The 137,407-nt window shown below is 36.8% G+C and overlaps 1 protein-coding gene across 3 annotated transcripts; it reads right to left on the bottom strand.

Annotated features, from left to right (window-relative positions):
- Nucleotides 1–61,592: 61,592 nt before the first annotated feature.
- Nucleotides 61,593–100,476, bottom strand: XPNPEP1 (X-prolyl aminopeptidase 1). 3 transcript variants are annotated; one of them, XM_087872869.1, is made up of 22 exons: nt 99,980–100,065; nt 97,793–98,052; nt 94,347–94,446; nt 90,713–90,833; nt 89,890–89,953; nt 85,599–85,703; nt 84,817–84,909; nt 83,893–84,036; nt 83,465–83,560; nt 82,580–82,661; nt 81,474–81,684; nt 79,461–79,550; nt 79,242–79,292; nt 78,219–78,277; nt 77,146–77,223; nt 75,077–75,148; nt 69,768–69,828; nt 68,043–68,112; nt 67,014–67,187; nt 66,544–66,620; nt 65,501–65,599; nt 61,593–63,234 (listed from the first exon to the last, which is right to left on the bottom strand). In XM_087872869.1, the coding sequence occupies exons 4-22, from the start codon at nt 90,827–90,829 to the stop codon at nt 63,106–63,108; spliced, it is 1,872 nt and encodes a 623-aa protein (XP_087728995.1). In that variant the 5' UTR covers nt 90,830–90,833; nt 94,347–94,446; nt 97,793–98,052; nt 99,980–100,065; the 3' UTR covers nt 61,593–63,105. The 3 variants fall into 3 exon arrangements, with proteins under 3 accessions (XP_087728995.1, XP_034295952.1, XP_034295953.1); XM_034440061.3 differs by lacking the exon at nt 97,793–98,052 and having other exon boundaries at nt 99,980–100,476; XM_034440062.3 differs by lacking the exon at nt 97,793–98,052 and having other exon boundaries at nt 98,552–100,011.
- Between the last annotated feature and the right edge of the window lie 36,931 nt (nt 100,477–137,407).

Consider the following 137,407-nt stretch of genomic DNA (forward strand, 5'->3'; position numbering starts at 1 on the left):
GAACACAAGGAATTAGGGTTCCATTAGGCTCTGAAATAGGAAATATAGAGCTTTAACTGCTCTGATTGATACATCTCTCTTGTGAAGACAAAGTTTCTCTTATAATACATTTTTATGAATAACTATAGTCCCTACTGTGCACACACTGTATCTTGACTGGCTTTGCCTTTCCCTGCTGTCTGCGGCAGAAGCTTGCCAAATGTCATACCTTGCTGGCTGTATGAGACATGTCTTTACATTCTTGGTGGGGAAACTATCAAGGAGATCCCCTGGTAATTCATTGTAAAAATAGAATTGTTAGCTCTCCCACTGAGGAAACATGCCAACAAAAAGGGTCTTCTATAATCTTCCAGTGACCTGATAAACCACTTATCTGAATTGTGGTATTTAGGAGATGGGTAGGTAACTCAAGGTCTTTATGTACACTATGGACAAGGTCTACCCACCCTTGCTATATGGACTGCTAAACTAGTTCACTTCACAGACTTCCTTTGTTTTACACTACCTTTGGGATATTTATTCCATTGAAACTTAGAAACGTATGCTATTTTCCCAACCAAACTTCTGGTAAGTAATTAGAACAGCTAAGAAAATTGAAGTAACATTTATGTTTCAGATCAAATGACTAACACTTATACTGAATCATTCTACTAAAGCCTCCAAAAGAGGAATCACATAAGTGACGTTTTCTTCATGCCAAAAAGACACTGTTCTCAATACAGGAAAACATTCATGCGTGCATTTTCTCATTTCAGCCAAAAACACTACTAGGAATAACTGAAGGTTGAAGCAACTGGAAAACCTGAATCTGCAGTGCTTCAAACTAATATAATAACTCTGTTGTCTATTAATTTTCTGTCAGCTTACTTTTAGTGACATCATATTAGGTTCAATATGAAAAGAAAAGAATATGATTCAGGTCATGGACAATCCAGTAATCAAGTACATTTTGATAGACATTTTGATGATTGCATCTATCTACTTTGCTGGGTGCAGATGATATGGGTCATTTAAACATTTGATGAGAAACTGATTCATGGAATTGAACTTGTGCAGATATAGCCTAGGAAGTAAAAGATTGCAAAAATTTCTTTCTTCACTGCAAAGTGTGATTTGTGAGAACCCCTGCCAAGGAAATATAGTTCTGAGAGTGATATTGCAAAATTTATAGACATTCTTTTCAGAAAATAACCATGAACATAAACTCAAAGGAATCATTTTATGCACATTGTCTTTAATATTAACATTAAAGTACACAAATTTCTAATGTTGCTTATTTCCTGACTTTAAGTCAGTCTTGTATCTTTTCTGTTTGTTTGTAATATTAATAGAAGGAAGATAGATAGATAGATAGATAGATAGATAGATAGATAGATAGATAGATTAGATAAGCATATAACCTGTCAGCTTTTAACAGTTATATAAAACAAAAACTCTGAGTATGTGTGTATTCTGTATCCTTGCAGGTTGGAAGACTAAAGACAATAATAAGGTTGATGTAGCAAAAAGCTAATCATTAAATTTAAAACTTAGCTTAATGTGAGCATGCTCAGAGTAAAACTGGTCTTATGCCACAGGGGCCAAAAATGATTGTTATTTTATTTACCATAAGCAGACTACATGAGCCATTGGTTTAACATATTATTCTCTATATTATTAAAAAATATAGTTTAGATGTGTGTGGAAATGGCCTTTAAGGAAGAATACAAGAACTGTTAAGTAAGTAGCAATTTAATTATCAAAAGGAAGATGTAATAAGAAAGAAATTATTTTCTTTGATTTTCATCTTTTATAATTTTATGTGATTTTGTGTATGGCCAGATATGGTCAACAAAGGCACAGTAGAGTTCTTCCTAATCCCATAAACCTCTTAAGATATTTTATTTAAGAAAACTCAGATAGTTTCCTTCTTTTGTTTGCTTAAAGAAGTAAGACATTTTGAAGGAGGAGCTGCCCCTCCTCCAATGACATCATTTAATCTAAATTTATTTGTTTCTTCATTCATTCAGTCAATTAATTATGTTGCTGCCTTATCTATGTGTGACTGGATGGTACGCACAATTAAATCAATAATAATATTTTAAATGTTAAAGCATAATAAAATAGAAGTAAATCCATACAAACAAAAATAATCAAGGACCAGCAAAGATGACATACAAATTTCTGACCCAAGAAAATAATCAAAATTGGCTATTGGGAGGAATTCTGTTCCATAGTTCAGACACAATGATAGAGAAGATGCATCTCCTGAGCCCCATAAATGACAATACTTAAATGATGAAAGATGAGCATGTCTACCCTGTACAATCCTAGTAGATAGGGAAAAATAATATGAGACAGAGGGCTCTTCAAATAACTGAGCTCTGTGCCATGCAAAGCATTAGAGATACAGTAATAATTAGCTCCATAGATTGTGTGCAGAATCTGCTGGTAACCAGTACAGCTCATGAAGCAGTAATTTTACATATAATGGGAGGAATACTGAGCTGTGTCCAAAACTAGTTGTGGACTGGCTGAAACCTTTGAGTGGTCTTCAAGGCAATCCTCTGTACAGTGTATTGTAGTAATCCAGATGCATGAAATTGGGCTTCCCATCCCAGAAATGTGCGAAATTGGTTTATAAGATGTGAAAAGATGTGATTTGTGAAAAGGCCTTCTGAGCCACAGCTATCATCTGCTATTCAATCAGGAACCATGATTTCAAGAGGAGTCCCAATTTGTGCATCAAGCCTGTTTGGCGTTATCTTTCAAATCAAAGATCTAAACTCTCTGAATCTAAAGGGCACTAAATCTAGAGCCACTCAATCATACCAGAGTTGAGTTTCAGCATGTCTTCCCCAATCAAATGATGGAAAGCCTGTATTTTTGTTTTGAATATGATGATTTAGGAGTCATAAGTATCTAGTACTGCCTTTTCAGAAATAATATTGAGAAAGGTATCAAGGATATTCTATTGTTCACAAGCGTCAAAACCTGAGAAGAGAAATAATGAAGACCATTTTTCACAATTTATAATCATACAAGAATATATTAAATATAGTTACACCATTTCTTATGGATTAAACATCAACTAAAATTTCTTTGGATACAACATATATTAGCTAGGTATTCAGTGCTAAAAAATTAATAGCAATAGAAATAATACTTATATACTACTTTATAGTGCTTTACAGCCCTCTCTAAGCAATTTACAGAATCAGCATATTGCCCCCAACAATCTGGGTCCTCATTTTACTGACCTTGGAAGGATGGAAGGCTGAGTCAACCTTGGCCCATTGATAATCGAACTGCTGGCAGTCAGCAGAATTAGTCTGCAATATTGCATTCTAACCACTGCTCCACTACCATGGCTCTTACAGTGTCACTTCTGCTATTTTATGTATGATCATTTGGTTTATGAGAGGTTTATGTGATAATAAATTGTTTAGTTTTTAAAATGCCTTGTGATGTATTGTGATTTTTGCTTCAAAAACTAACATAGATATCTCATGTGCATGTATGTTTGTACACATATATATATTCTTCATTTGATAACAGAATCTGTATATCCTTTTTTTTTCTATTTGTCATCCCCTATAGGTTGAGATGACATCCGAAACAAAATGTAAAATGTAAGAGCATTGAAATCTCTGTGGAGAAGCTAACTGCCTGAATCTTTAATCTTCTACCAGATTGTTACTTAGTTACTTAATGCTCATCTTTTGATATACTTCTGGCCCAAGGAATGCACTGCATGACAATGCAATTAACATTAAAGTAGGAATTAAGAGCTACTTAATAATTTTGTGTTATAGGCTCTATATCCAATCAATTTAGTAGCTTGGTGATGTGAGATTTTTATCAAGTAAGCAGTAAGTACAAAATAAAGTTAAGATGATTTATTAAGAAAAATAAAACAACCTTCCTTAATTTTCTGGAGATAGTTGACATGTACCTAAAAAGGGACAAATATGTGTCAGCACAGAAATTGTCATGATAGACTGGAGAAAACTGGATAGCATGAATTTTAAAGGCTTTGGAATTAATAGATATTCTGTTTGAATTTTTCCACCCTAATGATCCAGCATTTCTTCCTTTGGATTTTGGAGGCTACTGTTATCAGTAGACATCTTTGGTGTTGGTTGGAATTGCATTACCCCAGACAGTCCCGATGCACAATCAGGGTTCCTCCTATACTCATGTTCAATGATCAAGTTGTAGTTGTGGCTAGGATGATCTTTCCACAGTTCTGTCTTGTTTATCATTGCATCTGTTCCTGGATCAGACAGGCCCTCCTTTCAGTCACTTATGGTATACTCACCTCCAGACTGAACTACTGCATTGTGTTCTAAATGGGGCTGTCCTTGAAGAGGCTTCAGAACAGTGGTGGGTTGCTACATGTTCTCCCCGGTTCTTGCGAACTGGTAGTAGAAATTTTGAGTAATTTGAAGAACCGGTAAATACCACTTCTGCCTGGCCCCTCCCCCAATCTATTTGCTGTCTCCCGAATCCCAGCTGATCAGCTAGAAGGAAAAAAACTGTTTAAACTCTTGCCACGGCGCTTCCTAAAAGGCCACCCTACAGCTGATCAGTGGTAAAAGGCAATGTGGTGGTAGACCAGTGCACTCCCAAAACAAATGGGTAGACTGGTGCGCTCCAAAAACAAATAGGTAGACCAGAATGCTCCAAAAACAAATGGGTAGACCGGTATGGCTCTGCAAGCAGTTAAAAGCCTGGTAGACCAGTACCTCTGCTAAATCCTAAAGGATTGTCACATGACCATCAAACCACGCCCACAAAATAAGCCATGCCCATAGAACCGGTAGTAAAAAAATTTAGAACCCACCCCTGCTCCAGAAGCTTCAGCTGGGGAAGAATGAGTGATGTTGGCATTTATGAGCACTTCTAGAACAGTGCATGCTACATTTCTGCTCCACCAGCTGCATTGGTTGACAGTTTGCTTCTGGGCCCAATTCAAGGTGCTGATTTTAAACTTAAAATCTCTTCTTGGCATGAGAACAGGGTATCTGAGGGACTGCCTTTCCCTGGTTATTTCACCTTGTCCCTGTCAGAGAAGGCATCAGCTACATTTGATGGGCCTAGGAGATCTGCTCTCTGTATCATAGCACCCACCTTATGGAACATTTCCCCCCCTAGAATTAGATTTGTTCCATCTGGTAATTAGCTCCAAGGTAATTAGCTCACAACCTGGAAGTTCCTCAAGACCTGGTTATATCAAGCTTCCAAGAAACCAGAAATATACTTAGATGGCTTCAATGTTGAGATGGCGATTTTTATTCTCTTTTCACCTAGGGGTTTATATATTTGTTTTATGCTATTTATTTATTAATGTAGATATTTTTATGTTTTTATATCTATAGTTTTTATATCTGTGGTTTTTATCTGATTGTTGTGCATTGCCCAGAGTCGCTTGTGATGTATACAAATTTTATTAATAAATTAAATAAATAAATAGTGTTATCCTAGAGAAAGAAGTAGCAATATAGTGGCATATATAAATAATTTTTGAAAATGGATGGAATGGAATGGTAAGGAAAGGGAAAGGAAAGGGAAGGGATGGGATGGGATGGGAAGGGATGGGATTAGATGGGAAGGGATGGGATTAGATGGGGTGGGGTGGGGTAGGGTAGGGTAGGGTAGGGTAAGGTAGGGTAAGGTAGGGTACACTAGACTAACCATATAAGTTTCTCTGAGTCCAAATGGGATGCACTTGCTGGTAACTATACACAAATCTGCAGAGCAAATCAACAAGTTGGAATTTCAGGACATCTGAAGGTGACCATGGCTATTTATTCTAGAGATTTAGATATTTTTTCACACAAAATTCAATCTTCAATAAAGTGTCTCTATTTAAAATATTGCAAAATAGCTTGTGTAAATATAATGTAAATGGTTCTGAACTAAGATTATGAAGCAAAGAATTCATGCTTTAGAATCACATCCATTTGTACTTTTATCCATTTATTCTATTTCTTCTTGAAATAAACCATATAACACAGGATGAATGGCTAGATATTATATTTTCTTGTAATGGTTTAGATTTTTATGAATTATAAATTAGGACTGTGCAAAGCTTCAAAGGAGTGTTTTACTCCAGTGAAACTTTGTGAAAACTTTTGAGGTTGCTTCATAAAAGAGTACTCAAGTACTTCTAACAGTAAAGCAGCATTGTTTCTTCATTTTAATGACTCCTCTGACATTTGTAACAGCCAGAAGAAACTTCTACATATGAGCAACAGATGCTAGTGGAACTCACACAGGGGCTTCAAAACTTCATAAAGTATTTCATGGAGGAGAAACACAGCACCGCATAAGATTTTCACAGCTTGAAGCACTTCAAGACAAAGCCAGGCCCTTCCACATAGTCTTAAAAGTATATATTCCCTATCTATCCACATCCCTGTAAACATACTATCCCATTGTGGTGTACATTTTCTATGCATTCTGGTAGAGTGAATTTGGTTTAATTGAGGAACTAAAACAGAAGACTTAGAAGGACTTCCTTCAAGGCAGTGTAAATTATTTTATTTTATTTTACATAAGAGCTTCATTTATGATTTATCAGAAACATTAAACAAAAACACACAGACAAACTAAAACAAAAATAGCGCTGATTAAAAAAATAAAACAAAAGTTTCAGAGCATGTGTTAGATACTATTTGTTCATTGAATTCATATAGCCATTGATCTCATATCTGTGATTCCGAGTACCATACACAGATTTTAAAAAGTAGGAATAATCAGAACAATTAAAACCATTAAAATAAATTATAACAATTAAAGCTATAAATATAAAATAAAAAGACGAGTCCATTTGGAATCCTACATACAATACAACCATTTTGCAGGTTCTCTATTTCCATTGGATTCACAGTTTCACTGAAAGAATCAAGTTTGAAGGGACTTCTGGAGTGTCAATAGGATTGGGGCCAATTTCACCTCCGAGGAAATGATGTTTCAAAGGGCATGTGTCACAGAGAAAGCTTTACTCCTGGTTTACTTCTGATAGAACTCCATAACAGAAGAAACCCATAAAATGTCCCTCCTGTCAACCCTGATGGGATGGGATTATGTAACCAAAGAAAGGTATACCATGAAATAACTTATCTTTGTATGGCTTTAAAGGTTGTAATTGAAATGAAGCCAAAAACTGACTGGTAACCAATGCAACTCATGTAATAGAGGTGTAATGTGTGCAGCCCTAAGGTCATATGTACAAAATTGTCTGTGCTGCCACATTTTGCACCAGTTGAAGCTTCTGGATGCTCTTCAAGGGCAGCTTCAGATATGCTGCATTAGAGTAGTCCATATGAGAAGTGATCATGGCATGTGTAAGATAAAGCCTTCAGAATAGGTGCAACTGGAGCCCAGCACAAACTTGTACAAATTTCATGATCTAAATGTCAACTCAGAAACTGACCTGGCTGAAGCCATCTTTTCCTGCCTCATAGTTGCCACGAGATTTGAAAGGGTGAAGGAAGGGGGAAAGTAGAGCTACCAGTCAAAACGAAAAGTTTTCCTTTGGAACAAAGGTCATCTCAAAAGATGGCTGCTGAAGGAGGAGGAGAAAAACCAAGCAGCCTGCCAGCTATATTCATTGGACAATGTGACTGGTAACATCTGGGAGGGGAAACTTTGCTCTTTTTAATTAGGTGAAAATTGCTGGAACTTTTAGAGTTGTTTTCACTAGCTGTGCTGATATGATGCTTCCAATACACATGTTCTTTGAGGAATCTACCTGCCTCAGTGTTCTGCTTTTGGTTTGGGTTGAGCATTATTCAGAACCCTAACACTGAATATGGAATTAATAATTATAAGGGGATTCCTTTGGAAATAGCATCACAGGCAGTTAGTCCTTAACTTAACAGCAGTTTGTTTAGTGACCGTTTGAAATTACAATTACAACAGAATTGAAAGGAAGGACTTATGACACTTACAACTGTTGCATTATACCCATGGTGATCTGATCAAAATTCAGATGCTTGGCAACTGAGTCATATTTTTGATGTTTGCTGTGTCCCAGAGTCATCTGACCACCTTTTGCAAACTTCTGACAAGTAAAGTCAATGGGGAAGCCAGATAATTGGTAACTGTGTTACCAATTTTACAACTGCAGTGATTTGCTTAACAACTGCAGCAAGAAATTAGACAAAAGTCACATAATGATTGTCTCACTTAGCAACAGAAATGTTAGGCTTCATTGTGGTCATAAATTGAGGACTATTTGTAAACACTGGTATTTTTCCCTTCATAAGATTCTGGCACTTCTGGGTCCCCATAAGGAAATAGAAGTCATGTGTGTCTTTACAACTAAAATCTAAAGGTATTATATACTGTATATTTTATTTTGTCTCTGAATTTTTTCCATCCCCCTCACCTCAATTTTTGTAGATAAGTGATTAACATGATTCCACATGTTTGGGCTTGACAACTACCTAGCTGTTGTGATGCTGAAAGAAAGCTTATCAAAATTATTCACATTTCTTGTCTTGGCAATCCTTTCTTGACAGGCCTAAGTTATCATCTATGTTATTACAGTTGTAGCATCTCAGAATGACCTTCTCACTAATCTTTGATAGGCATCTGTTATTTAGTTGAGCTATTTAGTTATTTAGATTTTTTTTCCCCCTTTGGGGACAAACTTTTATCCTTGAACTGAAGTGCAGAGAAGCAACTTTTGAACTCATTCTGTCTCTGCAACAAAGGGCCTGCAGTGATTTGCTTAACAACTGCAGCAAGAAATTGGACAAAAGTCACATAACGATTGTCTCAGCATGATCAGCATGATCAGCTAGTTAAGCGAAGTATCTAATTAATTTTAATATTACTGCATATTTGTTTTATTATTAATAATCTCACTGCTACTGAAAACAATAAAAACAGCTGAAGAAGTAGCCATCCATGCTTCATCTTTATGTTACTTAAACCAGTTGGAATACATTTTGGTTAAACCCCTCTTAAGCTTTTGTTGTTGTTGTTTGTTATCATTGCTGTTGCTGTTGCTGTTGTTGTTTTGCTTTGCTTTTTGTTTTTGTTTTTGGGGTAGCCTTAATGAGAACAGATTCAACATTTTGTCCGAGTATTTTCTCTGAGAAACATTTAGCCTCCAAGAGTCTCTATCACTAAACGCTTGGTGTTGTCTGACTAATTGATTTTGGCTAATGGTCCAGTGGCTTGTTTTGTAGTTTCTCCTTGGTTAAATGAAGGAATGAAGCCCTAGAGCATCAGGTCATCTTCCACAAAGGAAAAGTATAAAAGTAACCATGCATTTCAGATTCAGCCGTCTGGAAAGAACAATTAATTCTCAAGGAAAAGAGTTTTAAGAAACTTTAAATGCCGATTTTAACCCTCAACAGATACCTATACTTTAATATGGTAGAATATATGAAGTACAGCATCGATAAAAAAAAGAATATTTGTAACTCAGAGTTGAAATGTGGAGTCTTTGGTGCTCTCTGAGCTTGGTTGTTTTCTTGCAGACATTACCAAACTAGGTAACATCATCAATGTTAATAGGGACTTGTTCTCATTTTATGTACTAGTGGCTTGCCCTGTCAGTGTTGGTAGGCATGATCTTGGTCATTCATTGATTGGACAGTTGTGCTAAATGTTTTTCAGAGAAAATTCTTAGACAAAATGCTGAATCTGTTCTCATTAAGGCTATGCCAAAAACAAAAATATCCCTGTAGGTTTTTAAGAAGAGATTGGACAGGCATTTGTCCAGAATGTTATAGGATCTCCTGCTTGAACAGTAGAAGACCACTTCCAATCCTGTTGTTCTGTATTTTGTATATCTTCAGGCTGTTGGCTGTCGTTCATGGATGCACTCTACTAGTTTTATTTCTGTTTATCCTACATAATGGTTGTCTTTACACTGTATGTTGTAGATGGGTCCTGTTTTGTTTTTTGTTTTGTTTTTAGGGGAGGCCGCTGGTCTTTTGGCTCATGTAGCATATTTTTCTAGATGGTTCTAGATGCTTTATGTGTGATGGACATGCCATGTGGTGGTAATAGTCTGTTGGTGGTTTGTGAGATGTATTTGATATATGGTAGCGTTATCATTTTGATAAGTAGTTTGGCAATGAAACATCTGCAAGAAAACAACCAAGCTCAGAGAGCGCCAAGGACTCTGAAATACAGTTTATCAAATCCATTTAAAAATATTATTTAACTATTTATTTAATCTGTGCACTGGGGATACAAAACATATGACCTCAATGCTGTATCTGGTCTCTTCAGAGCCCATCCAAAAATTTATGATGTATTGTAATTTTTATTGTGAAAGAGGGAGTACATTATTCATATATTATACATGTAGAATAATTGTATTAGTTATAATTCATTGGTTTTAATTTTCACTAAATGAAATGTGAATTAGACTCATGGAGTTCATAGAATTCAATCTTCTGCATAGTGTAAGAATCTCAATTAAGGATCCCAGACAAATGACTCTTTAGCTCTGTTGGAAGATAGCAAATAAAGGGGAACCCATGATCACTCTGGGTAATTGGTTAACTGTTGAGAAATTTTTTTTTAACATCTGCCTTCCTATAATTTAAATTCATTCTTCTGTTTCCTGCAATCCACAACAAGAAAATTAGGTTTCTACTTTTTTCTCCATATAATGTATTTTCAGGTATTTGAAGAATGCTATAATATCCCCCCCAACTTTTTTTTTAAAAAAAATTAAACATATCTAGCTCTTTCAATTGCTCATCGTAGGACTCAGGTTTCAGTCTCCTGATAATTTTTGTTGCAATTATTTGAACTTATTGTAATTGTATGAATCCTTCTTAAAATATAGAATTGAAAAATGAACACAGTACTCAAAGTGGGATCTGATTTAAAAAATAGAGTGGAACAATTATTGTATGTTATATTGATGCAACTGAATACTGCCTTTGCTTATTTATTTATTTTTTCAGACATTAGATATCAGGCTATGTTTAGTTTTGAATCAAATAGTGTTTCAAGAACTTTTTCACAAATAAAATTACCAAGTCAGGTGTATCTTACCTTTTTATATTAAATTTATTAAATTTATATTTCATATTTGATGTTTGTTCCTAAATCACTAACTTTGCCCTCATCACTGTTAAATTTAATTCTCTGACTTTCATTCCATGTTCCCATTCCACTGAGATTGTTTTGATTTTATTTTTGCCTTTCACAGTTTTGGTTGCCCACTCCATTTTGTATCGTCTGCAGAATTGTTAAATGTTCCCTCAGCCTCTTCTTCCAAATCATTAATGAAAATATGTAAAGTAGGGAAACCAGGACTAGTCCTTGCAGCATCCCACTTGATACCGCTCTTCAGTGTAATGAGTAGCCATTGATTAACACTCTTCGAGTATGATTTTTGAGCCAACTATGCACCCACTTAATCAAGCCCTCAGTTAAATAGTTTGCTAAATAGCAGGCTATGAGCTATTTAGTCAGATGCCTTGCTGAAATCAAGGTACATGAGGTCTTCAGCATTCCCATTGTTTATGAAGGAAATGGTCTGATCAAAACATGAAATAAAAATCATGTGACAAGATTTATTCTTAACAATCTATGCTAAAATTCATCATTGCTTCATTGTTTTGCATTGTTCATAAGCTGCATAGAGTCACTTCTAGGTATGATGGGCAACATGCAAGTCCAATAAATGAATTGTTTTCTAGGGTTTTACATACAAATCTCTTTATTATTCATTCTATAATGTTCCCAGATATTGAGGTTAGACAGACTTTGTGACCTGCTTCTTTTTCTCTTTCTATTGGTTATAACAATCTTAGATTCCATATGTCTGCTTATTTTTCCTTGATTAGTTGATTAAGTCTTCATGGGGATCTATTTTCAAAATTGACAACAAAGTCCTTCATGTCTACTCAAAAATAAATTGTTCATTACCGTTAACTCCTTGATGGTTGCAGCCTTAATACAGTGACATTCTGTAGTTTTTAGTCTAGCATTTTAATGCCTTTATATAGAATGAAATGGGGTAACAAACAAACCTTAAAATTGCAACCTTCTTTTAGAATTGTTATTTTGTCTCCCCATTCAGTTGCTCCTCTCTTAAAGGGGCTTACACAAGATAGAGAAAGGAAGAAGAAAAAGAAATTAAATTGTTGAGTGGAAAAAATAGAAAAATAACACAGAACTTTCCTCAAGTGAAGCATCTGAAAGCTGTAAAATAAGATAGGATGTGGAAAGGACAAATGGGACCTGACAGGCTTATCTAAGACTGAATACAGAGTGGACTTTTAGAAGATTTTGCTATTACTTAGTACAATGGAAGAGAACAAGATTCTTATCAGCATTGCCACATAGCTACACTATTATCAAGTGGTGAGGAGCTGGAAAATAGTTACATCCTAGAATATATGTTTAATATCATATGCAAGATAAAAATCAATGCCCAAAAACAATATAGACAAACTTGTTTAACCTATTTATTTTTATCTTGGAAGAAAAGTAGCTATTGACCTAAATTAGCATATAACATGATGAACTAATTACAGCAAGAGTAGGTAAGATGTCTTCAGTTGAAGGCCACTTTTTCTCAGGAGTAATTTGATGGAGCCCACCTAGTAGGCAGGATTGAACAAGCAGAGTAAAGCAAAAGGAAAAAAAATCATTGTTTTATATGAAATCAGTCTGATGGCTGATTACCCCTGAGTTACTTGTACTGCAAAACTTTAATCTCTATGCTCTGAATTCTGGGAAAGCTCATGACAATCACAGGATTATCCCAATTAAATATCTGAACTGAGACACATAATAAGACTTAGGCCTAGCCTTTACTTTGGAGTAGATAATATATGATCTGGATATAGAAGACATTAGATTGAGTCCTTTGTTGTGTCAGATTACTTCCTGATCCTGACTAAATTTGTTACTGCTATTCCCTCCCCTGTTTGGAACAACCTATTACGACAGTCCAGGAGCCTATTAGAAAGGCATTAAATGGTTTCCGAAGGCTGCTTGGAAAGTTTCCCAATGATCCTGACAGGCAGCTTATTGAGCATCTGGCTGGAATTGGGAAGCAGCAGGTTGCTTGACATAATAACTCTCATACATTTTCCTACTATTAGCCAACGTTAAGGGCATTGTCTGGTTTACTGAGAACTGTTAGGAAAAGCAGCAGAAGTGGCCCCTGGAGCACTGGTGGAGGTAGACAAAATGTGAGTCTGATTATGCACAGTATGAGTTCATATTAAAGCTTCTACCACTAATGACTAACTAGGAACTGCAGTTGGTCCAAACTCCAGCAACCTATGCACTGGCAAAGCAGAGTGATTATTGCCATATGACATTTGTTTGGCAGTTACTGCATTGATTGTCAATAAGTTTCTAAGTGCAACTGAAAATGCTGGTCTTAACCTGTAAATTCTAAAAACTTGGTACCTGACTATGTTCCAGACTGCCTCCTTCATTTAGAAGGCCTGTCCAAATACCCTCTATTAAAAACAAAATCTAAGTCTAACTCAGAGATTGGGTTTATATATACTGCTAAATCATCATTTTAAATAATGGGTCATAGAGTAAGCATCAGCGGCAAGATTTTCACATCATGAATTATGATTTAGAGACTCCAGTGACTGGACATTAATTCAAAAGTAAGCAAACTACATTTCGCCTTAGACTAATGTGTAACCCAAGAAAAAGTTTAGTTTCTTAATGTTGTATAATATAAAGATGGGAGCATAGTTTCAAATGAATTGAATGATTTTTTTTAAAAGAATGAGAATACATGAAGGCTTTTAAAATTTACTTGAAATTTCATATCATTCTAGCTGGGTCCAATTGAAGAAACCTTTCCTTATTTTCTTTGAAAGTTAATTACTGCATCTGTCACACAATAATTCTGGTGTAGTCCTGATACAAACTCTAACTCTCTAATCTATTTTCTTAGTCCTTCATTTAATTGTGTTGCATCTCTGAGCATGCTTCACATGGAAGAATAGATGAATTAAGGGAATTGAGTACATCTCATTAAAGTTCCTTAATATGAACCATTCATCTACATACTTCAGCTTTTATCATGTGCCAGATTATGGCTAGAGCTACATATTTGGCTAAATGTTAAATGTAAACATGAAGAGATTTAAAGTTACAAGTATCTACTTCAACATTCAGCTAATTGAATTCAGGTGCCAAATATAGTACTGTATTGAAGGACAAGACCAAAATCAAATTTGAGCTATGATGAGCATGCTCTCTTGCTCGCTATTCATGTTTGGATTAATTTTTCTTATAAGGGACTAAGAGTAATTTTTATTTTCTATTGTCATACATTGTTTGATAGAAAATAGGCAGTTATCAATATCAAATGCTACCCCAGACCTGAAGGACTTTTATACAGTCCAGGAGGATTATGGAAACAAGAAGCTTGTAAAAGGTCAAAGCTTGAAAATGATGTGATGTCTGGCAGCTAAAATAATGAACATTGACTTAGCTTGATTGACAGTTGAAGATGGCCTATTGGCTTCAATCTAAAGAAAGGATTACTAGTGAGCCTAAAATGTACTAGGTGGTTTTACACTGTTAAAGCTGGAGGGGATCCCATTTCATGCGGTCGAATAACAAAACTTCAAAGAAAACGTAAGATAACACCACTCACCATTGGCACATGGAATGTATGTACGCTTCAAGACAACCCTTTAGCAAATTGACTGGAAAGAACACCCCTGATCTTGAGAGCTTGCAAGATTTAACATCGATATTAAGGCCCTGGGTGAAACTCGTCTAGCCAACGAAGGTTAGCTCACAGAAACAGGAGGTGGTTATACATTCTTCTGGTGTGGACACAGCAATAACGAACATCGTGAATCTGGAGTTGGCTTTGCAGTTAGAATCATCTTGTCTTTAAACTTGCCAGTCTTCCCAAGGGCATGAACGACCGACTCATGACACTGCATCTCCCGCTACCAAGAGGAAAACAAGCCACACTGATTAACACCTACACACCAACAATGACAAATCCGGATGAAGTAAAGGACAAGTTTTATGAATATCTTGATGCCCTACTTTCATCTATGAAGCGCACTGACAGGCTGATTCTACTTGGCGATTTCAACACGAGAGTAGGATCTGATCACTCTGCCTGAGATGGTGTCATTGGAAAAAATGGAACTGGCAAATGTAACAGCAATGGCGTATTACTACTGAACACATGTGCGGCTCACAATCTGATCATCACCAATACCATCTTTCACTTGCCCACTTGCAAAAAGACACCCTGGATGCACCTACGCTCCAAGCACCAGCATCTTATTGATTATGTCATTGTGCGGAGGAAAGACAGACAGGATGTAAGGGTGACCAAGGCCATGCTGATCGCTGACTGTTGGACTGACCATAAACTCATCATATCCAAATTAAGCTTTCACATCAAGCCAAAAAGACATGCGCAGGGAAACAAAGTTGTAATGAAATGGATCAATGTCAGTAAACTGAGGAACCCCAACACAGCAGCTTCACTAGCAGAAGATCTTGACAACCAAGTCGCAGAGCCACTATATGAGCCAAGGTGGTGCAGTGGTTAGAGTGCAGTACTGCAGCTACTTCAGCTGACTGCTAGTTCAGCAGATCAGCAGATCAAATCTCACCGGTTCAAGGTTGACTCAGCCTTCCATCCTTCCAAGGTGGGTAAAATGAGGACCCAGATTGTTGGGGGCAATATGCTAATGCAATATGTTAATATGCAATATACTATATGCTAACTTTGTAAACCACTTAGAGAGGGCTGTAAAGCACTTTGAAGCAGTATAGAAGTCTAACTAATAATAATAATAATTAGAGGGAAATGCTGAGAAGGAGTAGGAATGCTTTGGGGATATTGTGCACTCTTCTGCACTAAAGGTTCTTGGAACTTCACACAGGAACCAGCAGGACTGGTTTGATGAAAATGATGAAGAGATCAAGGCCCTACTTGCTGAAAAGCATCACCTTCACCATGCTTATCAGAGTGACCCATCGACAACAGCTAAGAAAAATGCCTTCAACAACACTCACAGGACCATACAGAGCAACCTTTGCAAGATGCAGGACTCCTGGTTGAGTACCAAAGCAGATGAAATTCAGAAGTTTACTGATAGAAAGGATGCTAAACGGTTCTACGCAGCCCTCAGATCCTTGTATGGACCTCAGCCCTCAGGGAGCTCCCCCCCTACTAGACTCAGATGGTGCAACTTTCATCACTAAGAAGACTGATTCTACAGTGATGGGCTGAGCACTTTCAATCCATATTGAAGCACCCATCTTCCATCAACAACAAGGTGATCGACAGAATGCCCCAAGTAGATATCAACCACAGCCTGGATGCCCCACCATCAAAGACTGAAACCCTACAGGCCATCAGCAAGCTGTTAAGTGGCAAGGCCCCAGGATCTGACGTGATCCTAGCGGACGTCTATAAGGATGGCAGTGCAGTCCTTGTCAACAAACTCACTCAGCTGTTCCAGTCTTACTGAAATCAAGGATCCATTCCTCAGGAATAGAAAGATGCGTCTATTGTACACCTTTACAAGAGGAAAGGGAATCAACAAGTCTGCAATAATCATAGAAGAATATCACTGCTTTCCATCGCAGACAAGATCCTTGCACAAGTGTTGCTGAACCGCCTATCTGACCACCTGGAACAGGGTTTATTACCCAAGACACAGCGTGGCATTGTGGATATGATCTTCACAGCCCGACAGCTCCAAGAGAAGTGTGAAGAGAAGAATTGTGAATTGTACACCACCTTCATGGATGTCACTAAGGCTTTTTACACTGTCAGTCACAAAAGTCTATGGCACATCATGTCTAAGTTTGGGTGCCCTGATAGATTTATCATGATGGTACGTCAGTTCCACGACGGTATGGCAGCTCATGTTCTGGATGACAGAAAAGCTTCAGAGGCCTTTCCTGTTACAAACAGCATCAAGCAAAGGTACGTGTTGGCACCGACCTTGTTCAGCATAATGTTTTCAGCCATGCTGTCAGAGGCCTTCCAAAACAGTTCCTTGGGAGTTAGCCTGAGATACAGGACCGATGGGAAACTGTTCAACCTGGGAAGACTCCAGGCTGTCACCAAGATAAAGGAGATTGTGCTATGTGACTTTCTCTTTGCTAACAACTGTGCCCTGAATGCTGGATCAGAGCAGGAAATTCAAGCCAGTGTGGACAAATTCACAGCAGCAGGTGACAACTTCGGCCTCCTCATCAACATAAAGAAGACTGAAGTGATGCATCAGCCAGCTCCAAGAACCCAACACCAAGAACCCACCATCACAATGAAGGGACAAAAGCTGCAAATAATGGACCAATTTACATACCTTGGCAGCAGCCTCTCGCATGCAGTGACAATTGATATTGAGGTCAACTACAGAATCTCCAAGGCAAGCTCTGCATTTGGCAGACTACTGACCAACGTGTGGGACCACTGTGGAATAGGCCTTGCTACAAAGCTCAAAGTCTACAGAACAGTAGTGCTAACTACCCTGATGTATGCCAGTGAGACTTGGACTGTATACAAGAGACATGCTAGGCAATTGAACTACTTCCACACGACCTACCTCTGAGGATAGAATTAGAATCTATCCTCAGATCCTCTAGAATAGAATTCTAAGGATCCAGTGGCAGGACAAGGTGCCAGACACAGAAGTTCTCTCCAGAGCAGGCCTGCCATCAGTTCACACCCTGCTGATGAAAGCCCAGACACGCTGGCCAGGCCATGTTGCAAGGATGCCAGACCATCGCACCCTAAAAATCTCCTCTATGGTGAGCTGTCTCAAGGAAACCGATCGCATGGCAGACAAAGGAAGCGATACAAAGACACATTGAAAGCCTCCTTCAAGACCCTGAATATTGACACCACCTCCTGGGAAACCTGGCACAAGATCGATCGACATGGCGCACACTGATCTACCAAAGCTGCCAGACATCTGAGGACAAAAGAACAACCATAGCACAAGAGAAACGAGCACTCCGCAAAGCCAGAGCTGCAAATACTGCAACAATGGTGCCCACACATGTCTGCCCGATATGTGGCAGAATATTTCATGCCCATATAGGCCTTACCAGCCACCTGCAGACACATCGTGGACAGCCCACAACCTGTTAGATGTCAAGGTCCTCTTCGAACATGATGGACGAACATCATGTCAAGCAATTAGGAGCCACAAATTGTACATGCAAAACTTAATACTGAGTAAATGAAACTGCTTTTGCCATGTATTATAACCAGGTTGAATAAACATTAGGAAAAATACTATAATGATGTTTCACACTGTGTCTTTCAATCAAATCCTTCAAACTCTTAAACATATTACATAGCAGGAGGTTCATGGTGCCATGAACCTCTGTCATATCCCTAAAGCCTTCTACTAGGACAGCCCACATGTACAAATTTATACTACAGCAGTGACTTTAATAATTTACACCCAAAATCTCCTAATGTATTTTATTATTGCTATTGTTAACTATGGATTCATTATCTTCTGAATTATGCAACTTCTCATCTTCTGCTAATCATGTAAAAGAGAGTAAGTGGCATCCCAAGCTAGCGTGTCTATGCCTTTTCAAAAGATAGGATGAATGTATTAACATTATTATTAGATATGCATTTCACCTTTTTATATAATCAAGATTGTATATGTAATAATCCTACCCCATATTTTACCCACAACAATCTTGTGAGCTGAGTTGGATTGAGAGACTGTCGCAAAGTCACCCAGCCAGTTTTCATGCCTAAGAAAGGAGTAGAACACAGAGTTTCATGATTTCAATCTAATACCTTATCTTTCTTTCTAGCAATGACCTACTCTGTTCTTTAGCAGACCTACTAAATTGGTCCATAATTATTCTCTTTTATAGATACTACAGCTCCACCTTCCATTTGTTGCTCAGCCAATACTACTCAGTTCAGTCTGCGTTCAGTTCAAGAAATTAAAATAGATGGCCTATCACCCTCTATTTTGCATGTTTTTGTTTTAACCTGTATGCTTTGGAATACATTATGCAATAACTTTTTTGTTTTGATCCTCAAAAGCAAATACAATGAACCTAGCTACTTTCGAGCATGCTTAATAATTAGGGAGGAGGGGGCTGTTAACAAGCAAAAAAGTGGCATTTGGTATATTTAGGAGTTCAATCTATATGTAAATTTCAGCCACATCCTCAAATGAAAAATAATTCACAACAATTTATGCACCCAGTTTATCATGCAATTCCTTTTGTCATTAATTAATGTTCACACAATAGCAATGCCATATTTTATAAAACAACATCAAAGCATTTCAGAGGAGCCACAGAAAGTGGGCTTAGTCCTGCATGAATAAATAAGAACCCAATCAAACCTTTATACATGGGGGAGCGTAGTGTTAGATTATATGCTTTTCAGTCATTCACAGGAAGGTCATATTAATGAAAGCTAAGGCTCAAAAGTCACCAATTCCAGAGCTTCATCTGTCTAGCATAAGAAGACCTTTCTTCTGTGGCTCCAGGCTATGGAATGTTCTTCTGCAATTGCCAAACATCGGTTTTTCCAAGGTGAACTGACAATCACTTCTAAAATACAGCCAGAGAACTATGGTCTTTGAATTCTTAGACTTTATTGCCATAAGTATTTTTATACTTACAGTGGCTCTCATATCTTTCATTTGTCAAGTTAAATAAACCCTAATTCTTATCTAAATAAGTTGCTTATTAATTCTTTCAAAAATAAGAGACCGCATGCTTTTAAAGCTTGCTTTTTCTGCAATCACCAATCCTAGGCCACAGAGTTCCCACCAACACAGGGATGCTGCCAATGAATATGTAGTTACCAGTGTATTTATAAAACTATGTGTTGCATTTCACTAAGTGATATTTATAAAACTATGTGCTGCATTTCATTACTTATTAAAATGCTTTAGGCAATACATTCTGGCAATGCAGCATTCATTGTAAAATAGGGAATGAAGGAAAATGGAAATATTTATAAGAAAATCTTAATTTCGTGACTGACAAAAGCTAATATGTTAAGAGTTAATTTTCACAAACAATTCCTTATTTACATAGCAAGTTAAATAGTTTATTTACAATCAAATTCATAAACAAGCTTCTTTAAAGGCAAGGAGTAGGTAATCAGATATATAAGCATAGCTGATAAATTCTGAATGTTCTTATTTACTTCCTATTCATATGTTTTGCTATAATCCAACAGTTTGAAACAATAGTGCAGCAATAATCAGATCTGTATTTGAATGCAAAATGTATTTTCTGAAAAATCATACTTCATGTGGTGTATTCGGGTTAAAAGCATATTGTTCTGCATGAATAAAAGCTGTTCTTACAAATGTGGCTTATTTTCCAAGTTCAGCAAGAAACATAGCTGTCTGAGAAACTAAGGTTTTCATTTTCAGATTTCATTTGAGTCTTCTGGTTCATACAGGGGAGATGAAAACACATGAATTATATTCTAATTTTGAAGGAACATGGAGGACTTTGAATACATTCAGATTACCAGGTACAGTTTAAGGTCTCAATATTAAAATTTATCATCTACCCAAGGGTGGAAAGGCTTCCTAACTATCAAGATTTGTCTGTAAATAGTTGGCAGTTCAGAATCCATTTCTCACTTATTGTCTTTACATCTGTTAGACCAGTTTCCAGTGTCCAGCTCATACATGTTGACTGAAAAATCTGAAAGTTGTAATACAACCTATCTGGAACTCACTCTAGGTTTAGAAATGAGAGCATTCTCAAAAGTTTTATCAACTGCAGATTCAACTGGAATCAGCTTTTAGCATTTTTTCCAACTTTAGTGCCTGAGGATATCTTCAGTTTTTTACTTATAAGTTGGTTAATTTAACATTTTTTCAACTGAAATATTTTCAGGTCTCCATAAAACAGGTTGGATTTGAAAGCCGTTAAACATGAAGGGGGGTATTAACTAGAAGAAGTTCTGACATTTTCAGAACCTTTCTGAGGAATGAAAAAAAAGGGGGGGACACTTAGTATGAATCTTGACTGAAGAAGATTTATTAAAAAGCGAATTTTCTTTATGTAATCAGAAAGCTAAAATTACAGCAAAGCAAAAATATATATACAGCAAAGTCTGAAGGAATAAAGAAAGCATTATGGGATAAACCTACAGTATCAGTAAGAAAAATCAAAAATCAAAGTCATATTTGAAATGTATTATATAGCAAACTACCATTCAAAATATAACTGGGTAATATTTAGATCTGTTTTAAACCAGCCCTGTGTCTTGAACATTTTACAGTTAATAAATTCCTTAGGGATTTCACATTACTGCAGTCTGATATTTTGCCATTAGCCACATAGAAGGGTAGGCTCCAAACAACCCTTTATGCAGAAAAGATTTATCCCTTGTCAGTACAGAACATTGAATTACTGACCCACATTTTACTCTATTGTAATTCCTCTAGAGATACTTGGAGCAAACTGGTAACACCCTTCATTAGACTAATCCCTACATGACTTTTATGTGAAGCTCCCCTTCACACCCTTGGGGGTGAATGACCCCCAAATAACACTAGCTGTTGCTAAAATTGCATTTATAGTTTCCAGAGCTCATACTTTGCTCTCAATACATTAATCTGGCATTGATTAGTGGCTGTATTAAGTTGATATTGTTTATATAACTTTACTGTATTAAGTTGATATTGTTTATATAACTTTACTGTAGTATATGGCATTTTATTTTGATGTTCTCCTAGATCTTTGGTGTGTTATAAACAATGCAGTCAAATTATTTATTAGAGTTGATAAAGAATGTTGACCATGAGACAAAGGATTGTCAGAAAGGAGGGTCTTTTTTGTAAATCTAATGTGTAAGGCAAGCATTCCATCAAGCATCAGACTTCAAATAAATAACAAAATAATAAATAACAATTTCAACGATGGTTGCAAACAGGACACTTTGAAATGCTGTTTTAATATTGTATAATATATGGTGATACAATAAAATCATATATCCATCCCGTTTAATTGAGATGGGTCAAGAGCCCATGAAATCAGGATTGTGAGCAAACCTAACAATGAATCCCAATAAAACTTCTCACTCGATAAAATTTCTCCTTCATTTCATTTCAGCTGAGAATACTTTTTGTTAGATTATTAAAAACTTAACAAGACACCATTAAACTGGATTGCAGGTGCCAATCTGAGAATGGAGGAGATACATATATTCTAACCTGTATTGTCCTTCATGTCCACAATTTTGAGCTTCTGTTAAGAACAGCATCTTCCTTTTCCCTCACTCTTATATGGCAATTTTAGGATATTGTATTTTCTATCAAAGCATTGCTATGATCTCTAAGTAGTTCAGGAATATCCAGATAGGTAGATTAAATTAAAATAAATATTATTTTAAGGATCATTATTCTAACAAGTATCTATGAACATCATAGAACCATAGGGCTGCAAGGGACCTTTGAGGTCTTCTAGTCCAACACCCTGCCAAGGCAGGAACCCTTATATCATCCCAGGCAAATGGTTGTCTAATCTTTTCTTGAAAACCTCCAGTGATGGAGCACCCACAACTCTGAAAGGGAAATTGTTCCATTGATTTATCATTCTTTCTGTTAGGAAATTCATCCTTATTCCCAGGCTGAATCTCCCTCTGACAAGTTTCCATCCATTGCTTCTAGTCCTGCCCTCAGCTGTTATGGAGAATAAATAGATGCTCTTTTCCCTGTGACAGACTTTCAAATATTGGAAAACTGCTATCATTCCCCCCCCCCCTCAAGCCTTCTCCTCATTAGGCTAAGCAATATGTAGTTCCCTTAGCCATTCATCATGATTTAGCCTCCAAACCTATCATTTTTGTTGCTTTTCTTTGTACTCAGTCTAGGACTTCAGCATCTTTTTTGAATCCTGGTTAGCAGAATTGGATGCAGTACGCCAAGTGTGATTTCACCAGTGCAGTATAAAATGATACTATCACTTTCCATGATCTTGATCCCATCCCTCTGTTGATACAGCCTAGAACTGTGTTGCCTTTTTTCCACAGCTGCAGCACACTGCTTACTTATACATAAGAGGTGATCCACTAGATCCTATCACAGTTACTATTATAAGCCGGGGACCTCTTATTCTGACCTATGCATTTGGTTTTTCCTGCCTAAGTTTTCTCATGACTGAACTGCATCTTGCTGGATAGAGACCAATGCTCAAGTCTGCCAAGATCCTTCTGAATCTTGATTCTATCTTCCAAAGTGTTGGCAATTTCCCCAGCCTGGTGTCATCTGCAAATCTGATGAGTTCCTCTTCTATCCCCTCATCTAGATCCTCTCATCTAGATTATAAAGAAGAAACACCAGACCCAGAGAGAACCTTAAGATACCTCATTGTATGCTTCCTTCTGTATAAATGTATCTTCATTTATGACTACATACTGATTGCGGCTGGTCAGCCAACTGTGAACACATTTGGTGGTGGTACACACATTGTTCTATTTTATCAAGAAATAGGCTGTGGTCTACTTTGTCAAATGCCTTATTGAAGTCAAAATATACTCTATCCACAGCATTTTCCTGATCCACTAATTTAGTCATTTTATCAAAGAAGACAATAAGGTTTGTGATGCTTCTTGTGTCAGTGAAAGAAAGCTAAATTCATCTACCAAAGCACATGATCCTCTAAGGACAGAGAAATCTGGAGCAGAATCCTCCTGAGGAAGTGTCCTTAAAACAGCATCCTAGGATATTGTGAGGAAAAAAAGAAAAACTGCTCAACAATCAGTGCTTGTAAGAATACACAATTTTTATTAGTTACAGCTAATCAACTTCACTTTAACAATTCTTTTAATTAAAAGAGGGATAGATACATTGTTAATAACATACATTGTCCTCAAACTGTAACTGTGCCCTTCTGATGGCTATCTGGCCAAGCTGCAGTCCCAATTTACTAGTTCCTTTTCTTTCTAAATCTGAAACTTCCCTCTTTACCATACAAGTTCACTCCTGCTTGACTGATTAAATCTGATGGACTTGCAGCCCAGTGTCTTACCAACACAGGTCAAATAGCCTCTTTTCAACAGATGAAACAAAGCATCTAAAAGCATTGATTCCTGATAAGACAGCAGTTCTTATATCATGGCATACTATAGAACTGTCTAAAGAAATGACTTCATAGGATCAATACTCTGAAACAGATACAAGATTTGAACTAAGGCATTGTGCAGTCAGAGGGGGGAACACATTGTCAAAGCTCTTATTGCTGTTTCTGCAATTTAAAGAAAGCATCTCAGATGTACTTAACTGGCTCAGGGAAATGAAAGGACCCAAACAGCTGTAAAAATGCAGTTTTGAACTCTCCAAACTCTTCATTATTACATGACCTCCTTTTATCTTTAGTGACCATAATTATCCTCACAGGCACTTAATTGTTGAAGCCTGTACTCAAGAGAGCCTGCAGAGCTTAGGACACACACTGTTACCATTAAAACTAGAAGGCCTAATAGTCAACTAATATTAATAAAACTGTTTACCTTATATCTAGATGTAGGAGGCATTCAGTCAGTTCATTATAACACTTTAGAGCTGCCTCTAAATTAGGGTTATTGTTGCTGGGCTACAAAACTCTGGATAAGCACTAAATAATGTTTGTTTTCAATATTTCTTTTATGTCTCCTGGGGGTCATTTGAGGTTTTAGCAGCTCTAATCTAGTTTTTTTATTGCTAGAACTGTTTGAAGTCTTTGCTTGAAATTTTGGGACCGAACAACAGAATTTTGATTTAAGTCCAAGATTTAGCTGGAAAACCAGGCTGGCTTTATCTTTGAATTTTGTCCAGAGCACGCTTCTCTGTATAGATGGAAAAGGAAGAATATGTAATATCCAGAAATTATAATACCAACTTCTGTGGTAAATTGCAGGAGGGGGAGGAGAGGTTTCCAGGCTCTCTCAAGTAATCCAAACAGGAGATTAATCAGGAGATTAAAAATTTAAAAGATGCTTTATTGAATACTTTATTGAATTTTCCAGAATTAAAAAGATAATATACAATCTCTATCTTGATCCGAGGTACAGTGTTTACACAATTGGTGAATCAAACGTTGGATGGATTCCATCCATAACTATACAATATACTATACAATTCTATACAATTCTATACAATTAAGTCCAATTCTAGTGCCTAACAAGTCATAACCTATTATCTTACTTTTATCTTGTTCTTCAACCAGTTATACCAATTTCCCCATACTTCATAATATTTAGAATTCTCCTCATTTATTAACTCGCTCGTCAATTTTGCCATTTCTGCGCACTCTAGAATTTTATTTATTAATATTTCCTCTGAGGGCGTAGATTTATTTTTCCAGAGTTTCGCAAAAGCTAGTCTAGCCGCGGTTGTGATTTGAATTACAAGTTGGGTTTGTTATTGTTGAGACCATCTTCAGTCATACCTAAGAGAAAGGATTCCGGGGCCAGGACTATCTCCTGTCCCGTTATTTCAGAGAGCCAGAGTCGATTCTTTAACCAGAACTTTTTGGTCTCAGGACAAATAAAGTATTTAAAAAAAAAAAAATTTAAAAGATGAGCTTTCTACTATTTAATAGTTTCCATTGAAAAAAGAAATACCTGAAATGAAATACCTTACAAACAATACTTTGTAAGTATTGGAAAAAGAAAGAGGCTGGGCCTGGTGGCTCAGCGGACTGAAAGCATTGTGATTAACACCAGCTGTCTGCAATTACTGTAAGTTCGAATCTCACCAGGCTCAAGGTTGACTCAGCCTCCCATCCTTTCTAAGGTAGGTAAATTGAGGACCCAGTTTGTGGGGGCAATAAGCTGACTTTGTATAAATATACAAAAAGTATGAAGGCTATTGCTTAACACATCGTAAGCCGCCCTGAGTCTCTGGACAAGGGCAGCATATAAATCAATTTTTTTAAAAAAAATCATATCTACTCTTATTAGATTTATGAATTACTTCCAACATTCAGTTTCAGGTTTTTTTTCTCTTTCATAACATGAAGTCACTCCAAAACATATTATGAATCCAGCCAATTCTCTAGTATTATGTTTCTCTTTTGAATCTCATGTTTATATACAGACAGACAACACACCTACCACGCATGAATGCTCCTCTCAGATTGAAATATCTGCTAGAAGGGTGAATAGGTCTGCTTACTGTCAAACTAAATACACTACATGACTTCAGAAATTGCTTCTGCCTTGTAATCTCCCATCGGCAGGAGTAATCAGCAGTGAAAGTGCAGGAAAGAAGGTAGCGTTTAAGCCACCTGCAGCTTGAAATGGTATTGCTCATATGTGCATTCGGCAGGCATCTGCAAACTCATATTTTGTGAAGGTATCTGCATTAGAAAATTTGGAAAGAGGGATCATCTCAAAGGTAATTGTTTTATGATCTACGTATTAAATTGGAGCAATGCAGGGTTTGATACAAGCCAACCCAACAATGCAAAGCAAACTCAATAACATTTCCTATTACTATCGGCTTTTTCCTCTCTAAACTAACTGAGTCATTGGAATACTTACTTTTTCTTTGTTTCTCTGTATTTCTTTAGAAATTTTACTAGTACAATTAGAACCTTTTCCAATCAAAGTCTTTTTCTCTTGAATTACTAATTAATAAGGGGAAAGAACTAGCAGTGCTGACATGAACTTGCTGCAGCATACTCCAGTGACAATTAACTGGAAAATGCATTGCAAAAGTCACTCTGATCTGATTATACAGTTTAAATCTTTGATATTCAACTGTATAATGAGATCAGAGTGACTTTTGCTATGCTTAAAGATCCCCTTTTGTCATGTTTACTTTTTACTAATGCATCTGAAAATATGAATGAATCATAATTACTAGTTATTAAACTTCTGGAAAAAATTAAATATGATCAATCGATGTAATTAGAAATTCTTCCCTAATTACCTAAATGGTTATTACAGAATCAAAGCAGGAGAATTAGATGCCTCATGTCATATGTAAAATCAAAGTCTGGGGATATCTAACACATTTGTTCAATGTTTTCTTGAACAAATGCAGCATTTCCCGATTTTGTGGCATGCACACAGAAGATCTATGCATTTCATTTTAACAAAGCTGCTCTTAGAATCGAAAATGACATATTAGCAGAAAATGACTGCCACTGTGCCACTGGTTTCAGAGCCACACCTGGATAATCATCACATACTGAAGACTACAGTCCAAAACTGTGTATGGCAGGAACTGGGTGTTCGGGTTTCTTGGCTTATGGGTAGGTTAAGTTGACACCACCTCCCACTGCAAGGAGGAAGGACCTGTTAGATCAGTCCATGTCCAATGACAGATCAACCCAGATTCTGTCCATGCCACCTCTCCTTTATTGTAAGTCCCATTGTTCTCCCTGGATTACAGAAGAGCTGAGAAAATGAAAAATGAAATAGTAGAGAAGACATTTAGAGCACTTCTGGAGATCAACAAAGAATGAACCTGAAACATAGGAGAAAGCCACTATTAAGGCATATCTTGGGGAGTAAATACAGCAAACCCACAAATAGCCATCTTGCACTTTTGTTCAGATCAAGCTCTTCTGGGCAAGGAGAACCAGAGATCCACTTGCAAGGTTGGCAGAAGAATTTTCTGTCAGTCAACCAGACATGAAACATGACTGGATAAGCTAATTCTACTGGATTGTAGGCTACATTAACGGAATCTCACAAGTCTGAAAGTACAAATCTCTGTCACCACTTTTAATCACCATATCAATTATGACAACTGCTATGTTTCTTCCTCTGACCATTAAGCCACTGGGGGCTCTTCCACTCCCTTCTCCCTGATTGTTTCCTAGACAGCATCTCTTCTCCTGATCCCTCAAGGTTGTTCTCATATTGCATAACATTTTGTACTTTAAAACTGTACATGGCTTGGGGCCAGGTTGTCTGAGGGACTGCTTTTTGCCAGCTACATTTACCAGCCCCATCAGGTCTTGTAGGAGAGGCATGCTGCAGGACCCATGTGCAAAAGAGTTCCATCTGAAGAAAGTGAAGCTTTTTCTGCTGCAGTTTTTGCTTTCTGGAAGATCATCCCTGGCAAGGTGTGGTTAGCTTCAATCCTTATGACCTTCTAGAACAGGGGTCTCCAATCTTGGCAACTTTAAGACTTGTGGACTTCAACTCTTTGGACTTGTGGACTTCAGCTTTGCTGGGTGAGGAACTCTGGGAGTTGAAGTCCACAAGTCTTAAAGTTGCTAAAATTGGAGACCCCTGTTCTAGGAAGTCCTTTTTCAGAAAGCCAGGGGATTCCCTGGTAATAGGAAGTCCACATGCTGACTGCCTTATGTGTAATATCTTCCCAGTCATGGTCTTGTTTTAGCCATATTTATGGTTTAAATTGATTTTACAGAATGTTTTAATTACTGGTTGTATTGTATGCTGCAATCATTTCCTATGAGATGGGCAGTCATAAAAATTTGACAAATAACGTTTTCTTCAGCAATCTTTTCTGCAACTGTTATTTAATTAATGCACCATCAGCAATATAATATTGCCCAGTTTAATTTAAATCAACATATTGCTATTTAGTGAAACCAAGAACAAATCTTCAACAGCATAAGCATTGTTTAAAACCATCCTTCTTTGTGCCAAAGACTGTGCCCCCTCCATGCAAGCACTCCTTCCAGATGTTCTTCAGGGTTCTCTTTGGCTTTACAAGACCCCATCTCTGATGTCAACCCAATATCCCCTCTTCCTCCTATGAGAAACAAGAAGTGTTTGTTTGGTGATAGGGTGGAACTGTGACCAGGGAGCCATGGTTGATATGTATTTTACATATCATACAAGAGCTGTGGTGGCGCAGTGGTTAGAATGTAGGTTACTTCTACTGCTGGCTGCTGGCTGCTTGCAATTCAGCAGTTCGATTCTCACCAGGCTCAAGGTTGACTTAGCCTTCCATCTTTCCAAGATGGGTAAAATGAGGAGCCAGATTGTTGGGGGCAATGTGCTGACTCTGTAAACCTGCTTAGAGAGGGCTGTAAAAGCACTGTGAAGCAATATATAAGTCTAACTGCTAGTGCTAGGGCTACATGGTTGATACAGTATGTATTTTACTGTAGATAAAAAACCAGTCAAGCTTTTGTTTTCTCTCTAAGACACTATAGCAACTCATACTGTCATTTATTTTCCTACTATCCACATAGCATTGTTAAGAAATATATATAAATGGGCAAAACAAAGTGCTGTAAATTACAAAATTGCTATACCTGTAACCTATAACATTGACTTTCTAAATCTTTTATTACTGTAGCAAGATTGAAGTTGAATCCACAAATGTTGATTTAAAATGTTGATTGATAGCAGCTCATATTTGAAAACACACTGGAGTGTTTTTGTGCTGGCATACTTTTGTAACAGCAAATGTTTAAAAAGAGCTTTTCCCCCTTGCATCTCTGAGTGGCAACTTCTAGTCTGAAATGAAAACTTGTTTTATACAATTAATTCACAGTATCAGCAACATATCTTCCCTGAAGTTTTAATGATGCTTACTTCTCGTTTCCGTTACATCAGTCTATTCACACTTGTCTTTCAATCTGTTAATTAATGAAATCTCCCTAAATTGGCTGATTGGCTGCATATGGAATTATGTCATTTCCATATGATTTAGGAGTTGGGGGAGGCAAAAGTGAAGAACAAAGCAAGTGTATAGCCTTAAACTTACCATATCTTGACTGTCCTGTTCTGATATTTCTAGCCTTCTTTCTACCCGATGTTTGTTCCTGCTCCTTTTTCTATTTCTGGACACACTCCAATTTTATTCTTATTTTCCCCAAACTTGAAACCATTTCAAGTTTCTTTTAATCTGTGAAACGTTTTTCTTTCCCAGCTATGACAGTGTTCATCATCATAGCCCTCACTTTTGCTGGCCCCCAAAAAGCGGACATGAATATCAGAACTCTCCATTACCACTATACATCTATCACAGTAGTGCTATAAACTGCTAGGGGTCTATGGATGATCAAACTAAATTTAATTACTCAAATATTTCTGAACCTATAACAAGACATCTATAGCAGGTTTGCAGTAGGACTGACCTCATCTCCATTTTGATAGCTAATTATATTTCTTCATACTGGCCCACATATTGATTCAGACTGTCCATTTAGAATTAATTATAAGGCACTAGATTGACCTGACCTACCCCGATTATCCTGGTTACAAGAGTTTTTCTTTTTTATATATATATAATAATTTTTTTTTATTTTTTAAGACAGACAAACATTTAATACATCAATCCTCCCTTCCCTGTGACGCCTCGGTGTTATCTTCTAGGCTTCTTTTCCATCTTCCATGAGTTTCTTCTATCTTCACATTCATCCAAACTATCCTGGAGTTTTTCAGTCACAATATATCTCTGTCCTATTTTACCTGTGAATAAGGAAACTTTTGAATCCAACAAATGCTGTTTCAGAAAAAGCAACATATTGCAGCCTTATGCTTCAAGGTATAGTCTTTGCTTTCATTGGAAAGTAATTTTGCTTTGTCTCACCTCCCGGTTTCTGGGTTCATTTTGTAACAATATACTAGAATAATTGGAAGAAATTATCCCCAAAATTGTTTATATAGCAGCATTGCCAGTCATGGAGGTTGAAGAACAACAGAAACTTGCCTTTGTGGTAACTGGGAAGTTTTTCATTTATATTTGTTAACAATCTATACAATTTGAATTCTTTATTGGCCATGTGTGATTGGACACACACGCACAAAGAATTTGCTTGTTTGACAGTCTTCAGACTGATTCTGGATTTTTTTCAAAAACAAGATATTGGTCAATTTGAAATAATAGTAAGCAGGTACTAATTGGTTAGCAGTTCTTTGTACTTAATGAATGGCCAGAAAGGCAAAGATCAGCTGATGCTTATCTACAAGTTTTGCAAACATAGCCTAACTCGTTGGTTCTTAATATATGCACAGATTTGCAAATTGTCAAGGTAACACAGATCAATCTTGATTGTTTTAAAGTAGTTTGATTGGAAGATAGAAACTCTGAATGTTTAGAAAGAAGTCCTCAACTTGATAGCATTCCCAGATATACAACATGTGTAGAAATGCCTGTGTAGAAATTGAAATACTACCAATCTCCCAAAGTGCTGTGTGTGTGTGTTTAATTCACTTTTTGTTTCTTTTCTTTTTATTTATTTGTGTATTTTGTCAAGCATGTATTTGATAACAGATACAAGTGTAAACATAATTATGAATACAAGAAATGGATACGAATAAAAGGAAACATTAGGACAGGGGCGATAGGCACGCTGGTGCACTTAAGCAAGCCCCTTAAAGACCTCTTCGGAATGGGGTGAGGTCTACAGTAGACAGTTTAAAGTTAAAGTTTTGGGGGTTTGGGGAAGATACCACAGAGTCAGGTAGTGCATTCCAGACATTGACAACTCTGTTACTGAAGTTGTATTTTCTGCAATCTAGTTTGGATGGGTTTACCATGAGTTTGCATCTATTATGTGCTCTTGTATTGTTTTGGTTGAAGCTGAAGTATTCATTGACTGGTAGGACATTGTAGCAGATGATTTTATGTACCACGCTTAGGTCAGACCAAAGACGGTGAAGTTCTAAGTTGTCTAAGCCCAAAATTTCAAGTCAGGTGGCATAAGGTATCTTATGCGAGCAAAGGAGTGGACGACTCTTCTCGTGAAATATCTCTGAACTCGTTCGATTGTATTAATGTTCGATAGGCAGTGTGGGTTCCAGACAGATGAGCTGTATTCAAGAATTGGTCTGGCAAAAGTTTTGTATGCCCTAGTTTGCAGTTCAATATTACTGATGAAGAAGCTACTCAAGATTAGGTTACAACTCTTAATGCTTCTTTAGCAATGCTGTTACAATGAACTCTGGCACTTAGATCATTTGAGATGAGTACTCCAAAGTCTTTGACAGAGTTATTGTTCAGAAAGTTCAAAACAAACTTGCAACTAGCTGGAAAATCTACAAGTTGACACTGAGTTGAAGAATTCTGACCCAGCAGATTTACAGGAATTAAGACAGGGTTTTCTAATATTTGCTTTAGGTATTGGAGAATAAGGCTGGAGCTTTTTCATGCTACACAGCTATTCAAGCTCTGTCTTCTCCCTTTTCCTCTTTCTTTCCTATCTTTGTATTTTTAGTCTTTTGGTTGTGCATAATTCAACATTATTTATGAGTGTTTTGACTCTCATGTACATACAGCCTCCCTCTGCTGTTCAACAAAGCAGCTCTTTCTTCTAACCAAGCCTGGAAAAAACCCCAATCCTGAATGTGCTATAAGAATGCAATGAACTTTTTAAAGTATTTGTCCCTTTTTCAAAGTCTGGGAGAAAAGCCAGTGTGATGTAGTGTTGGAAACCCATGTTCAGGACTACCACCAGTCATGAAAACCCATGTTTCTCCAATCATTGTCTCTCAATCCAACCTACAGGAAAAAATGGAAAGAGGGAGTGCTATGTATATGCACTTCAAGCTTCTGAGGCACGTATAAATATAAACCGAACAAATAAATAGCAAGCCATTCAAAGGCTGTCAGAGAGCTCCTTCTTACAGAAGTCATCATGTTATACAAATTGCCAGTCATTGCCAGTATACAAGAGTATGATATATTTTTCTTCTTAACACATTTTTCTCATTACTGCTTACTGCCATTAGCAGCTCATGGATTCCCTTGGAGGAAAAGATACTATATAGCCCATCGCTTCCAACCAAAAATTAATTCTAAAAAAATGAATAGAAGAGTCTTGTCAAAAGCTTTCAAACAGTCTTTGTTTCCAAATATGCTTTAAGCACTACAGAAAATAACAAATCCTATGTACAAGTATGAGCCTTTCTGGGAGAAAATATTAAGGCTCTTCATCTTGCTTTCTCTCATTTGTTCCTCAGATTTTAGACTTGTCTCTTGTTACAAGGACTCACTCATCATACTTGGACTGATTTTTTAAATTGATGTTTTCCTTGGAAATTGCAGGCAAACACTTTTTCATGTTTGCTACTTAAGAAAGAAAGATGTAGTAGATCCATACTGTAAAAAATAAAAATCAGAAAATCCCAGCATAATTTTAAAAAGCATCTCCCAAGGTCTTCATTCTTTAGAAAGACATTTTTCAATTAACACTTGTACTTTCAAACAGCTCTCTTCTTGATGAAAGCTCAGATCACCATGAAATTTTCAATTAAGTTATCAGTCATTTTCAGGATTTTGTCATCTTGGACCTCAGTATTACTGATTTCATTAATCTCTTGAGAGTTAAATCCAGGCAAGTAATAATCTAGGCCTATGTTGCCACACCAAAGACTGGGCAGGAAAAACTGATTGATTCCACTAATATTCATCTATAAGCGCTAGTTAACATAGCTGTAGAGAACAAATTCTCTGGTCATAAATATTTGAAATTTATTAGATAGTCCATAGATGTCTGAAGATCAACTATGTATCAAATTTGGCAGATAATAAATGGACAGAATCTTGAGCATATCAACTGTATGATTCCTTTTGTTATAGCAAAACCAAAACAAATTTACATTTATTTTATCTTCAGTTCGCTGAATCTTGAAGAAAAACTTAGCAGGGTTTAGCAGATTATTGCACAGTTTTGGATGGAACAGTCAAAATTCAGGATTCCACTTTATGGATTCCACTCTATGGATTCCAGAATCCCAGTTGAGTTGGTAAATTTGATTGACCTAATTATTGTGAATGACTGGTCAGGGCCTTTGATAAATAAAGTTAATATTGTTTAATGCATCTCAATGTTTCTTAAATGGGCAATTTGCTGGCACCATTGGGACAGGAAGCACTAGTTTGATTGAGCAATAACATATTGCCATGGGAATGGATGGAATGAGAGAAAGCTATAAATATACTATTGAAATTCAGGTAGTAGCACAGACCATTTTCCCAAATCATTGTAGGAGGGCTTCTGTCATATAATCCCTGTGTTATTGTTTATTAGTGTTATTTTAAAAGTGTTAGCACAAACTTGAGAAGCAGCAACATTGTCATTCAAGTGGTAACTTTAAAATGATACCCGTGTTTCCCCAAAAATAAGATCCTGTCTTATATTTTTTTGAACCCTGAAATAAGCACTTGACCTTATTGCCATGCACTCAAAAGCCTCTTTGAGCTTATTATCAGGGGATGTCTTATTTTGGGGGGAAACAGGGTATCTAGTTTGAGATGTTGCTCACTGGTGCCTACACACTCTGAAGCATGTTTACTAAATAATTTTTGAAGCATGTACATCCCTACTTCTACTGAAATGTACCATTCGTATTGCATTCTGCTGTATGTATGAATTAATAGGAGGAGAAGCATTTCATGCATGTAAGCCCATCATACAAAGAATTCTTCCATAGTTTTTGGCACATGGACCAAGATAATCACATAAGAACTGTGGTGGTGCAGTGGTTAGAATGCAGTACTGCAAGCTAAATCACTGCTCACTCTAGGAGTTTGATCCTGACTGGTTCAAGGTTGACTCAGCTTTCCATCCTTCTAAGGTCAGTAAAATGAGGACCCAGATTGTTGGGGGCAATATGCTGAGTCTGTAAACCACTTAGAGAGGATTGGAAAGCACTATAACAGTTAAAATCCAGATAGGCAGTGCTGTGAACATAGCATAAACGAACAAGGTAAAATACCAGTATTCTAATGGACCTAGATGCCATTATGGATCAAGCTTCATAAAATCATAGAGTTGAAAGAAACCTAGGAAGTGATCAAGCCCAACTGTACACTGCAGAATTCACTACGCCATCCCTGCAAGATGACTGTCCGTCATCTTTAGATATGTATTTGGATAATGAGAAAAAAGAAAATACTAAAGGGTTCCTAAACTTCTTAACATTTTTATCTTTCAAGCATCCATTTAAGCATCTTAGTGGAACCTGGCTTTCTGATATTTCTGGTAATTATTTTAATATTCTTTTAGAACTTTTAGAACATATAAAAAGTCAGACTTTTTTTCTGAAGCCACAATCTTTATCAAAGAAAGAAGAAATGGAAAGATTGCTGTTTGCATCTGTGTGTATATATGTCATCTTGCTTTGGATAAAAAAATGACATTCTGGATAAGGAACTCATTATTCATTATGGCAGTTGACAAATTTTTCCTTTGGCTTGCCATATACCATACAGAATAAAGAGAAAAAATACACTGCAGGCCAAATGCAGCAGTAACCTCCTGAAAAATGAACTCAACTTAACTTTAACCATGTTCATAATTATGTAACTCATTTTCAGGTGTAAATAATTCAGTGAGGCTGGAAGGCACGATTCAGGAGTGAGAGATCTGTCCTTTTGCTCCTCCTAATCATAAGATATGAGTCCATTAACCTTTGCAAACAGATATGGAGGGGAGAATCTCCCTCTGGGGCAACCACGCTTGCCCTTCATTTCTATCTGACATTTGTTTTATTTTTAATCTAGGCATTTGTCTAATTAAAGAGATCGATTGGCAGCTTAATTTTCATATAAACTCTTTAACATCAATGGGACTGCGTTCTGCAAACCAAAGTAAGATTTATTAAGGCAATAAAGCAGGCACTTCATAAAAATTTTAATGCCTACTCTGTGGCATCTTTTACATGGGTGGGAGCCGGAAAGTGGCTAAGGAAATTTCTTAAACGGAAAGATAATAATAAAGCCCTATAGGATGCTCAAAGACTTTGCCGTCCTTGCAGCTTTATATGTGTCTGCTTCCCCTTTTCCTTTGAGAATTCAGTACGATTTCAAATTATGTGCCGGCTTTGCACCTTTTCATGAAAAGAGTGCAGTGGTACAAATTAATTAACTCATTTGCAAAAGCCTCAATGATGACAAAGAAGAAAGCAGATTAGATTCTCTCTCTTGTGCTGTATCATCTGTTTACAGCAATATATTAAATCAAAACCCAAAGAACTAAAGCATATTTTTTGTCTGTGCTGCAGAAACAGCAAGAAAACTTTAATTGACCCCTCAAGAAGCAGACACAAAAGACTTTTACTAGAAATATTATGCCTTTTACACAGCAATATGGTTGTCTCTTCTAAACCTGAATAAAAAATTGTTGTAGACATCTTCATTATACTCTGTCCTGGTCCTTACCTAGGTCCTTAGTAAATAGTACCACAATATCCTGTTGTACCCCATGAGTTGCAACCATCCATGTTTATGAAAAAAGATGTTTTATTGTCAAAGAAAACTTCTAAATCCAAAGGCTTTTGTGAAATCACACTAATATATTCTGAGAGTCTTCTCTGTGATTAAATAACTTATACTGACTGTGGCCTCACAACAGAAAAACGTGTTGCAGATCCCCTTTCACACTCATATTTTAATATTTTTAAGCAGTTGACATTCTATAATGTACTTCAGCCACTTTGTGTGCGTGTGTTTGATTGGATTAGTTACAAAATGAGAAAAGATAGATTTTGATCATTTGTCCCAGAATCCTTAAATTAAATAGTGAACATGTTTAAGCTGTATGAACATGACTTCTCATAAACAATACAATCTGTATGCTATAGTGCCTTCACCTGATTTTCAGGAACACTAGGTAAAATGGAGAATAAACCAGGGTTATTAAAACTTGATAACACTTGATAAGTGTGGACTTCAATTCCCAGAATTCCCCACCAACATGATAGTTTGGGAATTCTGGACCTGAAGTCCACACCTCTTAAAGTTGCCAAGTTTGAAAAAACACAGGTCTAGAGGAATGCTTTAATTAACAAATATTACAATATATCCAATTTTTAAGATCTTTTTAATCCTACCTTTATTGTTTTTATAAATAACTCAAGGCAGCAAACATTCTTAACACTTTTTCCTCCTCCTATTTTCCCCACAACAGCAACCCTGTGAAGTGAATTGGGCTGAGAAACAATGACTGGCCCAAAGTCACCAACTGGCTTTCATGCCTAAGCTGGGACTAGAACTCCCAGTCTGCTGATTCTTGGTCTGGTGTCTTCAGCACTACACCAAATTGTATCGCCCCAAATATTAAAGAGGATACTTCATGAAATTAATACCAGTATCATGTCTTCCCCAATGCATAACATCTCTCTTCAAAGGAAAAAACACTATCAACAAAGTTTCTCTTCTACAATGATAAGGATTATAATGATACCAAATTTGCTGCAGCTTTATGCTTAAGGCAAAAATCATTCATTCTCATTAGAAAGAGATACTAATTATAACTGCTTATATCTAGTTTCAATCCCTATATTTTTGTAGAATTTCTTCAGAAAGAATCTTTCTGAGTTTCTTATAAAAATGGAACATATTCTCATATAGCATTATAATTTGCCATAAATGTTAGGAAGGATAGGTCATGGAGCATTACTGTTTGATGATGAATCTTTCCTATTTTATGAGTTATGTTTTATTTTTTCTATTTTTCCCCCATGTCATTCCATTGATGTCCTTAAAATCACACAGAAACCAACAGCAGATGAATCAATTCTCCTGCCCTTTCAGTTCAATCATCTTTTATCCCACAGACAGCTATACTTATCTCTTAAAAAACACATTTCTCCACACTTATCTTCATCAACATACCTGCCTTCAGTCAGTGAAAGATTGTAACAAAACTATTAAAAGCTAATGCAGAGTGGTGACAATTCTGCAGTCGAGGTCACAGAAGATGAAGGAATTAATACCAAGATAGCATCAAAGATTTGCTCAGATTTTTTTTTAAAAAAAAATGCTTTTCAACCAAGAGCCGAAAGAAAGCAAAAGAGCCAAAAACAGCAAAGCCCTGTCATGAAATTGATGGTTCTCTTGGTTGTATCACCAAATGTGTTAATTGTCAAAGACAAATGAGTTGTTTTTAGAATCCATGGTTTGTTTTATTGATTTATTTGCTAAACAAATTTATACGCTACACAACTCACACACAGTGACTTAAAAATCCACAACATAAAACTTATAAAACCCCACTTCCCCTCACCACCACGTCCTTTGTAGTATTAGAAACAGATTTATCAACAAAAGCCCAAAGAAATGCTTGGGAAAAGAAATTGATTAGACTTTGGTCAACATCAAATGAAATTTTCTGGTAGTCTAATTTAAAGCAGTTTAAAATGTTTTAGCATTTATTTATTTATTATTTATTTATTTCGAATTTATATACTGCACCTTTTCCCGAGGGACTCAGGGCGGTGTACAGCCAGCTAAAAACATACAATACAAACATTAAAAACAATTAAAAGAATATATATTAATTTGGCCCCAATTTAAAATGACAAACCAGTTAAAAATGTTTTTTTTTAAAATGTTATGTTAAGCCAGCCCGGCTTGCTGGAAAAAGAAAGTTTTAAGGGCACGGCGGAAGGCACCGAGGTCTTGAATTCTCCTTATCTCTGGGGGCAGCTGATTCCAGAGGGTAGGTGCCCCCACAGAGAAGGCCCTCCCCTGGGGGTCACCAGCCTACATTGTTTGGCTGATGGCACCCCGAGGAGGCCCTCTCTGTGGGAGCGCACAGGGCAGTGGGAGGTCATCGGTAGCAGCAGGCGGTCTCGAAGATAACTAGGTCCTATGCCATGGAGTGTATGTACAATTGTTAAATGCAAAGGGCAGAATAGCCTTTTTTTCTATTTGTTTAATTTAAAAAATGGTTGTTTTTTTCTTTTGATGTAAGATATCAGGTATATAAAAGTATATATAGAATGACAGGAAGAAGAAAAATATTAGGTTGCCTTCTGAAGTAACAGTCTTCCTAATATAAAAATAGACATAAAATTGTTCAATTAAGAGTTTAAAATTCTAGCTTCATCTCTGTCTATTGGTCTTAGCATTTAAGTGGTTTATGGCATCATACAAAGTAACTGTGGTGAACAACTGACATGACATATTTACCCCAGGCTGAAAAAGATAACAAGAGTCTGGACTTGTATGAATCGCAAATCTTATGACATGATAATAAATTTCAGCTTTTGGTGTTTTGAAAAATAAAAGTAGAAACAGATATATAGCAAAAACAAAAGGAAAAAATGAGGGTCTTCCTCTTTCTGAAATAAAGCATGTTTTTCCTTCTTTTTCCTTTTAGCCTATTTTGCAATGAAACAAACTGGATGTGATACCACCAAATGAAATTATAGTCATGGACAATATGTTTTTCAATAGTGATGATCACAACTGTGAGCAATCCTGAAATAGCACTGTCTTCCAACTTAGATACTTTTCAATGCCAAGTACATGACGGGTGGAAATGTAAAGCATCTACTAAACTTTAAATAATGCAAGTTTATTGCAAGATACAATAAATCATAGCACATTTCATTTTTACTTTTAACAGTTATTATATTTAGCTTATTCTAAGCATTGGTATGAGTCCACAGAATAATATTTCTTTTCTATGAACCTTTATGAGCCATTTGACATACCACTTTCTCTTCTATGGGTCTACATGAGTTGCTGTTCCAGAGAACTGTCTAAATTTTATTTCATTTTAGAGCTGAAAGCCACCTCATCTCTTTGCCCGACTAAGCTGGTAGGCAGCCATCAGAATAAATTTAAGATGGGTTCTCTGGCCAAAATTTTCATTTATTTCTTTGGCCCACTTGCAAAATCTTCCATCTATTAGACATTTTTTTTAAAGGGAAAAGATTCTAATTCACTTAAGAAAAATAAGTAGCTCAGCACCATAGAACAAAATGATAGTTAAAATGCCAGTGGAAAGCTATTGATATTGGTTGTGATTTTTATGTACAAAACAAATCTGCTTCTTTAAAAATACTGTTGGAATATAGCAATAGGACTTAACACTTAGACTTATATACCGCTTCACAGTGCTTTTACAGCGCTCTCTTAGCAGTTCACAGACTCAGCATATTGCCTCCAACAATTTGGGTCCTCGTTTTACCTACCTCGGAAGGATGGAAGGCTGAGTCAACCTTGAGCCTGGTGAGATTCTATCTGCCAAATTGCAGGCAGCCAGCAGGCAGCAGAAGTAGCCTGCAGTACTGCATTCTAACCACTGCGCCACCGTGGCTCAATATAATACAGATATATAATAGAAAGGATGAAATGTGTACAGGTATTCCTCCTCTAATATAGTAGTCCTTCAAATTATTTAATTAAATGGTTTTATGGAAAATTTTAACTGTTAGAGTTCTATTCTTGCAATGCTTGCTGTAATTCTCTGATAAACAGAGGGACAAAAAGGCAAGTATAAAATAGACTAAAAATAACTAAAACAGAATACTATCAATTAGTCAGAATCTGCAAGGACGAAGTCAAGAAAGTTAAGGCTCAGAATGAATTAAAACTTGTCAAAAATAATTTTAAATGTTTCTTTCAACATGTAAAAAACAAGAAAAAGTCAAGGAAACTATTGGTCCATTAATGGAAGAAGATGGTAAGAAGGTGACCAGTATCAGAACTGCCAGGGAGAAAGCAGAATTGCTTAGTTCATTCTTTGCATCTGTCTCTACACAAAAGGGGAAAAATAGTCTAACCTATAAAAGACATTATTGTAAAAGATAGAATAGGAATATTTCTAATCAAGTCAAAATAGGCTAAAAAAATGGTACAAAATCCTTTATGGTGCCAGATTATTTATAGGAGTCCATATCCATATCACAGCTAGCCCAACCATTTTGATCCTGCCAGGTGACACAGCTGGCCTTCCCTGTTTTGGGGAAAGTTGGGTGGGGAAGGACGAAGCCCAAAAGAGGGAGGGCATTCTGTGATACTAGTTCTCCTACTACGGTTAGTCTCCCACATTATCTACCGTGTGGGAAAAGTTTAAAATATAGCTTATCTGGAAGGCTTTTGGAACCTGACATATTTGTATTATTACATTTTGTTTTTATTATGAGCTATGTCTACAGTTGGTTTTGATTGTGTGACAGGATTGAGAGAGAGAGAGAGAGAGAGAGAGAGAGAGAGAGAGAGAGAGAGAGAGAGAGAGAGAGAGAGAGAGAGAGAGACTTTAGTTGAGTTCCTTAAAAGCTGCTGAGAGATTCATGAAAATTATCCAGGTCATACTCCATGCCTCCTAAATAAGATAATCAATAACCATGGCAGTTTTGAAATTCATTTATTTATTTATTACATTTTTATCCTGCCTTTATTACTTTATAAGTAACTAAAGTGGCAGGATAAAGCCAGTTAAAATGGATCTAAGCAATCTGAGTTATCCAAGTATTTTATGTCACTATTAGTTCCACATTTTGTCATAAAAAAGAGAAATGCTATCTAACAAGAAGTAATTGTGCAAAACAATGAGTCTAAGAAGATATTTTTGAAAGTGATTCCATAATATTTATTATCAAATCATTGGTATTCTTACTCTTGTACAGAAGCATTGAGTCCTGCCTGGTCCAGTTTTATTATTAATCTCATCTGCTAATTTTAGGCAGTAACATGTAGCCTAGACATAAGTAGTGAGGTCTTCTTGTCAGGCTCAACAACTGAAAAAGGATCAAACAGTTGCTAGGTGCCTAGTGTATTATTTTGAGCAAAACAGAACTATCATTACTACTCCAGTAGCAAAGAACTACTGGGTTTCATAGATGGCAGGTGCGCAGAAAATACAATGGATCTAGAAGAGCTATAAATAGTTACCAACATCAGATATGAGGAAAGTTTTGTTTTATTTTGTCTTGTCAATTGTGACCTTTATAAGAGTTTGTTCCTATAATTTATAATCATATAGATGGAGCAAAATCTGAATATAGTCTTTCACTGTTTGAAAAGGAACATGTTTTTTGACACCTCAACAAAACATTTTTTTATTCCTTTATCAAATTTGTATCTCACTCATTTCACTGTCTAAGTGACTCTGAATGGCTAATTAAGTTTTTTCTACTTCCATATAGCTTAATTGCATACCTACTCAATGTCCCCACAGATGCACTGCTTCCTTTGCATATGCTTAAAATTCAGATATTATTCTATTGGGTGAAATAAATGTAGCATATGCACATTTTTATCAGGTTCGCCTGATCCGCCAGTTGCAGCCCTTTCTGGATCAGGACGCCTTGCACACGGTCACTCATGCCCTTGTCACCTCCCAGCTGGACTATTGTAATGCTCTCTACATGGGGTTCCCCTTGAAGAGCACTCGGAGGTTCCAACTGGTCCAGAATGCGGCTGCGCGGGTGGTTATGGGCGCAACTCGTTGTGCCCGCATGACACCCCTCCTGCGTGAGCAGCACTGGCTCCCAGTGGTCTTCCGGGTGCGATTCAAGGTGTTGGTTACCACCTTTAAAGCGCTCCATGGCATAGGACCCGGGTACCTTCGAGACCGTCTTCTGCCACCAATAGCCACCCACCGACCAGTCCACTCCCACAGAGAGGAACTCCTCAGGGTGCCATCAGCCAAGTTATGTCGGCTGGCGACACCCAGGGGGAGGGCCTTCTCTGTGGGAGCCCCATCCCTCTGGAATGAACTGCCCCCGGAAATACGTAAGATCTCCAACCTCCGGGTGTTTCGTTGCGCATTGAACACCCTGTTGTTCCGCCAGGCCGGGCTATCAACATAATAATTTTAAATTGGGGTTTTTTAAATTTTTGGGGTTTTAAATCAGCCAAATCTATTTAATTATTTTAATTTTTAATCATTGTTGTGTCTTGTGTTTTTAAATTGGCTGTACACCGCCCTGAGTCCTTCGGGTGAAGGGCGGTATAGAAATAAAATTATTATTATTATTATTATTATTATTATTATTATTATTATTATTATTATTTAATCTTTAGTGAGATTCACAGCCTTTGAGGCTGGTTAATAGCTCAGCAGCTCGAATCCTAACCAAGGACCTAGGAACTGTTAAGGTATCGTCGGAGGATGTAAGCTGTTCCGAGTAAGGTGGTTTTTTGTAGAGTCAAAATGTTCAAGTCTGGCAATTTTAGAATTTCTAAATAGCGGGGTAGCCCTTTGGGTATTGCTCCAAGGGCTCCAATTACAATCGGGACAACACACGATTTCTTTTTCCACAGTCGCTCAACTTCAATTTGTAAGTCCCGGTACTTTGTGATTTTTTCTTGCTGCTTATCTTCAATTCGTGCATCACCAGGTATTGCAATGTCAATGAACCATACTTTTTTCTTTTCAACTATTGTTATGTCAGGTGTGTTGTGGACCAAGTGCCTGTCAGTCTGAATCCTAAAGTCCCACAAGATCTTGAGTTTCTCATTCTCTAAAACTTTCTCAACCTGATGTTTCCAGTGGTTTTTGCTGTACTCAAATCCAAACTTCTGGCACAATTTCCAGTGAATGATTTTAGCAACATGGTCATGGCGTTGTAGGTAGTCAGTTTGTGAAATTTTGCTGCACCCACTGATCAGGTGGTCAACTGTCTCTTCTTTTTCATTGCAGAGGCGGCATTTGCTGTTGGTGGTAACATGTTGAATTTTTGCCTTCATACAGTTTGTGGCTAGGGCTTGTTCTTGAGCTGCCAAAATAAAGCTTTCTGTTTCTTTTTTCAGTACTCCTGATCTTAACCAGTTCCAAGTTAGTTTCTGGTCAGCTTTGCCTTCAATACTTTTCAAGTATTGACCATGCAGAGCTTTGTGTTTCCAATTTTCAGCTCGCTGCTCAGTTACTTCTTTCTTATATTCTGCTTTTGTTTTAGTTGTCTTTAAAAGGCATTATATTATTATTATATCATATGTTACACATATGTTTATGTTTGTTTGTGTGTGTGTATGTGTTTCCACTTTTGATCAGCAAATCTCAATCAAGATTAGGCAGACCTAGAGGTTATCCCAGTGAAATTATCTTAGTCTCAGTCATCCCTAAATGAATTCCATTACTTGTGGCTGAATCTGAAAGCATACATATTCATGCCAAATATGAAAGGGATCTTGTTATAAAGCTTTAATGTACAATGTAGCAGGGGGTGGGGGTTGAAGATGAATTTAGATTATTTTTGCCTCAACGGCTTTTGTTTTTTTAAGCAGATACTTGAAGAGTCATAGCAACTGATCCTCTGACAGACGGCAATCTCCACTGAAGTAAAACACTGAGGGAAAATCCAAGCTGTCTCACCAAATTAAGCTTTAAAAAATGTTTTGTAGATGATGGAAATAGTTCAAACCGCATCTAGGAGGTAGTGGTAATGGGGAGACGATGTGTTCTTTTTAAAGATTTCAACACGAAGTTTGCTTTAAAAAAAGATTTAAAATTGAAAGATCTGATTTTCTTCACACACACGTAGAATTTGTTTTACATTACAGAATTTGTTTTGACCCAGTTTTAAAGGAAATGATAACTTGGATAACTGTATATGAGATAGTGAACGTTTTTTTTTAATTCTTATGTTAGGGAGAGAATACCAAAATTGCCCTATTATTGATAACTTTTAGAAAATGAATCTAATATTACCATGATTCTGGATGAATTGGTTATATCCCAAGAAGGTTTACAATCAGCAAAGATGTACAGGAGACTATTATCCATCCTTTCAGAATAACAATAATAATAGTTTAATAATGATGCCAGGCAATGATTTCATTATAAACGTCTAAAAGAACCTACTTCAAACCCAGCTTCTTCATCCAGATATCCAAAAGTAGATGCAAAATCCAAAATGTAATTTGAAAAGGGTGTGGAGGAATTAGGTTTTAAAAAAATGCCTATGTAGCAAAAACATGGTAAGTTCCAAATTTAAGAAAAAAAGTTAATGTTGTGCATTTCTGCTTCATAGAAAGTAAAGTCCATCTGAATGATGTACTGAAATGTAAAGTATTTCAGATTTTGAGTAACCACTCTTTTATGCTATTTCAGAACCATGTGGTATCATTTTTTCACCCAGTTCAACCCTTCCCAAAATATATATTGCAAAGTTCCACCAATAAAAGATTTTCCTATCATTTTTCTACCTTCCCCAATTTGCTAAACTCCATATGGGTTGGAATACCAATCCCAAGATAGGCAGAAGTTATCTGCTTTTGTGTTTGAAGATAGGTAGCTGTTCCTAACACCTATTAACAGTCATAATAGCATGATTCTAAAACTTAACATCTGATACAATCACATAAAAGGAGCAAAGATGTAATAATTGCTGCCCCAGTTAGCAGGCTATGTCTTACAGTTTAATTATGAGTAGATTTCTGTGAACATTAAACACAGTATTTCCACAGTGAGAATACAGTAGTTCAATAATGAAAGTAATGGGCACCTTCATACTTGTAATCTTCTGTTGGGTATATTAGGAAATAGATTATTCATAGTGAAAATGAGTTGGATCAGATTACCTATAAGATCCATTCAGCTTTATGATACTGTGAACCCCATTAATTATTAAGGTATTTCACTTTTCCTATGAAATCCTGAGAACTAGACTTAGCTGAGACAGCAAAGGGATTTTTAACAGAAGTTTCTTACCATTTTCATTAATGTATTGGTCTGGTACTACATTCTTCTTTTAAACATAGACAAATGAAAGAGGGTTTGCATATCATTTTAAATCATTGTTTACTATGATATGGTTTACTGAGTGTACCATTATTGGTCAAAATGTATACGTTACTGCAAGCCAAAATTGAACAAACCATATTGTGGCTTTGCAGGACTGTACGACCCTAGTTTATTACTTCCTTTTTGCCATTGTTATCAAATTTTGTAATTTCTAGCAATTTGCCAGAGTTACAAGTGAGGTACTACTTTACATTCTCCTAGCAATGTTCTTAAGCAATACCATATTCAGTTCTATGGGGTGAAATAAAAAAGGGAAAATTCACGTTCTGTAAAAGAGAAAATTTCACCAGGTTGAAAACAATGCCTTCTACAAATTAAATTACTAAAGACTATCTCATCTTCCTCTGCATTATCACTATTTATAGGGGATTGGATTTGCAAATCAGACAAAGCAAGTTGCCATTTAGATATTCCTATTTTATGAGTTAAGAGAGTATTAAAACAGTTCATAGATATAGCCTAACTCTTTTCATAAGATCTTACCACAAATGAGTTTTTTTTCCATTGGCTTGGAAATGGGTATTAATAGGAACATAATCCTAAAACTAACTTGTATACCAACGAATGCATGTTACTAATAAGTAATCAATAGCAAAAGAGGCACAGGGATGTAATTCCATGAACGTGATGCTTATTTGATTGAGATTGTTCATTTGAATGAGTTTGAATTTGTTTCTTCCCTGTTGTTATCTTTTTGATATAACTGTTTGGAATTTATTTACCTCAGACTTTGGGTTTCACTCCTAATCATTACATCCCTCACTGGAGGGGCACAAAAAGGCTCTTTAAGGAAGATAAGACTGCTCATAGGCACTGAAGAGATAAAGATGGAAAGGAAAACTTATTTTAAATTTTGTATTGGTATGTTTTTTATCCTTGGCTGTGCACCACCCTGAGTCCAATAGGAGAAGGGCGGTATATAAATTGAATAAATAATAATAATACTAATAATACTTAGAACTCTAAAAATGAAAACAATAATTTATTTTATTTTATTTATTACTTGATTTTATTTTGTTTATTTTATTTTATTTTATTGAGGCTGAACTGGTCTCACAGCTGGTGGAGATGTTTCATTACAGCCCCCATGCTGAGCAGACTAGCAGATTTTCAGACATATTTGATGGGCATTGCATGTAATGCTGTAGAAAAAGTACTGAATTTACAGCAATGGAATGAAATGGACAATGATTTTTATTTTTGCTCATTGTTTAAATGAGAAAAGAAAAGAATGATTACTATGTCTCAGTCTTTTCCAGTGCTATCTTTGATTAAAAGACTTTTGCAGGAGGCTCATTTAGCAAAAGCCTTATTATACAAACATCAGCAAACAATTAACTTGATAAGATCTATCAAAAGTAAGGATAGACTGAACTGAACTCAAATCCCACTTGTTTCAAATCTCATTGTTTCCACTGAAATGCCTCCAAGATGAAATGTCTTCTAAATTTGTGAGTAAAGTTAGACTGAGAATTATTTTAAAATTGCATTTTGTGTGATTTTATAGTACAGGCTAGTATTCAGTTTTGATGTAACCCACCACCAACTTTTCTCCACATGTAGTGGACTGCAACTGTCACAAATGTCAGATATATAATTATTCTTCGGGTATAATTATGGGAATTGTAGTTCCAGTACAACTGGAAATGCACCTTGTAGGGAAAAGCTGGGTTCAGCAGTCACAATGAATACAAGTCACAACTATTTCATGCATCTGAATTCTGGGACATTTTGAGAGGCACCTTAGGCTGAGAATAGTCTATAAAATGGCCTGACAGCATCTTCTGGATAGCCTGGGTCTAAGGGAAAATGTAAATGCATATTGTACAGTACACTACAGTACAACTCTATCAATGAAAAAATGACACCGTATTCTGGACAGAATACACTTATTCTGTACAGTGTTCATCTTATTCCAGCTTATTCTGGAAATGGATTGTTTAGGATTTCATCTTGACAACACTAGTTCTACATTTTGATTCTCTCTTTTAAAATTATACTATTGTTTTTTATATTCATGCATTCTTGGATTGTGGAGGATTTTTTGCACCATGCTTTCTGTAAGGATAAAGATAGTTGGTTGGTTGGTTGGTTTATTTATTTATTTATTTATTTATTTATTTATTTATTTATTTATTTATTTATTTATTTATTTATTTATTGGTTCGATTTATATGCCGCCCTTCTCCGGAGACTCAGGGCAGCTTACAATGTGTTAAGCAATAGCCTTCATACTTTTGTATATACCTGCTTAGTAGGGCTTTCGGGCCCCCCCCCCCAAGGTGCTGTTCTTTTTTTATTTATTTATACAAAGTCATCTTATTGTCCCCACAATCTGGGTCTTCATTTTACCTACCTGGAAGGATGGAAGGCTGAGTCAACTTGAGCCTGGTGATATTTGAACTCGCAGTAATTACAGGCAGCTGGCAGCTAAGTGCTACTTAACAGCACTTTAGTCCACTGCACTACCAAGGGTCCTAAATATAGATGTTTAGATATTTTTAATAAATAAGACAGGTATTTCCTCTATATAGGGAACTTGAGGAGTGGCAATTGTAGAGTGAAAGTCAGCTTTCAACCTGGCTGTCCTATCTAAACATGAAACTGAATATTTTTTTGCATCCCTAAAATGTGTAGTATTATTTGCTTCTGTATCTCCCCAAATACATATTCACTGATACATATGAGAGGAGATCAGCCTGATTGCTCTTTAGAAGTTCAGGTCCTGAAAATAAAACTCAAATATTTTAGCCACCTAATGAGAGGAAGTGCCTAATGCTGGGAAAGATTGAGGGCAAAAGAAGAAGGGGATGACAGAGAACGAGGTGGCTGGATAGAGGAACTGAAGCAATAGGCGTGAGCTTAAATGGACTCCAGAGAATGGTAGAGGACAGGAAAGCCTGGACGAACATTGTCCATCGGGTTGCAATGGGTCAGACATGAATTCGCAACAACAACAAATATCAAAGTATGGCAAAATTGTATGTATTACGTCTCTATATGTAAACTCATGTAAGTTACTTTTGTCTACTAAATGATACAAAAGTATAATTTTGAACGTTTTGTTTTAAATTCACAGCTTAGTTCACATTTAAGTTATAGTTCTAATTATTTGTTTCTGGCTCAGTGTGATGTGTCAATTTATGCATTATATATCAGTTTTAGACCCTGAATTGATGTTCTGTATGAGACACACCACTGTATGTTATAGTTTCCCTTAAATCAAAGCAAGAAAACAAATCCAAATCCAAAAAACCCCATTCTGAATTAATTAACACAATTAATATTTCATTAACCATGAAAAAAATTAAGTGGATTGTGTCATGTCAATAAAGTGGTCCCCTTTATACACGGTTCCATGTATCTGTAGTTGACAAACAGATATACAACTGCATTATACTGTGAAGATATTTGTATATCCTTGGTTTTGGCCTTCTTTGAAGCATATACAAAATAGCAAAATACTAAATTAGCTTTATGAATATATAATGTACCTTATTTTAAAAGATAGCATTAGAACATCTGTACAATTATTTGCTTCTTGGTTATGGCATATTTAGCGTAGTCATCGACTATGTGTGACTTCCTTGTGGCAATTCTTCATCTTCAAAGTGATTTGATTGGCAGATGATCATGGCTGATACTAATTCTTGCTTGGTGACTCTACTCTACTTTGATTGGCATGGTTTTCTTTCTTCTAAAACTCCTATCCACAGTGGTGATTCGTCATCTTATTCCTGGTCATAGGCGTTAAATAAGGTGGGAAGGTAACAGGTTCAGAAAAAGCAAGAAAGGACAAGACAGTATTGGTTATCTCTTGCTGGAGTAGACCCTAACCTTAGTTTCTCAATTTCAATCACTGGAAGAGATCTAGAGGATGTAAAAGAAAAAGGCAAGGCTGGTTGCCATGGAAGCAGTTATAGCAGCTGGGGTTATGTGAATGCCTTAGGGTTGCCAAGACCTGCTATTTTGTTTACACTGGGATGATAACAAGCTAGATTTACCTGGATGCTGAAAATGAACAGTGTAGCAGATCTAGTTGTGCTTCATCTGTGGTAGAGTAAAGCCTTGTGGCACAGATATTAGAACACAGTATCATAAGCTAACTCTGCCCACAGCCTAGAGTTTGAACCTGACAGGCTCAAGGTTGACTCAGCCTTCCATCCTCCTAAGGTCGGAAGTGGTTCACAGGACCCAGATTGTTGGGAACAATATGCTGACATTGTAAACCTGGATAGCTCAACAGACAGAGCTCTGTAATTTAACACCAGCTGTCTGCAATTAAAGTAAGATCGAATCCCGCCAGGCTCAAGGTTGACTCAGCTTTCCATCCTTTCTAAGGTAGGTAAATTGAGGACCCAGTTTGTGGGGGCAATAAGATGACTTTGTATAAATATACAAAAGTATGAAGGCTATTGCTTAACGCATTGTAAGCCACCCTGAGTCTCCAGAGAAGAGCGGCATATAAATCTAATTAAAAAAAAAAAAAAAAACACCCAGAGTGTTGTGAAGCACTATGGGGCAGTATATAAGACTACGTGCTATTGCTATTTGGGGGGGGGGGGGGGTTTAACAAAATCTCATGAACTAGATCAAGCCACAAGTTCAATACTTTTGTTATCCTTTATTTCTTTTTCTCTGATTTTAAATAGAATAGAACCAATATAACCAAAATATTAATATAATCAAATCCAATTGGGTCTCTTTCATGGTGTATTGTTTATCCCATCTCAGTCTCAAATGCAACCCGTACTATGCAGCTACCAACCAGTAGTGGGTTTCAATTTTGGCCACTACCAGTTCGCTCATGGGTGTGCACACACTTGCATGCACAGCGACGTCCGGGCGGGTGGGCGGAGCTTCCTGCCACCACCGCTACTGGTTCATCCCGGATCAGGCAAACCGGTAGCAACCCACCACTGCTACCAACTATACCTTCCCTCAATTGTAAGCAGCACTTCTGCAATCGTTATCTTGTTCTCCTTGTGTTTGGCAGCAATCACTCCAGAAGCTACCCAATGATCCACCCCTTCCTTCATTTACAAGGTGATGGGTGGGATAGCTGTAAAAAAAAAACCCAATTGATCTCCCCTTCAGTGTAAATAAACAATATTGAAGGATGGTTGCAAAGTGATGGCTGCTGTATATCTGGCAGGAAGTGGGAAATTACAAGAGACAAGACAAAGCAAAAGAAACATGTCCTTAAGACTATCAGATAGAAGAGAAATTGTTTCCAAGACACAAAGAATGTGTGCAAAATGGAAGGTTCTTTGGGGGGGGGAACAAGTCACCCAGAATTTATGGGGCTTGGATAAATATTCCTGTAGAGTATTTATACAGGAAAAGAGGAAAAACAAGGAACAAGAGATCTTCTTTTGTCAGTATAGCCAGCAGTTGACATCTTAAAATACTTGCATGGAATACAGATAGATAGAAAACAGTGAGTCAGTCTCTGGTAGAAGAGGGACACCTTGTGGCTACCAAGAAAAAAAATAAATTCAAGCAGATATGTTGCTCCTAGGATGAATAATATCTTTAGACTAGAAACAGCAGCCTGTTATTAACATGATTATTATGCTAAATGTAGTTAACAGTATGGGTATGTTTTTTATTCATTTCTAAGAATGCTTAATGTGCCTGCCCTTAAGATGAGCCGAAGAAGAGAGCCATACAAACAGAACTATGAAATGTTCAACAGGTTTCAGTTTTGAGCTGGTTACATGTGAGCAGGGCCGGATTTTCCTATAGGCTAACTAGGCTTCAGCCTAGGGCCTCAAGATCAAGAGGGGCCTACATTCAAATTGTTAGCAAAATTAAAATTACACTTTCACTATAGGTGAAAGGGCCTCATAAGTGGAATAGCCTAGGGCCTCTTTGCATCTAAATCCGGCCCTGCATGTGAGAAATAAAAAATGCCCTAGGTTGAAATAATTGCAATAGTATTATTAAACAACTGCAATTTCAATATAATGTATAACCTGAATATGTGATTTCACTGATATTAAAATGTGGGACAAATATGTGAAAATTAAACATATAATTAACACTTTGCTATTCAGATATTTTGGCCATAAATATGAATTATATTAATTTAGGGCAATCTATATTGGGAAAAGAATAACTGGAAAAATCATAGTGATAAAATGGTCTGCCTTTTTTGTACTACTTCCATAATAAAATCATCAAGCTTTTGTCTTTTAATAGCATAGTATTAAATATGTAATATCATTATAACATAGTGATGTTATATGTATCATGTCATTACACAAACAACACAGTTTTATATGATATATGATATCAATCACAGTACTGTGTCATGACACATGATATACGGTACAGAATCCACATCATTTGCATATTCATTATATCAATTACCCCACTTGTTCTCTGCAGATGTCACAACAGTTTGCTAGACTTTCCAAAGAAAAGGCTGGTTATAATGTTTCTACTTGGCATTTAGCATTTTCATTGTAACTACACTCTGTGCTTCTTCAAACATGAGAAGCTTAGCATCTGCGAAAACAGTCTCCCAAACAAACTCTAATTGCTTTGGACCATATTATAGCAAGCTTCCACATATGGTGGCATTTTTAGTTAGAGAAATGGAAGTAACTGTACACTTCTTCACTCAAAAAAGAAGTTAGTTTAAACTTGAGCTCATTATTTTCCCCTTAACAATCAGACTATTATCCTGATAATATGAGCAAACTAGTGTTCTCTTTTTAATACCTTGTAATCAACTACAATTAATTTGTACAATGTTATACTTCTGTCCTTTTCATTGTGTCCTTATAGATGGAGTGCAAATTTTAATAGAGCTAGAGAGCAGCTCAGATCTGAATGAAAGAAATATTTTGAATTGGCCCATTTTATGAATTGAGTTGGCATATTGCAGCTCATTTTCAGCCAATTATATTTTTTCTTTACCTGCTTCAGCTCCATGGGGAGAGCCACTTAGGCGAATCATCTTCAGTGCCCTACTTGCTTCTCTGTCCCAAAAGTTAACAAGGCATCCAAAACATAACTGCAATCATATAGCAGTAAAAATTCAAAAGCAATCTCTGGAAACCCTCTGGATCATTAGTAATCCAACTTTATTAGCCCTTTTGACCAATTACAACCCTTTTGTTACAAGAAAGTGGTATCTTTATAAAAACATATGTTCCAATGGAGATATCCCCAGAACCAGATCATATTTCATCTATTCTAAGGTAAAGCCAGGAACTAGTAGTGTAAGCCAGCAATATAAGTTACACAAATGTTGAGCTGGGACTAGACCATAATTGTCATGGTGACCATGAAATCCTGGGCTGCCTCCACTCCCAGAAAGTGGAAGATAAAATCACTCAGTACCAACAGTCTGGGTGAATTCATCCCTAAGAAAAAGTTCAAGTAGGGGATCATGATCAGTCATGATCATGACTGATACATGACACAAAACCTGTCTGGGCAAATTTCCATAAAATAGATTCGCCCCTTCTCCACTACCCAGTTCTCAATGACACCTGGCAAATCTTCCTTCCAACTTTGTGGTTCAGTTTATTTCCAGGGGGAAAAGAAGTGTAGCTATAGCTATAGTGATTCCTTATTGTGTATACGTATACCATTGCCTGGTTTGGGATCAAACTCATTGGCAAATGAATTTGTTCGCTGGATTGTTATAGTACTCCATATATGATAGATTATAATGCATTATTGTTATTGCTAATATAACTGCCTAGGGTGATGCTTTACTCACAATCCCTGAACCACTATGACTATTTAAGAATGTTGGCTGCTGAAATTCCTGTATACAATTATCTCTATTTTTCAGGATGAACTGCCAAAGATTTTAATGGGATATTGTTTTAAACGCACCAGTTACCACTCAATGTGGGATGCTAAGATTTAAACAGGCACTCTGACGAGACCATTACAGAAAGTACTAAATCAGTAATTCATCCTTCACAATTGGGTTTCATGAAAGTGTTTCAAGCCTCAGGCACCATTAAACTTTTAATGGAGATATTAGCTTTATATGCTGACACACATAACACAGCTGTTTTGGCATCATTAGATGCAGAAAAATCATTAGAAACAGATGGTACGAATCAAGTTTCTGGTGAAAATGATAAAGAACCTATAGAATTTTATTTCTTGGATTGAAATTTATTATTACAATCCCTTTATTTATATAATTTGGAAAGGGAGTATTTCTCCTGGAATTAAAATGCAGCATGAAACACATCAAGCATGTATTTCCTTTCTTTTATTATTTCATTTCTTTTATTATTTCATTTGATGCTGGAACTCTGATAATATCCTAGGAATGCATAAACATTGTTACTATGTGTTGGTGATCCCAAAGGTGCTTTTTCAGGGGGTAACTGGACTTTCTTCAATGGCTCTCTGAAAGGATGCAAATGACCAGCTGTCTGCAAGGAATATAAATCCTTTCATTCCCCACTATCCTGTCAGAGCTGAAGAAGCTTGTTGGATGAGAAGCGAAATGTCTTCAAAAGAAAAACACAAGGAAGTCCAGTTGCCTCCTGAAAAAGCACCTTTGGGACAACCATGACCTGGATGACTGAGAATCTCTACAGACAGATGTGTTGGTGATATTTGAGACCACTTAAATAATTCTCAGAACAGATTCTCTAAATTCATTGAAACTGTACAGGGAGTGGTGAGGTGGTCTAGAGGTGGAGCTCTCATGTCACAATCAGGAGGCTGTGAGTTCGATCCTAAGAAGAGGCAGATATTTCTCTCTCTGGACACACTGAAAATATATCTGCTGAACAAAAATCCGCATTGGCAACAGGAAGGGCATCCGGTCATTAAAACACTCTGCTAGCTCCATTCAATTGCCCAGACTTCACCCCACAAGGGATTATGGGGTTGTTAAAAGAAGATGATTGAGACTGTACAGCTTCAAGGGGTATAGAGTTTCCTGAAATAAGTCTAATATTATGTCCATTGGGGAAATGTATCTAAGGATACAGATAATTATCAGGATATTTAGTGTCCAAAATACATGATTACAATTTCTAGAAAACATCCTGCTCATAAAGCTGTATTAACCAAAATTAAAGGAACATTAAAAGATAGATGAAAATAACCCTGTTTGTGGAGCAAAATAAAGGATTTGTGATGTAAATGAATATTGCATCAAAATTAATACATATTTTGTTCCCAAAATTAATAATGGTGACACTTATTTTTTAAAAATACATTTGACAAGCTGTTATTTTTTAATGGAAATAACACATGATTTCTCTTTCAAACCTATGGCTTTCAAAAGACAAAGTTATGTTTAATTTTCCTGACTGTAAAAAATATCATATGTGTTAATTTCAGTAATGTATTAAAATGAAAAAGACATAATTTACCATTATGAGTTCAACTGAAGAGTTGGTATCCTTAAAGTGCTGGCAAGTTTTTTGTCCCAAATACAGTAGGAATTTACTACTATAATTTACAACAGCAACCTTTATTTTTCTGGCACCGAACACAAGTTGACACATTAAAGCATATGAAAAGGAAAATTAATATTTGAATTTAACACACATGAACAATTGATGCTAAGGAAAATCTTGATTTTTTAATAGTTGAAAAACTTGGGGGAAGGACTGAAAATAGGACTAGTAATCTCAGTCAAGTTTTAAATAATGATACTTTAAAATATTTGAACCATTATTAAGAGTTATAACTTAATAAAGCTAAATGTTAAATTGGAATTTGTATTAGTATTGATAGCATTTGGCACTGACCTCTGAGATTCTGGCAGAACTGGGCTATTTGTGAAGGCTTGAATAAGACCAAATTGAGAGTTTGTTACTATCAAAATATTTAAAAACTCCTTTTCTAATGTTTTGCTTTATTTTTCATTTTGTCTATTTTTTCCTTTTTTCAGTTAGTTTTCTTAGGTTTGTCCTTATGTACTTTGAATTGTAATATCTTTGTAAAACTCAACAAAACCTAAAAAGGAGAGAGAGCAAGAATGAAGATTGCATTGCAAAACAAATACATGAAATAATAATGAAGGGTCAAGCAGAAGACAAATATTGAGTAAATTATGGTTGGGTCGAGCTGAAGATATCCTAAAATGAGAAAAAAGAAAAAGCTAAAAGTTTAAATAACAAAAGATAATGTGTAAAGTGTTTGTTAAAAACAAAAATAGTTTGTGACCATAGAAAGATATAAAGAGGTATTATGAGTGTTTTGTAATTAGCTAGATTTAGCCATGTTTCTTTTTTATCTCTTGACTTTAATTTTTATGGCTTGAAATTTCTTCCTCTTTTTCTTCTCTTTGTATAATAATATTTACGCCAAAAGAGAATTGTATGATTTGTATACAATTCAGAATTTGTCAGGCCTTTTACAGTTTTGAAAGTCCGCCTTAAAAAAACCAATCAGCAAATGGATTTTCATCTCAACTTGTTATCAATTTATGCATTGTTATCTTAGCATGGATCAGATGTAATAATGTTAATTTGGTACAAGAGAAGAAAAACAAAAGTGCATTTTCAATCTTAGCAACTTGAAGGTGGCTTATTTTAATTCTTGTATTAAATTTGTTTCATTAAAATAGCAAGTTAATTAAAATGTCAAAGACTTCCTTTCATTTCCTTTGAAATTTTCTAATGCATTTCCCTCTTACTGCTATTGTAATTTCAGTTATAACCTGAAATCTTCCAAAGATGTTGTGCTTATTTAAAACTCTTTTCTGCTTATCAAAATGAGTGGCTGTTTCTGGTCTCTGAGATACAGTACATGTAAGGTATTGCCACTGTGGAATAACCAATTCTTCTGACATGGGGGTCACACTATTTTTTACATTAAAAAGAATGACTATGGAAAGTAGATTTACAGATACAGTAAGGTGGGGGTAGCTTTTACCTCCAATCAAACCCTGACTTGAAATGCCCTGCATTTTGTTCACTTCTGTTTCTTCCAGAGGGATGTTTCCAATAAAAATTGTTATCATTAGTATAATTATATTTTTCATACAATATGATTGAACTCCTCTTAGCAAGATATATTTACTCAGATAACATTTGTTGCTTTCATACTCTAAAACCAACTTCAGATTCTGTCATTCTCTTGCGATGCTTAATAAATCAATGTAGTCTTTCAAAACCACTACAATTCCTTTCTGCTTAAAATCATTCATATGCTATTTAATGATCCTCTGGGAACATTAAGATGATCACCCAGAACAGGACTGGGACAAGATAAAGCAGAAGTGACAGGCAGATTAGTCCCACTTCTGGTTTTGATTAATTGTGACTTAAGCATTTGCCTACATAGTCCTTGTCTGTAGCCTTGCTTTAAGACAATGCTTGCTTTGTTCAGGTATATGGTCATATTGCCTGGTGAAGGAAGGGTTGACTCAATATGAGACTAAACATGTAGCCTTACAAGCAGGGGAAGATATGATTTAGTCATCAGCTGGCCCATGAAAAGCTGCAAAGAGGGGCTTTGCTTCAAGGATTTCTGCAAAATATCCCTTTGAAGCTGTCCCAGTGGAACATTTCATTTTTCATTTTCATTTATTCGAATTTCTATACCGCCCTTCTCCTTTCGGACTCAGGGCGGTGAACAGCCAGATAAAAAACATCTATACAAACATCACAGTTAAAAATAAAGTTAAAATAATTTATAAATTTGGCCCATAATTTAAAACTTGTCAATTAAAATAAATATTAAAATTTTAAAACTAACCCTAAAATCAGGACAGACCGGCTAGCTGAAAAAAATGAGTTTTTAGGGCCCGACGAAAAATCCGGAGGTCGGAGATCACTCGTATCTCTGGGGGTAGATTGTTCCATAGGATAGGTGCCACCACAGAGAAGGCTCTCCTCTTGGGGGTCGTCAGCCGGCATTGTCTGGCCGACGGCACCCTGAGGAGGCCCTCTCTGTGGGAGCGAACCGGCCGGTGGGAGGCTATTGGTGGCAGAAGGCAGTCCCGTAAGTACCCTGGCCCTAAGCCATGGAGCGCTTTAAAGGTGATCACCAACACCTTGAAGCGCACCCGGAAGTCCACCGGAAGCCAATGCAGCTCGCGCAGGAGAGGAGTCACATGGGAGCGCCCCGTTCTGCACCAGTTGGAGCCTCCGGGTGCACCCCAAGGGGAGCCCCATGTAGAGAGCGTTACAATAGTCCAGACGAGAAGTGACGAGTGCTTGAGTGACCGTGCATAGGGAGTCCCGGTCCAGAAAGGGGCGCAACTGGTGTATCAGGCGAACCTGACAAAAAGCCCCCCTGGCCACGGCTGTCATATGCCCTTCTAAGGACAGCCGCGCATCCAGGAGGACACCCAAGTTGCGGGCCCTCTCCGTGGGGGCCAATGATTCGCCCCCAATAACCAGCGATGGCGTCAGCAGGCTATACCGGGACGCCGGCAGCCACAGCCACTCGGTCTTGGAAGGGTTGAGTCGAAGCCTGTTTCTCCCCATCCAGACCCGCACGGCCTCCAGGCACTGGGACATCACTTCCAAGGCATCATTGGGATGGTCTGGGGTGGAAATGTACAGCTGAGTATCATCAGCATACTGATGGAACTCCACCCCAAAACCACGGATGATCTCACCCAGCGGCTTCACATAAATGTTGAACAGGAGGGGCGAGAGGACCGACCCTTGCGGCACCCCACAAACAAGGCGCCTTGGGGTCGACCGCTGCCCCCGTCAACACAGATTGCGACCGGTCAGAGAGATAGGAGGAGAATCACCACAGAACAGTGCCCCCCACTCCCAGTCCCTCCAGCCGGGGCAACATGATACCATGGTCGATGATATCAAAAGCCGCTGAGAGGTCTAATAGGACCAGACTAGAGGAATAACCCCTATCCCGGGCCCTCCAGAGATCATCCACCAACGCGACCAATGCCGTTTCCGTGCTGTACCCAGGTCTGAAGCCGGACTGGAGCGGATCCAGATAGACAGCTTCATCCAGGTACTGGGGGAGCTGTCGCGCCACCACACTCTCAACAACCTTCGCAATAAAGCGAAGGTTGGAGACTGGACGATAGTTAGCCAAAATAGCCGGATCCAGGGATGGCTTCTTGAGGAGAGGCCTCACCACCGCCTCTTTCAAGGCGGCCGGCAGGACACCCTCACTCAAAGAAGCGTTAATAATCCCCTGGAGCCAGCCTCGTGTAACCTCCCGGGAAGCCAGCACCAACCAGGAGGGACACGGGTCCAGTAAACATGTGGTTGCGTTCAGTCGTCCCAAGATCCTGTCCACGTCCTCGGGAGCCACAGGATCGAACTCCTCCCAGATAACACTCTCAAGGCCTGCCTCAGTCATCTCGTCTGAACTAACCCAGTCGGCGGCCAAGTCTTCCCGAATCTGAGTTATTTTATCATCCAGATACTGTACAAAATCCTCAGCTCGGCCCTGCAAGGGGTCCTCCCGCGCTCCCAGATGGAGGAGGGAGCGGGTCACCCTAAACAGGGTGGCTGGGCGGTTATCTGATGACGCGATAAGAGCGGCAAAATAGCTAGATTTCGCCGCTTTTATCACCACTAGGTAGGTCTTAATATGAGACCTTACCAGTGTCAAGTCAGACTCGAAACGACTGGCCCTCCAACCGCTCTCTAGGCGTCTTTTCCGGCGCTTCATCTCCCTCAGCTCCTCGGAAAACCAAGGAGCTAAGTGAGTTCGGTGCCGGGTCAGAGGCCGCAAAGGCACGACCCGGTCCAAAGCCCCGGTAGCCGCCCTATCCCAGGCGGCCACCAGGTCATCAGCCGAGTCATGAGCTAGAGTCTCAGGAAATGGCCCAAGCTCCATCTGGAACCTATCAGGGTCCATCAGGCGCCTGGGGCGGAACCACCTGGTCGGTTCCGCCTCCCTGTGACGGGGTACGGCGGTCAGAAAGTCAAGTCGAAGGAGCGAGTGGTCAGACCATGACAAGGGTTCAATATCTACCTCCCCTATATCAAGGCCACTCAACCACTGACCAGAGATAAAAGCTAAGTCCAGAGTGTGTCCCCCCATATGAGTAGGGCCGTGAATTACTTGGGTCAGGTCCATGGCCGTCATGGAAGCCATGAACTCCCGAGCTACCTCAGATGTTTCACCGATGGATGGCAGGTTGAAATCCCCCATGACCACAAGTCTGGGGGTATCAGCCGCCACCTCGGCTATAACATTGAGGAGCTCGGGCAGGGTCGTTGCCACGTGGCAGGAAGCCAGGTACGTGATCAACAGACCCATCTGCGCCCCACGACCCCACTTCACAAAAAGGGACTCACATCCGGCTATCTGAGGTACAGTGGTCTCCCTCGGATCAAGACCTTCTTTTAGAATGACCGCCACCCCCCCGCCCCTGCCCTGAGCTCTCGGCTGATGAAATGCACGGAAGCCTGATGGACACATCTCCACGAGGGGAACTCCCCCCTCATGGCCCAACCAGGTCTCCGTGATACCTGCCAGGTCCGCTCCCCCCTCCTGAATAAGATCACAAATGAGGGGGGCTTTATCTACCACGGACCTGGCATTACATAACATCAGCCGGAGACTCGGGCGCTGAGACTCTAAGCAGCTTGGGGAACGGGAAGAGCTAAGGGGGCCGGGGCACGCAATCGCTCGGAGATAGCGAGCACGTGCCCCACCACATGATATGGCCCCCTGCTCCCGCCATACCTGCCCCTCCCACTCAGCGTGTTAATAGAGAAGCCCTCACTAGAGGGCATTCTAACAGTCCCCTGTTAATATGCCCTCTTGGGTTGTTTTTTCCAGCCTTGACTGATACGTCTAACAAGCAGAACAGGTTTTTGCACATGTGCTGTACATATACAGATGGAATAGCAGAAGCATTGGAAGAAGCTTATGTGTATACTCAGACTATGTGAAAAAAGACTATCTGGCCCATCACTAGTGCTATCAGGCTGTCAGATGATGTAAAACAATTCAACAACATGTTCACGTTCATGCATTCCCTCCATGCTTACTAGTCACATTGCTTCAGTGATGCAAGATGCTTTTTTGAAAGTAACTACTACCAACTTCACAAAATGCTTGGTGATTAGTGCATCAAGCTGTGAAGATCTCTCTGAGCTTCATTAGACATGTGCTTTTTACAGCTTACCTTTTTCAGTGGAGCAGTGAAAAAAATGTGGAAGAATTTTCTCCAACAACATGAATTCTTTTGAGAAAAGTAGGAAAGCAGCACAAGAAATAAATGAAATCACCTTTTAATGGTGTTTTTCTACTGTTAATATGTGCCAGATTTTTCACCATCCTCTTTTGCAATTCCATATATTTCTGATACATTAAGATAATGAGATATAAAGATAAAAACTCTTTCATGAGCTTTAAAATTTATATTGCTGCTTGTTGGCTTACCTCATTTTTTATTATTTATTAAATTGGCTTGCCATTCATCTCACTGCACAGCAATTCATGCTTTGCTTTGAATGCACCATGATTGGAATCAGAACACGGAAGGTCATTTTGGCCACTGAAGCCAAACCACTGCTCTGTAAAGGAATCAAAATTATCCCTTCCTCAGTAAAGGCATCCCTGACCGATGGCTGGTTAGTGAAGAGAACCTAGTAAAGATCTAGTGAAGAGAAATTTGTCATTTCTAAGAATTAGTACAACTACTTGTTAGGAAATTTTTCCTAGGAGTTAAAATGGAGTCTAGTAACCTACATAGCAATACTTGAAAAATATTATGCAGAAGAAAATCAAGACATGTTCTCCATTATTCATAGTCTATACCCTTGGATAGAGAACATGCCTTTTTCTTCTGTACAGTATTTTTCAAGTATTTCTAGAATATTATGGTGTCCTATTCCAAGTGAATTTCTTTTGATAGAATTTGGTTTTAATCCCCTAATCATCCTTGCTGTTTTGTCGAAAACTGCCCCCGTTTGTCTGAATCATTTTCAAAAGTGTGATGCCTAGAGTTGGCCCAATTATTTTGAGGTGGGGTATGGGAGTGCAGATTGAAGTGAAGCAACTCTTTCCATAATTTGGAAAATATACTTCTGTTGATAAAACCTAAAACTGCACTTGTATTTTGTTTTGTTTTTCTAGACCAGTCACACTTGGTTTTAAATAAACTACTACTGCATTTTCTTTCCCAAACTGCATTACTATGTGTATAGTGTGGCAGTTAAAGCATTTTCATATGCTTCTGAAAGAACTATTTTTCTTACAATAGTCTCTTAGATGTCTTTTAAAATTCAAATACCTCATGTTAGCATTCCATAAGTCATCCTATAAGTCACCACATTAACAAATTTGAACTATTTAGAATTTATGTTTTTAATTAATTGATACACTTGAATGTTAACACAGTCCTCCACAGAAAAGTGTGCTTTAAAACATGCACAAATTGTACTAGTGACCCTTCCCCAATCTAGGACACATAAAATGTGATAACTTTCATTTCCAGTATACCCAAAAGAAATAGGCAATCTGAGTTCTCTCTCTGGAACTATTTCTGCAGATCCAGAATGCTCTTAGTGCAGACCATTGCATATAGAGTAGTCCCAAAATAACATGTACTACATTTTGCCCAGCACCTTTCTCAAAATTTGAAATACCTGAAGAAAAGTATAGTCTACTTTAATCAAAGGGATTTGATATTCTATTGACTCCAGGCTATCACAAAAATGTTAGACTAAACTTTTCAATAAAGGGTCAACACCTGTAGATCCTTGGAGTTCTTTGCAGACTAAAAAAATAAAACCCATAAAGAATTCATTCAAACAGTCAAAAGATCCTTACATTTGCTTATACTATGTTTACTTATTACACACATTTAGAACCCAAATACATAGTCATGAGAAAATTCTGTTGTGTTATATTGCATGCTTCAGCAAGGTGGATATTGTTATCTGTGTCCAAAAGAGTATCAGAATTTTTAATGTACTAAGAAAAAAAAGGGGGGGGATACCACCCCGTTCCACAATTGGCATTACCCAATTGCAGATTGCTCCATTTATTATTTGGATCTACTAAAAATAAATTGCTCAGAGATGCTCTGAGATGGTATGAGGCTATCAAGACATATTCTGCTGAGGCTGCAGTCCTAAGTGTCTTGCAGTAAAAATCCCTGAATGCAATGGACTTAGTTCAGAGAAGACAGGCATAGGAATACAACCTGCATGCACTGGATGGTATATGATCTGTGATGAATGTTCCAGAAAAGCAGTGTATTGTTTGGCACTTCCTTTACTGAAGGATAAATATGCAGTGACTAGTTGCCTTTCTGAAGTGTGAGATGTAGCAAAGCCAGATGCTAAAATGTCTCAGGAATAGTTATGAGAAATTCTATTTTTCAGGAAACCTAAATCTATGCAGGCACTAATTTTAGCAGATACTGTATGTGTACCTTTGATGCAATACCGTTCCTCCTTAACATTTTAGAAAATTGGCACCAAGGGTCAACTCACATTATGGCAGGTTTTCTTACTTTCATTGTTTATACAAGCAGATTGATCAATCTGATCCAGAGATTAGTTTCACCGCCATGTGTTCTTTCCCACTAACCCATCTCATTGTTTTAAGACACAGATTTCACAGCTCTGAATTTAATTTTGTTCATTATCAAAAAGAAAAAACAGAGTGAACATCACAAGGGAATATATCTTTTCACCCTCTATCTTGCCCATTGTTCCTCTTCTATTTGTCTTGATTATTATTCTTTTAAAAAATTCATGCCTTTTCCCAAATCATTATTGTAAAGCCAAAGCAGTCCTGAACATGTATTTTTAAAAAGGAATTACATCCAAAAATAGAAATAGACTATTAGTGTGTTTGAGAGATTGGCTCTGTTTCTCTAATGAGCCACTGAAGGGCTTCATGCCTTCCTTGTTGTTGAAGTTCTGGCCCGATCACTTCTCTGCATTTTCTGTGGTAGTCATTCAGCCAGTCACGCTAAAAGGAGAGAAAAAGAAAGAAACTGTCTAAAAGAAAGATTTAAAAAAATGGCAAGCAAGATGAAGGGAAGGGACTTCTGCTTCATCAAAGATTTTGATGAAAAACCGGCTCTTCACAGCCCTTCTAAATAATTGCAGATGGGGGCCATACAGACCTTCTTTCAGAGGACAGGCACAACTACATAGGGAATTGTGGGGTAGGATATAATATTAAGAAATCTACAGAAATGTGAGACTTCATTGCATGACACATGATTTTGCAATCTATTTGTCCAGAGATGTATTTTAGATTTCTGATAGTCTATGATAGTAATGAAGTTTTTATCTGCTCCTGTGATGTCTCTCTTGGACGATTCCTCTGACTTTTCCTTAAAGGCTGGCTTGAGGGAGGATGAGCTCATTCCTGGCACGTAAGGAACTGGGTTAATTAATGACTCTGTACTGCTGGCTGACAGAGATTTACAGCGGGCTTCAGCTGGGGACAGTTTGCAGGTCAGTAAAGAGGAGGAGGAGGAGATGTCTCCTGTTGTCAATCTGAGAGCACACAGGGCAGAGAAAAGACAAGAGGAAAGGAGATCTGCCAGATTACTTGGGAGAAGGCCCCACCCATCTTGATGGGCTGTACCAGAAAGCTATTTATCACGGCAGGCAGAAGGAGACATTGCTGGGAACATGTTTGGTTTATAGTTGTGTTTGTCATGCTTCCTGCTTGACTTGGTGCCTTGGAGACTCCTAACTTAGCTTGCCAAGTGAGCTCTCGTGGATATACTTTTGGTTTTGCCTGGTGGATTAAAGTTTGTTTGGTGGACTTACTTGTTGGAACAATTTTCTATTGTTTTATGGACTATTGGCCATTGCCTTGTGGATTAATCTTGCCCTGCTTGTGGCTGGATTTATTTGGGACAGTTCTGAGGCTGGGTGAGGGGAACTGCCGGGGAATATTAATAAACTCTCTAAAACACACACACATATGTGAATGGCGCAGCACAGATCCCATAAATTAAATGCATAACCTATATACAATATATAGAAGACTGACTTATTTTATTTTGGTTTTGAGTTTTAAACTTGCCAGTGTTTTCTATGAATAATTAGGGATTGTTCAGGCTCCTAATTACTTTCCTTACTTTCAAAAATTCTTATCCATTAGAAGCATCCGCACAATTTGCTGTTGTTTTGTTCACTAGGTGCCCAATGCTCCCAGGAGTAGTAGTAATAATAGGCTTTTCAGGAAAGGGATCAAGATATATTTCATTATTAAAGGTTTTTATACTTCTGGAAGAAGTTTATAATCACTCTCTTTAATGTATGTCCTGATTACATACTTAGGAAATCCAGGTCATTATAGTAAGATATAAATGGAGCACATAATGATATTGTTAACTCTATGAAGGAATTGCATTCTTTTCTACTATGTTACAATTCATAGCTTTCACCTTGCTAAAGTTTCAGTGCTACTGGCAAACTTTCTGTGGCTATTATCCATAAATAAATCTACTCACATTGCATAAGCCCCTCCCAAAGATGACTCTGCAGTTCCTTATTAATATCTCCAACTTTTTCCTGGCCTTTAATAGGTACTGATATTAACAGCATCTTTGCAGTTGTCTAGCTCCTCCTTGGTGGTGGAGCAAGTTTATATATTGCATGATAGTTAAATTATGTTTGGTAAGTTTTATAACCTGAATCTGAGTTTGGATAAAGTATCTGGAAGCCACTACTATACAATTAAGTAAACGTACCTCATATAACTTGCATATAAATTTAATAAATAATTTTAATCTTTGTTTTAAATTTGTATATCATGTGTTTGTTTTGGGTGCTTGAAAAGTTTAGAAAAGCAGGGAAAATACCAATGTACGATGTGGTACCAGTGACGTAAGGTGATTTTAAGACTTTGTACGTATGCATGCGCAACTGCGCATGTTTAAAACCACCTTAAATTCACTGAGAACAGATAATGGAGTATTTATCTAATCATCTTTGAGTTGGTCAGCTTAAGGTCAGGGCTGTCTTCCTGTACAGTAAATGTGATACATTATATTCTGAACTCTTGGTGAATTAATAGATTCTCCTATCCAACCATCTTGAACTCCTTCTCCAAATATCCCTGGTGTTATTTATTTTATCTTCGTTTTATAACAGAAATGACTGAGATAAGTTTGGCGATAAATAAGAAATAAATACTGTCATTTTGATTTGATTTCAAAGTTCAGGATAAAAGCTTCCAAATAAACCACAATGCAATTTATTACCCATCTTACCTCTTTTTGAGTCAGTAGGTGAAAAAGTATCATTTTTGTTTGGATTGGGACCAGGGTCAATGGTTCAAACGTCAAACTCCCTCTGTTGCTGAAGTTATACTGTGAAAAAGAAAAGGCCACTTAGTAGTCCTCTTCATATCAAGAGGAACAAATATATGTATGTATAATTGCCAGACAGTCTTGCTCTGTTCTAAAGAAATAAACCTTAAAACAAACTTTAACAAATTCCCCACTTGTTAAAAAATTCCCAACCAAGGAATCTAGCATGGAAGTATGTAGGCATAGTGAAATGAATATTTCTGTTCTGATCAAATGTAAAGCAATTAGGTAAGATGAATAGCAATTAGGTAAGATGAATAGTCAAACTCTATGAATTGGTGAGCATACTGGGTCGTTAGGGTGCTCTCACAAAATGGTTATCATGCCAGTTTCAAAACCAGTTTTGATATTGTTTTTTATGACCTGCTTCAGTCTCAGCTCAGCTTACTTTGCATGTTCTTAATGCATGGGACTATAGATAGCCACCATTTTTATCTCCTAAGCAAACCGATGCCAATTTCCCATTAATTTTCTTTAATAAAAAGAATCAAACTTAATAGGCATCAAAGGAGACGTCCAAATGCAATTGGTGTCCAAAGCCTTCATGCTGTGCCTTCCAGAGGGAAGAACACATGTAAATAGAATACATTTCAAAATCATGTTGTGTTCTGAGCCATATGCTGGGAACTATATACTGTTACATTAAAGCAGTGCCCCCCCCCCCGCAAACCTTTAGGGGACTAGGGACCGGTTCTGTGAAGAGAGTTTTTTCCAGGGACCAAAGGGCGCGTGGTTTTGTGTGCTACCTGCATCCCGTGAATGGGGCTTCGTTGCTTGCGCAGCCTGGTTTCTGGCATGCCACAGACTGATGCTGGTCCATGGACTGGGGGTTGGGGACCCCTGCATTAAAGGGCTTATTTATTTTGGATTAAACTTCTAAATATACTATCAGAGAGGTATTGCACATAAAAATCATGCCCTGGAGATGCTGAAGAATCTATCACCTTTGTTTTAGCTGGAACAACAATGACAACATTTTCAATTCGGATCCCAAAAGAGCCATCTTCATAATAACCAGGTTCTATAGAGACACAATTAAGGGGAAAAAAATTATTTAGAATAAAACTCTCACAAATAAAAGCAAAACTCTCACTAATAAGAAATGTTCAAGTATTCATTGGCCAACAGCTCCTGAAATTTCATATAGTTAATTTTTTAAAAGTGTGCTATGTCTAGTGAATACAGGATGTCAGGCCTCAGTGCATACAAAATGGGTATATAAATCAACGGTAACTCTCTATCACCTAATCTAATAAAACATCTTTGAGATGACCCTTATCAGAAACTGAATAATTGACTTTACAGAACTATTTTAGGGATTATTGAGATATATATATAGAGAGAGAGAGCAAAATATAGTTGCCCAAAGAGATCTATACATGTTTTCATATAATAATCAACAGGGATAAGTTACCATCAGAAACAATCATTCCAGCTTCCAGAGGTTCATCTGCAAATGTTTTGTAGCTAATGCCGCATGGACCTTCATGGACATTGAGGAAGGCACCAACTCCATGACCTGTACCATGCAAGTAATCTAAGCCTTGATCCCATAATGCAGAACGAGCAAAGGAATCCAGGAGATGACCTATATACCAAAACAGAAGTTACCAAGATAGAAATATAACAACTCCAAACTATCCTTTTTTCTAGTAATATTTTAACTCTATAATCAAGAAGATTGTAATAGCAAATGGTTTGGGAACATTTTGTTTCTCCTCTGGAACCTGCCGATGTGGCCATTACGTCTACTGATTTTTCCATAAATTAATTCTCTAAAGTAATTAGTGATGATCTAGTGATTTTTCCCTATATTAATTATCTGAACAGAAAATAAATTTGTGATACTCTGAATTCAGTATCAGTGATAAAAAATGGCCATATCATGTCACAAATTATTTCTAGTTTAAAGAACTGAATTTGGAAAACTTGCCAGTATAGCATGATCCAGAGAAGAAACTAAATATTGTGGAATTCTTGGAAGTTCCAATCCCACAATAGGGATTGCACATTGGTGAAGAAAAAAGTTTACTTCATTAAAATTTCAACTATAACATACTGAAAGTACAACACACAATATACACACCAGCTAAAAGCTTCTGTAACAATCTGGTGAGATGTTATTGTTTGTAAACCCTAGTTCATATTTTAATACAGTCAATCAATTCTGGCATAGAAAAAATATTGTTAATGGCTAATACAATGAGTGAGTGCACCATCCGACACAACAGAAGACTCAACATCACCAAGTGAATCATTGAGAGCTGAGCCACTCAAAACCACTCAGAATGTGAACTAAACTCTACTAACACAGTCTACACTTTCAATTTCTTCAACTCAATGCCCTAAATATCTCCTTCCAACTCCGATTAGTGAAAATGACATCACCACAGTTGCTGATCACTTTAATAGAAAGTGAAAAAAAAAATTTTTTAAACCCAACCTTTGGTTCCATTGGGAAATATAGCTGCACTGACTGCTATGTGGCCCTTCAAGACATAGGTAAAGCACTCCTGCAAAGAAAAAAACACAGTAAACAAAGCAAATAAAAACAAATGTCTAGTCATTTGTGGCCCAGAGCATTTATATACATTTCTGGACTAATATCTGTCAATATATTTGAAATTGCAGTTACTTTTGATGGATAATAAAGAGCAGTATAATCCACAAATCTCTTTAAAACTAATAGGAATGGAGGTTGTAGGCTAAAAAATCCAGCTATCATACAATCAGTCTTTACATGAACTTGCCATAAATGTTCTCCTTGGCTCTGCTATACATTTGTATTAAGAATTAAGAAGAAAATTATTAAGCTATGCTAATTCACTGGACATATTTCTCAATTTTAGAGATGTGGAGAATGATGCATTGGTTTGCAAAGTAGGTGACTAATGCCAAAATACCTTGAAATGATTTGAGGATGCAGAGAGAATGAATGGGTACAAATTGCAAAGAATGAATGGGTTGAGAGAAGGGGAAAATCAAGGCAGTCATGATTAGTTGGACTGGATGAGTTCCTCAAAAAAGAGAAACGAGAAGTTTAAGGTGCTATATGGATGAGGAGAAAGCAAGGATAAGAAGAAAGCAAGTAGCTAAAAAAATACAGAGATATAATAAATTGTGTATAAACTACTTTTAGATGTATTTCTTCTTGTTACCTTAATTCCATTTTCTTTACTGACTACATATTCTTTTTCTTGATTTGTATAATGTTGCTTACACCAAAAGAATAGCATTTTATGTATTAACTTAAAAATAAATTTAAAAATAGGATAGCTTTTTTAATTAGAAAAATGAAGCCCTATCTAACTTGCTGCATGTCTTCAAAGTAAGTACAAAAATAATTGGCTTAATAACTACTGGAAAGGAGAAAAAACTGGGAACAAGTTGATGTATGCTGATTTTGTTTTTGGATCATTATTTTTCCCCAACACCAAACTCTAGTTACATTGATGAAAAAATAGAATTTTTTCTTCATTTTCTTTCTTTTCTCTTCATCTTCAGCTATTTGTCCAAAGATTTGAGTTAACTTCAAAAGAAATCATGGACCAATTGCACTGACAAGATCAATAAGGTGAAACTGATCAAAATAAATGGATAAAAACTATGTACAGCTTATAGTCAGTGATGCTGCAGAAGATAGAATAATAAACATACCAGCTGGGCAACACAATAGCTGGGGATCTGTGAATCTACTACTGACATAGTCAACCAATCAACTATATACACACACAAAGCTGGGCTAATACAGAAATGCTGGAACAGGATGCACTTGTACATATGATTTGGAAAAAGGTAAATGAGGATACATGGTATACGAAGCTAGCTAGCTATAAGAGGACTTGGGAGTGCAAAAGATGCCATCTTAACTCTACTGAGTTACTTGTTTGCTGTTTCCCTAGTTTAAAGTTTTCCACTTTCAGACATCTTTCAAAGAATCACTCCTTCCTTATGGAAGCTGGCGTCAATGATGGTGAATGGTCTTGGATCTCTAAGGTTGGATATATTATCTATAATATTTAAGGGATAATTCATATTATCAGATTTGATTTTCGGATAGTTCCCTACATTAAATAAATGCAATCTAGCAAATGATGTAACCTAGAATGTTTACTGATTAAAGGCTGCTGGAGAGAGGCAATTAGGGAGGGGAAAATATTTTGTATACCTTCTCATACATCGATGGGGTACCAAAATGCATAGTCCTTGTCACATCTGTAGTTCCATCCCTTCAAAAAAAGAACAAAAAGAACTTCTAAAAAAGATGTTGCCAATATTATAAGATGAAAAACCAGGTTAAAACTAATAATACAGTGAAGGAAAAATATATTTTGTGGACATTTTCAAACAGTTTTGTAGCATGAATAAGATTCCAGAAGAATAGCCACTGCTTGCCCTGATCACTTATAAGAGGCCTTTTCATTACTGACAAGTAGTTTTACACAATGAAATCATCTCACAGAGAGACTGAAAGACCACTGGCTCTCTTTCAGCTTTTTAGAGTTTGAATAAGATTATTCATAAAGGAACTCTGTGCATCAGCCTTTCTCTGGAAACTAAAACGTAGAAATTGTCTACCAAATGGCAGAATGAACAAATAATCAATAGATACTGTCATGCTGATACCATGCTTATTTTTTTCTATTTTGCATTACTATTATTTGCACTACTATTATTAACTTTATAATATTTTTATTTTTTCATATGGCTATGTTCCTACCTTTCATGAAGCACAATCTGTTTTAATTGGGCTTTGTTACCTGTCATGCAGCCTGGTTCAGACAATATGCTAAACTATATAAACAGGCATTACAAACAGCAATGAATAGATTTTTGAAACATACTAAGCCAAAACAAATAGCATTATGGCTTAGCATAATATGCAAATCTAGTCAATATCCTTGAATCATTTTGATTTATAACTTGGAATCTGCCTGGCAGACCTTCAAGGCAGCATAAAATGTAAACACAGAAGGTAGAATAGCAAGATAGAAAAAATATAACTGCAGCAGTATTGATTTTCAGCACATATAAACAGATGATCTTCAAACTCCTAAACTACAATGTTTCTTCAGAATTCTGAGATCCCCTAAACGTTCAAAAATATTTCAGCTACAAGATGATACAAATTAATTTTAAACACATTTTAAAAATTTAATACTACAACTTCCAAAAATGTGGTTTCCTTCCCCCTATAAATTGGTATGCTCAAAAGCACCTTCTTACTAGTTTGCCAGTAAGGTAAAGGTAAAGATTCCCCTCGCACATATGTGCTAGTTGTTCCTGACTCTAGGGGGCAGTACTCATCTCCGTTTCAAAGCCGAAGAGCCAGCACTGTCCAAAGATGTCTCCGTGGTCATGTGGCCGGCATGACTAAACGCCAAAGGTGCACGGAACACTGTTACCTTCCCACCAAAGGTAGTCCCTATTTTTCTACTTGCATTTTTTATGTGCTTTCGAACTGCTAGGTTGGCAGAAGCTGGGACAAGTAAAGGGAGCTCACTCCGTTACACGGTGCTAGGGTTTTGAACCGCTGAACTGCCGACATTTCAATCAACAAGCTCAGTGTCTTAGCCACTGAGCCACCGCACTCCTAGTTTGCCAGTATACTAGAGCAAAAAAAGAAAAAAGGAAAGAAATTCTATTCTAACCAATCTTATTGCATAGCCCTCTGCCCTTTCTGGCATTGACATCTCTCCTGCTCTCTGCCTATGGAACATTTCTGTCTGGAAAGCTGTCTGCATGTTCTTGTTGTTAGCCCAAAGCTGTTCAGAATGTTTAGGAGCAAAAGCCTTGCTTCAACAAATACTGAATTATCTAAGCTCTTCCTAGTTCTGCAACGCACACAAGGATGTCTCTTTATGTAAGACTACAGCAGCATTTTAGAACAATTACACGATTTGACACTAAGAAAATAAAAGATATACAGTAAATTACCTTACGTTGAATTAATCAACATTGGAGTAACAAATCGTGTTAGCATAGTATAAAGTGAAAAAAACTTAGGGACCTGTGCTTTCATAGGACTGTAGAACCATAGATGTCAACCTAAATGTGTAGGGCGTATCTCTGATTGATTTGATTTGATTAAATTTACTGATTCTACTTGATTCAATTTCAAGAATCAACTAATCAAATTCAAAAGTTTGAAGGAATTCCACCAAATTCAATTTGGAAAATTAATTCAAATAATCAGTCCAGATTTGAAAATTATGAGTAACTTAATAAGATTCCAAAGCCAGAAGAATCTAAGAATTCTGATCATCTATAGTGGTAGGGGATGTGTATAACAATCACCAATATCCAACAAAGTAGAAAGCAAATGTTAAATTTCTTCAGAATATATTGGATTTTGACAAACAGTAAAAAAAGAAGTGGATGCAAAAACATGAAAATCTGGATCCAGTGGAAGAAATTTTCAAAGTTTGTCTAATATTATTGTTTTATCTACTTGCTGGATTATTCCTAGAAATAATACAATTTTTCCTTATTTATTTAGAAGACTGGCCTTGTAAAAATAATCCAGTCATCTCTATGATTGTTCAGAAACCTTTACTAATCTGGTATGTTCTGTATGCCCTGAACGGCAGTTCTAAGATTGGCAGTCTGCAGACTCAATGTGGATTCTGAGGACTATTATCAATATATTTGGGAAGTAAGATGTTAGGAAGGCTGTTTTATAGGTTATACCCATGATGGCGAACCTATGGCACGTGTCCCAGAGGTGGCACGAAGCCCTCTCTGCTGGCACATGCACCGTCACCCCAGGTCAGATCTCTGTGGCATTTCTTTCATGAGCTTCTGTTTCCTGCAAATGACGAAACAGAAGCTCACGAAAGAAAAAGATCTTACCTCTTGCCGCGCTGCTGGTGTTGGGATGGCCTACCTCCCACCCGCCCAGCTGGTCTTCGGGTCTCTGCTGCACATGCGCACATGTCTGCACATGTGCCCATTTGCGCATGTCTATGCATGTACATGTTTGCGCATGTCCATGCCTGTGCATGTTCGTGCATGTTTGCGCATGTCTGTGCACGCGCACGTGCAGTTTGGGCACTCGATGCCTAAAAGGTTCGCCATCACTGGGTTATACACACTTCGGCAGAAAATGTGTGGACTTAATAATTTCAGTCCACTTACCACTTCATCAACATTGATGGACATTAGACATTAGATTTTTTTTTCCAAATTGGTGATATTCAGAGTTCCAGGCACTCTGCCCCGCTCAGGTCATGACTTGACCTGAAAAATCCTTCCATTAACTTTGCAGCCTCAGCTAGTTCAGTTCTGCTGTCCTTAAAGCTTGGAAAATATTATGGATGGATAACTCATTATTCTCAAGTGGCTGCTTCTCTTTGTAAATCTGAGGGAACCAATAATTAGACTGTCTGAGAAGAGAAAGATTCCATTGTATGTCTTATCAAAGAACATTCACACAGTTCCCATTCAAAGGCCTGCTAAGAATGTTGGCGAGCAAAAATGCCAAAATTCTGAAGAAACAATTTTCTCCTGAAGAGCAGGTCAGGTCTGCAACATTCTTCAAAACTGACTAAAACAGTTTAAATCTGTATTAAATCTTTCCAAAATAGAACTGGATTGGACCCTGGAGGTCTTCTAGTCCAGCCCCCTGCTCAAGCCAGAGATCCTATACCATTTCAGAAAAGTGACTGTCTTCTTAAAAACCTTCAGTGATGAAGCACCCACAACATCTGAAAGCAAGCTACAATTCAAGTCATCCACAGCTCAACTATTATTCTGCCATGAGCTCAGTAAGCAGCCATGGGAATGTTGCTCTCTTACTATCTCAGTTTCCCATATGCAGTAACAAAAGATTGCTTTTTTTGCAGGATTGCAGCTAGAAGACTGATGTTAAATACACAATGCTGAAATGCTACAAATGTTAAGCATTTTTACTGAGCCATAGTGGCACAGTGGTTAGAATGCAGGATTGCAGGCTAATTCTGCCGACTGCCAGCAGTTAGATCCTGACAAGCTCAAGGTTCATTTAGCCTTCCATCCTTCTGAGGTCAGTAAAATATGGACCTAGATTGTTGGGGCAATATGCTGACTGTAAACTGCTTAAAGAGGGCTGGAGTTTTTTTGTTTTTATTTCTTTAGCATATCGCACATGTTAGCCAGCGATCACCGAGGTGGCTGGCTGCCTCTTGAAAGGAAGTTTTTCAGGCGGTGTTATCTTTACCCACGGGGTGCCTGCATGCCGGTAGGCAATTGGGGGAGGCTCCTTTATTGTCCCTACGTGGTTTATTCGCTCACGGGAATTGAGCTGCCAACCTCAGTGGTGTGCAGGCCCAGCGTCTTACCGCGTGAACTACTGAGGCCCCCAGAGAGGGCTGTAAAACACTGTGAAGTAAGGGCTATTGCTAGTGCTATTCTAGCCTTTAATAAATCTTTAACAAAGTTATATTTCTACATAAAACTAACGTCATTAAAACTTCTATATGTTATTATGTTATCCTAGGAACTAGGGTCCTCTCAATGACAACATCTACGCAGGAAGCAAATCCTATTTCAAACTTGATCCATCATAAGGAAAACAAAGGCAAAATAAAAACAAAATTTAATTTAATAAGGCTGCCATAAACTTCAATAAAAATTTATCTTCTCTGCGAAGTTTGATTATGTCTTTCATTAAGCTGTTTGTCTACTGTTTATCGCCTCATTCTACCTCTTAAGCATCCCTTAAGCTAAACTTATGCAAATATTATTCTGATGCTTTGCCCACTGCAATGTTTTTTTATTCTTTATTTGCAGGAAACATATGTTCAGAAAAAAATAGTCCCTAATATTGCATCAATTTAGCAATATTCTAGTATGGCAAACATCAACTTTTGCATTCTGACAAAAACTATATTAAAATATTAATTGCCCAGACATTGGCGTTCAAGTCCAGCATCCATACAAAGAAGAAATCATAATGGAATAGAAGATGAAATAAATGAATTGCTAGTTTCAAAAAAACCCTTTCCCAACCCTTGTCAGAATAACAATAATTGTACTTATTATTTATTCACTATGTTTCTTTAGAACAAATCTGAGATGATTTAAAGAGTTTATTCCTACTTAATATATATCAGAAAAAGGGCTTAATATTGTAGCAGGTTTATTTGTTTGTGTGGAGTTGGGATCGTAGAAACACCCAGGAGCATAGAAGAGTTCAGAGGCAGATGCATAAATAAATATCTTAAACGTATTTATTCATATGACAAATCATATTAACTATGTACAATAGAGATCAAGTCTCATGAGGAACAAACATGAAAAGAGAGAGATGGAGAGAGCAAGGTGGAAAAGGTTGGAGGGGGTTTTATACTCAGGGTAAGCCCCTCCTTTCTACATAGGGGTGAAGACACTCTCTGCCTCCACTGGTGTCTATATGACACATGTGCCAATGGTTTGCAAATACTTGACAGTTTGAAATAGAAATAGAAGCATAAACTGCAGGAATAATAATCTACTTACTTGTATTGAGCACCAGAATCCAAGAGATAGATCTCATTCAAGGACAAAGTTCTATTTGTTTCAGGAGAAGGCCTATTCAATAATAATAATACAAATTTAATGTTTCAACATCCTGTTTATGAAAACAATTTGTGAAAGTTATTGCTTAAATTATACAGTTAGATGATTAACTTTGACATGCACGTATAATGCTTAACAATAACACATTTGGTTGGTCTGTTACATATAATAGTCTAAATGTCTATAAAGTTCATGTTTAATCAAAACCTGGATGGCTTGGAGGAGCTATTCTCTCTCAGAAACATTAATCAAAGCTTAGGGCAGAGGTGGTACAATAGCTACTATCATCCAGTACACACCTGTTTCGTTGAGGAAGAAACTTGTCCTGCTGATGTTAATTAAGATAGTGGTTAACATCATCTTCAAGAAGCCATCACTAAACTCAACCACACTGGAAATGTCCATCCTGTCTACAACTTTTTCTTTTGGGGAAAGACAGTTGATAAAAGTGTTGCCCTGCAGCATCAGGTGATCCTAATGTCCCTGGTGAAATATGATCAGTATGTTGATGATATCCAGCTGTACATTTCTACCATAGACAACCAAGTGAGGTTATGGATGCATTTTCTTGGTATCTGGAAGCTGAGGGGACCAAATGTGACTGTTCTTGAACATCTGGAAGCTTCAGCTGGTCCAGAATGCAATGGTGTGGTAGCTATGGGCTCACTTTGACATATTCATATTATACGTCCTGCAATGCACTGCACTGCACTAATTCCCAATATGCTTCTGGGTCAACTCAAGGTGGTATTATCATCTATAAAGTCTTTTGTAGCATGGAGCCAGATTATTAGTATGATGTTTGTTTGTTTCTTTGTAAAATTTATTAGCTACATGGTAATTCTCCCTGATCATTTCTACCAACCTCCTTTGATCAGGCAGCAAAGACATTCTACAGGTTTCATTATTGGAAGAATATCATCTTGTGGGACCCAGAAAGTGAGGTTCTTTTGTTAAGGCACTTGCCCTTCAGAACATCTTATCTTCCAATATTAGATTAGCCCTGACTCTGTCAACCTTCCAAAGAGCTTTAAAGATTTGGATTTGTTCCCAGGCACTGGAATTTAGGTTAGCTGGACCTTGTGGGATATTCATAGTTTATCAGATGTGTTTTTTTTATTATCTCAGCACTTATTATAGATTTTCTATATTTTTTGTTTAATTGTTATTTTGTATAGTGTTTTTATCTGTTGTTAGCTACCCAGAATCGCTATGATGAGATGGGAGATGGAAGGCTGAAATCATCAAAATAAATAAATATTGACAACTTAATTCCTTGGATTGAACTATCATGTAATGCATTGTATTTACATGCTTTCAAAAAATAGGTAAATATGGAGGAATCTGCCCAAATGTGGCAATTCGTTTTCCTTCATCTTTAACCAACATTTAAATCTGTTTTCGTTTCTATTCTAAAGCAAGCACTCTGCCCAAGGCTAAGTTGTTCACTGAAGCTATTTTTCAGTCTTCTTTTAAAAGGGCAGTTTTCCAAATTCTAAGTCATGCAGTCCTTGGCAACAGGGATAAGCCTCTCCTCACATTTTGGACTTCTATGGCAACAATCACAGTTCACACTTTCTCAGTAATAATTTTGAACACACAAATAGCCAGAAGAGAAAGCAACAAAATCTTAAAAGCCAGCTTCTACCTCTGGCTGGTCAAGGCACAAGTCAGATTCTTCTTTGTTGCTTCTCCCACAAACAAGTATAAAGAGAGCCCAAGGCAGTATAAAGATTCTAATTCTCTAATCCACACATAAATTAAATAGCCAGAAGTCTAGAATAACGCTACCACCAATGGAGATTATCATTTCAGGTCTAACAAGCCTGAAATGACATAAGGACTATATTTGATGAGTTGAAATGTAAGGAAAAGGTTTGCTCGTCACAATCCAGTTATAGTAATCAATGTATCCCTTAATTTGAACTAAGTTGCTAGATACCATCATGCTATACGTCTTTTTGGTTATACAATCAGCAGTTAAGCGCAAGGATTTTTATTGCTCTTACTTGTAGTGAATGATAGCACCATTTGGGCCTGTACTTGAAATGGTAGCAAAGCTCAAGTCAACAAAATTCTCTTGCTGCCTGAAAAAGACATACATTTCATGAAAAAAAAAAACCAAATCACTGGAAAAAGCCTCAAATTCTTTCTAACCGTATTTTCTTCAGCTGCCTCTTCTGTACCCTATTTGCCTCTCCTCTTTTGCTCTTTTGTCATTCCCCCTTAGCTGGGTGGGATTTGAAATACTAAGAACTATTATAGGGAGAACGTACTCAACTCGGAATACTAAGAAACAAAGGCCAACCAAAGTCTTCATCTTTCACAACTCCAGGTCAGTGAGGTGAACTGGATCCTGGAGATCTGGAACCTAACCACTTAGTCATGCAAGCCAGGACTTGTTCAACTTACTCTAGAACAATGGTTCTCAACCTGTGGTCTGCAGACCCCTGGGAGGGGCCATAATGTCTTCAGAGGGTCTGTGAAGGACTGAAGAAATGTTATGATTTAACATAACATTTCATAACATAACATAACATTTGAAGGGTCCGTGGCCATGATCCATGACCACAAAAGGTATTTAAAGGGGATCCGTGGTGAAGAAAAAGTTGAGAACCACTGTTTTAGATTAATAATAGGTAGGAAATCACCCAAAGTTTGGAAAGCTGAAAGGGAAGGGGAATTACGTGCTAGACTAATGGTCCCATTAGTGTGTCCATCCACTAACGACAGTAAAATGTTAGCTGGAGTGTTTCAGAATAGGTTATATATTCAAGTTTATTAATTCTGTCTTAAAAGTACAGTAGAGTTAAGTTTACAATCCTCAAAACATTATAATTTCTAAAATTAAAAATGGTAAAATTTTGAAAGACCGCCAAATGGTACAATATATCTGCTCTCACATGAAAGCTCATGAGATTTTGTGGCTTATTTTTAAAAGAACACTTTCATTTTTTTTGGAATATGCAAATGTTTTCATTTTTAGCATGTGAAATCATCTAACAGTCCCTGCCACCTCTACAATTTGCTGAACATGGACTGCAGTAACCCAGGACATCCCACGTTAGTCTTTTTTTCTTACCTACGAAATTCCTCTGCTTTATCAGCTGCTATGATTTCTGTAATGTTGCCTTTGGGAACCTGGCAAGCATCAGACAAAGTTGTATTAAATCAATAAAATAGCATATCCTCAGTCAGACTTTAATTTTCTGCATATCTATGTTTTTTCTGATATGCCATTATTAGCTTCCCTCCCCTCCGTTACATACTAGCATTCAATAGGTGGACTGATAATTACAAAATGTCTACACATCAGTTATGAAGAATATATCTCAATGACATAATCGGGAACTTTCCATATTGGACATGGAATGGATATTTCATTAGTTGCTCTCATAGATAACTTTTGGTAGGGTTTGGAGGGAGGAATGTGATTACTTTTATCCTACTGGACTATTACCAACAGTAGTAGAGCAGCTTTCAACACACTATTGACCACGCTATCCTTTGGCACTACCTATGAGAGTTGGAAGTTGGAAGCACCATTTTATGGTTCTTCTACTCTTTCCTGAATTGCAAATTCTGTTGGTGATGAAAAGAGGGGAGAGGACAGTTCCTTGTTCATTTCCTTGTGTCCCAGAGTTTGGTATTTTCTCAACTCTTAACATCTACATAGCTGGATATAAAGACTGGAAGTGTCACCCAGCAGTTCAGAGTGAAGCTAGCATTAATTTGCAGGTGATACCAAGTACCTTCACTCTGTGCCAAATGGAAGATGACAGAACATACAATGCCTGGAGGCCTTCAGGATATGAATGGGGAAAAACAGGCACAGCCTCAACCCAAACAAGACAGAATGGCTACTTATTAAGAAACTTACTGATTGCAGGATAGCAGATTGTGCTCCCCCAGAGAATGTAGGCCCATAATTTGATGACCCCTCTGGACTCACATTACACCTCTGTTCAGGACCCACATTAGTCATTACCCATAATGGCTCAAGGCTGGCTATATCTTTCCTAGATCCATGATGCTGTTATGCTATTCATGTAAGTGTTCACTCCAACTAATACCCCTCCCATAAGAAAGGTCCGTAAAATCGTACCTCCTTCTCCAGCCAATTAAATAGTTCACACAATGCAACAGCATCTTTAATCTGTCATTAAAAGGAGAAATAAAACAGTTAAAAGTGTAGAAGAATTTGGAACCACCATATATGTTTCAGCAGTCAATTGTAATGAAAGCAATTCTTCCCATAATATCTCATTATTTCAGCTTTTTGCACAGAAGGCTGTTGTTTTAGGAAACTGGGCAGATCACTTACATGAGCCTTCCTCATGCCTTCAGCTTCCGCCACATTCTTTACAGCTTTTGCTATGCAGATGGGAGTGTAGGGAGTGAGGTAGCGGTGATCCTGAAACATGAACAAAACAAAAAAGCAGAGTTTGGTCAGGCCTCCAAGTACCTGATGGCCCAGGTGTGGCATGGCATGGTCACTACAGTAAGCTACATTTTCTTCAACATCATATCTGTTTCCAGATACCAATGAAATATCAATTTCATTGTATATATGATGTACAATGACAATAAAGGCTATACTACTACTACTATCTGGTAATTTACTCATTCCCAGACTATCTGTTTTGCATTTATATCCTTCTTGACCAGAACTCAGAGCATCAAAATGCTAAAGGATAAGAAACAAAAGGATGGAGCTATTGAAGTATTTGGGGTCATGTTTCTCCTACGTGTGAGATATTATTGTAAATAGTAGAATAAACAGCAATATTAAGGCTTGAAATTGAGAGACATGTTCAGGGAATAAATTTTTAATCGAAAATTTAAATTCCCAAGGTCAGAAGAACTGCATTATAGGCTGCTAAAGGAACTTCCTAATGGCCCCGCCAAACCTTTATGTATCATCTGCAAAAAATACTAGAGAACTGGCAGGCAACTAAAGGAGAACAAATTTTGTCCCTATGTTCAATGAGGAGAAAAAGGAAGCCAGCATTTTCAAGAAAATAGTCTCTGATATTGCATCAATTTAGCAATATTCTAGTATGGCAAACATCAACATTTGCATTCTGACAAAAACTATATTAAAATATTAATTGCCCAGGCCATTGGAGTTCAAGTCCAGCATCCATACAAAAAAGAAGACATAATGGAATACAAGATGAAATAAATGAATTGCTAGTTTACAAAAAACCTTTCCCAACCTTTGTCACAATAACAGACTACCAGATCAATCTTATCTTGTTTCTTTTTTCAAAAAGTGAGGTAACTGTTGAACATCTACAAATATAAATTAATTTTAGGAAGGCATTAAATACAGCTCTCCATAATGTTCTGATTAGCAAACTAGTTAAATGTAAGTATTACTTAATTAACTGTAAGCATTGAAGTTAAGGATAAACAGGTTCATGCCTTGATCACGTAACATTTTTTGTATTAGTGGCTTTATGAAAAAGTTGAGGGGACGCTTCTTCTATCTGTAAATGATAAAAGTTGGGTAAAACAGGTAATGAAGCGAATCAAAATTATCTTCATTGATTAGAAGATGAAGATGAAGATAAGAAAAAGACATTTATAGCAATAGCAATAGCACCTAGACTTATATACTGCTTCACAGTACTTTACAGCCCTCTCTAAGCGGTTTACAGAGTCAGCATATTGCCCTTAGCAATCTGGTCCTCATTTTACCCACCTCAGAAGGATGGAAGGCTGAATCAAGCTTGAGCTGGTGAGATTTGAACTGCCGAACTGCAGCTAGCAGTCAGCTGAAGTAGCCTGCAGTGCTGCACTCTAACCACTGCATCACCTCAGCTCTTACTTTAAGTTTATTTAAGAGAGGCAAATGCAAAAGTCCTGATTTAAGAAATCAAGTGCACCAAGAATACAGAACTTGGTAAGAGTATTTGTAAAAAGGGTTTTGGAAGACTGATTGCAAACTGAACCTGAGTCAGTGGTAGGATATGGCAACAAAAACAGACAAATGCAATTTTAGGCTGCTGAGTTTCCTTCCTATCAGAACTATAAAATATCCAAGACACACACACAGAGTCCCTCTTTTCTCTCTGAGTGTCTCTTTGTATCTCTCTGTCTCTCTCTCTTTCTGTCTCTCTCTCTCTCTCCCCCTCCCTCCACCTCTCCCTCCCACTGCCCCACCTCGCCCCCCTTTAGATGCTGATAATCTCATCTACCTGACCTTTTCTAATCCAACACACTTCTTGAATAAATTCTTTTAACGTACTAGTTATTTCATCTATCCAGAAAGCATTAGCAACTTCCCGAGATCTTGGCTTTGGACATAAATTGCCTGTTCGTATGTACACACCTTGGGAATAGCCTGAGTTACAGCATAGCTGGCTTTATCACTGAGCCAAACTTTCTCATGTGGAGAGAGAGTTTCACAAATTGATTTCAGAACAGTTAGGATGGAATCGTATGGCAGCACTTGTACATGCAATTCGGGGTCCTGAGCAGAATCCAGGAACAGATGCTCTCTCACATTTGTGTCTACTAAGCGATTGCCATCAATAAACAACCTAAAAGAGAAGAATGGGAAAAGAAGCAAAAGATAACATTTCTGGGATAAACTGCCCATTTAATAAAGGGGAGACAACTGTGTCTTTACATTTATGGAGAGTCACTGGGAAAGTTTTAATGAGCTTGATGTCATTAAGCTCATTAAGAGAAATTACTATAACGTCTTTAAGATAATACTTCTCAGAAAAGTAAATTTAATAAATATTACATAGGGATGATATTGAAATCAGATTCTATTCAGGGTACAGTTTAATAGTTATCAAACTCTGATACAATACATAACATTCTGTTCACCTCTCCATAAAACACTTTTTAAAAGCAAGTAACAATATAATGTTATATGATAATTTTAATGCAATGTTTCTACATAAACAATGTTTGAGTAAAAAGTGATGAAATCTATGAGTTGCTGGATAATAGCAATAGCACTTAGACTTATATACTGCCTCATAGTGCTTTTACAGCCCTCTCTAAGTATTTTACAGAGTCAGCATATTTCCCCCAACAATCTGGGTCCTCATTTTACTAACTTCGGAACGATGGAAGGCTGAGTCAACCTTGAGCCAGTCAGGATCGAACTCCTGACTGTGGGCAGAGTTTGCCTGTAATATTGCATTCTAACCACTGTGCCACATAATGCTCATAATGTTACTGTTAATAAAAGCTAATACAAACATGAAGCAGAAATTATCACAGGAAATCAATCAAGAGCTTCAAAAAATAAAATAAAATTGCTTAATGGTCTTTAAAGGCATCACATATTATATCCATTGATGCTGATTTGGAAATACACATATGTTAATAGAAACACTTTGTTTTTAAAAATTTTATGTACATTTTTTTAAAAAAACAGCCAAGTATTAGTAAAACTAGTAAGAAAGCTATAGTTCTTACCTGATGGTGTCTATCCCTATGATAGCATAAGCAAAGAATACTGGATTGTATTCCACATCAGACCCTCTAAGATTAAAAAGCCCTGTAACACAATAAAAAGACAGCATTAGAGCCTTGATTAACATCCAACCAACCTTTTAACCAATATCCTCATCCAGATATAATTTCTGGATCCTTTCACAGCTTCTGCCACAAGATGGCACTATTAGGCTGCACTGATAGTGTTTGGTACAGAAAACCAAAAATGAGAATCAAATGACAACAAATTTAGTTTTGACCTGGCCTTCTTTCTGGATCCTGATTTATAGCAGCCCACCCAAAGCCTGACCACAGCTTTAGCCCTAGAAAAGGCACTGAAGATTTGCTTTAGGCAGACATGCAGCTTTGCAGTTAGTGCTATGCATGGGAGTCTTGGAAGAATGGCAGCTTCAAGAAAGGACCCATTATCTTCAAGAATTAGGACTTTTTCACCCATCTAATGCTGAGATGTTTAAAATTACTGGGAACCATCAGCCTCCTTTTCTTCATTATTAATTGCATTGATCAGCTAACTCCTCTGATCTCTGCATTTAAAAAGGATTGCTCCTGACCAGCTACTGCACTAAGTCCCATTTCATTAGTGGTTCATTAGCTCTGGGATTATGATGTTATGAAAAGTCAGCTGTGTAATTTATAAATCTTGGTTTTAGGCTCACTATATTTTATAAGTCCAGCCTACTATGTTGCTTGTTTTTTCAACAAGCTGTGTGTAGACAAACCATGGTCTAAGAAAAAAAAATGGAGTAATAGTCCGGACATATTGCTGGAAGTATTTTCACTGCCAATGCCCAGAAATCATTCAACATAGCAACAAAATAATGCTGAATGACCCACATTGATACTCACAAGCCACATCATCCAAAGCTGTCACAACAAACCAGAGAGCCTTCCTCTCAGTCATTTTGCCCCGCAGAGCTGTAATCTTTTCTCTCCAACTGATCCCTGCAACAAACAATTAAAATTAGAGCTCAGCCAAACTGGAATTCAGGCATGTGCACAACCAAGGACTTCCTTGCTGCAAATGGGCAGCATTACCTATATTTCAGAGCTATTTCTACGAGTTAGCAAATATTAAAGTCACAATAGTGGTTTCAAAATATCATGCTGGACCATCCCATTTCCTGTGTCTCTGGTCAAGATAGAATTAAAAAAGGAGCCTGCTGACCTGATGCCTGCCAGATGTTGGCTTTTAAAAAATCAGAAAATTTGGAGGGTATCTTGTTAGAAAAACATGTTCAGTGCTGTATCCACAAACATATTTGGGTTCCTCTTACCTGTGAAGTTAAAACCTAGTGTCATCAGAGACCTAGAAGGTCGTGGTGGCCGATCTACCCATATGGCATCAATCAGATTGTCTTTGACTGGCACAAGAACATGGCCAGCACATTTCAGGACTTTGTTCATTCTCTTCCACTGGTCTGAAAGAGGCAGAGAGAAATAATCTGTTACATAATGCATTCCTGATATGCATATACATAATCTTCTTGTAACACTGCTGTTGCGCAAGCTGCATTGGTTGCCAGGTTTTTTTGAGTCCAATTCAAGATATCAGATATCACCTGAAAAGCCTTCCATGGCATGAAACCAGGCTACCTGATGAACCATCTCAAACCAATGGGTCTGACCCACCCACTTGCTCCAGCAGATAGGGCATGTTGCAGACCTCATCCTGCCAGGTAACTGTACTCTGTCATCCATCATCCTAAAGGAAAGTTAGAAATACCTCAGTGAGGTATTACCGAGTGAGACTTGGTGGCACAGTGGTTAGAAAGCAGTATGCAGGCTACTTCTGCTGACTGCTGGCTGCCTGCAATTTGGAAGTTCAAATCCCACCAGGCTCAAGGTAGACTCAGCCTTCCAACCTTCTGAGATCAGTAAAATGAGGAGCCAGATTGTTGGGGGAAATATGCTGACTCTGTAAACCGCTTAGAGAGGGCTGTAAAGCACTGTAAAGCAGTATATAAGTCTAAGAGCTATTGCTATTGCTAATACTTTATATAGGACCCGCATTATTGTGGGCAACATGCTGACTCTGTAAACCACTTACAGAGAGCTCTAAAGCACTATGAAGTGGAATATAAGTTTTGCTATATACCACTAACTGCACACCGAACAAAGATGATTGGTGATTAGTATATCAGGGCAAGGTGGGAAAATTTAACCCTTTACATAAAATGAAAGCACTGGATCAAACTCACCAGCAGGAATAATAGAAGGATCCACTCCAACTTTGGAACCTTGAGGAAGTACACTTACAAGCCAGTCCTCTTGAGTAGGAGTGTCTTTAAGTCCTAAGGAAAGGAAATCCCAAAAGACAAGATTGCAAACATTAAAGCAAGGCCAACTCAAACCAAGATGAAGTGGATAGAATAATTGCCTTGTTCCCTACATAGAAATCACTGATTTCTCCTGGATGGACAAAAGCAACCTGAGAAAGTAAAACACAAGCCCTATTTCTGTAACATTCACATGAACTAGCAGTGTCAACATTCTGTTTAAATAGTATGATGATGAATATTAATTTTACTTACTTTACTTTATTCTGATTTCTGCCTGTAGTCCACTTAGCATGGCAAAACCAGGAATTACAGTGTCAACTAATAACAAATGCAACTCCTTAACTGAAGAACTTATGTTTACATAATGTAAAGTACTGTTTCAAACAAAGCAGGTATTCATGAGATGTATTAGGCTTAAGGCCTTCACTGGTCTTGTAGCATGTCAGAGAAGAACTTTTTAAAAAGCAGATAAAACTAAGTTAAAAATCTAAATTCACTTACATGAATTTTATGGCTTAAATAGAATGTATTCTATCCTTAATAATTATTCCCTTTTCTCATATTACAGATTACAGTTTGATATATTACAGTTTGATGGTGTGTCAATAGATGTTTCTCAACATAATCCTGTTGGATATTCGTCAGCTAAAATAATTTTCTCGGTAAGATGAAATAAAACCCTGGTTTGGGTTCACACACACCCATCTTCATGAGTGTCCAATTGGAATCCATTTGTTGGGATGCCTGAAGGAAATAGCGTCCATCTGTCCACATGGCTGCATATTGCTCTGTTATAATGGCAGTTCCTGTCAGAAAGCAGAGAAGATAGAAGAACTGAAACTACAGAGACACTGGAAGGCATTGCTCACATTTAATAAATCCAAGAAAAAAAAATATTAATCAGATGTTAACACTAAAACATCTCAAGCCCAGATGGAGTTTTGGAGTTCTTGCTGAAAAAAGCTTAAGAAGAAGGAAGATACTTCTTTTTGCCTGCTAAGCCAAACCACTGATGACACCAACCAAGAATGCCCTGCAGCATTGAAAAAAAGAAATAGTTGAAATCATTTTTTTCTAAATCAATGGAATATTGAGCACATGAAAAAAGAAATGCTGATCCTGTAAAACAAAGTTCTTTGTGCCAAGGTAGAAGAAAAGGCTGGAAATAAAAGATAATTAAAAGTATCTGATTGGTCACTGGAGATCAAACCATTAAAATATGTCACTTCAGCAAAGTAAGGAAAATGCCAATTGGAGCATTGTGAGAGGCAATTTGCTCTATGATTAAAGGATGGGAATCTATTGGATGATTTGATTTCTTATAATTAGAGGTCCACCAGAGCTATATATACCTGACTTGTTAATTTGTTAATCTTATTTTGTTTAGCAGGCAAACAGGAAGCCATAGAAAAGGTGTCTTGACAATGTTAGCGCTGCATGTTAATCAACGGCACAGCTTGAAACTAAACCCGGATCTTAAGACTACAGTGCAATGCTTGAAGCCACAAGAAATGTTGCTAAACAGAACATGCTGTTCTGATGCAAGACTCACTCTCACACACACGCATGCACACAAAGGGAGGAAGGGAGGGAGAGGGAGAGAGAGGAGAGAGAGAGAGAGAGAGAGAGAGAGAGAGAGAGAGAGAGAGAGAGAGAGAGAGAGAGAGAGAGAGGGAGAGAAAGAATGAATTAGTGTTCAATGCTCAGTGATTTCAGATGCAGAAAATGTTCTTTAGGGAAACTAAACTTGGCTAACTGATATTATTTACTGCAAATCCCTGAGTACAAGTATCCTATTTTCATAGGCCTTGGACAGAGAAAAAGGAAAGCTGCAAGTACTCTATGAAATAGCTAACAGGATTTTTGTTTTATTGGAGAGTCATCTAAGGGTCAGCAAAAGCTCATTAGTACTCTGGTATTACATCACCAGTCCAGCTGGTGTGTATGCTGAAAGGGGAAGCAACAATTCAAACCTTTCAAATCTTTTTCTGCCCAGCATGTAAACTGCAAAACCAAACAGTTCTTCAGAAATGAGCTAATCATTTCTCTCTTGTATGCATAGATACAAATGATATATCAATAGTGTTGTAATTTCACCTCCCTGATATACACAGGGGGAAAGGGGGAACGAGAGAAAGGGGGAAGGAAAGGGCTCTAACTATATCTAAGGCTACAGTCTGATGTGTATTACCCATTCTGGATAGTCATGGATAGAATTGCACTATCTCATTCACACTTATTAGAAGTAATCCCGGTTAGGGATTACTTTGAATAAATATACATAGAATTTTACTTGAACACAAGAAAAAAGAAAGCAGGGTTGTTGGGGATGCATATGAATATGGCCTGGAAGATTTGACTGTAATATATCCAGATATGCAATGAGAGCACAATCTGAAGTCCGGAAGTGATATTCCTTAGGTCATCCGGCCTACTTGGTCCAACATGCGGAAAACAAGAGTGATCTAGAAAGATTTAGAAAGTGTGGTCTCTTTCTTTTCTGATTACCTGTTTTCTATCAGGAATCAAAAAGAAAAAAGAAATGAGTTTGTGTGTGGGTAGAAACAAAGAAAATAGGTGGTCCTATAGACAATCTTACTTATAGGATGTCCATCAAGAAGAGTCAGAAGTGAATAAACTTCCCATCTTTCACCTTCTTCTTGTCTACAGTCTGTTCATCATTGATAACCTTAATCTGTTAAGGCCAATCATTGATGGACTTAACAGATTACCATAATGTGGTCCACAAAAACGTTGAAAAGTTGTAATATGTCATCATATTCTTCAAGCAGGAAGCTCACATGTGGTATTCAAGAAGGTTCTCTTTACTTACTTTAATCACTGAATACAGAATTAATAATAATAATAATAATAATAATAATAATAATAATAATAATAATAATAATAATAATAATAATAATAATAATTTTATTTCTATACCGCCCTTCTCCCGAAGGACTCAGGGCGGTATATTTAAAAACAGAATCAACATCAATTTAAAATAATTTAAAAATATTAAATAAATTTGGCTTAATTTAAAACCCCAAAAATTTAAAACATCCAATTTAAAATTATGTTGCTAACCCAGCCTGGTGGAACAACAGGGTCTTGAGTGCGCAGCGAAATACCCGGAGGTCAGAAATCTTACGAATTTCCGGGGGCAGTTCATTCCACAGGGCTGGGGCTCCCACAGAGAAGGCCCTCCCCCTGGGTGTCGCCAGCCGACATGACTTGGCCGATGGCACCCTGAGAAGACCCTCTCTGTGGGAGCGGACTGGTCGGTGGGAGGCTATCGGTGGCAGAAGACGGTCTCGAAGGTACCCGGGTCCTGTGCCATGTAGTGCTTTAAAGGTGGTGACCAACACCTTGAATTGCACCCGGAAGACCACTGGGAGCCAGTGCAGCTCGCGCAGGAGGGGTGTCACGTGGGCGCAACGGGTTGCACCCATAACCACCCGCGCAGCCGCATTCTGGACCAGTTGGAGCCTCCGAGTGCTCTTCAAGGGGAGCCCCATGTAGAGAGCATTACAATAGTCCAACCGGGAGGTAACAAGGGCGTGAGTGACTGTGCGCAGGGCGTCCCGGTCCAGAAAGGGCTGCAACTGGCGAATCAGGCGAACCTGATAAAAGGCCCCCCTGGCCACGGCCGTCATATGCTCTTCTAAAGACAGCCGTGCGTCCAGGAGGACACCCACATTGCGAGCCCTCTCTGTGGGGGGCAAAGATTCACCCCCAATAGTCAGCGATGGCACCTGCTGACTATATCGGGACGCCGGAAGCCACAACCACTCGGTCTTGGAAGGGTTGAGTCTGAGCCTGTTCCTCCCCATCCAGACCCGCACGGCCTCCAGGCAGCGAGACATCACATCAAGGGCATCGTTGGGGTGGTCTGGGGTGGAGATGTACAGCTGAGTGTCGTCAGCGTACAGATGACACTTCACCCCAAAACCACGGATGATCTCACCCAGCGGCTTCACATAAATGTTGAACAGGAGGGGCGAGAGGACTGATCCTTGCGGCACTCCCCATGCGAGATGCCTCGAGGTCGACCTCTGTCCCCCTGCCAACACAAACTACGAGCGGTCGGAGAGGAAGGAGGAGAACCACTGCAGAACGGTGCCCCCCATTCCTAACCCCCTCAACCGCTGCAGCATGATACCATGGTCGATAGTATCAAAAGCCGCTGAGAGATCTAATAGGACTAGGACAGAGGAGCAACCCCTGTCCCAAGCCCTCCAGAGATCATCCACCAACGCGACCAATGCCGTTTCTGTGCTGTACCCCTGCCTGAAGCCCGACTGGCACGGGTCCAGATAGATTAGTACAACATCAAAGTCTCTGAAAGAACTTTTAATAGTAAATTTGTATGGGTAGTTCTCTATGACCAGCTGACGTTTTATTGTATTAAAAATAAAATAAAAATAAAAAACCTGTCAGATTTGATGTAGAACTTAACATTTTTTTCCAGTGAGGACATGGGATTGCCAAATGTTAAAAACAGATGCCTAGAATGTTCACTTAATGCATCTGATGTATCTATATCACTCCACACATAACTAAATACATGTCAATGCCTCAATGCATCCCAGTGGCAGCATAAATAACATTTATGTATTTTATTCTATTCTGTTGAGTATAAAAGAGTTTATGCAGAGAGCATGTAAACTTTTGATTTTCTCCCTTTAGTCAAAATTGAAACTAACCCAAAAAGAAATATGAAACATCTGGAATCCATGTTCATTTTTTTTAATGCCAAGTGATATTTTGGGGACTGTATTTTACAGGTGTCTGTCTGAACATCTATATGTAAAAACAGACAAAGAAAAGGACATTCAAAAGAAAAGAAAAATGCAGAAGTTTAACTTCTCTCTATAATTTAGTGAGAAAAACAAAGGTTCCCATTAAGGGCCCCATTAATTGGAAGAGAGATTTGGCACTGGATGTTACAGAACTAAGAACTTTAATAGATTGGACACAATTCTAGAAACTTACCTGCAGAACCATTAAATCCACAAATGAACTCCCTACGGCAGTCACAGGGTGCAATGTATTCACTCTGAGGAAGATAAAAATAAACAGCAAAACTAATGATGATCAAAGGGACGCAAAGTAGTAGAAAATACACATAAATTAGCTTTGCTTTCCAGCTGTTATTCTGTCAGTCTTGAAATACGCACAGAAAGATCTTGGCATGTTGTTCATCAGATGTCTTTGTATCATTAAGAATATGGTTGAACAACACCAAAAAGAATACAGTACTTCCATTGGGTAATCCTAGTTTTGTCTCCAACCTTCCCTTTCTCTTTCAATATCAATTAAGTAGCATTACAGTTGATCTCTATATGGTAATTAATCTTAACTATGATCTCAAAAATATCTGTATCATTTTTAAAAAGTTATTTCTTTTAACAGTGATTAAGATGTAAAGTTCCCTAGGCTGCTAGTCCTGGGAAACCTTAACTTGCTTTCCTTTGACAATGGATCTGGAGTGGCCACAGAGTTCATCACTGCCACAATAACCATAAACCTGATCCAACCTATTGCGTTCTGCTTTCCAGCGAGGAAGTCTATGCAAAATTGAATACCAATCATGTGATACGTGAGATTGCATGGAAGCTTCAGATTTAAATATTTCTATCAAGACTGCCTCCCTGAAATTACAATATATCTTGTTAATGATCACTGACATCACAACACAAATTACAATTGGGAACTCTGTTCACTGCAGTCTGTTTGGTGAGAGACACAGGTTTTTCTATTGTCTGAATTACTTTTTTTCTGAATGGCATTTCTCAAGCAGAAGACAATCCAATACCTGATGAGCATCTCCTGAGGGCACAATGTAGGCTTGAATGGGTTCAGAAACATATTTGGAATTTTTCATCACTTGCCGAAGCTGCTTCAGCAGTTCTGTAGTTATTTTCGGAAACATGTTCCTATTAGAAAAACAACAAGTTAAGAGTCCTGTTGATTTGGTACTGAAGTTTTAAAATTCCAGAAAATTATCAAGTAGAATTTTTCAATTGAAATTGCTTGAATCTATATTTATTGTCCTTCCCAACCTTGCACAGTGCAGTTCTGCTGAAATAGCAGCCTTTGGAATTACTGCTCAAGTGGTCTTGACTTACCTTTGAAAAGACTTTGTGCGTGCGCACATGCCTTTGAGTCAATCTTGACTCCAGTGTCAGCAGTTTTGAAAAGTCCCTGCAGTTTTCCTGGCAAAATTTCAGAAGTGGTTTGGCATTGTCTCGTTCTAAGGGCTGAGGGAGAGTGACTGGCCCAAAGTTACCCACCTGGCTTTGCGTCTAAGACAAGATTAAAACTCAAGGTGTTCTAGTTTATAGAGTGGTGTCTTAACCACTGAACCAAACTCTCTCTCTATGAAAAGACTAGCGGACAAGAGAGAAAGAGAGCTCTTAGAAACACATTCTATGTATTTGGGGCACAATAGAAAAGCCATCAACCTTTTCCAATCAGTAGAATTCTTTGAGTTTTAGTCTTTCACTAAATGCCCAGTCAGAGAAACACTGGAGTGGTTAATCATGGACCAAAGCTTACAATTACTTCCTTGATAAACTCTCACAGATCTTACGTTAATCATCTTGAATTATTTGGCAGTGGGCAGCTGAATGAGGGCAGCCTGGAAGAAGCTGTATATAAGGAAACATTTGGAATTAAAAATCAGCAGATGCTTTGAGACATGAGAAAAGGGCAAGGACACAGAACAGGAAGGAAATAATTCACAAGCTGCTGCTGTTTTCAGTCATAGGGAAAATTCTGAGAGTTATCACCTCTTCCATGTTATTACATGCCCTTGCCAGGAATAAATAGCAAGCTCTATAATTGTTAAAGGATTGTTTTCCATAATAGGCGTAAATACTTGTTTGTTCTGAAAGTTTGAATCTAGCAATGTTAGCCATATTACATTACACAATCTCCTCAAAATTCAAGAAATCATAGATTAGTAGTTAATCTGCTGAACTAAGACCTGGGAGATTCAAGTTTAAATCTGCATTCAGGCACAAAATTTAGCAGGTAACCTTAGGATAGATTCTTAGACCGATTTCTTAGACATTCTTCTAATGTACCGCACAAAGTTACTGACCCTATGGCATACACTAGTACTGGACCTGTTTAGCAGTTCCAATATGGAACATGCAAATGATAAGTAGATAGACAGACAGACACAGGCAGCAGGGAGGCAGACAGATAGAATGATAGGAAGATAAATAGACAGGCAGATACATAGGCAGGCAGGCAGGATGGCTGACCAGCTGACCATTATTCTGGAACAGAACTCCACATACCGATAGTAATATGTCATTCCTATGCAGCACTGAAATGATACACTCCATATTAGAGGCACCTAATATATACCACACAATCCTACATAACACTTTATATTGCAAAGTCTTACAATAAACTATTCCCAATAACCCCATTTAGATATTTGAGGCCTAATCCCAGAGGAAAAAAATAAAACTGAAAAAACAATGAAGTTGTATTATTACTTGCCGTCTTTGTTTTCTCACAAAGACAAAACAGAGTTAAGATCTAGCTCTTTGAAAGGATTATTTTTCAGACTTTTCAGGGATCAGGTACACCTTTTGTTCAAACAAGCCTTTTGTGACCATCATTCTTTTCACCACATGGCTATGTTGCATAAAAGAGTATGGTGCAAGGTATTTTCAGCCTTCAACTGATCACCGATGCTGAAAAATTGTTCCTTATAAGACTACTTTGATTAATGCTCTGGTTTGTCCTCACACAATAATTGAGGTTTGTATCTAAACTATTAATTTGGCAGGTGGTTGATACTCCTTCAAAAAGCAGAAGGCAGGGAAATCTGACATATACAACAAACTACTCACACACTAATTGTTTCTAAATAAACTTTTGCAAAGTCTGTTTTTCACTTACCATGGTACATTAACTAGAAGGCACTTTTCCTAATTCAATTTTTTTTTATCACATCCAGATAATTCTAAGACAACATTTCTGTCCCTTGGAAAACTATGATGTTATAAAGTAGATTTGGAAATGGTGGGGGGGGGGGTTACTCTAATAATGCAAAAAATGAAAACTGCCAGACCAAATTAATTCTTCTTCAGACCATTTAAGAGAGATTGTGATCTTCTGGAAAATTATCTTCTAACAATATTTTTCATTAGCTGGTTCTCCCCAAATGGACAAGCTTCAATTTCAACTCCCAGAATTCCAGGTCTCATAGGCATATCATCTCAACAGATTTGATAAAGGAAAGTAGAAAAGTCTGAGTTAGCATCTTGTGTTTTGATCAAGGTTTTCCAAATTCACTAGCAGCCGCCATTAAATCCATTTTTTCCTGCGTTCCCTTTCAGGATTCTATTTGTTATCCCTACATAAGTTATGGTGCCTCAACATGCATTAGATTAACTGAAGCAATTGCTGTTCGACAGAAATTCCACTGCTGATAAATCTGATTGCATATCCCCACTCCAATATATACCATGGCCACTGATCAACTAATGAAGCAAAAACTGCCTCTAGCAGGCAAGAATCAATCTGAAACATGGCATCTACTATACTGTAACCAAGCTTTTTCTAGCACACTGCCAATAAAGACTGAAATACAATTTTAAAATTGAGGTACTAGCTTTTGCTGATATGAAGAATCTAATCCTCCCATGTTCAGAATAATACTTTAATTTAGCAACATTGTGAAAAATATGATAGTAAATAAGCCAGGCATAAGACTAATGTTTCATTATCCTTCAGATACCTAGTATAATTCTAATCAGTTTGCCCACTAATTATATATATATATTCTTTAGTTAAGTTTACTTTAGAACCACACTTTATGACTATTCTACTCCTAGATTCCTATTTATACATGACATAAAAGAAAGGAAACTAGAGGGTACTTACTTACTTACTTACTATTATTTTACATCTTTGAAAATTATATCCTTATCTCATGTTCCTTTTATCTTTTATCTCATGTTCCTGTTCATGTTCCTTGGGCTTGTAAAATATTCTCCCATTTTTTTCTGCCAAATGAAACAAGCACAACATTTCTCACAGATAGTTAGTTCCATTTTGGGAAGGAAGGAAGGATCTACTGGTTTCCTTTCTTTTATGTCATGTGCCTACTACCTAATCTGCATCTTGAGAAGATCACATTGACTTCAAATGATGTATCTCGGAGGCCTCTGCCATAATTTCTATCATTTTTACTCCCTTTCCATTTCTTTGGGATGGGTCACTAAACCAAACTTCTACATTCTGAAGCATACAGATGATCTCATTTCATTCTATACACATTGCAACCAGGCAGTACATTTGATATTAGAGTAACAAGCAATAATACAAACAATAAAGTCAAATAAAAATGAAATTAAGTATTTGTGTACTATAAAATAAACCTTGACAAGCATTATCTAACATCACCTATATGGCCCATATTTTACCTGTCCCAGGTAGTTATCCTTCCGAAACCCAAATTTCCCAGCTTTGGATAGTGAAATCACTTCTGTGTTCTGTTCTTGCTCTTCATTAACTCAGCAATGCCTGACAAAGCAAAGGGCAAAACTTCAAAGGTAAGCAGACTTTGGCCACAATAACCTCTTTCTTCTCATAATGGATAATTGCAGATAATGACTCTTGCAAAAATAGACTGTACCAGTTCACAATAGCAGAACAGAAGGCAGTGTGACATTGGGAGGGGGAGGGGGAGTAGCCTGGACTTCAGTCTAGATTATTCAGCCAGAAAGCCCAAGCCCATGTCAAACTCTTAACATATTTCACAGGATTAGATTGTTTAGAACATAATAACAAATGAACTCCACTCAGTTGCCCGAAGCTATAGGCATATACACCAGTCTTGGATCAATTTGGATCACTGTCATAGTTCCAACCAACAAATCAGAAGGGTAGCATGCCAAAAGCCTAAAACTCATATAGAAAAAAAGAAAACAAATTTGAAAGAACAATGTGTATTCTATAGGAAGACACTGTGAGCTATTCAGAAGAGGGAAAAAAAGATACAGAAAAGATACAGAAAAGTACTTATTCATTAGCTTTTGTTCCAGGAACAAGTATCAGTTAATGCCCTTGATAAGGTACCAGTAGGAAGAATTCCATAAAAGGAGGATTTTTTTCAGGGTTCCCACTTGAACCCTTGCCTCTCATTGCTACTGCAAATACATGAGACAGGAACAGAATTTTATAGTACAAACCCTGCTTTCTTCACTGCAGCTCAATCTGTCAACCCCCCAATGAATTTGGCACAGCCTACCACCTAATACTTGCAGCCTCCCGGAAGTTTCCTTAATTTGGGCACTTCCTACACAATAATTTCATACTTCTTTGTCAGTGTCCGCTTTGCCTCTCCTTGGAATGGGGATAATGAGGAAGAAGAAGATAAAAAAGCCACCAGCTGGTCAAAGGGAAGAGAGGGTACTGGAGGATACTTGGCATTCCAGCCATCACCTTATTTCATCCCTACTTTTATTATTTCCTTGCTCTGCTCGTTTTTGTAGTGAAATAAAAAGTTTTCACAGTGAAACCAAAGGGGGAAAAACTCCAATTGCTTCTGAAGAAAAAAGTGATAGTGGCAAAGTGCAACAACACTTTGCTTTGAAGAAAGAAGAGGAAAGAGGCAAATCTAAGAGAGGTAGAGCTTCCACCAATGGAAAACCACTGGACTTGCAACCTCAGAGAAAATGTGGCAATAATGGATTTGCAGTGATGCCTCTTAGGCCAGAATGGGACAATTTGCCACAGCCAACACGCCATGACTAACTTGCTAAGGGATAACTCACCACAGCTAACTCACCATGGGCCAACTTGCTGCAGGACAATTTAACAATTTCAATTCAACTATTTAAAACAAATAAAAAATATTTTAATTTTTGTCATTCACATTTCATTCTGTCCCTCCTTTTGTATTCTTTCTTTAATGCTTCCATTCCACCATTTTTTTGATATTAGTGTAAGTCTTGTCCTGCAGCGAGCTGTCCCGCGCCAAGTTGGCTGTGGCAAGTTGGCTGTGATGAGTTGGCCATGGCGAGTTGGCCATGGTGACTTGGCTGTGGCAAATTGTCATAGATCCCTCTGAGGCAGTGCCTAAACAAAAGATAAGCAGCTTAGTTACTGAAGATTTCGTCAATACATGCAATATGATTGGAATAGAATATGGAAGCACCAAACCTAGATATGTGCACCAATTTTGCATGGAAGCTGCTTTAGTCTAGCATCTGAACTATTATGCTGTGTGAGTTTTAGTTAATTGAATATAATTCCAACACTGCTTTTCTATATCAATAGAAACATAATCAATATAATTCCAACACTGCTTTTCTATATCAAGCAGTATATGAAATATAATCATACATTCAGTTAAATTGTAAATATGTCAATATTATTAATTATCCAAAACCTATTCTCTTTGACATTTCCAAAAACTAATGCTTGAAAGGTAAGAGGCAAAACAAGAGAATTATTTAAGTCTTCAGAAACCGTCACTGAAACTTGGCTTGTTTTTTTCTTCAAAATGTTCTTTAAAATGCGATTAGAAAGACAAACTCTTTTTTATATATGGAGAATAATGAAATGAGAGAAATACCGACTGTACTTTAGAAAGAACTGTAATTTAATCCTTTCGGGAGCACAATTAAAACCAATGAAGAGCCCCAAAACTATGAATGTTTCCCCAGAAATATTGGATTTCAAATGTTTTTTCTTAGGTTACCCACCGTTTATGTTTTACATTAGAAGGTTAAGAGTTTACATTGACTAATTAATCATTTAAAATTGTACATGTTTCTGATTTCTCTATTATGAAAAGTATGTTGAGAGTTGAAGTGCAGAAGTATGGATTTAAAGTAAATCAAACATAAGGGGGGCGTGTTTGTTTAGAGTTTGGGATTGAGGAAAAGAAATTTTAATTAATTCTAGAGCAGATAATTTTTTAATTGTGCTTCAGATGATAGAATAGAAACCAGAAGACTATGAGTTCAGCCCCACCCTTAGGCTTGAAAGCCGGCTGGGTGACTTTAGGTCAGTTACTCTTTGTCAGACCAGTCCATTTCACAGAGTTATAGTGTGATATTTATTATTTGTTTAAGGTCCTCTTTTGTTTTGCTTATTTTGTTATTAGATCATTTTAGCTTGAGCTGTCTGTACAATTTAGTAGTTCTTAGCTGTTTTTCATACATTTTGTAGTTTTGTATGCCACCCAGAGTCCATTCATCACACAGTCAACCAGATATTTAGAGTGGATTTGCTATTTTTATCTACCTATCGAGTCCTTCCCAAGGACTTGGAATAGACAAATGTTGTTTGACTATATTAAAGGTATTGTCGCAGGATGCAAGTTGTTCCTAGAAAATATGTATAACTGATGGTTGCAACACAGGGGAGAATAGAATACAAAAACAAAGAACCCAAAATATCAAGGTCTGAAAAACAAATTGAAAGATATCACCTAGAAACTGTGCATTGACAAAATTTTCATCTGACATTACGAAGGCTAGCTGCTTGGATTCACGTATATATTAAATCAATATATTATGAAATACTACATTCTTTGGAAGACCTCGATTCATATGAAGGCAAATATTAGCTGAAGAACTGGCAGCTGTGACTTTACATTGTTGTATATATAATAAATCATATCCCAGGACCTTGGGAAGGACTCAATAGGTGGCTAAAAATGCCATATCCAGTCTAAACATCTAGCTGGTTACGTCCAGATGTAACATCTGGTTACATCTGGATGTAACCATCCATAATAATAGGTATGTTATATCCTACAAAAAGATAGGATATAATACAAGTAGTCCTTGACTTATGACCACAATTGAAACTGGAACTTTCTTTGCTAAGTGATGCAGTGGTTAAGTGAGTCACTTGCCTTTTTTGTTGCGGTCTTTAAGCAAATCAAGTAGTCATTAAGTGAATTCAGTTTCCCTTATTGACTTTGCTTGTGAGAAGCCTCCTGGGAAAGTTGTAAATGATGATCATGTGACCCTAGAATGCTGCAACCATCTTCAATGCATGTCAATTTCCGTTTTAATCATGTGATCATTGGGATGCTGCGACAGTCATAAGTGTGAGAACTGATCGTAAGTCACTTCTTTCAGTGTTATTGTAACTTCAAATGTTAAGGACTACCTGTAATATTAATAAAATTTAACAACTGTTGATATGAAAAAATCTGGATAGGATTATGGCAATACCTGGAGGTAGCAGAAGAGAAGAGAAAGAACTGAAGAAAATCAGAAACTATGAAGAGCTGTAAATAAAAGTAAAATGACTTTTACAAAAGAAAGCAAAGATAGTACCAAAAAGAATAGGCGCAATCTCAAAACATCTGGAACACCACTTGAACACCATAGACACTGAAAAATCACCATCAGTCAATTGCAAAATGCAGCTTTACTTGGAGCAGCTTACATCCTGTGATGATAGCTTTAAACATCATCAAACAACAACATCTGCCCCTCCCAGGTCCTTGGGAAAGACTTGATAGGTAGATAAAAATGCCAAATCCTAACATCTGACTATATAATCGTAATGATAACAACATATGCATGAGAAATCTTTTACAAAAATCTTTCTGGATTTTTTCAAAAATAGTGAAATAGTGGAATTAATCAATGGAACAACCTACCTCTAGAAGTTATGCTCCAACAGTAGAGGTTTTTAAGAATTTGTCTGAAATGGTATAGGGTTTCCTGGTTGACCTGGGTGTTGGACTAGAAGACCTCCAAGGTCCCTTCTAATTCTGTTCTATTATTCTGTTGTTAGTCTGATAGTATTGGCACCAACATATTTGGTACTTTTATCTGTTATTTATGTTTTAACAGTGGGTTCACTTTCCTAGCAAATCAGTAGTGGCTAAAGAACATCTCATATTTAGCCCCGATTCTAACAAAAATATCTAAGGCTGCTTCCGATAACTTGGTTCATATATGACACCAACCTGCAAACCAGGAATGCCCAAATCTGAGGCCCACAAAAGTTTTGCAAAATCTTTGCAAATGCTGACATCAAACTGAAGGGAAATGGCTTAGCTATAGGAAGAATTAAGTTTATCAAATCTAATTGATCTGATCCAAATTAAATTTGGATTAAATTGTAGATATGTTTCTTCTACTCACTTATCTTGGCTCTACTTTTTTGCATGAGCCAAAAATAGTGGGGATGGGGGGAGTAATGAAACATGTCATAATGATGCAAAAAATACAATTTCTCTCCTTGCATCAGATGTCAGGATGCAAGGACCTAATGGCAGTTTTGGACCATGATGTGCATGTGTAAACTTTCTGACATAATGTCTATGGAGATTCTTAGCCATCCAGGTCATGGTTGTCCCAAAGGTGCTTTTTCAAGAGGCAACTGGACTTTCTGGTTTTTCTTTGAACACATTTTGCTTCTTATCCAAGTATTCTGGGAAAAGCACCTTTCTGACATAACATAAAGTTATGTGGCTAACCTCCTTGAACACAATTTGAACTGTAAATTTACCTTCGGCCCAGAAAGTACTGTGGGTCCTCACCACAACCCAAGTTGTGCAAACAATGGCTAGGTTCATTCTTTCAACTAAACCAAAATCGCATCTTTGAACAGCTGGCATTCAAAGGAAGCCTTTTCTGGAAGCTGAAGCTAGCCAGCAAGGTGAGAAGTACTTGGGAAATTCATTTTTCCATAAGAAATGTCCAATCAAAAATGTTATTTGAGCAGGCAAAGGCCCCCTTGAAGTTTCTGAAATTTATTTTTCAATGAATAGGCACATAGAATTAGAGAAAGCTATTCACGTATGTGCATTTCTAGATGTCTTGGAAGAAATTTAGACACTAAATTGATTAAAACGCTTCCGGTTTTCTGTGCATTCCTGACATCTTAGCTATTCTGCTCCTGTCGCTCCAAATTAGCTTCATTTATATAAGCCCTGCACTCCCATCTGGTTTATCGTTGTTCGAGCCTCATTCCCAGGTTGCCAGGAACCCCACCGTGTGCTTCTTCGCCAGCTCACGAACGATTCCCATCCCGTTTGGGAAAACAGCACCGCTCCCGCCTCAACCTCTGAATTTCTCACCTGATACTTTGCAAGAAAGGGGCTCTCATGTCAGCGGTTCCGGAAACTGCCAATGCACAACTGACGTCTCGGACCTCGTGAACACCGGAGGGAGGAGCGACGATTCCCAGCGCTCGCCGTCTTTCTTCCCTTCCTCGGCGGGAGGAGTTTCAGTGGTTCCCATTCAGGTTTTCCCCGGGAGGGCTGGCTCCTCCAGCGGAACGTTAGGATCCACAGGTGCCAGTGCGCTTCGTTCGCTCCTGCTGCAGAGCTGAGCCCCTTTCTTTGCTTTTGTGGGGGGGAGAAAGCTGCGGAATTTAAAACAAAGCGAGCGATCCCGGGTGATCAGATGGGATCGGGAAGACAGAATCAAAAGCCACCTACATTTCAGCTGGCTGTGTTGTGCGGACGTAGCCTTTAGTAATTTTTAAAAGCAAAGCTTTTACTACTCACTACACCTTGGTCAGCAAAGCAGGACTATACGAACCATCATTTCACATATTGTGTTAATCCGCCCACGTTTCCGCCTAATGTGTTTTGTAGGCAGAGATTTAAATGGCGGTGCATTTCTTTTTGCTGTTTCCCATGCTGAACGTCTATCTGTTGTACTAAATTGGCGAGGCGGAGTATCCCTGGAGGATACTCAACGCGGTGTCTTCCAAATGTATTGGATTAGAACTCCCATCATCCACACAAACTTCTTTTCCCAACAAGTTATCCCCAGCTAGCATAGGATTTCTTCTGTAGTCTTAAAAAATCTGGGAAACATCAAATTGCTGTAATATTTCTGAAGCTGTGCCTCTCATATAATATTCTTTGGCTCTGTAAGTTGAATTTATATCTATTTTAAAAAACATAAATATATATATATTTGAGAGGCAAATCATTCATATTTAAACAGTCATTCCAAGTATGGTTAATTCAACTCTACTTGAACAATAATATAATCACATTTCCTGGCTTCTAACTTGGTGCTTTAACCACTAGATCAAACTGGTCTTTTTCCTACAAAGCCATCAAGTGCTCAGTTACTCAAGCTCTAGTCATCTCTCATCTGGACTACTGCAATGCACTCTACATGGGGTTACCCTTGAAATCCATTCAGAAGCTTCAGCTAGTGCAAAGTGTGGCAGCCAGAGCAGTCTTTGGGGCACTAAGGATGGTCCATACTGCATTTCTGCTATGCAAACTTCACTGGCTTCCAGCCTGCCTCCAATGATTAGAATGCAGTACTGCAGCTAATTCGGCTGACTGCTGACTGCAGTTTGAGTGTCACAGGCTCAAGGTTGACTCAGCCTTCCATCCTTCCGAAGTGGGTAAAATGAGGATCCAGATTGTTGGGGGCAATATGCTGACTCTGTAAACCGCTTAGAGAGGGCTATAAAGCACTGTAAAGCAATATATAAGTCTTAAGTGCTATTGCTATTGCTGTGGCTTTTAAAGCCCTTAATGGCTATTAGATGAACTGTATCATCCCACTAGGACAAGGCCATCCTTGTTCTGGCAGAGAGGGCCTTCTATGGATCTCATCAGTCAAAGAACTCCCAACTATCGGGTTCCAGAAGAAAAGGCTTCTCGGTTGCAGCACCCAACTTTGTGTTAAGAACTGCCTCCACCCTCCTATCCTTCTTTAAGAACCTGAAGCCCTGGCTCTGCCAGTTGGCCTGGGGATCAAATGAGGATGTTCCATGCTGAAGGTGACTGCTGGATTCACGGCAGACTCCACTTCCTTCCCCTTGCTTTATGCTTCCCATCTGTCCATCTTTTTGTTATTGTATTGATGTATTGTCATTTTTTTATTATTCATTTTAATTTTTTTGTTTACAGTTCATTTTTCCTTATTATTGTTGTAAGCCACTCAAAGTAGCCCTGCAGCAAGATAGTCAACAAATTTTACAAATAAATAAATAATCAAAAGCTCACTATGTAAATGTGCTAAATAATGTCTCAAAGGCTTTCTACTTGTTTTGCTAACACACTTAAAAGTACTGTACTTTACATTTAGCGTAGGGTTGTGATGTGTGAATTGCAAAGAACTGCTAGATGCCATCAAAGAATTGATTGTTCTCTTTGTTGCTATATAGTGGTTTTTTGGATTACTGTGACCCAGATAACATAAACCTGGTTTATATCTTCATTATAATTGGCATGATTGCAAAGCATGCCTAGCTAGGCATGGTCCTATCTTTCTACTGTTTTGGGTATGGGGGGTTACTTTTTCTTTGTACTGGAATGCTTCCAGTTTTGCTAGAAACTTGCTTAGTTCAGCAGCCCATGGGGGAAATATATATTTCCATTGGAGAAGATTCTTAACCTCATCACATCTTTTTGCTTTGGGATTCAGACAACATTACAACAGCTGTTTTTTCCCCACTTCCCAATTGAATTGCAGAGGCTTGAAATATGTACATATATGAATGATTCAAAACTTATCTTTCTGCATCTTCTCCTCATGTTGGTTCTCATTTTACCAAACATGTACGGATCTAGATCCAAAGAGCACAACAACACATCAGACCTGTTTTGTGTTTCTGATAACAACCTGCTCTGCAACTATACAAATTAGTAAACAGAAATATCTAATGAGAGATATAAAAAGCCTGCTTGCCATAAATTAAAAATACCATTGGAAATGAGCAGTTGTTAAGCATTTCTGGAATAAGGTTTAGTATTCTGGTCTTGCAAAAGAAAGATGTATGTCTCCAAATATAATAGGAAGCACATAATAGGAAGACAAATCTAATCTCATCTCAGTAATTCAGTTTACACAGTGTAAACTGTGCTACATTGTAGTTTGGTTTGGGCTTATTGGGATGCATGAACTAGTCTTTATGAGTTGTAAACAATGTTTTATGGTGGGGCAATAGTCCAGACAACTGTGGCTTATTGTCAGACACGAAGAATCAGGCCACACAATAAGTTCCAGTTAAGCTGATTTATTGCCCATGCCTATACATAAGAATCTAGCCAATTAATGGTCAACACTAAATTGGTACTAGATAAGAGTTAATGGAATTCAATAAGAGTTTGTGAGAACTTAATGACTCCAAGTGATTCTTCTCTTCACTTCACCTCCAGGATCTGCTCTGCTTCTCCTAATTTACTCAGAGATGCAAATCTAGCAAATGTGTTGCCGAAGGTATTTAGAACCCATCTCCTCATCCAATTACATCAAACATAGATACATTTGTAGAGAATGAACCAATCATTACTGAAAGTTCCGTATCATCCATCAACTAGCGATTTTATGTTACACTATATTAGAAAATTCTTCATATCCTGTGCCTGATATTATTCTCACATAAGAATTTATCTAATTTGTCTAACACCTCTATTTAGTTTTCTTTAGGCATGATTTGATTCTGCTTTTCTTGGTATTTTAAGAAAGCAATAACGAGCTCTCCAAATAAAGAGATTTTATATTTTATCTTTCACTTTCTTTGTACCTTACCTAAGTTCAGACTGACTGAAGTAATGACTACAGATTTCCCATCCCATATTTTTCTCTCACAGGTAGTACTCCTGCAGTTTATTTTGCTTGGAGAAAAGTTTTACAGTGGTTTTTCACTTGGTTCCTTTAATAAGAATAGTTTGTTACAGATCATTACTAACATTAAATTGTAGATGGAGCTGCTGTGACTGAAAACAAAAGGGACTCTTGCAGTATGGGACTCTTTGGTAATTTTTTTTTTTTAATTTGATTTATATGCCGCCCTTCTCCGGAGACTCAGGGCGGCTTACAATGCGTTAAGCAATAGCCTTCATACTTTTGTATATTTTATACAAAGTCAGCTTATTGCCCCCACAAACTGGGTCCTCATTTAACCTACCTTAGAAAGGATGGAAGGCTGAGTCAACCTTGAGCCTGGTAAGATTCGAACTTGCAGTAAATTGCAGGCAGCTGTGTTAATAACAGGGTGCTTTAAACCACTGTACTACCAAAGTAATTGCTTCCAAGTTAGAAAAACTTTGTCATAGTTTGGAGCGGAAGTGTCAAACTTGTGGCCTGCAGGCCAGATGATTACGCGCTGGCAATGCCCACCCCGTTTTAGCAAAGGGGAAAATTGCAATATGTCAACTTGCGACTTCTTGTCGCAAGTTTGACACCCTGGTCTGGAGTTACCATTTTCTACAGCATTTGCAATGTTGCTTATAGAGTTATCCAATCACATCTCTTGCAGCATCTCTCAAACAGAGCAGATGATCTGTTTAAATTTATTGCTAACTAGATAAATCTGGGAGGAATTTTCTTTCATCCATCAACTAAGCAGCAAATTTAGAATAATTTTATGACTATGTTTGTGACATTTGATCAATTGATGCCTGGATAACTTTTTTCACTTTTTTAAAAAAATATTCCCAGAAATTTGTAACTGAGTATTATTAAGAAAATTCAATAAGCATTACCAACTAAACTTTCCCAGATTACCCCAACAAAACAATACATGACTTCATCTGAGAAAGAAGATCAGGCATTATATAGCTAAAATAGAGTCAAGAAGCTAAGGACAAATAACCACATTTCATGTCTCTTCAAACACCAGCAGCAGGTGACTGAATTTTGATCATCTGGATTTATAGTCCCTCAAAGGGGAGGATTGATGTTTATTTTCCCCAAATGAGAAAATAAATAGGGAATGTAGTCAATCACAAAATGTCCACTTATGAGGAAGCAAACTTACGATATTGTGTTTCCCCATCTAGTCTCAAAAGGATCTGTATCACCTCCATTTGTTTCTCTTTTTTTCTAGGGCAGCTGGTGCATTACTAAATAATAGAGTAATACACATTACTAAATAATACACATTTCTAAAAATATTCCAGAAGAATTGCATTGGACCTTTTATGAGCACAGCAATTCTCTACTATTCCTTAAAGCAATCTGTCTTTTCCAGACCTCCACACCAACCTGAAAAAAAGTGCTAGTAAGTAAAAAGTGCTAGTAACTAGTAAGTAAACTTCTTAAGTAATTGCACACATTTCAGGTTTGTTCAGAAGCCTTTTTAAAAATATATATTTTATTGAACAGAAGAGGGGCACCATACTTTTATGAGGCTCCAAACTATTTTTCAGACACAGTTCTAATTAAATCATTACTGTGCTGTCACTTATTTTAATTTTCTGAGGATTCTTCCAGAGTACAGATACAACCTACAACAGTTTATTTAGTGACCGTTCAGTTAGGACAGCACTGAAAAAAATGACTTATGACTTTTTTTCACACTTATGACCATTGTAGCATCTCCATGGTCACATTATTTACACTTAGATGCTTGATGACTGGTTCATATTTATGACGGTTTCAGTGTTCAGGGGTCATGTGACAAGCAACCTTCTGACAAGCAAAGTCAATGGGAAAACCAGATTCATTTAACTACCATATTACTAATTTAACAACTGCAGTGATTCACTTGACAAATGTGGCAAGAATAGTCATACAATGGAGCAAAATTCATTTAACAAATTTCTCACTTAGTAAATTTTTCATTTAACAATAAATTCTGGGCTCAATTGTGGTCGTACATTGAGGACTACCTTTATATGCAGGGCAGAAAAGAATTCTGAGATATAAGGGTGATGCTCAAAACTGGCCTTATTTTTCCATGTCATATTTTAAATCAGTGATTTTCAAACTCAGCAACTTTTAAGATGTGTGGGCTTTAACTCCCTGAGTTTCACAAGTACCACAAAAAACTGATGGAAAGCCCTAAGCAGCATCACAGAATAACACCCACAGCTACTATAACAATGAATTTCCAGTGCCTCCATTGTGCTAGACCAGAGGTGTCAATCTCAAGACCCATGGGCAGGATCCAGCCCACGTGTTGCTTAGATCTGGCCCACGGGACCAGTCTGGAAATAGCAAATGACCAGCCCGCAGTGCCTCTGCTAGCAAAAATGGGGTGCAGCTGGGGGGTGCGCACCCCCCTCTCATAAGGTGATCAAGTAAGTATTTAAAAAAAGGGACTTTGACTTTCCTTTGGGAGGGGAAAATTCGGGAGCTTTCAGATTCGGGTTTTCCCAGATGTGCCAATATGACATCTCTAATAAAATGGAACTTTGAGGAAATGCCTCCCCCGGAGTCTTCTTTGGTTGGGTGTGTTACTTGGAACCCTGACATACATCTTCTTTGAATTTTAAGAATTACCTATTATTATTTCCAGGGCTTTCTTCCCCATGCCTCTTTCTTACTCAGGGGAAAAATAGGGTTATGGAAATAATTCAGTCCACAGAATAAATTAAATTCCCCTAAACTCCTATAAACAGAAGCAAGTTGGGTTATGTCTTTGATATTTCTTATTAAATGTAGCAGAATGTGTCCATTTGTTAATTATTACAATATCATTACAGCGATGAATGCACTGCAGCATTTACAATAATTTCTGAATAGGAGTAAATGTGTGTTCATCTTAGAAGCTCATATTAGTTTGAACGGTAGCATCCTACCCCTGCAAATATTTAAAGGTGTTTCAGAGAGACTATCATTATTTGCTGAGAAGCTTAAAAGATTAAAGGTGTGGCATAGGCTTACAGGCCATAGTGAGGATACAGGCAAGATAAAAATAGAATGATACAGCCCTTAAGCATGAATAAGAAAATAATACTTAATCACAAGCAACTGTGAATGATGGACGTGCTTTTTGTGCTTTGAATAATATGGCTTTCTTTAAGCAAAACATAAGAACTGGAAGGAAAAGTAATTTCCCAACCAAAGAGATGCCTTTGAAAATAAGCAAAGTTACAATGCTGTAGCTGTTAACTAGGGAGTAAATCTCACTAAAACCCGAAGTCTGTAAATATTCACACTTAGTCAATGGCAAATTGTTCAAGGCAACCAACAATGAAAAGAAAAAATATCAGAATACATTAAAATGGGTTATTTCTAAACCATAAAAATGACACTGCAAAAAAAGTTCTAAAAAGCAAATGCTGAATAATCTCTGCCAGCAAATTGACCAAAGCTCTTTTTCTAGAGAAAAACAATGGGCGGGTAGAAATCTTATGGAATGAGTCAGAGAAAAGGAAAAACTTCTCTTCCTGCTGCCTTCTCTAAATCCTCTTCCAAAGCTGTTTTTTTTTTCCACTGGGAAAAGTAACCATCTGGTTTTTGTCACATGCATATGTGAATGATGTGCAGTTCCGCCTCGTATATCAACATTGCATTAAGATTGTCACTTGAAATAAATTTAGCCTAACCTTCTCCTCCTCCCACAGTGTTTCACTTGGTAGCTCCTCATTATTTCCATCTTTTAGACATTTTGCTCATGATCTTTATTCCTTAAAAAATATGAGATCTCCATATTTCAGGAAAATGTGGAGCATAGCTGAGTGAATAGGAATTTGATTGCATCAGAGCTTCTAACTTATGAAAGCCTTGTAACAAGCCAATATATTTAACAGATAGCTCTTGGTATATCTTAAAGTTATATTGTTTCCTCAGTGCGTCTGCATTGTTCATTGGAATGCATCTAGTACATCAAAACTTTTGAAAGAAAGCTATTTGTCTCCATTTGTCCAAAGAGATTTAAAGTTATACATTGAGATACAATAACATGGTTTCTGTGGTGCAGTTTGTGGGAGTTTTATATGTGGGAGTTCTTCATCCAGCATAGTTATCAATTATTCTTTCACTGAATAACTTTTCAATGAAATAAAATATCTATTTTAATAAACTACTTCTGCAATAAAGCATTTAATGGAATTTCACACCAAACATAAGAATCTAGAATTGGTTTAAACATTAATTATTTGGATATCACATTATATGAGACAAACATGTTATTTCTTTTAAGATAATGAAAATTGAACTGAATAAAGAGGTTGCTTTTTTCTGCTTCAAAAACTGAAAGATGGGAAAGATGGGGTTTTTTTGACAGGAAAGGTTAGAAAATTATCTAATACTAGCTCATTAGCCAACTACGACTGGCAAAGAGATAGGATTTGTTAAAAACAAAAATTGGTAGCATCCTCTACTACAACAAATTTAATATCAAGAAAAATAGACAGCACACAGCTACCTTTGAAGGCAAAAGTGTGGCAAATTTATGTTCTTTCATCATTCAAATAGTACACAGGAACAGAGCTATTATTGATATGAAAATCATCTGGCACAATGTGTCTGTAAAAGAAAAAGAACAAAAGAACGGAAACTAAAAGAAAGAAAAAAAAAGGCTGCAATAACAGTGACTCAATTGATTTGATCTCTGAGGCAAGAGTTTGAACACTCAAAAAAAAGAAAAAAGAAATTATTTTGTTTTACAGCTGAAACAACTGATGTACAGTATACTTAGAGAACAGAGCAGCATTCCTACCCACTTAAAATCATCACATTGAGAATTTAGTAAAATGTCGATCTCATATCTTTACGTTGAAAGGTAATTTTTTATTTTTAGGCATGGAAAAATACCTTCCAAGTAATTAAAAAATGTTTTACAGAGCTTGTGAATTACCGGTATACCACTTTTTTTTTTTTTTTTTTACTGTTAACCGTTTTAATCTTTTATGGATGATAGCACCAATTCAACAGATTGGCCAGTGTTTTACAGAATAGAAAAGGCTGGATTTAACTTTGTGGAACAGCCAAAAAAAAAAGTAGAAAGGGCAGGTCACAGCGATCTGATCAAATGGGCCGACATTACAGAAGAAAGTCTTGTTAAAACTTTCATTGCTTTTCAAAGTCAGAACAAAATGAAACAATAAAAACAGGCCCTGTGTTCTTGGGATAAATCAGTAGGAAATACCAGTTCCAAACATCTCAATACTTAACAGAAATAATATGACAGAGTAATCCCTAGTTAAATTATACGTCCCAATTTTCAAGGTTGATTTATATATAATAATAATCATATATTATAATATATATAATCACCTGCTATGCTTCTACTAGCCTACAGTGAAATGAAACATAAGTTGGTAGAAATTAAAGAGGATCCACTTTTAATTGCATTAAAAAACCTATTGGATTCAAAGATTATATATGCTACAGTATATTCATTGTAATGTGATTCAGAATGAGCAAAGTTAACATGAATGATTAGCATGGATATAAATGAGAACTTGCTCTGTGATTAATGTTCCTTTTACAAATCTACTCATGCAATATTTGAATAAAGCAGAGAGAATATTTTAAATGTCTGAAAGTGGAATGAGATGTTAAGTAAACTTGGAATTATTTTATGCTAAATTCTTTGCTTTTAGAAACTATGATAAGCCTAAAAGCTTCTGCAACTAATATAAAATTAAATAATTAATTCATCAGTCACATTTCATGATTTAGAACGCAGATATTCTTTTAGAGCCACTTGATCTGAGCTATATCTGCATGCTCATTTTTAAACAGTGTGTTTATATTGTATGTTCGTGTATACCCTGATGTGCATGTACCAGTTGAAGCTGGAGAATTGAAATTGTACTTTTCCTATCTCATTTGGATTGTATTTTTTTCCCTAAAAAGCAGGATGTGATATCAGAAGATAATAATGTCCGGCATTGCAAAGGATGTTACCCTTTTGTTATCCTACCCATATCAGGAAATAAACAATTCCTTATCAGTACTCTTAAATGTCACACCTTTGTGACCCTTTTAAAAAGTATGTTCTAATCCCATCCCTCTTACTATTGCAATTCACTTCCAAACACCACCCTCCAAAATCAATATAGGGATGGGGAAAAAGTTTCAAATATTTTGGAAGCTTTCTAGTAGGGGAAATGACTAACAGGATTTATCCTGCAGCAAAGTTGTGAGCCTATTTTATATATCTGTACATTTTGTTATTTGGCGGCAGCTAGAGAATTTAACATCCTCAGAATCTTTACTGATAAAGCAATATTTTATAGCTGGAAAGTTAAAGATCTTAAGATTTTCAACTAATAATATTAGTAATAATTTCAGTTTAGAAACTGAAAGCTAAACTAGCCATAGGGTTTAAAACATGTGTTTCAGACTGCTTATGAGAAGCTGTGTACTGTGTACAGTTGTGTACTGTATTACACTTCAATGCATATCTTCCTAAAGTTCACAAGTGCACAGTCTAGTGTACCCAACAATGTGATACTTAATCTAACCTAACACTCCTGAAGGTTAGATTTCAATAATTACATTAATTAATCTGCCTTCAGCACTCTTATATAAATATAGCATCTATCATCATGTCTCACTTTTTTCAGCATCCATACATTTTCCTTATTCCTGATCTGAAACAGTTTCAAAAAACAATAGACACTGAATATGTTATAGAAAAATATAGTCTTTTTTTTTTTCTTCTGCTCATAACTTTGCCATCATGGTAGAGTTGAATATTGTATTGCCTTTTATTCAGGAACCACGCTGCACAAATGGAGAAAGGTCTCAGATTTGGCAGTGCTTTTGACAAATGAAAAGCCAGTATCATTTGTACCATAAGCAGGCTTTTATTTTAGAATTTAAGTAAGGACAGTACACTTCTCTCAGTCAGATATCTCTAATACTATTTAAGAGTGCATTCAATAATTTTCCATCTTCATTTATACTAAGGTAATTAAGATAGTATTTTTAAATGATATGAAGTGCTTCTTTCCAGGTTTCTTTTTACCTGGGTTAAGTTGCCAATTATGAGCTTATGAGCTCAGTTGACAGGTGACTCACCTGTTTATCTTTATGTCTGCTGGCTTCTATTTTGTTCTCAGCCTTTCTATAATCTCTCACATTTAAAATTACCTGATTTCAAGTAATTAGGTAATTCTAAGGACATCACTATTCTTATTCTTTCTACCTGTCTAAAATCACTTGTATGCTGTTCAGTCCTAGTTCATGATCTGCATTCAGTAGCTGAGCCAATTGATTCTAGTGCTGCAGTTCAGAATTACATTACAGTTAATTTTCCATAAGTATACTGCAGATCTTCAGACAAGACTTATTTCTTCCCTGGTGAGAAATTTTACTGTATCCCACTATTTGAACTCAGGTCTCAAACCACTGCATGCTTTCAGCAGCCACATTTTGCAAGTCTTTTAAGTATAAGTACTTTTGGATGTATGTTCAGTGTCAATTATCCCTATCTTCATACAAACATTAGGAAGTTAGAGTGCACTGTAAAGCACTGGGAAGTGGTGTAGAAAGTTAGCACCCTCCCTTCTCCTAGAAGAATGAAATATTCTAGGAAATATTAAAAAGGCAGAATATTTCTCCTAAAAGAGAAATAAAAAATCTGAAGGGAAACAGAAACAAAAGACCTCAGCTCCATGTTCCCAGCAGATATTTTGGTGCCAGCTTATCTACAAGACAAAAGACTGAGCCAGTCTATCTACAAAACAAAAGACGTCAGCTCCAGGATGATGGGATTATCCTTCAGGTCAAAGCCATTCAGCCACAATAGGAAATTGCCCTTCATTGCATCACCCAGCAAGATTCAACCAAGCCTTGGACACAGACAGCCTACAAAGTTAGCTAAGACCCCTGCCCCTTGGGAGTCTGACAGCCATTAGGATACATTTCTTGCACAGGAACAGGAAGCTCAAAGGCAAGGGCCAAGAGAGGGAGTGTGTCTGTGTGTGTGTGTGTGTGTGTGTGTGCGTGCGTATTTGTATATAAGTATCATAATAATGCAATTGCACAGTGGTTCAAAATAGGAATGTTAAAACAACAAAATGTAATGCATCCTCTATTTCTGATATATAACTTTTTAAAAAACAACAACTATAGAGAGTTTCCCTTTCATTTTATTCCTTCTATTCAGGCTAAAGATAAGTTATATAATTTATTTTAATAAATCTTCTCCAATTACTTGCCTACAAAAACCAGGAGCAGTAATAACAATTTCAAACTGAGTCTATCTGAATAACTGCAGTCATTCTGCTACACACTGTGGGAATCAGATTGTATATTGAAAGATGTTTTGGCTCTTAGTCTCAGAGGTCAAATACAGGAAGTTGAATTGTAGGTCACATACTGTATCTCACTAAGCCATTATTTGCTTAAGCGTGTCTCATCATATTTCGCTAGGTTCGTACCAGATGCTAAACTAAAACCAAACTAAACCAATCATATTATGGTTTAATGTACAGTAAAGTGCAAGCCTAAGCAATGTACTTAAAGCTGATTTCATTTACTATTTTCATCTAGCTAGCAGATGAAAAGGGCTGATATTGAACTACAATGAGAGAGGAAGCAAAATTCCATTTCTATTAAAGTTAAATGTGTTTTACAACAGTTTGAAGAGTGAAAAAGTTTGTGGAGCTTCTTGTTCTCAAAACCGAACAATTCAATTTAGATGCCAGTACTTGTCATAATGTTGCTGATCAGTCTGGTATGCTCTCTGGTGGTATAGTGCCACCTTCAGAGCCACGTATCTCTTCTTTGTTCAACATACACCTTTCTCAATGGATAGCTGCTGCCTGCTGATATCCAGACCAACTTCAAAGACTTTCTCTATTCACTGCCCCGGAACTATCCAAAATATAGGTCACATAGGTTTTAGACAGCCAATTACCAACTTATCCTTAGACAAAAGGATACTAGTTCTTTTGCTGCCATCCATTGCAGAAACCTTTTTGAGACCAGAGGTGTGATTGGTAAATTCCTTGTTTTATTTTGTTTTTTAAATTGGTCTCTCTTCTTTTTGTTCAATTTAAATAGCTTTTCTAGTGCTAACAATGAGCTGCCCTCAAGGTTCAAGATAGATTGTGGAATCTGGAGCTTTCAAAGGTTTTCATTCAGATTTCTGTGTAGAATTCTAATTGTAAATATTGTCATCTATCAAATAACTGCAAAGTGTGCAAGTGATTTCATGTCATCATTGACATTACCCTACAGGCTAGATTGTCATTGCTTAAAGCAGGGAACTCAAACTCAATTTCATTGAGGGCTGCATCATGATTGTGTTTGACCTTGCAGGGCTGGGTGGGCGTGGGCAGCGTGGGAGTGGCCAGCTCAATGTAACTCATTGAGGCTCCATTTTTGTCCATGTGACGGCAGTGGTGGGTTTCTACCTGTTCGCCCCAGTTTGGGCGAACTGGATGTGGCGGTGGCAGGAGGTTCCGCCCACCCACCAGGACGTCATCACGGATGTTCTGTGCATGTACAGAAGGTTCTGTGCATGCGCAGAAGCACCACACATAAATGAAGCGAGCGTGCGCGCGCTCCCAGTTCCGAACCGGTAGCGAAGGTAAGTGGAACCCACTACTGCGTGATGGTGTCCTGCAGCCATCTGCCAGCGAAAAGTTTTTTAGACCAGCGAAACTCCTGAAAGAATCTTAGTCATTTACAATAATAAACAATCCATCCTCTTTCTTATAAATGCCTAGAGGTGTTTATGTAGATTATGTTAAATTTTCATGTGGTTTATTTGATTTGGTTTAATGTATTGCATGAATCCAGAAAATAAATCATAGACAATGTTTGGCGTGTTGTATAAACTCAACCAACTTTACTATAGTTGTATTTTACTTTGCCTTTACTTTGGTTGAACTTAATAAACTATGTGGAAAAGATTAAGGCTCCTTCAAGTTAAACTTGATTTGTAGTGATTACACAGGCAGTTTCTATGGAAACACAGAAGTGGTTTGATAATTGTCTTTACTTAAGTTGTTTGTTTCTTTCATTGTTTCATTGATTGATTCTTTGGGTTTCCAAGTGACTTCCCATCCAAACCTGCTTAGCATTGAAATATCAATCAAGTTTGTCAGGTACAGCTGTCTCTCATGAGGAAAATATACAGATTTAATTTGAGTTTGATTTTACTTACATGGATGCCCTCATAATGCTCTCTTGGTAACAAAACAGAAGTAGTTTTCTGTCATCTTCTTTCAAGTTATTTTAATTATTTAACTTTCCAGCCCAGCCCATAACCCTATATTTCCTATTAATTCCAAATTCATTTTCCTTCTTTCTTTCTTTCTTTCTTTCTTTCTTTCTTTCTTTCTTTCTTTCTTTCTTTCTTTCTTTCTTTCTTATCATTCTAGAGGACCCATGAAGAACAATACTGGACACAAATATGTGGCAGTGCAGAGAAATTTAAAAATTAACAGTCAGATGAAATGGGAATTTTTCTTATGGATGTTCAACTAGAAAAGCTAATGGACAATTGGTCTTATATCTTGTAACAACAGTGTTGTTATTATATGCACAAAAACAGAAGACTATAGAAACACTAATATTGAAGGAATGGCTTATGAAGATGGCTGTGTTTGACAAAATGGTTAAATAGACGATTAAGGAGGGAACGGCAACTATTTTTTTAAAAAAGACTGAAAAAAAAGTAAGACTTTTTGCTGAAAATGGTTAAAAATGAACTTTCGATTTCTTTGTTTCTAACTGCTGATTTTGGGATTTATTGACTAAAAAGGGTTGTTTAGGGGAAGAAGGGAACTGATGCACAATATGGAACGATGCATATTGTATATAATTGCTATAATTATAACTGCTGCAAAAACAATTGCAAGTCATTTCTTTATATGTTTTTCTTCACTTTTGTTCTTATCCTTTTGTCTTTTATTTCTTACATATTTCTGTAGTTTTTGAATTTTTTGTAAAATATTTTAATTTTAAAAATGTAAAGCAAACAATCTTGTAAAGAAGAATAAACTGCTGGCATGGGGTAGGAGCTCCATTTAAAAACAAGTACTCTGCTCCTGCTTCTTTTCTTTGTATGATACGGTAGCTTTTCATAAACAGTAATTGTTAAGTCATGGGCGCAAGAAAAGGACAGGACACGTAGTAACACTAACACTTTTATTAGCTCCGTAAATCGCAATGGTGATCCTAGCCGCGGCAGCTCCTTTTATAGCTAGGAGCTGTCCGCGCTTCAGCCACTGATGGCCCTATGAATTTCCCGCTCTTGTCCCTGATTGGTTCGTTCAAATCTGCCATTCAATACTCAACAGTAATAAAACCCCAAAGACTTTTTATTCAACAGAATGATTACTCCTTCTGTGGAAAAGCATTCCGTAATTTTGCTACATTCCTCTCCAGTCCACTGCTGTAACCTTTTAATACAGATTGAAAGAGCAGAGATTGTTACCATTAGATTTCAACATCTGCATTTACCAAACTAGGGGATGGATGGATGAAAATTGTATTTGTGTGAGTGTGCACCCTTGTGTTTTAACAGACTACATATGGAGTAAGCTACAACATATGGAACTTTTTATCTTTAAGTTATGACAACATCCAGGTCCATGAAACATTGTTCCCAGCTTTATTCATCAAACAAAACAATGCTGCAATGCTGAACCTCTTGCTAATTTCCTTACCTGTTTCTGCCTGCCAATGGGAAAGATCTACATTTAATATTAACTTTAAAAAAGTAATGCCACTAGTCAACAAAACCTATTCTTTGCTTCAATAGTGAGCCGTTTGGACAAACACTTCTCACAGTTGACAAAGACTAATTTGATCTGAAAGCATTCACAACTCAGTAAGTTATACTGCATTTCCTTTAGTTGCACAAGAAAATAACAGTTCTTAGGTAACAGGCTATCCATTTGAAATGCTTAACTCGATATAAATGCCAGAATTGTTTCCAAATAAACGTTTATGAGCTGAGTCTATAAAAATTATAATCTGCATAATTTTAAGAACAAGATCGATTGAGTAAAATAATTACTTCAGAGTAGGTATGTATAGTTGGGATGACATAGTTCAGCAATTTCCATTTTTCAAAAAGTATATATATATATATATATATATATATATATATATATATATATATATATATATATATATATATATATATATATATATATATATATAAAAAATAAAATAGTACCACCTGGCTTTAAATCCGTATTACATATCTTGGAATATTTCTGATTACAGCATTTTCATCAACTTTACCTTTAGATGACTTTTTATTATCAGACTAGATTATTTTTTATTACTCCAGTAATTTTTTTAAATTGGGTTTCCTTTTCAGTGTTTCTTTCCAAATGATATACCAAAAGTCAGAGTCAAAGCTGGAATGTCTTTCAAAACAAACAATAATGAACCAGTCATCTCATTCATAAAATATGGTTTTATGAATGATAAAGTCTTCAAATATTTCCAAAATACTGATACTTTGGCTTTGCTCATCCTGTCACAAGGTGGGAATGACAGTGTGGGGTAGGTCCCAGCAGAATAATTATGTATTCATTTAAAGTGTAATTAAACTGCATGCTATCTCAGTTTTTATTTTTTATTTTAGCAACCTGTCAATTAAAGGATGGGCCATGAATTGAAATAATAAAATTATATGTTTCTTTTTGAGAGAGAAAGAAAAGAAAGAAAGAAAGAAAGAAAGAAAGAAAGAAAGAAAGAAAGAAAGAAAGAAAGAAAGAAAGAGAGAGAGAGAGAGAGAGAGAGAGAGATCCTCGGCCAAAATATTTGTTTTGTTTTGTTTTGTTTTGTTTTGTTCTGGTTCCTTAGCAACCCTTCCATAAGATCTCACTTAAACATAGCCAACACAAAAAATATACTCTTCCTAGTTTAAAACCCCTCCTTGTTTGGAAGTAAGAATGCATTAATGTAAGTATGTTTATATGTCTTGCAATCTTTCTGAATTCCTATAAATTAAATAAGCCCAGTGTCCTATCTTTGTGAAAACCATTTCAGTAAAAAAAAAAAAAAAAGTACGAACAAAATTATTTTAAGGTAATCTTTTTCTATTAAAGTTTTTTTAAAAAACAGACTGCATCGCGATGCAAAAATGTAAACATAATTAATGGGGGATATGGGAAAGAGAGGCTTTGGGCCTTACAGGTGTTACTTATTCTCCAATATGCATAATACATGAAAACTTAATCGTCTTTCAAATTTTTCTTTTGCATTCATTTTTTAACATTCACTATTTCCATTCTTCTCTAAAAAGAGTTTAAAATAATAGTATCTGATGTTTGTCCCATTTCAGGTACACTGTAGAAACAGACCTTACAATTGAAAAGCACTAACTTATATTGTTTTTAAAGCAAAAGTTCATTTACTCCATCAAGACTACTGCAATGTCATACAAATGTTTAAGGTTTATAGTACAAGTACATTTTTGTACATGTCCCACAATAGACTGCACCAAGCAACCTTTTGAAAAACAGCATGAATTGTTCAGACCAATGAACTTTGATCACCTGAATTACACATGCCCGTCCTTAGCTTCTGTCTTCACTAATCTGTTCTGTTCTGCAAGATCTTAAATACAGAATTGTATAAATAAAATCTGGCTATTGCTGGGCACTTTATTGAGTTTACAGTTATGTTTTAAGTAAACACACAATCTATCAACACTCTTTATAATGAAAACAATTGACCTTCCTACATGTGGGAAGTATCTAGGAACTGCTATAGCATTGTGACGGAAAGTAGAAAACCTAATACAGAGGTAGAACAAAGCATACATCTTAGGATCTCAATATAATTCTAGTCTAAAATTTAAAAATGAACACAGGTCAATGAATGGGGTTATATGGCATTTAATCTTTCTAGAAAATAACAGCAAGCACTGAAAGTACAGTATTTTTATTTTTGCTAGATGGACTTCCTCTTGGTGTGTCTACATACATTATTGTTTTCTCAAATCACTGGGAAAGAGGAAGTACCACTGAAAAATGTAAAGGGGCTGAAGTAATAATAAATTTGAACTGAAATACAATCAAACATTTATTATTACGGAAGAATGCTTCTTGATTTCCTAATAAATCTTGATTACTTTAGTCTTATCACTATGACGTTAGGAGGTAGTTTTAAAGTTCAAAAATCAACTTCAATGCTAACTGATTTGTTTTCAAAAGACAGATTAAGGCTCTGAGTCCATACACCTTAGTCAGCAAAGAAGTATGAGTATGTTTGTACAAATAGAGAGGGCTTGAGCTGTGGTCTAAAAAAGCTCTTATCCTATCCTATCTGCACCCAAAATGTACGAAGTTCAGTTGTCTCTTGTTGTTATTCAATGCCTCTGGTATATCAGAAGAATGTAAGAAACTAGCCGATGCAAAGACAATCAGTTTATTCTTCTCGCTCTTATTATTTGTTGTGTAGACAAGTTTGTTAACCTGATCTCTATATGTTTGGGACTTCAATTTGAAGATTAGTATAATTTTTAGTTTTACCTGTTGACTGTTCTTTTGTACGTACATATATACGTATGTTATGTATGTATCTCTATAGCTGTCTTTGTCTGTCTGTCTGTCTGTCTGTCTGTCTGTCTGTCTATCTATCTATCTATCTATCTATCTATCTATCTATCTATCTATCTATCTATTATCAACAGTCAACAGGTAAAGCTAAATACCAGTATATATAAATATATTCACATACAAACATACAGTCAAAAGGTAAAAGCTAAAAATTACACCAATCTCCAAATCCCTTTTAACCATATGTGATTGTATTTAACATGTAGAAAGGTCACAAACAGTATATGTATATATACTGTTTTTTCTTTTTTTCAGCATTCAGCAGGGTATATTCTATATGTTTAATGTTAAATTTATTCGATATTTGGGTCATTTTTTCTCCTTTTTTGTACACCAAATTTCTTTCTTTCTTGTTGTTAGTTCTGGATGTATGTGCTGGCTATGTTTATTCATTTTTTTTTTGTTTTTTGATTTTTTATGATAAAACAAAATAAATATACCGTACTTAAAAAAATGAATTTTCTACTTATTGGGCCAATCAAGCTGAAGATTTCTTATTATAGCCTCAAAAGCATCCTTTGACATTATTACATATAGAAGTGAACATGACATTTACTATGTACTGGTAGCCATTAAACTATTGAAGGCTAATATTTTGGATTTGAAGCTATGTAGTGTGCAGATACTTATCTACAGGGATGCTTCCAGTTTAAATGTAGTTCACTCTAAGTTCCTTATTCCACTCTCAATTCTTTTATTCTCTTAGAATCTCCTTTGCAGCCTGAGTTACTGTACACATCTTAAATATTGGCTGAAGCAAATTCTTTGGGGGATGTTCTTGGTTCACCTTATTTTATTAGATAGGTTTGAATCACCTTTAAGATGACAAATTAATCTTGGCTTACTGAGACTTTTCCTTTCCAGCATAAGCTGCTCTCGCTCCTGGTAAAACCATAGCAGAAATCAAGCTGCATTGTAAATCAGTAATTACTGTAATTCTCTTTAGTCCACACCCAAATACTTTTAAAATATTTTGCATATTTCACAGGAAAGACATTTCACTTTGGCTCAAATTGGCCAATTACCTGTGAGGGCAATAACTAGCAGATACACTGGCATTCCCAATGAATAGCATACTTATATACACTGATACAGAGCCGATGTCTGTTCTTTGTGTATTAATAGAATGTAAGCTATATATCAGTGTTTCTCCACCTTGACAATTGTAAAATAGATGGATTTCAAGTCCTAGAATTAGGGTTGCCAAGTCTGCGTCCAAAAAATAGCGGACAAGTGGGCGGCAGGGGTTTAAGTAGTAAAATTTTTTTTAAAAGTTACAATTAAATTATATATTTTCTTACAAACATGTTAACACGTATTAAAATAATCACTTCAAAACTTTACTTAAAATTCAAAACAGCAAATATAATAATATGTAAAATATTAAATTACATTTTACTTTGCTGTCGTGTGTATTTTTTATTTGACTGCGCAGTTTTGATCAATTCTTTGTGTTTAAGGAATAATTCTTTAATTTCAGTACAACGTTGAGAAATATTAAAAAATATACAAAGTTCACTTCGAACTGATGGTACAAGCAGTCAGTTACGTTCGTCAGTCCACAAATTTCTCATGACGCTGAAAATTCGTTCAACGTTTGCATTTGATATCAGAATTGATGCACAACTGGAACTGTTTCAGTAAACTCGGAGCTGGCTCTTTCTTGAAAAAGTACGTCCACTTATCAAGGGATGAATCGCCCTGCAGATGCACATAAACTTCTTCTAAGGCAGAAATTTCATCGAAGAGAGTGTTGGGTGGAAGTTCTTGTCGCCATGGTGATAATACCCAGATGTTCGTCATTTCTTCTAAAGTTGGAGGATTATTGCGATCGATTGAAACAACTTAGCGTCTCATATACTGAATCGGTGAAATTATACCACTTTTCTAGGTACGCAATTACACTTTGATATACGTTGATGGCTTTTTTCTTGAACTTTTGCACGGCATTCTCAGGCAAATGTTTTTTATGCAAGGCAAATAAAACTTTCATTCCAAAAAACTGCTCATCATATTTTTTTTGCAAAAGAATCACGCAGCTTACACATGATAATGTGAAGATCACATGCAAGAATTTTCTTGCTTTCCAGTTTCAGTAGGGTGTCTTGCGTTATTGACATGAAGAAGTGCGTGAAATATAAATACAATTCTGAAATTGTTGGTTCATCGTCCTTTGCGAGTTCATTTTCCTGATCCGAAATAAGGTTCCAGATAACCTTATGGCACTCATCAGATCCAAGAGAAATAAAATACGATTTTACAGGTTTCCAGTTTAAAAGAAGTCTTTCGACCGCTTTAAACAAACTTAACCAATGTGTTGGAACATGGCACAAAACTTCATGGAATTCTGACTCGCAAAACTCAAAAAATGATTTCAACTCTTCTCGTTTCTTTGCAGAATTCGAAAATTCGGCAAAAACCTTCAGCACTACATTTTCGATATCAAAAGATAACTGCTTTAATGCATTTTTTGCGCTGTTATGTAAAATGTGATTATTGCAATGAGCAGCTACAATATTGTCATTTTCCAGCAATAATTTTTGGTAAACAGATTTCTTCACTCCATAATTGACCGATGCATTATCTGCTAAGTAAGCTGAAACATTATTTATTTCCAATTTGTTATCACTAAGAACTCGACACAGCTAATTTTTTATTGATGTAGAATCTTCGAAAGAATCGTCATAAAAGTCTAAAAATTTCACACACAGTCCTTCTTCACAAGTAAAATATTGTGCAACAACGGGATACATTTTGCGATTTCCCTTGTTTGATGCATCAGTGGAGAGAGAAAATGGAATTCCAGTTTTAAGATCATTGAGAACCAATTCAATAGAAAAAGGATACAAAACCTAATTGACAATAGCTGATGATTTGATTCTTCCACAAGACATCTTTTTTACAATTTCTGAATCATCAAAAATTTGCTTCATTAACTTAATACCGCAATCTTGAGCCAGGAAAGAAATATGGTGTTTGATCCCATGATAAATTTCAGCCATTTCAGCTACAGTCACTTTCTCACTGAAAGAGAAGTCTTTAACAATGAAAAACGAATTGATTCGCTTGTTGCTGGAAGCTATTTTCTCCTTATCTAAATGATTTTTTGTGCTTGCATGCTGTGTGACAGCTTTTATACCATTATATTCAATTGTGATCGATTTCTCACACAATTTACAGTAGGCTGTCGTATTTGTTCTGTCGGTTTCGTTGTTGGTAATCCATGCAAAAGTAGCTTCCCAGTCTTTGGTGTATTTGCACATTCCTCTCTTTTGTTTTAAAGAATTGGAAATCTCGCCGCTGTCACTCTCATCACTTGACGCCATTTTAAGTCAGTCAACACAAGCTACAATACATTTTAAAAATGTGAACTGTACATAATTTTATAATATATTTTTATTTTAATCTCATCATTAATTTTTTTGGAGAATCAAGTTCAATGGATATTCGATCTTTGTCTCATTCTAACTTATGAAAAAAAAGACAAAATGCGATTCTCCTATCCTTATTCTCTTAGACTGTACAGCTTTAGATTACGTACCATTTCATCATAAAGCTTTTGAATAAAAAAAATGTCCACTATTTTGTGAAAAAAAATAGTGAACATAATGTGAAAAAAGCAGACTGTCCACTCAAATAGTGGACACCTGGCAAGGGTACCTAGAATTCTCCAGCCATGATGGTTGCTGGCTGGGAAATTCTCAGAGTTGAAGTCCACTATCTTAAAATTCCCAAGGTTGAGAACCACTGCTATATACTGTACTAAATGCAGGACAGAATTTATAACAGCAATTGTAAGTTTATTTGTTCTGATCAGGAAGTCATTGCTTTCCATCTATGAGATCAAACCTTACTTATTTCTGAAAAGGTTATCTAATAATAATAACAATGGCTCCTTCACACTTCTTCAAGCTTTCCTGTATAATGTTTATTATTATATTATATCTTACATTTGATATGCTATTTGCAAACCTCCTGTTGTATTGTTGTTTTTTTTAAAAAAAACCTGGATATTTATTGTAAAATAATAACAATAAACAACAGCCTTGGAACAACCTCAGCCCTGAGATGAGGTTCAAGAAGTCCCTTTGTCAGGGAACAAGGCCATCAGATACAAAGAGCAACTCAGTTCCAGTCACTGTGGAAGCACACTGGGTCTCCTTGCTCTTGTGTCATTTTATATAATGATATGATCTTCTGCGCACAGGCTGTCATTAACCAAGTAGAGGTACCCAATAGCTTGATCAATAAAATGCAAAATAGGGGCAACTGGTATATTCACACCTAAATGTTAGTCCCTCTTCTTTTGTAATTAGCTTTCAATAAATGTAATAAAAGATTGCCTATTCCTACTACCTGGACTAAAAAGTTATCTATTCATTTCTTTAATAGAGATTTATTCAATTTTATTTGGTAATATATAGCCTGCCTTTCTACCTAAAGGGCATTATATACAGTAATAACATATGCAAAATATTATATATTATCAAATATATTATATACAGCAGCATTTCATAATTACTCTTTGCAAAGCAGTAATATTCCGAAGCCATCCTTGACTTTCTAGCATCTACTCTATGTCGTATAAAGTTATAGCATATCTTTGAAATAAACTATTCCATGAAATATAGGCTAAGTTCACATTGGATTTCACAATGAATAAGCAGCATACTGCATATGCAGTATGCTTAATGTTCCCAGTTCACCTGAGCACATCAAGCAAAATATAAATGGAAAATTTGCATGAACCTGGTTTGTCAAACTCATAAAGGTAAAGATTTCCCCTGTCCATTTGTGTCCAACTCTAGGAGATGGTGCTCATCTCATTTTTTTAGCCGAAGGAGCCAGCATTGTTCATAGACATTTACATGGTCAGTTGACCAACTTGACTATGGATAGAACGTTGTTACCTTCCCAGTGAAGTGGTACCTATTTATCTACTTACATTTGCCTGCCACTGCTAGGTAGGCAATAACTAGAACAAGGACAGGAGCTATATTGGGCCTTGAACCCAGTCGGTCAGCTTTCCAACTAACAAACTTAGTGTCTTTAACCACTCATATGCCAGAAATAAACCATGGTTGGTTGTGAAATCTTTATTTGGATGCAACAAGCTGGAACCCTAGGAAATTACCCAAATTTTTCTACCTTTAGTTAGTTTTATCTATTCATGTGGACATGCTTCTTCACAGATCAATGGCGCAGGTATATCATTTTGAATAAAAATACTGTATTGCATATGTATTAAGAGAACAATAGACAATGCTGTTAAATTCAAAAGAAATATCAATATTCCAAAAATGTAATTCTCACAATTTCTTAATCCAAGATTTTAATATCAGCTTTATTCTCTTTGTCTAACAAGCTGTCAACCTCACTAGAATGTATAGTATGATTCAAATGTAGTTATATTTTGCTCAGGATATATTAACATGTACCAGGAGACAGGAATTTTGCATAAAAAACAACACATCTGTAATGCTTCTAATAATAGCCTATTCAGTGATTTCAAGACCAATTATCTCTATTAACTTGTTAATTCTGACATGTGAATAGCTGATTAGCACTGATAGCTAAACAGCTGTTCAGTACTCTTGGTGCTAAATATGTATTCATCAGAAATATCAAATATAGAACAGCTTGAACATTCTCAGGATAATCCTTTCTTAGCTACATATTTTAAATTTCACATCTTTTTGGTTTGTTTTTAGCACTTCACAGAACTAAAGTACTGCCTCTGTGCCAGCTTTCTTACATTTTTCACCATTCATTCTTTTCCTCTTTCAAAGTCTTGAAACAACACGACCATATTGCCATTGAGCAGAGTTATTTCAGTGCACTACAGTAGAATTTTTCCAAACAGCTTTAGGGAAATTGTAGACCAAACATATCTAAAGAATAGCAGAGAAATCAATGCCACACTGTTATTTATTCATGTTTTTTCCATTTTTACCCATGGATTGTTCTTGCAAAAGCCATATGGCTTTGAACTTTATTCACTCATGCCAGGAAAATATTAGGTCAGCCATTTAAGTTCCAGTTATGGGAAAAATCGTACAGGAAGAACTAATCAAAATCTACGGGTCACCTCTCTGTGTATGAGATATATATGCATGAGAGATAGTGATGACAACAACTTTTATCTGTCAGGTAGTTATCACAGATGCAGCTATTCCCTGCCACAGTGCCATAGTTTAAAACAATGTTCGTAACTACTAGTTCATATATTCAGGTTTCTAAAGGATTAGATTTCATACTAATTAAAAAATTAACCCCTTTTATTCAGGCGAGGCAACATTACATTCCAAGGACTACCATATTTTGTTTGATCCCATGGTGTATATATTTTCTATCTCATATTCAGAACCATGTTTAGAAAACCTATGGCTTTTCTAGCATCAAACAGAGATTGCATTAAGTTTCAAAGGTCTCAGTGTTCCTTGTATTAATTTTTAAGTAAATGCATATTAAGATCAAGACATTAAGAACATTGCAACATGTTTAAAACATAAATCTACATGAAATATACCATTGCCATAAATGTTTCCTGCCTGAGAATAATGAAAATTTTGTTCAGCAAGAAGGAAAAGCTGTAGCTTCTTTCCTGTTCCTGTTTGCACACGCAAGCAACACTTGAAATATGCTGCATCCTGTCTTATTGCTGAGTTACATTTTGAAACAAACTTCCCTATTGTTCAGTATTTTGGCTTTAAAATTATGTTCCCTTGAATAAATGTTTGACTGTAATGGGACCATTAGAAGGAGGAGAAAAAAAAGTACAAGAAGTGACCACAGTGGAAAGCCATATAAACAAGTTTATTTTGTACAATCTATTGTAAATAAAACCACAGGAAGACTAGGAAAAAAGAACCTCAAAATTATTGTACATGCTTTGTTGTAGAAGATTGAAACCATACATGTATCTTTATTTCTCTCTAGGAGAAAGAAAGATGCATTTCTTAGGTTTTGGGCCATGTGGGGTGGCAAGCTCCTTTCAGGATTTTATATTACTGAATATTTTCTTTCAGACATACATTGTGTTTACTTCATTATTTTGGTCTCTATTTTTTTTTAATTTATATGCTACTGAGTTCAGCAGCATTCTAAATTTAAATCAAGTTTTATCCAGAAAAGTTGTGCCGTAGAGACATAGTTAAGAAGTTTAGGCTATTCAGGAGTGAATAGGAGTGTCTTCTACGCAAGTCTTCTATGTACTTCTAATGCACGTAGAAATGTACATCTTACTCTGAATCACAATCATAATCTAATGGTGATATTTGAACGAATACCAGTTCTTATATATCCAAAAAAAAAAAAAAAAAACCCACTAAACTTACATATAAAAGATAATCAGAAAATTTGAGAATTCTGAAGTTTGCAGAAAAATAGGGTAAGAAAAAGCCTACTACAAACAGTTCAAGAAAGTGGTCATTAGCCCATATACACAGAATGCTGGTAGTCAATCAGAAACTTTGGTGATGGAAGGAGAAATAGAATACACCACAAAGAATTGAATGGAATAATCTACAAGGAAGTATGACACAGGCAGAAACCCAGCACGTTGGCTAGAGAAATCTGAGAGTTGAAGTCTATACATCTTAAGGTTGCTTAGGCTGAGAAAAAGTGCAATGTGCTAAAGCCATGCAATTTGTTTCAAAATGTGTTTCTGGTATTCCTCAATTCCTTTTGAAGTTTCCTCCCCCCCTCCAAAAAAAAGAAAAGAAAGAAAGCTTTTTTAAAAAACTATTCATCCTAAATTCTTTGGATCACTTATAAAACACACAAAGAGAGGTTTCTAGGAAAATAAAGGGAATTACAAGCATAAACTAGCATAGATATTTTACAATTGGGCTTCAGTCATGGATCTAAAAATTTAGGTTGATTCATAAAGTTAAGCTAGGGTTAGGTTTGGAATATTTTTCATATTTAATACTTTAGATACATGGAAGAACTTTTGTATCGGTATTTTGAGTAACTCCTGATTTGACTACTTACTTTATTACAGAAAAGCATATAGAGGACAAAATGACATATTTTAAGTTAATAAAAGTATATTTACATTGGAGAAAGGATTTAAAAGTAAGCATTGTGACTGGAAAAGTTAGATCTTCTGTCCAATATATACAATTCATTAAGGCAATTAGAAACAGTAACTTTCAAATCAAAACTAAGGAAAGAAACTAGTGTTTTTCTTTCTGTATTCACAGATTTCAGTTGCTAATCCATTAACAGTCCCATGAAAAACCAACACTGGTATACATTCAAGATGTAAAGGTTTTTAAATGCCTTGAATGCATATACTGAATGAAAAGTATGCTATCAAAAATGTAAAATACTACATTCCATTATTAGATTCCAAATATTTATTCTTTTAGCTCTGGTTCTTCTCATTCCTCTGGAGAGAACTTTCCCTTCCCATCAATTGAACTTATGACCACACAATGTAGTTATCTCCTTTCAAATTCTTTAGGCATTTCACTATTTAAGACTGATCTCATTTAGAAAAGATTAATGAACCAAGAACTGACATTCTGCAGCTTGAAATCATCTCAAAGCTAACAATGTAAGATACAGCATAGAAAGCAAAGGAGGTGAGATTATACTGTATATTGTGAACAGTTGTCACAGCAACATGATATGTTTTAGTGAGTAAAACATGCTGGGTGCACATTGTTAGAGACCTGGACAAGTTCAAAGCGGGTGCCTTGCTGTAAAATCTTGTTGCCAAGGCAATGCACAGAAAACTAGACCTGAAATGAATACCACAGATGGTGCATGACAGTACAGTCACGTACCAGTTGAAAGAAATGTGTGTTCAGAGAAGTGGTGAACTAAAGGAAGCACTGGTAGACTTTGGACTGAAAATCAGGTGAAGTATTTTAAGACAAAACAGAGCATATAACCTAGTATCAAATGAGTGGCTTCATATTTTGCTGATAATATAATTTTGTGTTTTCAGTGTCAAATGATGTATTGGGGGAAGGAGGAGAATTAGGAGAAACAAATCTATTCATTGAAAAGAATGTCTTATACAGAATTCTACATTTACTTGAAATGTAGCAATTTTTTACATTTGAGAGATGATTTGAGTACTGATTTCGAGGGGTGGAGTGGAAAAACAACTTTATCCTGAAAATTGTCGTATAAAAATAATATTGTAGTTTAAGGTGCAGAATAATTGGAAGAAAATACCAACTACGTTTTACTTAATAAGGAGCAAATTTGAACAATAAGTACGGATTATAAGGACTGATAAGGATTAGTCAATTTAAGGTACTAAATAGTTGATACAAGTAATTAGGTTCCTATTCCAGAGTTACATTTCTAGCTCTTACAATTTGAAATTAAATTTTAAAATTGCAGTTGCTGCTACTAAATGTTTCACCTATTCTTTATCTCACATTTAATGTAACTATTTGTTTCAGAAAGTGGTGTCCCAACAAGCAATCCTAAAAGTGTATTTTTCCCAACAGTTAAACCTCTCCCACCTTCTGTAGCTACAACAGTGTATGCATCTGTAGCTACTACAATGTATGCATTAACTAAAAGCTTCTGGTGAACCTAAATCATTTTCTCCTTCTATACATACATGGAAAAATTAATTGCAAATTCATTATTCTGTTTAGTTAGTTAGATTCGATTTGTATGGGTAAACTTAGACAATTTTTTTTGTAAACATGGAAAATCAGAAAACTGGACCTTCAACACTTCCTTTAAGTAGTTCTTACACTGGAGATAATTTGGGTACATCCTAGGGGTAATGAAGCACATTGTAATTCCTTGTCTGTGAATTGAGGATGTTGTTTGGGACGGCCACTGCTAAGATGCTGATGTAAAACAAGTCTATATTTTTGTGGGGTAATGACATTATTTGAGTCTGGTAAAGGGGTAATTGGGTCAAACATTTTAAGAACTACTGTTCTAGGAAGTTACACAATTATAATTTGACTTTCCATCCTAGTATTTCACTGCAGTTTATGCATTAACTTTCATACTATAGTTACATTTTTCACTCATTAAATCTCCAGATGAAATATTGTATAAAACACACCCTAAACTGTGGGTGTTGTCTTCCTTCACTACCAGAGATAACACTGAACTGTTTTCATTGCTGAACTCATATGAACTCCTTACTAAGCATCTGTGATGGGTTATAAACAAATTCAAAGAGATCTATTTTGTTCTTATTACATTTATATAATTCAAATTCATGATTAGAATTGTCTTTTCATATCCTCTCAGATTGATATAAGACCCCGCCTTCCCATAGCTGTTATTCAACTTATATTTTTTTTAAAGAACAGGATGTTCTATGTTCTTTCCTATCCTAAGGGGGCTAGCAGGAAATGAGAACGAGTTTTTCTGGCAAAATATAAAATGTAATACTATTTGGAGAATAATTGTACTACATAAAGGATAGTATATGCTTTATTATTTTCATCATCCCAAAGCTTTATTTTCAACCATTTTTGTTGCCTGCATTTCTCCTGTAGAAAATGGATAGTACAATCTCAACAGGGTATAAATTGCAAACTGAACCTGATAAACCTGAAAAAGATTCAACATTACACCAGTGATTTTGGCTTTTCAATTGCATATTGCCATCTTTAGATTTCAAAATGTGCAGCAGATGGTTTTCCAGTCCACAAGAAAATGATAAGATGATAAGAATATAAAGTAGAAAGGAAGACCTTTAATCATTGTGTATAGTTTAGCGGTGGGCAAATTTTGGTGGCTAAGACCTCACTTAACATTTATGGAGGACTTAGGGATCACAATGCATGGGGCCATGATGAAAAATAGGAAGAAGTGTCATACTTGAGACGGGGTGGAATGTTTCCCTTTTTATCAAAAGTTGGAAATATAATGTAAAACTGTAATTTTTCTGTTAGGAAATTATTACGGGGAAATTCCAGATTACTTTGCACTCAGTAAATTCCTAGTCAATCTATATGTGCAAACCAAAGCAGACATGAATGCCACTTAGTTCAGGTAGCAAAAATATAACTCAATGTTTATTAAACATCAACAAACATCAAAACAGTTAACTGACAAAATGAAACAAAAGGCAGGCAAAAGTAAAGAGAGAAACATAAATGTCAAGGGAAAGATAAAAGGGCATAGGATTTAACAATAACAATCTACATTATCTATATATCTCTCTATAACAAAAGCAGAGAACTTTCCAGAGCTACTAGAAATAATACTACAAAGAATTAGCATGGAGGTGCCAAACAGAGTGCTCTTTGATCATCCCAACCTTAACCCTTTTATGTACATAAAAATAGGACAGCAGAGATGGAAAAGATAACTTCAAGTCATCCTCCTCTATTCTGCATTATAAAGGTGCATCCAACAATTTTAAGGCTTATAAAATAATTTCATGTTCAAAGTATTAATCTATTATTGACTTTTAGAAAACTTTAGTCAGAAGGTAGTCTGGAACTCTTCCATGCACTTAACATTAGAACGATTCTGGGGCACAGGAGCTACTGGGCTAGCCATGATCCATTCTGTTACTGTCTTCTTCCACACACACACACACACACACACTCCTTAACCTCAAAGTTACTTAGGATCCTAATCCTCTCACCTTGAATTCATGGGATATATTGCTAGCCTTTGTCACAGTTGATTCCCCGTTCTATAAAATGACAGTGCAGAGAACTGGAATTAAGATACAGATGAAAAAGGCAGATCAGAATTTAGGGAAATAGAGATGGGAAACAGAACTTCACTGGTGTTGCATATTATCAGTTACATCCTTACTCTAGGAGCCAATCAATAACTTGTCAGTCTTTCTGACACAGAAGGCTTTTCTTTTAGTAGAATTTCTTACTGCATTTTATTCTTAATGTAACTTTTAAAAAAGATGTTTCACTTAGCTGTCTGGCCATGATGAATCTTAAGCTTTTTGTTCACAGAAGATAATAATCTTGTAACTTATTCTTAATATATTCTTATAATATTGTCTCCATGATTGTTGTTATGGTAGGTATTTGGAGAATTCTGAGGGCAAAACATTGTGTTTCAAAACTGTGGTACAAGCAGATTAATTTATGGGACAATGGTAAAGGAACACAAATGCTATTTGCATAAGCAGGAAAATCAGTCTAGGTGTTTTTCATTTGGCATTGTGAAACTAATTAAGGCGTTACAAAAATTGACTAAAATTTACAGATAAGATATGGTCAAAATAAATCTTCCCCCAATCTCTGCTTTATCTAAGGGCTGGGTAGGCAGATAAGATTTATTTCTTAAAATGTACAGCAGTGAAGGAGTTGGTGTTTTATAGCAGGTTCACAGAAAGAAATTACACTTAACAAGTAAAGCCTGCTGCTCCAGTACTTTGAGCTGCCAAAACACATGGAATTTCTAGCCCTTTCTACTTCTTCCAGAGTTATCAGAGTCTTACGTACACAATCTAAATGTAGACTTATTGAGCTGAAATTGTAATTTATAAATTGTGCTGTGTCTTACAGATGAAAAGGATTTTAATAAAGATCTTGCCAGGGATTTTTTTCCTTCCATATATTACTGTTCCTTCTTACCATTGACAGGAAGGTGGAGAGTGAACATCCAGCTGGGTTGTAGGCACCATGCACGACAAGTCTGCACTGCCTGATGTAGTGGCAGGAATTATGCTTTCCAGGGTACAATGAGCTTAGAAGAACTTTAACCATTTTTTTCCTTTCCATGAAAAGGAACCAGCATTTAGAAAAGGCTTGTAAAGATTTCCCCAAGCACTAGGATACTCTTACATTTCACACAGAACACCTTCCCATTCAGTTTCCTCCTGCACTTTTCTCTCTGTATGTTCCATTATACAAAAAGAAGCTTCACTTAGCCATGATGAAATCTTAAGCAGCAATCTTCTATTCTCCTAATACTAAATCTTGGGATTTATTTCTGAATAATTATTTATAACCAGAGATGGTATTCAGCAGGTTCTAACCAGTTTTGAAGAACTAGTAGTGGAAATTTTGAGTAGTTCAGAGAATTGGTAAATACCACCTCTGACTGGCCCTGCCCCCATCTATTCTCTGCCTCCTGAATCCCAACTGATCGGGAGGAAATGGGGATTTTGCAGTAACCTTTCCCTGGAGTGGGGAGGGAATGGAGATTTTACAGTATCCTTCCCCTGGAATGGGGTGGGAATGGAGATTTTACAGTATCCTTTCCCTGCCATGCCCACCAAGCCAGGCCCACCAAGCCATGCCACACCCACCAAACCACACCCACAGAACCAGTAGTAAAAAAAATTTGAATCCCACCACCATTTATAATCCTGTTTTATTAAACAGTAATAGAACTCAAAGGCTAGATTCATATCTCCAACCAAACCTAATATTTGGTTGGGGCTCAGTTCACCAAACAAATGAACTAATCTACTAGTGATAGACACAAGGCCTTCTAAAGTAATTCCTCTTCAGGGATTGCTGTACTCTCCTATGGAGTACACTACAGAAGCCCTGCATATACAAGACATGTTAAAGGAAAGGAACATAACAAGTACAACTCAAAAGAAATACCAAGCAACTATGTTCCATTCACAAGCCTGTCAAGAAGCTAACTATTCTTCTTACCATTGCTTTTCCCAGATCAAGAAGAGAGACAAAGAGAAGACTATTCTCAGAGAATATGCAAGACATTTTCTTTTTCAGAATAAGCTTAATAATCAGCTGCTTGTACCTCAAATGTTCAACAGGCAGAACCCATTTCTTTGTTTGAGGAGAGGAGATCCTGTCTCTTAAATCCCTGTTGGCATTGTCCTGAATCACTGTGTATCTAAAATTATGGTAAGGGAAGAATAAGTAGAACAATTAACATACTTGAGAATTATATTTAGATGTAAGTTGGAAACTGTTTTTCTGCCTCGGCTGTATACACACATATATGTGTGTATGAATGTGTATGTATGAACTCACAGATACTGTAACATCATATGTCAGTTTTTGTGAAGACCTATGTGTGCCGACCAGAAATCTGTGAATATACAGTAACAATAAACCTTGGTTCACAGCTAAACTTAAGCAGCTACGTCGTACCAAAGAGGAAGAGGAAGCATACAGAAAAGGCGATAGAATGCTGTACAATCAGGCCAGAAATGTATTAAGAAGAGAGATCAGAGCAGCAAAAAGAATCTACTCTGAAAAGGTAAGGAATCAGTTCTCAACAAATGAACCAGCAAACATGTGGAAAACTCTTAAAAATATCAGCAAACCTCCATCACATGCTGAAGGAAATCAACAACTGGCAGATGACTTGAATGTGTTTTACTGTAGGTTTGAGAGAAAAGTACTGCCACCCATCTCCACAATGCCCATCTCAGACACACCAACATCAGCCAAGCCTCTTACAACCTACCCCATCCCATTGGGCCCACCACCTCTGATGATTACAGAGAATGAGGTGCAAGGTCTGTTTCATAGACAAAAGCCAGGAAAAGCACCAGGTCCAGACAAGATAACTCCTTCTTGCTTAAAAGCTTGTGCTGACCAACTGGCCCCCATCTTCACCGCATCTTTAATAAATCACTAGGAATGTGATATGTTCCTTCTTGCTTCAAATGCTCTACTATCATCCCGGTACCAAAGAAACCCTTCATCAAGGAACTGAATGAATTCAGACCGGTTGCTCTAACATCTGTAGTTATGAAAACCTTTGAAAGGCTAGTGCTGGCCCACCTGAAAACCATCATGGATCCGCTGTTAGATCCGTTGCAATTTGCCTACCAAGCAAATAGATCAATAGATGATGCTGTTAATATGACTCTGCACTACATCCTACAACATCTTGAATCTACAAAGACCTATGCAAGAGCTCCCTTTGTAGACTTCAGCTCAGCATTCAATACCATCATTCCAGATATTCTTCTAACTAAACTAAATCAGCTATCTGTATCTGACCACACTTGTAAATGGATTATAAGCTTCCTAACAGACAGGAAGCAGTGTGAAGCTAGGCAAAATCACATCAGATAGCTGTACAATTAGCACAGAAGCTCCCCAGGGTTGTGTGCTCTCTCCACTTCTCTTCTCTCTATACACCAATGGCTGCATCTCAAAAGATCCGTCTGTTAAAGTACTGAGGTTTGCAGATGATACAACAAGACAACGATGAATCTGCAAACAGATAGGAGGTTGAACAAATAGCCTTGTGGTGCAACCAGAACAATCTTGAACTAAACACACTCAAAACAGTAGAAATGGTAGTAGATTTTAGGGAAAAATCTATACTCCTATACTACTCCTATACTCCTATACTACCACCTCTTACAATACTAGACAATACAATAGTGACCTTCAAGTTTCTAGGTTCTTTCATATCTCAAGACTTAAAATGGACACCTAACATCAAAAATATCATCAAGAAAGCCCAACAAAAAATGTTCTTTCTGCGCCAACTCAGAAATCTCAAACTGCCCAAAAAGCTGCTGATTCAGTTCTACAGAGGAATTATTGAGTTTGTCATCTGCACCTCTATAACTGTCTGGTTTGGCTCTGCAACCAAACAAGACAGACACAGACTTCAACAGATAATTAGAACTGCAGAAAAAAACAATTGCTACCAACCTGCCTTCCATTGACGACCTATATACTGCACGAGTCAAAAAGAGGGCTGTGAAAATATCTACAGACCCCTCACATTCTGGACATAAATTGTTTCAACTTCCACCCTCAAAAAGACATAATAGGGCATTGCATACCAGAACAACTAGACACGAGTTTTTCCCCAAATGCCATCATTCTGCTAAACAACTAATTCCCACAATACTGTCAAATTATTTACTAAGACTGTATTACTATTCTTCTTCTCATCGTTCCTAGTACCTATTCGTTCCCACTTATGACTATGACCATATTACTTGTATCTTTATGATTTATATTGTTTTATTTGTTTCCTAGTATGAGCTGATGATTTGATTAGTAACCTATGACTATCACTATTCTATTCATCTCACCCAGGGGAATCTATTAAGGAAAGCTATTGATCAAGGGACTTGCTCTAAATACTTGGTGTCCAAAAGTCATATAGAAACTTACAGTAAGACACTTAACTTACACAAAATCATAGATCTATCCTTATTCTTCAATTCCTTCAAAGCTATCTGAAGCAGAGTTACCAATCATCTTTGGTCCTTCTGACTTTGAATTACTATGCGGACAATACAATGAGCCAGTCAGTGCCCTCTCCAGTTTAATTAATAGTAATCTGCATAACATAAATCAGTCAACATCCTGCCCAGGCTATTCCTATTCCTTAAGCCTGAAAAATTATTTTACCTCAACTCTATACAGAAAGAAAATGAAATAATTTCTAACAAACATGCATACAATCAATATGTTCATAAATAGTGTTATGTCTAGTCAAACACTATATTATCTGAATGGTTGCAATAGAATGAGAGTACTTGATTACTACACCATAATTCATAATCTAGTAAAAAGTCTATTGAGAACTGTGAAGGTGACATGTTATCCTATTAGTTTTCAACCAAACATCTTTTTGAATGGCTCTAATCATGTATAAGTTGCAGCAATAGTTAAGATGATGGAAAGGAGCAATAAATTTTGTCCTTCTCCATTTCTTTAGCTACTACTGAAAGTGGTTAAAATACATATTTTTAGATTGCAGCAACTGGTATACACTGTGAAGGCACTTCCATATACCTATCGTTTTCACTCTAGTGGAATAATCCAATTAATTCACTCCTCAGTCCATGCAAAAGGAAAAAAAGAAAGAAAATAAAGAACTAAACTGAGGTAGAATTTTATATATATGTTCTTCCTCTGTGAAAATAAAAAATACAGAATTGTTCTCAAGTTCACAATTCATTAATTCAATCCAACATTTCCTTTAAAGAAATTTCCAGTGGCTAATAAAAAAAAAAAAAGGCTAAGCAAAATCTGATCTGGTTAGCACTTGATGCAACAGCAAAGAAATTACCTGGGAATGAAGGCTAAACTGGGGACTTTATAAAACACAGAAGAAGGCAATTGGTGTATTGTTGCCAATGAAACTACAAGGCCATGGACATGAAGCAATCAGAAACTGAAGGACACTTTACAGTGAAGCAAGAGTTTCCTTCAATGGGGCAAGAGAATACCCACAAACTCTGCAGTATTTTGCTCTTGCCAAAACAAAGACAGCTTTGTTTTGTAAGTAAAGTTTTGAAAGTAAAGTTTATGAATGTACATAATTTGAAAATTGCACCTCTTCTCAATAGTTCAGAGACTCCTAAATCCTTTAAAACGTAACAATTTACCTTCATATATAAATACTCATTCAATAGCTGTCTTAAAACATGACAAGCTAGGATATGAAGATTTCTATTATTTCCCAGCCTTCTTCATTCAACTGTGGATGGAGTTAATCATCATACTAAACCGTGGACAGCTTTAACTATTACATACCAAACTACATGTAATGAATTTGACTGAATTTATACATTACTTTACTACCCACCGTTACATCATCCCAGGTGAAGCTGGCCCACCCTACTAGTCTTCCAGAAACCCCTCAAGATGTATTTTTTTAAATGCCAAACAGGGAGCCTGCAATGGATTTATTGAATATGGGATTTTTTTATTAAGACCCTTTTTTTAATTACATGTATATGTTATGTTCTTAATGGTTAAGATGAGTCTTTTGGTGTTTTGTTTTTATTGTATGTTGACCAGAGTAACATTCATGATATGGGTGTATATATACATTTAATAAATAATATTTTTGAATTATAGGTTGGGTTACATTGATTATATAAAAGGAATGTTCACTTTTTATATATTTGGAAGGAATTTAGTCATTCTGTTTTTAAATTAAGATTATGTTTTAGTTCATATAGTCTAGCTTGTAAAGATTTCTTGCCTTATATACGGCATCTACTATTGTATTACCATGTTTTGATAATAGCTAAAGGAACAGCAGAAAAAAAAGATTTCAAGAGCATATGACTATGTATGACTATGGGACTATTTGTTGTCCATCTCTATATAGTGTAATAAATTAAAGTTTGCAAACCATAATGATTGTCTATACACATTTTCTCTTCTGTTCAATCATGTCCTATTCTGGAGACTGCTTGGAGATTGCATGCAGTTTTTTTGGCAAAGTATTTTAGAAGTGGTTTGCCATTGCCTTCTTCCTAAGGCTAAGAGAGATCAAGGTCACCTAACTGTGTTTATGCCAAGGCAGAACTAGAACCCCTGGTTCTCCAGTGGCTTAACCATTATATCAAACTGGCTTTCCTTTACACAGTAAATAAACACAAAGCATGGCTTAATTACAGCAATGTTTGTTTTCCATTTTAATTTTGTCTGCTTTTGTCTCAGCTATGTTGTTCTATTTTCTTCCCTTTTCCAATAATATATCATACCTCTCATAAGCAGCAAAATGCTGTCTCATTCATATTACTAGCTGATCCAAAACACAGCATTTCTCCCAGACATGTAAGAGGAGGAGGAAAATTTTCTTCAGGTTTTATTCCACATCAACCTAGCTGTTTCTGAACAGAGGGATCTTAACTCTACCAAAAATCACTCTGCAGTATTCTTGTTGCCCTCCTCTTCCTGTTTTTATTTCATTTTGCCCTATGTGTACACATTAATAATATGGAGAAAGACAATAATTGCTGCTAAAATTTTGGACATGTTATGAGAGGGTCAAAATATTGCAAAACACTAATATTAGAGACTAACAGCCGATAGTATTGAAATGCTCAAAAAAGAAAAAAGAATAAAAAAAGATTTTTTTAATTTAAAAAAAAGAATTAAAAAAAGAACAAGATTCTGCCTTCAGAATTTATGAGAGCTTCATCACTGGAAGCTTTCAAGAAGAGACTGGACTGCCATCTGTCAGAAATGGTATAGGGTCTCCTGCTTGGACGGGGGTTGGACTAGATGACCTACAAGGTCCCTTCCAACTCTGTTATTATTTTATTCTGCTCTACAATTCAGTATTGTCTTATAGACAAGGCACCAGCATAAACATAATATTCCAATAATGGCCTGGCACATGGTCTACATACAAAACTTGCCAAGGAAACACAGTCAATAAATGAGAAAGGAATAAGACTTTATTATACCCAAGGTCAAGAAGATTGATTGAATTATCTAAGGATATATTTGAAAGGCCTCTACTCCAAAAAAAAAAACAGGACCAATGAACATTGAATTCTGCTTCTTGAGCAACTTTGGAAATTTTAATCCAAGTGGCAGTGGGTTGGCAACCGGACAAGGCTGATTCTCAACTAGATTTGTTTGGTCATTTCCCTGCTTCTGATTTTTCCCATTTGCAGGCAAAACA

The sequence above is a fragment of the Pantherophis guttatus genome, chromosome 6 (genome assembly GCF_059756535.1).
Source record: "Pantherophis guttatus breed Tessera chromosome 6, ASM5975653v1, whole genome shotgun sequence".
In the NCBI taxonomy this organism is placed as follows: domain Eukaryota; kingdom Metazoa; phylum Chordata; class Lepidosauria; order Squamata; family Colubridae; genus Pantherophis; species Pantherophis guttatus.

Coding starts and splice junctions, on each gene's coding strand:
- XPNPEP1 (XM_034440061.3), bottom strand. CDS start 90,829: ATGTTTCCGAAAATAACTACAGAACTGCTGAAGCAGCTTCGGCAAGTG. Junction 79,551..81,473: donor TAACTCAGGCTATTCCCAAG/GTGTGTACATAC, acceptor TTCATGTTTCAG/GATCACCGCTACCTCACTCC. Junction 79,293..79,460: donor AAGGCATGAGGAAGGCTCAT/GTAAGTGATCTG, acceptor TTTTAATGACAG/ATTAAAGATGCTGTTGCATT.